The following is a 122627-nucleotide window of genomic DNA, read 5'->3' as shown; positions in this document are numbered from 1 at the left end:
ATGGAGAGAGAACCTCCTAGGCTTAACCCGAACCATGCATGTCGCCACCTCTTCTGGGACCCGGCCGGCCCTCTGCCGCGCGCGCGCGCCTCGGCTTTGGACCACACCACCCAACTCCTCCGTCCGGTGGATGGAGGCTGCCCAAAAATATAGAGGCAGGAAGGAGTGGCTTAAGCCGGGTGGGAAGATCTGTTTGATCCCCGAGTTGCCAGTTTGCCCTTGGGTGCTGCTAGTACTTGTGTACTGTGGCCTGTGTATTCCGGCTTTCTTAATCTTAATTAATTTGTGGAAAATTCTTTAATTTGGCACGTCTGGGACGATACCCACCATGAAAGTGGTTGAGACTTGAGATCCGTGCTGCTATTGTTGCATGAAATGGGAAACTTGGATATGTAGCAAAATGAGTAGCTCACGTCGCGTTATTATATAGCGATTCGACGTCGCTTGGATCCATGCTCTTCTGGGAGTTTGTTTTGAGGACAGCTTGCCAACTTAAAGGCAGGAGTTAGGGCTCGCTTAGTGACTCATGATCGACTCAATTTGTTAGTAAACAGTGCCAAAGAAAGTACACTTGGGCTTTTTGGCCGGTTGGATCTTCTTCTGGCTATCTAGTTCACTTCAATCACATCGTTCTTAATTAAGGGCTCCCTCTTGAAAACGACATAACACGGTTGCTCTAAACCCTTGTATCGCAAATCATGCAACTGTACTACTACTTACACGAGTATAGTAAAACAATTAACCTTCTGGAAGTATTATGCAGTTTAAGTATAAAAAGGCGTTTAGAAATGGGGCATCAACACATGTACCACGGGTTCCCATATCCGGAACCTGCAAAATTGTTTATGCGGATAAAATCACTTGTGTAGGTCAAAGACGATGGTCACCAACGCTACTAGAAACTGAGCATTCGTCCAACGCGCTAGTATCAGATGTCGTCACGCATAGTGCCACCGGAGCCCCTGTAGTACCAGTTTGGAGCCTCAGCCGGTACTAAATGGCGGCATGGGGACCGGGTGGCCAACGGCTAGATTCCCCTTGAAGCCATTTAGTACCGGTTGGTAGCTTCAACCGGTACTAAATGGTGTTCACGTACGTGTGTACCAGCTGTTAGCTTCAGCCGGTACTAAATATCACAATTTAGTACTGGCTGGAGCCACCAACCGGTACTAATGTACAAACTATAAAATAAGCTCATTTTTCCTCCCTGAGCTCGAGCTCAACCATTTGATCGAGAGCTCGGGCTTCTTCACTCCCATGGCGACCTAGGGGAGGTGCTGCCCATTTTTCCCACGATTTGGGGGGATTTCACCCTTCCAACTGTTCTAAAAGTTAGGAACTTCATCCTCCCTCCTATCATGATTAGTATTCTATGTTTTATGCTTTGTAGCTAGAGAAATTTATGCTTTTTTAGAGTGAGGATGAATGGAGAGTTTTTCAATTTATACATGCATACATGCATGTAGAATGTAGAATTTTTATTTATGAAAGTCTGTTTGATATTGAGAAATTCGTATTGGATGTTGACAAATATGTGTTGTGTTAATTACTTTTGTTGCTTTGCATTAGATAAATAACATAAGTACAATGTTGAAACAAAAATAATCAACTAATTTTGTTGCTTTACATAAATAACATAGTTGAGCTTAACCTAACGACGATTCGGGACAAAGGGATTTGCTGCCGAAATTCCCCACAAAATTTGTAGGGATTTAATTTACTCATCGAAAGTGGTCCATATATAAAAGGTCAGCAATATTTTTCAGAAAGTTTTTTTTACATTTGTTGCTTTACAAATGTAGAAGTAAATTAAAAACTTTTTGCTGATGGACCGGCAATGGATGTACGGGAACAGTGCTCCATGTCGTTCATAATGGTCTAAAGACTTTTCTCGAAGCAGCAGAGGTCAACAAGTCGCTGAAGGGTTTCATGTGAATGTGCAAAAATAACAAGGATTACTCTAATAGAAAAACTCTACACGGCCACATATTTCGTTGGGGTTTCATGGATAACTATATTCTTTGGAGAAGAATGGTGAAAGAGGAGTTGTAATGGAAGACGATGAAGAAGAAGATGATGATGATAACAACATTCCAACTGACTGGGCTGAAGGTGGTGCCTTTGTAGATTTTGAAATGGGCGAGGCTGAAGAAGATTTTGTAGAAGATGAACCAGCTGACGAACTAGGTCAGGTGTTGCTAGATGCAAAGAAAGACTCCGAAAATACGAAGGAGACAAAGAAGTTTGAGAAGATGTTGGAGGATCAAAAAAGTTGTTGTACCCCGATTGCAAACAGGGCCACAAAAAGTTGGGTAGCACATTGGAATTGATGCAGTGGAAGGCAGCAAATGGTGTGACCGATAAGGGATTTGCGAAGCTATTGAGAATCATAAAGAACATGTTTCCCGAGGGTAACAAACTGCCCTCAACCACATATGAAGCAAAAAAGGTTGTTTGCCCTCTAGGATTGGATGTACAGAAGATACACGCATGTCCTATGATTGTATCCTTTATCGCGGCGACGAATATGAGAAATTGGATGCTTGTTCTGTTTGCGAGGCATTGCGGTATAAGATCAGGTGAGATGACCCTGGTGAGGTTGAGGGGCAGCCTATCAAGAAGAGAGTTCCAGCAAAGTTGGTGTGGTATTTCCCTGTAATACCATGTTTGAAGCATTTGTTAAGAAACAAGGCGCACGCTAAGTTGATGCAATGGCACAAAGAAGAATGTAAGCAAGATGAGAAGCTGAGACACCCCGCAGATGGTTCCCAGTGGAGAAATGTTGACAGAGAATTTCCAGACTTTGAGAAGGACACAAGGAATATAAGGTTTGGTTTAAGCACTAATGGAATGAATCCATTTGGTGAGTTCGGTAGTGCTCATAGTACATGACATGTGACCTTTTGTATCTTCAACCTTCCTTCTTGGTTGTGCATGAAGCGGAAATTCAGCATGATCCCAGTCCTTATCCAAGGCCCAAAACAACCTAGCAACGACATTGACGTGTACCTAAGACCGTTGGTTGATGAACTTTTACTGCTCTGGAAGGAATAAGGTGTACCTATATGGGATGAGGACAAACCGGAGACTTTTATTCTCAGAGCATTCACAGAAGGCAGTCGATCCAAACAATCTAATAAAGCTACAGAATGACGTGATCCAATGTCTTGTGAGCTTTGAGATGGTCTTTCCACCTTCCTTCTTTAATATTATGACTCATCTCTTGGTTCACCTTGTTAAAGAGATAACCATTCTGGGTCCAGTATACCTGCACAATATGTGGCCTTTCGAGAGGTTCATGTCGGTCCTAAAGAAGTACGTTCGCAATCATGTCCGTCCAGAAGGTAGCATCACCAAAGGATATGGAACAGAGGAGGTCATTGAGTTTTGTGTTGACTTTATTGATGAACTTAGTCTGATAGGGGTCCACGTATCACGCCATGAGGGCCACGTGAAGAAAACTAATATGAACATACATGAGACTGAAATCAACAAAGCAAACTTCACAATGCTGCAGAATTCATCCTCGGTGGTTCCATATATGGAGGAGCACAAGGATATTGTACGGTCCAAAAACCCGGGGAAGTCTGAGGCCCGGATTACACAGCATCACATAGATACTTTCGCAACATGGATCCAATGAAAACTCATGGGTAATGAGATGATTGATGAACAACTTCAATGTTTGCCTATGGGACCATCTGTCTCGATATTGCAATACCAAGGGTACGAGATAAATGGGTATACATTTTATACGAGAGCCTATCGGATTTATAAGCCCGGCAGTCCACCAGGGGGTTACCCAAGTGGTTGATTTTTAGGTGAGGGTGATTGCGAAATCAAGAACTCGAAGGTGATCGCGAGAACTCAAGGGACACAAGGGTTTTAGAAAGGTTCGGGCCTCCGGAGAATAATACTCTATGTCCTGTATGCGTGGATTGTATTGCTGGTATGAGATGAGGTGTGTTAGGTTGCCCTCAGGAGGTGCCCTTGGCTGCCTTATATAGGTTGATGACCTAGGGTTACAAGTCGGTTTGAATCTAATCTACTTGGTAGTTACATGGAAGGTAATCTAAGTTTGACTACAATACACGTTCCATGATATCCGAGCTGATTTGAACTGTCATGCTGCCTTGATGTGTACTCCAAGTATCTTCATGTCCTCGGCCCGCACGCCCTGGTCGAGTGAGCCCACTTGTCAGGTCCGGCTAGTATCCTGGTTGGTAGGGACCATGGGGTACCCATATCCCTCAAACCCCCAAGCGATGTGTAGGTGAACCAAAACTTGAGGTCATCACAGTGAAGCTTCAGAATGAAATCGGATGAAGCTGTGATGGCATCATGGTGACGGAGAGGCTGCGCAGTGCTCAAAAAAGAGGAAAATCCGAGCGAACGCAGAGCCAACGCGCAGAGCGAAGTTGAGTGCCGAGTTGATGGATGCTAGCATCCAACAGGTCGAAACAAACGTTACGGAGGGCGTCGCAAGATGCAAACCGTAGGAATAGCCCCCGAGCATTGAAGCGATTAGTATAATCGGTCCAATGGTCAAAGAGAAAAAAAGGTAATTCTTGAAGTGGATCCTAGTGCCCGAGCACAAGGATAGGCGCAGCCATGGAAGCCCGCCAACCAAAAGAACATGCCCAAATCTTTGAAGATAAGGATTGGTGCAACGATAGAGACACGACAAAGATGTCTGTCCACAAACACTGCACCGCCTGAGCGACTGCAAGATTACTACCGGCCCTTACGGAAGCCAGGCCAGGCATCACGTGAACACTGTGGAGCCATATCAGTATGGGAGAGTCTTGTCGTGAACCCTCACAAGTCCACTGTAGCACCTTGGTGGTATACTAACCATCCTGCTATAAATAGACCACCGTTCATTACAAGAACCATGGCCCAAAAAATAGCACTTGTAGGCTGGAAGCTTGTAGTCTTTGATAGGAGTAGCACCTGCCCGGAAGCTTGATGCCAGAAGAATTCTCGTGAGGTAAACTAGGATGCTCCTTCCCTTCGTAGTCTCTTTGATGAAGTCATGAGGTGACGATGCTAGAAGAATCCTCATGAAGAGGCTATATCGTGAACCCTGCCACCTTCTCGAGCACACCGTTGGGAAGGAGGTGTTCTGTGTAACTTTTGTTTTTGTTGTACTTTCTTTGCCGGTATCCTGGGATATCAGCTATCGTAGATTTGCCACAGGCATTTGTAATACATAATGCCAGTGATCGTTCCATGAAATATTATTGTAGCCGAATATATATATGCACCTACATCCGAATGTAGGGACTGATAGGGCCACGGAGGCACACCGACTTGAAATAGGGTGTTCAATCCCTGAGTACAAGGACTGGCGGAGCTGCGGAGGCACGCCGACTAGAAATAGGTGCCTAGCCCCCGAGGACGAGGACTGGCGGAGCCACGGAGGCACGCCGACTAGAAATAGACGCCCAACCCCCGAGGATGAGGACTTGCAAGACCACGGAGGCACGCCGACCAGAATTAGGCACCCAACCCCCGAGGATGAGGACTGGCGGGACCACGGAGGCACACCGACCAGGATTAGGTGCCCATCCCCTAATGACGAGGACTGGCGGGATCGTGGAGGCACGCCAAACAGAATTAGGCGCCCAGCCCCTGAGGACGAGGACTGGCGGAGCCGCGAAGGCACGCCGAACAGAATTAGGCACCCAGCCCCCGAGGACAAGGACTGGAGGAGCCACGGAGGCACGCCGACCAGAATTAGGCGCCCAGCCCCCAAGGACGAGGACTGGTGAGACCACAGAGCACGCCAACCAGAATTAGGCACCCAACCCCTGAGGACGAGGACATGCGCGACCATGGAGGCACACCGGCTAGGATTAGGCGCCCAGCCCCAAAGGACGAGGACTGGCAGGGCCGTGGAGGCACGCCGACTAGAATTAGGCACCCAGCCCCCAAGGACAAGGACTGGCAGAGCCGCGGAGGCACGCCAACTAGAATTAGGCACCCAGCCTCCGAGGACGAGGACTGACGAAACCACGAAGGCACGCCGACCAAAATTAGGCGCCCAGACCCCGAGGACGAGGACTGACGAAACCACGAAGGCACGCCGACCAGAATTAGGCACCCAGCCCCCGAGGACGAGGACTGGCGGGGCCACGAAGGCACGCCAACTAGAATTAGGCGCCTAGTCCCTGAGGATGAGGACTGGCGGAGCCGTGGAGGCAGGTCGTTAAAATCATAATGGATAACCCGCAGATTCCATCCCGTGCATGCCGTCCTAATGCAAAACCCACAGATAATGGAAGTCCCGCAAATTCCATCCGTAAGTAACGTCGTTACGCCTCTCAAAAGCGCAAGGGGTCACATTGCCATTTCATTTCCATCCGTAACACTCACAGCACTGCCGCCACAGTCCACTGAGCTCCTCATCACCGCCCTTGCGAACGCTAGGCCGCGCCGATGCAAGCCCTAAAGCAGCTCGCGCGCATTCCGCCGCCCAAGCTGTCGTGCCTCCGTATGCGCACCAAAATCCTAGCGTCCATTACAGCCAAATCTCAAGGTTTAGAGCTTGAAGAAATGGCGTAGGCAGACATCCCGGAGCCATCCACCATCTGGATGAAGTTCGTGATGACCCAAGAGCGCATCCAGGCCCTCATCAACTGGGGCCTCCTCAGGCCGCAGGCACTTCTCGATTGGAAGCTGACCGTCGGCCAAGACTTCCCATCGGTGGAAATGACAAAGACGGTGGTCTTTGCGCCATTCTTAGAGCGTGGATTCGGGATACCGTGCACTACTATAAGATCGAGCTGGTACATCTCAATCCCAACTCAATTTTAGACATTGCGGTGTTCATCCAACTGTGCGAGGCGTATCTTGGAATCCCGCCGCACTTCACTCTGTGGCATTATCTGTGCCAATTGAAGATTGTGGCCACCAATGGGAAACAGCAGCGAGTCATCGGGGGTAGTGGATTTTCTCTGCGGTCGAAGAAGGTGCAGGAATATTTTGATCTGTAGTTGAAGGACTCCAACAAGGGTTGGCATAAGGAGTGGTTCACCGTTGCCAATCAGCAGCCCGAGCTGCCACCGCGTATAGGGTACGGGCCAGTGGTTATGCCCGAGTGGTCAAATCAACCAACCTCAGAGGAGAGAGTCCAAATGAATGAGCTGCTGGTGAAGATCGCCGACCTAAAATCACGGGGACTGACAGCCGGGGCCATCAGTATCAACTTCAGTAAAAGGTTGACGCAACCAATCAAGCACCGAGTATACCCGGCGTATGAATACTCGGGGCCAGTGGACCTGACCCGGGAGGTCCCGTGCAAGGTGCCCATAGAGGAGATCGTGAAACGGGTGTTCGAGTTCTTCGGGGGCATGATCAAGAACAGGAACTGCCCTAAGGCATATTCGTTGAAGCATCCGCCACCCAACTTGGTATGACCTGTACTGATATTGGTTATGCATACTATTTTGATGTTGAGTTGTTTCTGACTTATGCTTTGTTAATTGTCCAGGATGATGAATTTATATTCTTTTCCCCAGTGCCACTTCCTAGAGGGGTCGAGCAGCAGTGTCCCAAGATTCGCCCGACCGACGAGCCCAACATGCCGCCCGCCGACCTTTAGTGGGAGTCTGACTCTTTCATTGGGTTGGACGAGGGTATGACAAAAGAGGTCGGTCAGGCTCAAGGCTCTGAGCTGGTTGGGCGTCGAACATGGCAAGTCGTGCACAAGGAGCCTACCACCAAGTCGCAGTGACCGAGCTTCATGAAGAGGAAGATGGCCGGCAAGAAGGGGAAGGGGAAGGAGAAGACCGCCCCGAGCACAGCCTGCACCACTAAGTCGGCTAGCGACGCGGACGAGGAGTCCGACACGCCAAGCCCGGTCACGAAGAAGAAAAAGTGAGCTTCAGGAGACCACCGTGGCCGACGCGGCGTGTGTCAAGGAGGCGCTGAAAACGAAGATCCGCGGCGGGTCCAGCAAAGATACATTGGCACCACTGCCACCATTGCACCCCAAGTACCGAGTGAAGAAGAAGAGCACCCTTTAAGTGTCGTCTGCTTATGCTGTCTGTGTTGCAGTTATGTTTGCCAACCAGTTGTTTGAATTGCTTGTTGAACTTGGTGATGCAGGACTGTCGTGCTGGCCAATGACGTTAGAGCGTAGCTGACTAGTTGCTTTGGCCCAGATCGAGGCAGCAAGCAGGTGCACTGTGGAACAATCACCGCCTCTGGAAGTCGGAGCTGATAAAGGGGCTCACACCGGAGAGGTCGTGCTGACCTTAGCGCCGCGACGCGATGGAGCCGGCTCCAGGGCTACAGACGTTGCCATGGTCGACCCCAAGGTCGAGAAGGCGGCTGATGAGGGGGCTAGAGCTGAGCCTCAATAAAATGAGCTGCCAAGGATGACATGCCACCAGAGACGTCCGCCGAGGATGCTAATCTTGGTGTACTGCATGAAGATCAGTCTGACGTCAATGACTTCTCTGACATGGACTTACCTGAGGATGCGGCGCAGGATAAGGAAGACCTTCTCAAGATGTGGAAAGCATTCCTGGATGTTGGCGAGCTGGTGTTTGTAAGTGCATCTGCCGACTTGTATTTGAATTCCAGTTTCCTTGTAGAACTCAAAATGTTGAAATGTAAACAGGGTTTGGCTGCACAAGTGCAGAAGAGGGTGAAAGGGACCCGGCGGGCCGAGCACTATCACCTGAAGGTGGAGCACCTTGAGGCTGAGCTCAAGAGAGCTAAGGAAGATGCCGCTGACCAGCTCCTACTGAAGGACCTGGAGAAGGATGTTCTGACTTCGCACATGAGAGGTAGGCTATGCCGACTTGTTTACTCAGCTTTTTCCTTATAATCTTGATATTGATGTAGACCTGTTTGGGTAAGCAGATGCCACGATGAGGGAGCAGGCTCCAGCGGTACCTCAAGGAGTGTGAGGACTCCAATGCGCCCCTTCAGCAAGAGCATGACACAGTGGTCAAGCGTGAGTATGCAATATTGCAGAAGCTAGCCTATGAAGCCAACACACGCAAAGAAACCGAGCGCTACTTAGAGGCTGCTCTAAGTAATCTTTAAAATGACCAACGTGTGATTGCAGGGCTGCAAGTGGAGCTAGAGGATCTGTGGAAGGGCCGGCTATGTGATGGACATGGTCCAAACGGATGCCGACCCAACCGCGCCAACACCACTACTGGACCATCTCAAGGCTGCACTAGGTCAACTCAAGACACTGTTGAAGGAAACTGCGATGGAATGCGTCACGAACGCCTTCGCTCTGTTGGTGTCATACTTTCCGTGGCTGCCCTTGGAGCGCGCTACGATAGGGGCCGCAGCCGACTTCAACATGGACTTGATTCCTGATCTGGTGAACCAGTACCTCTGCAGTGTATTAAATTGTCTTAAAAGACAAGTTATGTAATTAACTTAACCGTATGCGGAGAAAAAAGAGTCTCCATGCCTCCCTTGGTATATACAACAGGACAGCATGTAGCTGAGGCCTATAGTCGCTAAGCGCCTAGCCTTGCGTGACCAGCGTCCTGCTGAGACTGGATCTCGAGCTTGTAGGGGGGGTGAACGCAAGGTTGTCTAGGTTTCGTGAGCTGGGACACCGACCACACGAGTTAGTCGTATTGCCTCGAGAGGGGAAGGAGAAAGATGCAGGACCCGGAGGTTAGCGCCTAGGGGTAGCCCCCGAGCTTGAGAATGAGCGGGCTGTTAAACAGGTCGGATAGACCCCGAGTGTCAGGAACAGCTCGAGTAAAAGGAATAGTAAGGCAGTAGGTACGCTAAGAACCACAGAGGTTGTACTAATTCAATGAAAAGGGAAAAGTAGAATACATAGCTTGTGAATCCTAAGGGTAGAAGCGTTGTAGGTGCTCGATGTTCCATGGATTGGGGACGCTTGAACTGTCCGCCCATTGGAGTCGATAAGTTCCTGGCTGGATGACTTCTTTGATGATGAAGGGGCCCTCCCAGGGGACGGACATCTTGTGCACATCCTTGGTAGACTAGATCCGGTGAAGCACCAAATCACCAACGTTGAAGAAACATTCCCTGACATTACGATTGGGGTAGCGCCGTATCTACTGCTTGTGGCGTGCGTGCTAGATGAGGGCCGTCATGTGATGCTCTTCAAGGCTGTCGATGTCGACCTACCGACTTATTTCTGCCTCACCTTTCTCGTAGTACTGGATGCATGGGGAGACAAAAGCCATGTTAGATGGTAGGACATCCTCTGAGTCGTACACCATAAAGAAAGGGGTGTACTCGATAGCCCAGCTCTTTTGTGTTCGTAGGCCCTAGACGACATGGGGTAGCTCGTGTAGCCACTTGGTGGCATACTTGGATGCATCGTCGAAGATGCATGACTTGAGGGACTGGAGGACTATCCCGTTCGCGCGTTCAGCTTGACCATTGCAGCGTGGGCACGCTACTAAGGAGTAGTACACATCGATGAGGTTGTCTTGGTACCAAAACTCGGAGCCTGTGAATTGCTTGCCAACGTCGGTGATGATCCTGTTCGGCACTCCAAAACGGTGTGTAACTTCCTCCACGAATTGAGTGGCTTTAGCCGGCTCAATGCTGGTGATAGCCTCGACCTCAATCGAATTGGTGAATTTGTCAACTGCCACGAAGATGTGCGTGTAGCCGCCTGGAGCGGTCTTGAAGGGTCCGACCATGTCCAGTCCCCAATATGCAAAGGGCCAGGATGGTGGGATGGTGCGCAAGGCCTGAGCCGGCAGATGCTGCTGCATGGAGAAGAATTGACACCCTTTGCACCTTTGGACGAGCAACTCTGCATCGGGTACCATTGTTGGCCAATAGAAACTAGAATGGAAGGCTTTGCTGACCAAAGTGCCCGAGGCGGCGTGCTTGCCACATGTTCCCGAGTGGATTTCATGCAGGAGTTTGAGGCCTTCGCTGCATAGAATGCACTTTATCAGAATGCCTATAGATACAGCTTTCCTGTAGAGCTCCTTGCCGATAACGACATAGTTTGCGCTACATCGAGCTAATTTTTCATGTTCTATTTTGTCCATTGGAGCCATCTGATCACTGATCAAGGCTATGAATAGGGCGCACCAATCTTCTTCTGCATCAATTATCATGACGTCAGTGGATTTTGGGTAGGCCGGAGCCTGAGCGCCAGCATCGTTGACCTGGTCTAGGTCTAGGGTTTTGATAGAAGGTTTTCGGAGGTCTTGTATGAATACGCCAGCCGAAACCTACGCACGCTTGGAGCCAAGCTTAGACAGGACATCGGCAGCGACGTTATGGTTCCTAGGGATATGGTGGAACTCAAGGCCATCGAAATGGGCCTCAAGTTTGCGGATTTTCGTGCAGTAAGCATCCATGGATTCCTTGGTGCAGTCCCAGTTCTTGTTGACTTGCTCGATGACAACCTTGGAGTTGCCATACGCAAGGATGCATTCGATTCCGAGGAAGATGGCGATGCGAAGGCTGTGGATGAGAGCTTCAAACTCGGCGCCGTTGTTAGTAGCCTTGTAGTGGATCTGGAGCACGTACTTGAGTTGCTCGCCTTTGGGGGATATAAAGAGGACCCCTACACCGACTCCTTTGAGGTTCAGGGCACCATCAAAGTACATAGTCCAGTGTTCAGGCCTCTCTAGGGAGGGTAGCTTTTGGATCTCCGTCCACTCAGCCACGAAGTCGGCTAGGATCTGCGACTTGATCACATGACGTGGGCAGAAATTGAGGTCGAACTCGCCGAGCTCCATAGACCACTTGATAACTTAGCCGTTGACATCCCTGTTGTGGAAGATTTCACCGATGGGGTATGATGACACCACCCGGATCTTGTGCGTCTGGAAGTAGTGGCGCAACTTTCTTGATGAAATCAGAAATGCGTAGAGCAATTTCTGATCCTATGAGTAGCGGATCTTATAGTCCCTGAGGACCCCGCTGACGTAGTACACCAGTCGCTGCACCATGTGTGTATGGTCGGGCTCTTGGCTCTCCACAACTAGCACAGTGCTGACAACATGCATTATTGTAGAGATGCAGACGTACAGCGTTTCTTGGTCGGCCGGGGCCATCGTGATGGGAGGAGTAGTGAGGAAAGCCTTGAGCTCTTCGTGTGCCTTGCTGGCCTTGTCGTCCCACTCGAACGTGTCACCCTTTTTGAGGAGCTTGAAGAAGGGGAGACATTTTTCTCCAAGTTTGTTGATGAAGTAGCTAAGGGCCGCCACCATGCTAGTAAGCTTCATGATGTCATTCTTGTTAGATTGTTTCACCATGTTTCTATTCGCATCCACCTTGACGGGGTTGGCTTCGATGCCACGCTAGCTGACCATGAAGCCCATGAACTTTCCAGAAGGGACACCGAAGACACACTTGTCGGGGTTGAGTTTCCAGCGGTAAGTTCGGAGGCTGTTGAAAATCTCAGCGAGGTTGGCTATGTAGCTTTCATCGTCCTTTGTCTTGACCACCACATCGTCGACGTAGGCCTCAACATTCCTATGCAGTTGTGTTGCGAGGCAACCCTAGATTGCCTTCTGGTAGGTGGCACCAGCGTTTTTTAACTTGAAGGTCATGGTGTTGTAGCAGTATATGCCGAAGGGCGTTATGAGCACCGTCTTATCTTGGTTGGCAGGATCAAGGGCGATCTGGTGATAGCCCGAGTAGCAGTCAAGGAAGCAGAGCAGGATGCTCCCAGCCGAAGAGTCTACGACTTGGGGAAGGGGTCTTTGGGGTAGAGCTTGTTCAAGTCAGTGTAATCAATGCACATTCTCCATTCATTGATTTTCTTTCTTACAAGAACTGGGTTTACTAACCAATCAGGATGCTTAGATTCATGGATGAATCTAGTGGCTAAGAGCTTGTTTAGTTCTACCCTAATGGACTCCTTGCGATCTTAGGCGAAGCGGCGGAGTTTCTGCTTGATCAATCGTGCAGTCTTGCATAAGTCTAACGAATGCTCAGCCAGCTCCCTGGGGACACCAGGCATATCGGATGGCTTCCACATGAATATATCCGAGTTTTCATGGAGGAAACTGGTGAGCGCGAGTTCCTATTTCTCGGAGAGGTAGGCCCCTATGAGGGTCGTTTTGGTCGGGTCTTAAAGGCCGAGGCAGATCTTCTTGACCTTAGGGTCAGGCTGCAGCATCGTGGGCATCGGCTCCATCTCAGGGATTGTGAGCTGGTTCTTGTCTATCTTCTAGGCCTCGGACACCATAGCGGTGGCCTTGGCTGAGTACTCCATAGCTTCCGCGAGCTGAAGTGCCTTGGCGTCGCAATTGTACGATGTCTCAATGACACCATAGATGGAGAGGACTCTGTTTGGAACTGGCATCTTGAGGACGAGGTAGGTGTGGTGCGGGATTGCCATAAACCTCGCCAGCATGGGCCTACCAAGGAATACATGGTAGGAAGTCTTGAAGTTCACCACCTCAAATGTGACGTACTCCGTGCGGTAGTTGGCATGTGCGCCAAAGGTGACAGGCAAAACAACTTGGCCAATCGGGTAGGACCCTCTGCCAGGGACGATGCCCTAGAAGGGTTCTTCACAGGGCTGGAGCCGCTTGAAGTCGAAGTCCATGCGCTTCAAGTTCTCTGTGAAGATAATTTTAAGGCCGCTACCACCATTGATCAGCACTTTGGGAAGTAGGGCCCAGTCTATGGTCGGGTAGACCACCAACGGGTAGGACCCGGGATCTGGGATGTGGACCCAATGATCTTGCCTGGAGAAGGTTATGGGTTGCTCTGACCAATGTGGATACTGGACTGGTTGTATGGAGACAAAGTGCACCTCTCGCTCACGTAGCTTCTGCTTGCAGTTGCTACAAAAAGCATTGGGGCGGCCCACGAAGATGTTGACCCGTCACTCCCGACCTATGGCGGACTTGGCCAAGTTTCTCCATGTTGCCAGGTCTATTATAGGTAGCCTGGTAATTCTGAGTGAAAGCTCTAGTGAGATGACCCCAGCTATCAATGCTGTTCGGAGGGAGATTCTCCAGCCACAGGAGTGGAGCGGGACCCATCACCACCGGGAAGAAGGTGGCCATCTGGTCGTAGGTGCCATTGGCGGCTTTCACCGCGGTGCTATACGTCTTGAGCCAGATGGTGGGGTCAGAGCGACCATCATACTTTTCATTGATGACCGGCTTGAATATGGTCGGCCAGTCCACAGCCTTGAGGCGTGGAGTGAAGGCAGCGAAGCCATCGATCACCATGGTGTCGTTGTCGTTGAGGTAGTACTCGACGGGTGGAGCACTAGGGCGTCTGCCGTTATCACACATGGGCAGGTTGTAAGTGTCTTTAGGGGCACCGTACACGCGGTCGTAGTCGGCGCGGCGACGCATCTCATCCTCCTAATGATGGTGATACCGGCGTTTAGCATCGTGGTTGAGTCCAGGAGCGCCGTAGTCGCGGTCGTACTAGGCACGGCAGCGGAGCTCATTCTCGTCATGCTCTTTGTGGTGATTGTTGAGATCGCGGCGGTTGAGGAGGTCGTGCAGCTCATCATGGAGATCACGTTGCCGACCTGGTCGGCCACGGTCCTCAACATCGCCTCTCCTACCGCGGCAGCGGTTGTCGTTGTTGTCGCACTGACAGTCGTTGTTGGCGTTGTCATTGGCGGGTGGGCTAGCGTTCTGCTCCACCTCTTCTTTGAGGACTGGCTTCATCCGGCCTCCCGCGCGGTTGCCTCGGCGGTGGTTAGATCTGCTATTCCCGGATTGGCTCTGGGAGTGCCGGGTGGCTATGGACTGAGAGTGTGCGGGTCGGCTGTTGGCCTACTCCTTGATCTAGGCATTAGTGAATTAGAGTCGTGCCCGAATCCACTGAACTGGGTGTGAGTCTAGGAGATTTTCCAGGTCGGCGTACACAGCCTCTAGGTTGGCCTACGGTGTAGTGAAGATGTTGTGGCCAGCCTCCTTGAGGTCGGCTAGTAAATTGTGGGAGCGTGCAAGGCGCCTGCATCTGTCCAGGGCGTCGCCGTGGTTCGCGTTATCATGATCGTTGCGCGGTGGTTGACGCTGGTCGCCTACTGCCTCCACGTTGACAACGGGTTGTTGCTGGGTGTTGGCTTGCTCCTGTTGGCATCGTGTCGTGCGGTCCTGGTTCCTAGCATTACAGCCTCCAACCTGAGAAGAAGTTTCGCCATCCTAGGGTGGTTCATCAGTGGAGACCACGAAGGCTTCGCGAATTGGCGTGGGGAAGTTGCTCTTGTCGTTGCTTCCATGGGGATTTGGCGTCAGGATGGTACGGGGCACCTGGAATTCACCAGAGTCCAGAAACTAGGTAGGTTTGGGTAGGTCTCCAGATTGGATCTAGAAAGCCTGGTTGAGTTTGGTGGAGTACACGACAGCTGAGTTCCACAATCCAAAGGGGATACGGGACGGACCCTACGCCGACCTTGTTGAATGTAGCGCCGCCTCAGACAGATCTATGAACTCAACAATAGTACTACTGATGTGATCTAGCCCTGCGATCAAGTCGGAGGCTATGGGTGGGCGACCGACAGCGAGTAGATCTAGAACCCTCTCGGGAAGGGCGAGAGAGAGAGAGAGAGAGAGAGAGAGAGATTCCCGACTTGCTGGGCAAGCGGCGTGATGATCCTTGGGTGGAGAACTTGTCCCGCCGCAGCAGATCCGACGAAAGCCGAGCTAGCGCTGGACCCTGAATCGAAGAAAGAAGCAGTTGGATCATAATCCGTCAGCATGGTCCCAAAGCGAATCTAGATCGGGTTGACGATGTAGTCCTTCATGCTCTCGGAGTAAACAACGTCGGAACGGGATGCCATCGAGCTCGCTGGGGAGGATCTCACAATCATCCGTACCTAGCGTGCCAATTGTCGTATTTATAAGCCCGGCAGTCCACCACGGGGTTACCCAAGTGGTTGATTTTTAGGTGAGGGCGATTGCAAAACCAAGAACTCGAAGGTGATCGCGAGAACTCAAGGGACACAAGGGTTTTAGACAAGTTTGGACCTCTAGAGAATAATACCCTACGTCGTGTATGCGTGGATTGTATTGCTGGTATGAGATGAGGTGTGTTAGGTTGCCCTCGGGAGGTGCCCTTGGCTGCCTTATATAGGTTGACGACCTAGGGTTACAAGTCGGTTTGAATCTAATCTAATTGGTAGTTACATGGAAGGTAATCTGAGTCGGACTAGGATACACATTTCACGATATCTGGGCTTATTTGAATTGTCCTATTGCCTTGACGTGTACTCCAAGTATCTTCATGTCCTCGACCCGTACGCCCTGGTCGGGTGGACCCACTTGTCAGGTCCGGCCAGTATCCTGGTCGGCAGGGACCCATGGGATACCAATATCCCTCAGCCCAAGATCAAAAGAGTACCAACCAAAATAGTGATGTTTGTATAGTTGCAATAGACAATAATGGGAATAAAGATAGCTGCTATGGTGTCATGGAGGAGATATGGGAACTTGATTATGGGCCTCTGAAGGTCCCTCGATTTTGCTGCCAATGGGTTGCTGGAGGAGGCGTAATGAAAGATTGTTATGGGATAACAATAGTGAACCTCAACAAGATTGGATATATGAGTAGGTTTAGAACTTTAATATTATGTGGTATTATGTGGTCATGTGATGAACTATGTAATGTATTTTGTACAATTCGAACAATTATGTGGTATTTCTCTCGATTAACGATACTATTTGTACAATTTTAATCAAATAAAACAAAAACAAATTCATAAATTATTTTTGCATGGTCAAAATATTAAATATTTGCACTATTTTGGATCATCAAAAGTCTTCAAACATTAAATTAGAGACAATTACACAAGTACATCGTATACTGATGGTATAATTGTTAAATTTATTATAGCTATTATTTCTTAATATTTTTGCATGTTCAAAATAGTAGTTTTTTCCTTTTTCTTGGATTAATAGCAGTATGGAAACATTTCATATCCTATTAGTAATCAAAATTTTCTATTTTCACTATATAATAAATTGTTGTATGGTATAGAGATAGTCAACAATAAGGTATGAAAGTTTTTTCAATTTTGTTTCCTAAGTTACTCCATTTATTAAATAGAAAATAAATATAGCAGCAATTTTAGAAATAACAAAAGAAAATATTAGCAGGAAATGAAACGTTGGGGGAAGATTAGTACCAGGCGGAGGCCTTGCCCGGTACTAAATTCCCCCCAGTTTTGCCTCCCACCTTTTTGGCCATATTAGTACCGAGCAGTGGTCTTGCCTGGTACTAAATGCATCAATTTAGTACCGGGTAGTTGCGTTGCCCGGTACTAAAAGTCATTTTGTACCGAGCAAGGCCTCCGCTCGGTACTAATCTAGCCTAACCTACAAAAACTCCACCCCTCTTCTTCTCCAACACTTAGCCGCGTAGTCGTTACTCTCCCGATCCCACCGCCACTCCACCGCCCCCACCGTCGTCGTCCACCGTCACCCACCGCCCTGGCTCCTCCTCGACGTTCGGTCACGCCCGGCGCTCCACAGCATCGCGGCGCACTCCACCCTGCTACACGGAGCGCTCTTCCTCAAAGTCAGCACCATCCGCCGCCCCGGCCAAAAGCCCCCCTTCCTTACTGACCGCAGCCTCGTCTCCTCCTCGACATTCTTGACGTCCGACCGCACCCGAAGCTCCCCCAGAACCGCGGTGCACTCTGCCCCCACAGCATTCCAGACTCCCTGACACCAACCGCCACTCCGCCCCAGTCGGCCGCCCCCCGTCCTCGCCGTGCGCCAGCCGCCCCCGGCCTGACCGCCTCTGCCCTCATCGCGGACTCCGCGCTCCGGCCTTCGCCCCCGCCACCGCACCCTCGGCCCTTCATCTGCGTACGTAAGCCCCTAACTGACAAGGATAGATCCCCAGTTTACCTGAAAGGAAGGAAGAAGTCGGACTCCTACTATGATTCCCCTATAATCCGACTAGGACTCATACCGAGTACTCCTACTAGGATTCCTCCTTGTAATCTGACTAGTTCTCCTACCCCCTGGAGTATATAAAGGAGGGTAGGAGTACCTAGATCAGAAGCTCACCTAAGCTCACAACGCAACAAGTCCAACTCGACACAAGTTCAATACAACCAACACACAGGACGTAGGGTATTACGCGATCTAGCAGCCCGAACCTGTCTAAATCGTGTTCCTTGCGTTACCATCGACTCCTTGATTCTCGACGACACCCACCACACAAAAGACCACCTTGGGTACTCCTTAGGCGGGTTGCCGGTCTAAAACACCGACAGCTAGCGCGCCAAGTAGGGGAAGTCGCTGAGTTTCTCCGCGCAAGATCGATGGCACCAGTCATCATCAAGCTGGTGTTCGCTTTTCGAAGCGGACACAATCTTCGTCTTCGGCTCCTGGTTTTTCATTGCTGACGGTGCTTGATCCTTCCAATGCTGCATCATCAACAACTAAGAGAAGAAGCATCTCGATGAAAACTCTCTTTGACAAGAACGAGAAGATCTTGTCGAGAAAATCAACAATTTCGATCTGTTCAAACACCGAGTTCGACTACAACTCAGACTCGACCACAGCTCGGATTAGTCCATGTGAGCTGGCAATCAAGTCATCGCGCAGACCGACTACAACTCCAAGTCGTGTTCCGTTCGGACTCCGCAATGCAACTGCGGTCCATCAAGCAATCCTTACTCGAAGTCCAATCCGGACTAGAGTCAGTTGACAACTCGGACACAACTATCTGGCGACAACTTCGACTAATTGTCTCGACTAGTTACTAGTCAAAGACAACTACTCCGACTATGTCGGGACGCTCGCCGACGACTACTTCAATAGGCGACTCGCCGGCGACTATTTCGACTACTCGTCTCGACTAGAAAACTAGTCGGGAAAGAATTCGCACCGTCGACAACTAGTCGGAATTGACTCCAACTAACCAGCTTCACCAGCAACTGTCGCGGCTTCATCGACGACAACTTCGACTCCCCATCTCGACTAGAAAACTAGTCTAGGGCGGGTCTCGCACCCTCGACAACTAGTCGGAATCAACTCCGGCTAGTTGGCTTCATCAATGACCACCACGGCTTTGTCAACAATCGTCCACGAATCAAGCTAAGTCTCTTTTCCAACTATTTTCTAGCTTGCTTTCCTCTTGCGTACAACGCGCGCTCTACTTGCTGGAGGGCAGCAAACTCTTGCACACCACACATGTTCTACTCGCCGAACTCTCGCGCACAACACGCGCTCTACTCGCCGGAGGGCAGCAAACTCTTGTGCGCAATCGCACTCTCTTTTTATCAAAATAGCGACTACTCACTTTTGTCTTCTCTTAAGGTCACTACTCTTCTCGAGCAGAATACACCTTAACTCGTGAAAGCCTCAGGCGCATCTATCACGCCTAAGCCCATACGCGTATCTGAGACAAAGATCTCACACACGCAGTGGCAACGGCTACACGGAGACTGAGAGCCTAAGCGTAACAGGCTAACCACTCGGGAAGAATATGACCCAAACAAGAGCATGACACACAACTTTCATATTGATGACTGAATAAATTTCAGCAGTTTCAATATCCTACAAAAATGCTACATAATGTATGCATCTTTTCTTTCAGATTGAGCTTCAGCGATGATGCTAAGCGTACCTCCAAAGGCACAGATTAGTTCCCAGGTTTGGGGACTAAGCGCCAATCACTACTCGAAATATCTCCAATGGCTCAACTAGCTTCCAAGCTTCGGGGGCTAAGTGTCAATAACTACTCGACGAGGCTCCTACGGCTCACCTAGCGCATAAGCTCGGGGGCTGGTCACCGCGAGACTACTCAGATAATGACCTGAGTCAAGATTCAAGATCCTTGAGTTGATTACTCAATCAATTCAAGGCTCGGGGGCTGATAAGCTACACCCAATATTTCTTTCAAGACGAAAGAAGAAGATTCAAGATTTTGACCCTCAGCCTGATTCTTCGATTCAACCTAAGTCTCGAGGGCTACTCCATATGGAGTGCGACTTTCGCCGCGCTCCATATATGAAGACTACCATATCAAGATGATCAAAGGCTTTGAGCACACCATAGCCTCATGGCAGCCTTGAGAAACTTTGAAGATTCAGACGGAGTACTCAAAGAGCACCAAGACTACTCGCCGAATATCTTAAGACTACTCGAAGACTACTGCATTCAACTAGGAAGCGCTCGGGGGTTTGACGGGGATAGATCCCCAATACCCGTAAGGAACGAAGAAGTCAAAGTCCTACTAGGATTTCCCTATAATCCGACTAGGACTCATACCGAGTACTCCTACTAGGACTCCTCCTTGTAATCCAACTAGTTCTCCTGCCCCCTGTAGTATATAAAGGAGGGCAGGAATACCTAGATTGGCAGCTCACCTAAGCTCACAACACAACAAGTGCAACTCGACACAAGTTCAATACAACCAACACACAGGACGTAGGGTATTGCGCGATCTAGTGGCCCGAACCTATCTAAATTGTGTTCCTTGCATCACCATCGACTTCTTGATTCTCGACGACACCCACCACACAAAAGACCATCTTTGGTACTCCCTAGGTGGGTTGTTGGTCTAAAACACTGACACTAACCCCCCACCCCAATTGTTGACGTTAGCAAGTCCTATGATGACATCAACAACTAGAAATTAGAAAATAAATAATGAATTGGTAGAAACCATTGACATTATTAGAAAATGGCATGGACACTTACTTACATGATGCCTAGAATTATTTTTTTTTGTTGAATTTAGTTTCATTCAATTTACAATTACTTTCTTAATTATTTCTTTTAGTAATGTACTTGTTAATATGGAAGATAAAAATATAGGAAATTGGTAGAAATCATCGAGATTACTAGAAAATGGCATGGAAACTTACTTACATGATGCCTATAATTATTTATTTTGTTGAATTTAGTTTCATTCTATTTATAATTACTTTTTTAATTATTTCTTTTAGTAATGGTTAGAATTACTTGTTAATATGGAATATAATAATACAGAAAACGATTACAAAATATAGGAAATTGGTAGAAATCATTAAGAAATTATTTATTTAGAATTACTTTCTAAATACCTTGTTTTATCTTTTACTAGTCAAAATGGGAGACAGGGACGAAGAGGAGTTTATTCAAAATACTAGTAATGAAGCCAGCAACTACAACACAGAAGTAGATGATGCTTCAAGCAAAGAGGATGATGGCAGCCAATACCTAAATATGACTGGTAATGAAGGTGATGATGCTCCAGTTAAAGAGGAGGAAGAAATTGCTGAGGTATATGAATCCCAATATACATGTACATGATTTCAAATTTCTACCTATCAACAATGGTTATAATTAATGCATCTTTTTTGTAGCCATCTGCATCTTCGATGAGGCCTAAACAGAAACGAGGCGGGAAAGAAAAGTTGGAGGGGCGTACCATCATCAAAGAAGTGGACGAGGAAGGTGCACCAATTGCTCCCCTCATGTGTTAACGACATTTGTCAATCAATGTGGGTATGTTGTTCGGGAAAACATTCCCATAAGCATTTAAAATGGAGAGCAACCGCACTTACTGATGCACCTGAAGACCTCATCCCTAAGCGAGAGAAGGAATTGTGTTGGCAATAGTTGATACTGCACTTCACATATCTAGAAGTGAAAGCAAAAGAACTGAAGGAATTTGCCTTTAGGAAGATGGCAATTGCTTTCTAGACGTACAAGAAAAACTTGCACAAAGACTTTATCAAGAAGGGCATCAAACCAGATTTGGAGAACAAGTTTCAGAAGCTTGCACCTTATTGGGAAGCATTCAAGCAATACAAGTTGTCGAAAGATGTTAAAACACGAGCTCTAAAGGCTAAAGATAATGCAAGCAAAAAGAAACATTATCATCATCTTGGCCAAGGAGGTTATAAGACGACGATGCCGAAAGGGCAAAGGATGGAAGATGACCTAATGGCAATAGGAATCGTGCAGGCAACTCTCGATTGGCCATTGCAAGCAAAGAACTTTTTCTACACTCATGGCGGCACACTAAATAGGGAAGATGGATCATTTATTACTACCGATTCAATAATAGCAGAATTCACCAGGTTGCAAGCTGCACTAAAGGCTAAAAGGCAAGGAAATGTCAAGCCTAACAAAGAGAAAGACAAGCTGACTTATGCACATGGGAATCCGGAACACACTGGACATGTCCGAGGCATGGGTGTAGTTCCATGGAAGAAAAGGCTTTAGTGAAGATATCGAGTCTTACAGAAGTCGAAGAAGAAGCAAGGCCGCAGCAAGAGAAGCTGCGTATCCTAGAAGAACAAGTAGCTTCAACTAATGAAAGAATGGATCCGCTTCAAGAGGCGTTAGCACTTAGCCAAGTAGGAGCTGCATCAGGTGCTAATGTGGACATAATAAGACCCGCTTCCCAGCGTCATAGCAGCATCGCTTCCACGGAGTTCCAAGCAGTAGAGGAATCGTCTGACATGGTTGCGGACAACAACCAACACTACCCTGTGGATGACATCACTGTGAGGACCCCATATGAGCTTCTTACTCCGGTGAGAAAAATGGTCAAAGTAGTGGCTCACGGTATTGCTAAAGTACCGGTACCAGGCGGGACGATTCATGGCATGCAGATTCCTGAAGGATATGCTAGAGTCCAGGTTGACTGAGTGGAAACAGGATGGGAAGACCTGGACCACAAGATCCCTGGTAGCGATGGTGAAACAAAACTGGGACACGCCATCCACACTTGGATTTGTTGGGCCAAGCGCTACATAAGGTTTCTGCAAGCAGCCACAGTTCTCGCATCATCCCCTTAGATCTCAAGGCAAAAATCACCAACGCCACCATCCAGGGATGCACCTGCTCCAAGGGACCAAAGCATGAATCCATCATCCCCACTAGCTACAAGGGACCAAAGCATGAGTCCAGCGTTATCTCAGCCTCCACTTCCTAAGAAGAAAAACTCGAAGGCTTTGGTCCCGCCACCTCCGAAGCAGAAGAAGAACCCACCTCCTAAGAAAGCAAAGCCTCCACCTCCGAAGCTTCCATATGAACGAACTATGGAGGAAAGTCATGCGATATCTATGGTTGAGGCTGATGCTCACTTCGGGCCAAAGAAGACACTCGAGGAACCACCAATTGATGAAGCAACGAAGAAATACTTTAAATCCCTGGTGGTTAAAAAAGTGGTGAAAGAACCCATCTCAGACTATGACCGCTCAATCACAAAGTCATTTGAGAAGAAAAAATGATCACGGTCCACCATTCCCCAGCTCGGAGAACAATCTCAACAATCGATCAATCCGCTCAAAGTGCTTTCAAAAGAAGATGAGATTCTAGCTCAATGGATTGTTGAGACCAATCTCACAAAAGAGCAACTCCTAAGGGGGGACGATATCAAAACTCACCCAGGTGCTGGTAAATAGGAGTTTAAGTTGGGGGAACCTCTTGTGCGGCCACAATTGGTGCCTCACCTGCCAACAAAAATGTATGCATTTCATAAATGGTACATGGAGGCAGCTGCAGATAGACGGATCATGTTCGCTGCTCGAGTTCAAGATCGTGATTACTTTCGAGGGCCAGATGATATATGGATTGAGTTTGAAAGTCTTCATTACTTGTACCATCAAGACGCCCTTGACAAGTCCCTCATTAGTGCATGGGTTATGTAAGTGTTTGCTTTGATTTCTACATCCTAACTCCTACATTAATTGTGTGTCGTCTCATCTCCTCTTTTATTTTGTATCATGCAGAATGGAGATTCAACATTGCTGGAGAAAAACTATCTATCATGTCGGCTTCATGGACCCGCATGTTATAAATGAGGAATGCTTACTGAAATGGCCAAATAGGACCATGAAGACTATTTTCAACTTCCTCGATAAGCAGCATCACATGAAATTCATACTTTTGTCATACAACTTTAAGTGAGTCATTCATCCTTTTTTTCATCCGTTCAAGTTAATAATAAGTATATCTAACATTGCTTGTGTATATGTATATGAACAGCTTCCACTGGATATTGCTTGCCATCGAGATTGATTGAAGCCACGTCACGGTGCTGGACCTGAAGAAGAGACAAAAAGCAGAGTACGTACCAAAGCCTCATAGACGTGCTTAACAGGGTATGGGTTTGCTTCATAAAAAACACACAGGACAGTTCAAGGAACAACTTCATATCAAGGATAACTTTCCGGTATGAGTTCAATTTGAACATCTAGTGTCATTTATTTAAAAATCACAACTGCTTGAATATTTCATAACTCCTTTTTCCATATTTAGTATTTGAGATAGGAGGATGGAAACAACTTATGCGGATACTACTGTTGTGAGTTAATCTACAGCTTTGTAGGTCCTAAGAAAACTACGACCCAAGAATACAAAGTGCGTAGACACAATTCGTAACTTTTTCACTCTACACATATATTTGTTTAAAATGATGATGTTAATTTGCACGTGACAGATTTCTGAAATGAGAGAAGAACTCATCGCCCCAGAATGACTCAGGGCAATTTAGGAACAACTATGTGGATTCCTTTTGGAGGAGGTCATAAATCCAAAGGGAGAATTTTATTACGATGGAACAAGTGTGGGTCAACTTCATCCAATCAGGGACTCAGATGACGACATGTAGTGCATATTCGGAATACTTGTAACTTTTAAAGTGTATATAAATTGTATAAATATAATATATGTAACCTTTATTATGCTAGATTAATATATATTAGCGTAATATTACTACTATACGCAAACAAATATTGTACAGGAATATGAATACGAATTAAAATGAAAGGAAAAAAAAAGAAAAGGAATAACCATTTAGTACTGGTTAATAAAACCAACCGGTACTAAACTGTCTTCCACAACAGCGTGACGTAGCTCGCATTTTAGTATCGGTTGGTACTACCGACCGGTACTAAATGGCGCATTTAGTACCGGCACGCCATTTAAGACTAACCAAGCGGTACCTGTCAGGTGCCCGGTACTAAGGGGGTTACTGATCGGTGCTAAAGATCAATTGTCCAATAGTGCAAGAAGGAGAACACAATTTCCAAAAAAAAAACTTTTTGGAGATGAAAAGAATGTGTACGTCTGTTTGGGTCATATCAGTGGAATGTAAAATCTTAAAATTGTTATCAATTAATTATCCGCAAAAATATGGTACTAGTATGCTTTTATGCTATATGGGTGGGTTGGCCAGCATACCACAACTCATATCTTACGATTTATTTTTGTGGTGCTACTGCCAATGCAAGTTATTTTCTCGAAGTACTGCAATGCAAGTTTAAACAGAGTTATTCAATGAATTGCATTGGCCTGAGCAACAGCACGATAATCAGGAGGCCAATAGGTTTTTTTGTTCTTTTACATTTGAAATATAAATTGTACAAGTACGGCACTAAACAGAAAGAGACAAGTTCTTATAATAGTAAAGATAACATAAAGTTCTACGGGGAATTTTCATTTATACCACCACTTGTTGAGTGTGTTTGGATAAGGGGCGAAGCTAGGCCTAAAACTGCTCAAGGAACTTTCATAATTTGCTTGATTTGTACGGTGATTTCGAGCCTAATTAGTGGACAAAAATTTCTGACCCTGGTGCATGGGCACAAGGGAAGCTGAACGTGGCTTCACCCCTGTTTGGGTAGATGGGCGGTTTCCTTAATTCTTCAGGGAACTGTTTTTTCTTTTCTTTAATTTGTTTCACTCTTTATTTGATCTTTAAATCTCAACGAAAAAAATACGACTAGCTCTTAATATTTATTCTTTTCATTTCTCAAGGAGAAAACCATTCAACTGATCTGGTACACGTTTGTGTATGACTGATAGAATGTGAACGTGTCCAAGCCAAATTATTCTGCCAAACTTTAGGGAGTGTTTGGATACGAGGTGCTAAATTTTAGGAGGGTCACATCGGATGTTCGGACACTAATTCGAAGGGCTAAACATGAGCTAATTATAAAACTAATTGCAGAACCCCTATAGTAATTCACGAGACGAATCTATTAAGCCTAATTAATCCATCATTAGTAAATGGTTACTGTAGCACCACATTGTCAAATTATGGACTAATTAGGCTTAATAGATTCGTCTCACGAATTAGACTCCATCTGTGCAATTAGTTTTGTAATTAGACTATATTTAATACTCCTAATTAGTATTTAAACATCCGATGTGACAGGTACTAAGTTAAAGTTTATGAGGGTGTATCCAAACACCGCCTTAGCCATCGTTTTCTTTCCCCGGCGAAGATTCTAAACTGGTCGTAAGTCTCTTCCATTGTTTAAATAAACTGGTCGTAAGAGCAGCTTTTTCTGATACTTCAAGGATCCAGCAGTCACACCACCAAGGACTCACACTCATCAACGGGAGGAGGAGCGGGAGCCATGTCAAACACAGTACAGGCCAGAGAGATAAAGAGAGTGGTGGAGGGTGTACGTCCTAGGCGAGACACCACCGTAGGCTGAGCTACGTGTCGGCTGTGGACTGGCGCGCATTCCTGTCACGGGAGTCATGAAACCAGCCCATTTTCATCCTTGTCCTCGCCCGCTTCGATCGCCCACGCTCCTTCCCTCCTCCAACCACCGTCTCTTCCCTTCCACTGGGCCAGGCCAAGCATCCATCCATCATCCATGCGACCGTGCCAGCGCCCGGCAGCCACCAGGTGGGGTTCCACCTGATCGTGCCGAGCCAGGGGAGCGCGCGCATCGGGATACGCGGCGGCCGTACGCGGATTTTCCTCGCCGGTCACCCTGCAACCGAGCGACTGATGAGCGAGCGAGGGAGAGGCCGCGGTTCCGGCCATAAACTCCCGCTGGGCGCTGGCACCCGCGCTCTAGCTCGTACTGCTACTAGGGCGCAGGAGACGGGAGGCCTCTCAGGTTCTCATGTCCTCGTCCATCCACGGCGCGCAGCCTAGGCTGATGCATGCGCGGGCGGGCGAGGCCGGCATTGGTTGTCTCTTCCGTGGTACTGCCACTCCATCGCGAGCCCTCGCTGACACACGCGCATTTACCGGGTACGCGCCCGCCCCCAGCTTTGTGGCAGGGCTAGGCTAGCTTGGTGAGGCAGCCGTGGCTGTGGCTGAACAATTTTTGCACCGGCCGAACAACGCGCACAGTGCCCTAATGTACCATGCATACATATATGATGCCGGTACGTGGTACGCACACTACCGATGTATATAATCTCGCGACAGAGTAGTTTCTTTAGGCGACTCTGTGCCGTTTGATCAGAATTGGGAGGGCGAGGCATGATTGCACACCCGGCACACGAATACAAATCACGAACAACGAACACCGGCAGCCGTCATCGTCCTAGGCGGCTAGGCGCCCGCGAGCGCGAGCACCAACAAAGCACGCTCTGCATAGCGATCTGGCCGCGCCGGCCGGTTCCCCGGCCCCGGCCAGAACGGGAAACGCGAATGCGACCGGTTGTGGCAAGCGCGCGCCACGCATCGTCCTCCCCAATTCCCATCCCCTTGCCTTGCGTGTTGCGTTGCCACCACAGGCTCCCATGCTGCCTGGTGCCTGCCTGCGGCCTCCGCACCCCAAAAAGCGTCAATATTCCTTCGCGCTGCGCACGCCCCGCTCCGGCATCTCCAAATGCCGGCCGGGGCGCTTTGAATCGTGCCCTGAATGGCCGGACCAAATCCAAGCAAAAGATTGGTTGCAGGGGCATGCGGCACGGTGAGGAGTCCTAGTCCACCGCCGATCGAGAAAAGGGGCGCCGAGAGCAAATGGGGAAAGTCTAGATCGCATACAGATTTGTTGCAAACGAGCGGCAAAGGTTGTAGCGAGGCAAATCAGCAAATTGCCGGGGCGACGGGCGATGCGGCCCGGGAGAGGAAAGGGTCTAGATATTTCTGGGTGGGTGGCCTGGCGTCTCAAAAAAGCAAGCGTTGCCCCCAAGTGGCCGAGTCCAAATCCAATGAGGGGCGCCAAGACTTGATGGGAGCTGAAACTACGGAGTAGACTAGGCAGGCGCATAGGCGATCGGGTTTGGATTGCCCAGACGTGCGTCCCTTTTCCTACCAGGCTACCACAACCCCCTCCTCCTGAATCCTGATCTTTCTCTCCCGCTTGCACGGGTACGGCGTCGCCGGAAATTAACTCCAGTAGTCCAGTTCCTTTCGTGCACGATTAGCGTGGGCCCTGCTAAAGCTACTCCAGCGAATGGCCAATCGTGTATGCGTACTGGTACTGTACATCTCGCGAGTACAGCTGGGTCTACATGGAAATAAAGCTACTTGATGACGGGTACGGCGTTGCTGCGCATAGATGTATCTACATCTACTTTTCTGTCAGCAGTAGTAGTCAGCACAATTGCACGCCCTGTAGAGTTCTGAATCCTCCCAAGATTTTATGCATGTAGGGAATGGCACGTCAAGATATCTAATTTCTTCAAGGTTTGGTACAAGGAAATTGGTGGCTTATTATTAGCAAGGGAAAGCTAAACAATAGCACCATGAAATTTCTCCTCCGTTTGACAACTGAACCTTCTTTCCTCCTCCTCCTCCATCCTATTTTGACTACGCCAAGATCTGTCATGTTCTACTTGCCCATCTTGGCATCTCTGGTGAGATTAGATTTCCCTAGCGGTTTAGAGTCATGGACTTTGAGGTTAAGGTGGTGGATTGACGGTGTTTATTAGGATACGAGAGGGATGTAGATGGATGAATGGGGCTGTCACCAATAAGACAGTGGGGGTGCGACCAAGGCACCGACCGAGGTGGGAAGTGTCACAACAGGAGCAACTCAATGTGATGGGTTAGTGTTAGGCCGGGACATATAACTAGAGCCCTGGAAAGCAAGTGGAGGGTGCGCGAAGTGGGACCAAAAAAGTGGCAGTGAAGTTCACTCACTACGTAGGAAGATTGTAGGAAGATTTTTGGGATCGAAATGTGCCTCACCGTCAGTGAGCACATCACATACCATAAAAAATAATTAGACGACATAGGTTCAACCATGAAGAACATAAATAACTGAATGGAGCCACGCTTAGCTCATAGAGCAAAATGCCCTTTAGCGTAAGGTCATCCATATTTGACAAGAAAACAAGACTAAATAAAACCATATTATGATTATGAACGAGCGTATGGTGATGCAGGGCTAGAACATGATGACCTAATTTTTGGAGCTTTTGCGAAAATATTATTTGTAAAGGATCAAAATTATGAGGTCTTAATTCTATTGTAGTAGTCGAATAAATTTATTTTTTCCTACAGTTGGTGAAGTTCATAAATTAACATTCTAAAGATGGTACTTTTGAAATATTAAAAAATACATTAATTTAAGTCAAACTTAGAAAAATATAGGATGATTTAAAATGGCATGCAGAACATTTTACTGTATATTTCAGAACAAATAGGGAACTAAAAAGAAATGAATTAGTGGTTTCAAGAAATTTTGCTTAGTGCCTCTCAAAAATAGATATAGATAGTAGTAAATATGATTCAATGCGTGGATGACTTGTGGTAGTATTTTTTTTTTTTATTACTCCCTCGGATGATGTTTGGGACAAGGCAATCATATTAGCTTATCTTGACGTCATATGTTTAGAAACGGAAGGGAGTACTTCCAAATAATATCTCCTCACTTTATTTCCATATAGCCCCCTCATTATACTTTAGGTAAAGCATTAAACTAATTTCGAACTAATAAAGCTAGTCCAACATGTGACGATAATTAAGCACGCACATGTAGCAGTACTGGACTAGTACTGGTACACACAGTCGACTTTGTAGAAATTGCATATGTACTGTATATACGTATGCCATTTCCCGGGTAGAGAAGGCGCGCGTTGCTGTGTGTTGCAGAGCGATCGAGCGAGAATCGGTGATCCCGGGAATCTATCGATGCCTAGCAATTGGTTAAAGACTGGCTGCTCTTGATCTCTACCGCCTACCGGTATAGCCTACTCCTACCTCGGTGCCTCCTGGCGACCTGGCTGGAGTTCCATACAGGAGGCTCGTGACAGGGGCCAGATCCCTCATTTCCTGGGCTGAATTTGCGCGACCTGGCATGCTGTGACGTCTCGCCCTTCGTTGTGTTGAATATACATCACTGCCGCGCGGCTACCAGAGAGCTATAACACCACTCGTGATCTGACTTGTTGATTGGAGATAAAGCGTGGAGATCGAAAGCGATCGATACGCACGTACAGATATGACCTAGTAGTAGTAGATATGAAGTGCACGTCAGGTCCATGGATGAGGGCGTGTCGATTTGTGTAGGTTGTGTATAAACATTTCCTTATTCGAAACCCTCCTATATATGTCCAGTATATTCCTGTATACTGTTACGTTTCCTGGGTGAATTCTTTCACGTAGGCATGGCCGCATGGGTGTAGTGATGTAGTCGTCGCTAGGGGCATGGTCTCTGTCTCCCAGCCACGACGTCATGCAGACGACCAGAGACTAACCCAGGAAACCGGGAACACTCATTACTGCACAGAATCTTTACTTTTTTCTGAAACGAAGGATGAAACTGGAGGCACACACACAGAGAATCTCTCTTCTCCGTCCAAATGCGTATTATTCCTTGACCAAAAAATATGCCATTTTTTTAGCTTTTTTTTTGCGAGTATTTTTTTTAGCAATTTGGTATGGCGCGTATAGTTTTGATCCTCGTGATGGCTTGATCGATGGAGAGAGAGAGAGGTGACCAATTCTTGACAAGCAGAACTAGACATTTCTCCGTAGCACACGGCATCCAGCAACCTTTTTCTTCGCTCCATACCTCATCAGCTCACTGCTCACTACATATGTTCAGACGCGAGCCGCATGCACGATCGTTTGTTTCTCCGGGACCATGCATCATTGCTCGTTTTTCCTTTTCTGAATTTTGCCCCCAATGCAAGTTAAGCGAGATAGGCCGGGGCCTGGTCTCAAGAGAGACGCAGCGTAGACAGTTGGACACACACAATGCAACATTATGTTCAGACAGCCTTCCATATGGGTTTGTCAAGGACATCACGTACAAAGCTAGCATGTTACGAGATAGGACTTTGCAGGCACCTCTTATTAGCACTTCCTTTGACAGTTCAGCCTGGCCAATTATACATGGCACTGTTCGTGCTCAGTGTGTGATCGATGCCCTTCATGTGTGCGCGGGGGGCGCCCCTCTTGGCTATAGTTCGTGCCTGTTGGGTCACGCATCACAACCGCTTGCCTTTATGCAGGAGCACAGTGGCCGGAAGGAAATGCGTCGCGTCGACCGCACTGTTCCGAGTTAAAAGTCATGCCTCGCCGGAGTTGGCATGGCTCCTGTTTGCCCATGGAGCCCAGCAGCTGTTCATCAGAGAGGGCCAGGGGGGATGGCTTATACGACGCTTTTGTTGCGAGTTTTGGCCTGGCACTTTGGGGCTAAAATATCCACCACCGAATGTAAAATAAGCAGGACATGGTACAGCTCTATGAGGCCCAGCAAAAGAAAAATGGGCCTTGCTCTGGGTCCCTCTCCGTTTGATGGACTTGGGCCAACACCGGGTAGCGGCATGGTGTCGTCACTGGTGGATCACGGGTGGCTGCGTGGCGTGCTGAACTGCTGATAAAATGGTGCGCCATCGTGAATCGTGGTCACCAGACGGTTTTCTGGCGTCTGCCTGTGGCAGCTTCCCTCGCCATTTAAATAGACGATTTGCCAATTCGGCGAGAAAACAAGCAATTAAAGCCTCCAACTTGCTACTAGTTGCGATTGGGATATGAAGTAGCGACGAAACGACGGCGATTAAAAAAAGATTGCAAGTTGACGGGTAGAGTACTAGAGTTATGATCAGTCAGCCCCTCAGCAGGCTGCAGGTTAGTTCACCGCATCTTGTCGAAGGTGGGTAAGGTCTGTTGGCACCAAGCTTTTCGCCGACAAAACTAATGGAAACCACTACATAATCCACATATTGCCGTTGCATGTATGGTTGCTTCTATATGTAGTGAGTGCACATCAATGAAAGCCAAGGTTGACACGGTTGTCCTTGCATTGCTAGTGCTAATGCTTTCTTGTTTTTTTTTTGTTAAGTTCCTGTCTTACTGTTACCTGCAGGTCAGATAAAATAAAACAAGTCGGAGAGAAATGTAAAACTCTGCGCACGATAAATTCTCTCTGTCTAATCTTATCTGGACTCTGGATTCTGGAATGCAAAGATTTGCAAGTGGCACGTGACTCGGCTCCTGCAAAACAGCGCCCGACCGTACCGGAACTAAACTACTGGTCGTGGTCTCTTGGACATGTACATCTCGTACACTAAGACGGTGTTTATTTGGATCAGTAATTTATGGGTTAAATTTTAGCTCCTAAATTTTAGCTCTTAAATTTTAGTCCCACTGAGCTGTTTGGATCTATGGGCTAAATTTTAGTCTTTCATCAAACAATGATTGATTTGCCCCATGCATGTGCACGTGCACTCCATATACTATATGATTTCATATAATCGCCTTCCGGAACCAAGTGGACAAAAACATAAATAACGGAATATTTTGAATGTAAGAGGGTATACTGTAGCATACTCACAGCACATATTCGATTAGACAAACGTTAATCAAACGTAAGGCGCACTATAGAGCATTTATCGTCGCCGCTTAGATCAGAGGATATTCATTTTTCTTCAACACAGAGAGATTTGAAACAAGTGACCTAGCCAAATGCAATTCGTAAGATCACACTACTCCACACAGAAGCAAAACAGCCAGCAGGATGCATGTCTAGATCCCGAACCCTTATTGCAATTAACTCGATAGACACAGGCAGCTCCCAACGAACAAACGCACGCGGCACGCTGGATCTGGCTGTCGAGATCCGCCGCGGAGGTAGAAGGCGGTGGCCGGCGTGGCGGCGAGGAGCGTCGCCACGAGCGCCACCGTGGCCCAGCGGAGCATCGTCGGCGGGCGCATGGGTGGGGGGAGATTGGGCTCAGAGACTTGTTCGGTGGATCTGAGGCGGAGGCGCTCTCCCTCTCGCAGTCCACCGATCACCTCACGGCGGGGCTGAGCTGGTCCGGGCTAGCCGGCGCCGATTGCTCCGTCGGATGGGAGCGGCGAGGGCACGGGCGGCAGGAGCGCGACGGCGGCGTAGCAGAGCGGGCAGGAGGCGGCGGGGCAGCAGGGGTGACGCGGGGAGGAGAGAGAGGAGTGCGGGGAGGGGGACAACAGGGGAATAATGGCATCCGGGAGCACTTTTAGCTCCTCTTAGGACCTCTTTGGGAGCAACATTTTTTATCCAAATTTTAACTATTTACTCTCTTTAGCCACCTGTTTGGATTCCCAGAGCTAAAAAAATGAGGTAAAAGTGCACAACTAAAATTTTACCCATGGATCCAAACATGTCCTAATTGGGTGAATCTGCAGCCGGAATGAACATGGCCTTTGACTTCGCCTGCCTGCGTAGTTCGCCCGTAATTCAGACGGCCGGGCCGTCCGCAGCGTGTCCATCCTCCTTTCGTTTGCTGCGGGCAGAGGTCTACGTAATCGATGACCGTTGAGGTAACACCGTAACACAGGTTGGAGTTGAAACAGCCACCACAATCTCTCCAAGTCACGGCGCGCGCGCCGGCGCCGCCCTCCCTGCGTTATCTACTTTTCCTTCGTTTCTGCCCTTTTTATTACCTGTGCCCGCGGGCTAACGGAACGAGGATTTCTCCCCGTGGGTGCGTATGGCCAGTTTTCCATCGGGAAAATCTATGGAATTCCCGGCACGCCGACTCGCCAAGTGGCAGCCGCCGGCGGCTTCGGCGCTCGGGCGGCGCAGCTCAGGGCGGCTATTACTCTAGCACACCAGAGCAGAGCGCTGAACCGGCACTAGCAATCGAGTCGTGCCATGGCACTGAACATTGATGCGCATCCTGCAGCATCTCGGCGCCGAGCCGCCGCCAAAATCAAGCGCATGCCAGCGCGCTAGGCACCGCGGCGTGCTACCGGCGGCCGGCAGCCACTAGCCGTTAGCACCGGCCGTCTCCATCGCCCGCACACTGCGGCTCATTTCATGTCGTTGTCGCCGTGATCCGTCATCGTCCGCGGATTCGTGCTTGGGCTGTTTATGTTTTTGGAGGCGCCGGGCATTTGGGGCTTGTGTATTCACCCAGCAAGCGCAAGATCAGGATAGACACATACCGGTAGCTGTGGCAGGTCGGATTCTCTTGCTTTGCTTGGCGCCAGCTTAGCGTGCATGCAGTGTGCGTTGCCTCAGCGAGCACTTGTTGCATCCGACACTTGGGGGCACACCGCACACGGCCTGCGAAAAGGGGTCCATGCAGACGATTCCTTGTTTGGTTCTCCAACAACTTACGGTGGATGCGACGCTGTCTATGTTGTCTCTCAAAGTGCAGGCCTACGCTCCCGGCAAACTGAACCCACCAATCAGGGGGGAAAAAACCCTGCTCTGCTCTGTTCTTCGCCGAAAGACCCCCAAAACGGAGCCAGGTTGGCAATTTTACAACATACCTGCTCCTCCTCCTCTGTCGTGCATTTGTGCTTGTGCATGATCGTAGTATAAGCCTTCACTCATTCAGGGCAAGAAAGCTCAGAACAAGGAATTACTGCTGGTTTTGTGTGTCCATATGCATTGACAATGTACAGATTTCCATTGTGATGAGTTGACTGATTGGAGATCGTTCCTTGTTTATACGCGCATGTAAACCCTAAACCGGTTGGCCTGCGACCCAAGCGTCTCGCAGAAGCCACAAAGTCAGCCCCCACCACTCAGCGCAGGCCTCAAAAAGATCACTCGTACTAGTCCAAGAGAACATGAACAGCACTAGAAAACGTTGCAGCCGCTGGCCACTCTGCTCGCACACCGTCACTTCTGAATCCTGACTGACGAACCACAGCTAAACGAAGCAGCACTGCGGGGCTGTTTGGTTGTGACCTTAAGTGAATTTGCCTGGGTGGAGGGTAATTTGCCTGGCACCTGTTTGGATGCTGTCCTGATCAACTGCCTGGTTCAGGCAACAAACTTAGGCCCAGGCAATCGAAAATGAGCACCTGGCTGGGAATGACTCTGCTTGACTGCTAATCGAGTGCTAAGCATTCAGACAAAGGTGGATAATTACAAAAAAAAAAGCTGGATCCCACAATATTATGGCTCGGTTGGTTCACTACTTTTACTGCTTAACACATTGCAAATAGTGGAAGCTTCACTTAACAAAATAATTGTAACAGTTTTAAAAAACTTCGTTTCATCGTGTTTACATACTCAAATTCTTTTATTAATTTTTTTTCTTCTACAATGTAAGTAAATGAGAAAGTGTGCTAAATAATATATGTCCGTGAATAAGAAAATATATTTATACGTATCAGAAAACACATTTATATTGTGTATTTTTCTTCTTATTAGCATCTCAAGCTTAGCCACCAACCAAATATGCTTTCTCCGTACTTACCAAAAACCATCAACTTTTCACGCTGCTCTCCAATTTTTTCTCAGGTTGTCCGACTCCAACAAACAAGCCCTGCCTGCCCCAGTGCCGCCCCGCCGCCCCGCAAAAACCGAAAAACCGTGAGTTTTTGCAAGAGGCGCCAAACCTAGGAGCTGGCATGCAGTTGGAAGCATCCGCGGATGCCTCGTGGCAACCTGATTGTTTGCGCATATGTGTCAACTCTATCGACGGTATGGTGACGTGATTTTGAGCACCTTTTCTTTTCCACAGGATGAGTGATGTTCGGTGCTCGAGTGACCCTGGTCCTAGAACCGGCTTAGGGGTGTTTGGATATACCCCACTAAAATTTAGCACCTATCGTATCGGATGTTTAGATGTTAATTAGAGTATTAAACATAGACTAATTACAAAACTAATTGCACAGATGGAGTCTAATTCGCGAGACAAATCTATTAAACCTAATTAGTCAATAATTTGATAATGTGGTGCTACAGTAACCATTTGCTAATAACGGATTAATTAGGTTTAATAGATTCATCCCGCGAATTAGCACAGGGTTCTGCAATTAGTTTTATGATTAACTCATATTTAGTCCTCCTAATTAGTATCCGAACATACGATGTGACACTGTTAAAGTTTAACACCTAATATCCAATCAACCCTAACTTCGGCTAGTAAATAAAAAATTCGGCTCCTTCCAACAACCCGTTCCTCCCCTGACTTCTTCATCTTCCACCAGCATGCGTCCGCGGAATACCGTCCTTTCTCTGACCTCTGATATTTCCAATCCTTCTCAACGCTTCCTCACAAATTCCCATTCCATGCAAATTGAAGCCCCCAGTTGCCATATGTGAAGTGCACGGTGCTAGATTTGGAGGAGATGGCTGGCTGCGAGACATCCGCACTTCTCCTGTGGGCTCATCTCCGTGTGTCGTGCGGTCATCAGATCCGGAGAGCTCGAGCTTGGTGCGGCCCTCGTGCATCTCGACGAAGATGTAGCCGGCGCCCCGGAAGGGGAAGAGGAGGCGGCCAACGACGGCCAGGTCGCTGCTACTTCCTCTTGGTGGCTTCTCCGACCTTCTGCAGCGGCTCGAGCATGGAGCGTCGAGGCCAGCGGCGGGGTCGAGGGTGGCGAGCCGCCTGAAGATCTTGTGGACCTGCTCGACCTCGGCGCGGCTCTGAAGATGGCATCTCAGACGAAGATGCAGCCGGCGCGCCAGAGATCGACGATGGCGCCCAGGAGCAATTCCGACGGCTCCGCCACGCAGGTTCGGTGGGAGCAGCAATGATAGGGGAGAGAAAGTTGGAGGTTGCAGGTTCTTTGTCTCCTCCAGATAGGAGCGACCTCGCAATGTATGGGAGCGGGTCCAACGCGTATAGGAGCGCACATTGGAGAGGCCTCGCTCATCATGCGTTGATCCGACGAGGGAAGATCAACAAGCAAGCAACACATAACCAGCCGACAGCCGCTTGGGGTGCTGGCTGCTGGGACCCAGCCAGGTCTGGGATGTGCTCCACTGAAGAGAGGCGTTGACCGCTCACCTGAATAAAATACTTGCGTTCTCCATCAATCGTCCTAAACCACTGGGACCCACGTGTCATAGGGTGTTTCGTACGATGTCGTTTGGGACATGTTCGCTTCAGCTTATTCAGCCGGCTTATGAGCCTCCAAACAGTGTTTTACTCTCACAACAAATCAGCCGTTTCAGCTTTTCAACCGGCTTATAGGCTGAAATGTCACGGAACGTATGGATCTTTTTTAGGCGAATCCCGTTGGGGAAACTGTTGAGAAAGAAAAGAGTGCAATGACATGCCCCCGTGTTGGGAAAGGTCAGATACCTCAAGCAATACAGGAATGGCATTTTTTTCCCTTTGGTAGCTTTGGCTGTGCAGCTTGAAGTAGTGGCCCAGTAGTTAGTTAATTATAACACCCAAGAATTAAGTATTAAAAAAACACCCAAGAATCGTGCCTTTTTTTTCTTAAAAAAAATCTAGCACATATATTATACACTAATAGTGGCGTGCCAAAGCATTGGATGAAATTCTTATTAGCATCCAAATGTCCCCGTCGTTGTAGAGAACACGTGGACAATGACATTCACAACAAACCGATAAATATTTTAGAGCCATCTGGATATGACTTACCAGTAGAAAACACAGTAATAATACAATATGTTAAATATGCTATCTCCTCCAAGATTTATAGCTCACGATCGAATATTAGAAAACACTGTTATTTGTAAATCCACATGAGTCAACAAATACAAAGGTCATACTATGTGGAATTCTAAGACATAGTATGGACCTATAGACTGCAAGTAGAGGCAGTGATAAAATACGAACCAACAGGAAAGAGGTGGAGACGATTGTGAACTCATACTGAAACCAGATATAGTGTGAATTGACATCCGATAGGAATTAGCGAGACAGTTGTAAATTCACACTCAAAGTCGGTAAAGAGGTAGTTGGATGGAAAGTTCTCTTTCCAGCCAACTTCGTTGCATCCCACGCACAAGCAACTCGAGAGTCCAGAGAGACTGCCGCTCCGTCTTTTTTTTAAGGTCATTTTTATGAAAGATTCTCACAAATACATCCCTAGCGGAACCATTTCAAAAATCTGGACTCTTAGCTTGGCGCCATCCACGATAGCGTTAAACTTACACATCTCGGCACCAGCCATCCTGGCGTCAATGTCCATGCGCACCTGCTGACGCGGATGCCGACGTGGCGGGGGCTTGGCGCCGTAGGCCTTGGCGCCGAGCAATTTACCCCATGCCTCTCGACGTTTTGAACGAAACAAGTATAATTATTCCGAGGAGTATGCAAGAAACTATGCTGTGGTTTAACTGGTTAGGATGTGGGCTGCCAGTTGAACCACAACATAGTTTCTTGCATACTCCTCGGAATAATTATACTTGTTTCGTTTGAAACGCCGAGAGGCATGGGGTAAATTGCTCGGTGCCAAGCTTGGCGCCAAGATCCATGGCGCCATCCATGATGGCGTCAAGCCCCCACCACGTCGGCATCCGCGTCAGCCGCTGCGCATGGATCTTGGCGCCGAGACGTGTAAGCTTGGCGCCAGCATGGATGACGCCAAGCTAAGGGTCCATATTTTGAAATGATTCAGCCAGGGACGTATTCGTGAGAATTTTTCAAAAAAGACTAAAAAATAAAAAAGTTGAGACTGCCGCCTCCCCTCAAAAGAATACTATGTTCCATTGACTTTGTTGTCCTCTTACCACCTCCCTCAATCTCGTACTCCTACAGTATAATCAGATAAGCGTGCCATTGTCCTTTTGTCCACTTGTCCGCGGTCGTCACATGGTTCTGAGGTCTCGTCGTCTGTAGTCTGTACCAATGAACGTACTAGCAGCGAAAGTGATCCGTTTAAAAGAAGGTAGCGAAGGTGATTACTGTGGAACTCCCCAATCTTAGTCGGTGGCGTCGCGTCTGGTGCACCGGCAGGCGTCGCCGTGGGCGCCCCGCCCGTGGAGACGGTGGCGTCCGGACGAGGAGCATGGCTTGACGCGACGTCTCCCTCGCCCTCCCCGTTTTCCCATCCCTTCACACCACGGCCCCCGTCATCTCCACGAGTCCACTTCACCTGCCTGCTCCGCTCCTCGTCACTACTTACATACGCTGCTGATAAGCTGCATCCGGCAGCCTCACCACACGACACCCCATCCAGTCATACCGTGCATACGGCAGCCCTCGCATATTTTTGCACCAAAACCTTGCTCCGGACTCGGACCGGACCTTGCGACTGGCGACTGCGACAAGCCGACGAGGATTGCGGGGGCGTTTGGTTACTTTTGCTTATTTTTAGCACGTGTCACATCAAATATTTAGATACTAATTAGGAGTATTAAACGTAGACTATTTACAAAATCCATTGCATAAGTGGAGGCTAAACGGTGAGATGAATCTAAGCCTAATTAATCCATCATTAGCAAATATTTACTGTAGCAACATATTGTCAAATCATGAACTAATTAGGCTTAGATTCGTCTCGTCGTTTAGCCTCCACTTATGTAATGAATTTTATAAATAATTTACATTTAATACTTCAAATTAGTATCTAAATATTCGACATGATATGTGCTTGAAAATAAGAAGGAAACCAAACCAGGCCGCGTTCCGCTGATCCTCCACGTCCCAGCCAGGTAAAGCCCCGCACCCACCGATTGGTCAATTCCCCCAACCGCAGGCGCAGCCCCACGCGGCCACGGCCACGCCGTCAGCGTCATCGCTGCCGCACTGGCGTTGGCGTCGGATCCCAAGCAAAGCAAAAGAGTACGTACGCGCTTGTTCGCACCGGGGGAGGTCCGGTAGAAGAGGCATATTAACGTCAGGGCGGGCTGCGGAAAAGGCTGGCGCTTTATTAGCGGAGCAAGGAATTGAATGGGCGCAGCCGGTTCCTCGCTACGGGATTCCTTGTTTTCTCCACCTCCGCCTGCACGGTAGATTCGTCCCATCCCTCTGTCATTCTCTCATCTCTCTCCCGCTGGGCCTGCCTGCTCGCGTGCGGGGTGTCTCTGCTGCTCTTGCTTTGCTCTGGGCTTCGTCGGTCGGCGGCATGGAGCCCGCGGGCGCGCCGTGGTGCGACCCTCGCGGGGGGTACGGCTACGGTTACGGCGGCGGATCGGTCGCGCGGGCGCCGGGGGTGAGGCGGCAACCGCAGCAGCCGCCGCGGCAGGACGCTGCGGCCGTGGCGACCGGCGGGGTGCTGAAGAGGAGCCTGGGCGAGGTGGAGCGGTGGCAGCAGGCACTGTACCTGCGCGCGGTGAGGCAGCGCGTCACGGCACAGGCGCAGGCCGCGCACCCGCCGATCGACATCGGGGCCGTGCTGGCGAGGGCCGCCTCGCGGAGCTCGGGTTTCTCCGGGCCGCCTTCGGCTGGCTTCGCCGGGCTCTCGCCGCAGCCGTCGTCGACGCTCTCGTCGCTCACCACCGGGTCCCACATGGCGACACCGCAGCCGCAACCGCCGATGCAGCAGCTATTGCGGCGGCAGATGGCGGCTGCGCCGCCCGCGCCTCCGCAGGCTGCTCAAGCGGTGGTGGCCAGGGGACCGGCTGCGAGGCCCGCGACGGCGAGGGAGATGGTGTTGCTGCATGAGCTGGAGAAGAAGCTGCTGGGTGATGACGACGACGGCGATGCAGAGGCCGCGGGGAGCGCGTGCGGCTCCACGGTCACCAGCTCCGCGTGGGGGGACACGATGCAGGAGCTCAACTCCATCACCGCGGCGTCGTTGCCTTCTCTTCCCATGGCGAGCGCGACGAACAACTACAACAACACCGTGCCCATAACAAGGTCGCCGACGAACTCTGCCTCGTCGTCCACGGCTTCATCGACAGCGTCCAGCTCACCGCCGACCTCGGTAGCCTCGTCGCGGCAGCTGCTGTCCGAGACCGCCGCGGCCGTCGCCGACGGCAACCGCACCGCGGCCGCGGCTCACCTCGCGGCCCTGAAGACGACCGTGAACCCGCGCGGCGACGCGGAACAGAGGCTGGTGGCCATGATGGCGGCTGCCCTGTCCTCCCGCATCGGCCCGCCCTCGTCTCAACAACTCGCAGAGCTATGCGGCCCCGAGCAGCGTGCGGCGTGCCAGCTCCTGCACGACGTCTCCCCCTGCTTCGGCCTCGCCCTCCACGGCGCCAACCTCGCCATCCTCGACGCCGTGGCCGGGCAGCGCGCCATCCACCTGATCGACTTCGACGTCAGCGTCGCGCAGCACATCGCCCTCATCCAAGCCCTCGCCAGCCGCCGCGTGGCGGGCACCTGCCTCAAGGTCACCGCCGTCGCGGACCCCGCGTCGCCGTTCACGCCGGCTCTGACGCAGGCGCTCGCGGCCACCGGCCAGCGGCTCAAGAGGCACGCCCAGCAAGCCGGGCTGGAGTTCAGGTTCAACGCGGTCAGCTGCCGGGCCGGCGAGATCGACGCGTCGAGGCTCGGGTGCGAGCCGGGGGAGGCGCTGGCCGTGAACCTCGCTTTCGCGCTCTCGCGCGTCGCCGACGAGAGCGTGTCCCCGGCGAACCCGCGCGACGAGCTCCTCCGCCGCGTGCGCGCGCTGGGCCCGCGTGTCGTGGCGCTGGTGGAGCAGGAGCTGAACACGAACACGGCGCCGCTGGCGGCGCGGTTCGCCGACGCGTGCGCGCACTACGGCGCGGTGCTGGAGTCCCTGGACGCGACGCTGGCCCGCGACAGCCCGCAGAGGGCCCGAGCGGAGGAGGCTCTGGCCAACAAGGCGACCAACGCGCTGGCGCGGGAGGGGCCCGACCGGATGGAGCGGTGCGAGGTGTTCGGCAAGTGGCGTGCCCGGTTCGGCATGGCGGGGCTCCGGCCAGTGGCGATCGGGCAGGGCATCGCCGACCGCGTCAAGGCACGGCTCGGCCACGCACGCCCGGGGTTCGACGTGAAGCTGGACAGCGGCCGGCTCGGGGTCGGGTGGATGGGGCGCGTGGTCACCGTCGCATCCGCCTGGCGTTAGCCTTTTCCTGCCTGGTGCGATGAGCTCATCGGCTCCCGGGGCACAAAATTGTTGCCGTCACCAAATCCATTAGGAATCTGGACGAGCCATCCGAAGATGCCTAGCTGTAATCCCTCGAAATTCTTTATTGCCACCGCTTGTTGAATGTTGGAGAGTACTATCTGATTACATCATTCGTCGTTGGTACTCCTGTTCATTGACGTCCTCTGTTCATCAGCTCATGCTTGCCGTGGCTCCTTGTTGGTGTTGTATTTTTCGCGCCTGTAGCGCGCCCGGCAGCAGCACCTGGCAATAACCTCGCCCCGTTCCAGCGCTTTCACCTACCTAACTTTGATCCTATAGTTTAGGCAGCGTATCTTCAGTCTGAAGATTGGGGCCTTGTTTAGTTACCCAACTTTGTGGTGTCAAAATTACTGTAGCAACATTGTAGCGTTTCGTTTGTATTTGTGAATTATTATCCAAATATTGACTAATTAGGCTCAAAAGATTCATCTCGCAAAGTACAACAAAACTGTGCAATTAGTTTTTGATTTCGTCTACATTCAGTACTCCATGCATGTGCCGCAAGTTTGATGTGATGGGAAATTTTCATTTTATATAGTGTCAAAGTTGGGATTTTGAAGTGAACTAAACATGACCTGGATATCTTTTGTTTCCTTGTAAACGCAGGAGCACGCTTTCAGTTTGTGTAGTCTGCTGTTGGTTCAGGCTTTAAAAACCGGTGGCAAATATACGTTGCATGGGGGCCCGGTCGCCTGCTTTGCTTCCCACGATCAAATGCTACCCAGCCACGTTGGCGCAGGGTGTGGGTGCTTTCGGTGACAAGTCCCCTCAGTCCTTTGTCGGAACTGCGAAATTCTCTTTCATCAACCATGTTATAGTCCTCCGGTGTGCTCAGACATGTTATAGTCCTCTCTTATCTCGATCTGATGATCACCCTCAACCGGTCAACCCTCGCGCTGCAGCGTGACGCTACGCAGGAACGGCATCTGTATTTTGGTGGGTTGCGCTCGTGCGCACGGAACGGAATGCCTCTCATCCCCGGTCTCGCGGCGAGGTTCCGAAACACGGTGGTCGGTCGTGCGCCGGGGTGAGCGTGAACGTGGAAAACGCGGAATCCGCGCGCTGGCTGACACGTTTTCCTCCGTGAGACCGTGACCGAATACAGCCTGACTGCGTGAGCGATCAAGGCAGCAAAATGCATATGCGATGTGTGCCAGCGATTAGGCCAGGCGAACGTTTTATATCTGCGCTTTTGACCCTCCGGTTCTTTTAAAAGCCGCAGCCCTGCATAACCAACAGGAACAGGGCTCCTTCCGTTTCCTCCTCAAAGAAGGTCACCGCCTTGGTCCTTTGTTAATCTACTGCAGGAATGAATGTGGTGGGCATGGACATTTGACTGTTCAAAATCTTGCCTAGTCTGAGACTGCGGGGGCGATGCAGCGCCGGGGCACGAATGCGTGATGTCTCGGCAAGAACAGCGTTGACCTGCAGAGTATAACATATTAACAGCCTAGTCTCGTTTGCCATATTGGGTGAATTTGAATAAACGTGTCTGATCCAGGGGGCCGCCGGTCATGACAACCGATCGATCAAGGGCTCATGATAAGCACCCGATAGTTAGCTGGGGCCTGGGGGCATATCCTCCGTTGCACGCGTTACGTGTTCGGTTCTGGACGCTGACTTTGTGCGGCCGCCGGCCGGCACGGTTCCAGGCTTCCAGCCTTGTGTGTTGTGTCTACGGGACAGCGAACGAGAGAGCGCATGCGTGCAAAGAAGAGCCAGGAGGGCCATGCATGCTGCAGGCCCGTTGTGAGCATGAGCACACAGATTCTCTAGCTGTGTGGTACTGACGCGTACGTGACAGTACTAGTGGAGCACATAACTGGTGCACCGGCGTGGTTGGTTAGCTCGCTCTCAGCTGCTGGTGCTTTATTTACTAAACTTTTACGTGTGGGCTCAATTAACGTTGCTCGCGTTGACGTATTTCTACTTCCATTTTGCATGGATGTCGTGTTGTGTTGGTTCTGAATTACTCCCCGTTTTTTAAAAAATAGTTCGTTTTAGCTTTTCTAAATACATAAATTTTACTATGCACCTAAATAAAATCCTATATTTAAGTGCATAGCAAAATCTATGTACATAGAAAAATCAATACGATGTACATTTTGGAACGGATGAAGCAATAGTACTCGTGAGGTATTCTATTTTTTCTCCGCGTCGCACATTGGCTCCTTACATTGCCCCACTGATTCCAAGTGCCCTCGAATGAGGTCTCAAATGCTTGAGCGGACATAATGTTAAATTAAGTATATTTGGAATGTTGAATTAGGTGTTGAATAATATCGAATCAAGCCTTTCAAAATGTTGAATCGACATTATGAAAAAGAAAACTAAAGCTAATATCCAAAGTATTGGCTTTAGTTTAAAGAAATGTTGTATCAAGCTGTTTAAAATGTTGAATGCAATAAACGAATATGAAAAACATTAAAAGCAAATTAGTAAATTACTAGTAACACGAACATTTGACAAGAAAAAGAAAACATAGATGTCAATTTGTATGGTGAGGTACCTAGGTGGAGGGCATTTTGTCAGCCCCCGCGTCGCTCCCCTGAGAGCGACACCTCCCCCCCCCCCCCCGCGCGCGCCTCTCCTCCCACCTCGCCGTCGCCGGAGGAGGCCACCGGAAGTCCGACCGGCTACCGAGGACGGCGGCGGCAGGGCACCCGTCATTTGGGGCTCTACGCCGAGCCGGGAGCGGAACGAGCTTCGACCCGGCGAGCTTCGACCGGGCGGCGTGACAGGGGCGGCCAAAGCCAGGATCCGACCCTTCCGTGGGTGGATCCGACCTTCCCGCCCCCGGATCCGTCGAGCGGCAGTGCCGAGGTGCACCGGCAGTCCGTCTACGAGGGGCGGTAGCGGTCGAGCGGTGGCGGCGAGGTGTGTTGGCAGTCCGTCTGCGAGGGGTGGTAGCGGTGGTGGCAACGTACGCCGGCGGTCTGGCTGCGAGGGGCGGCGGCGATCTGGCTGCAAGGGTTGTGGGATGGCGGTGGTCTGGGCGGAGGAACACGCCGCGGAGACGGGTGCTGGCGGCAAGGCGGTATGCCGTAGCGTGATGCGCGCTCACCGTCCGGCTCGGCAATGCGAGGTTCAGTGTGGAGGCCAGCGCGCTGCGGCGCTGGCGACGAGAGGCGCAGAGGCAGGGCACAGAGGTGCTCGCGGCAGGAAGGAAGCGGCGTGTAGCATGCGGAAAGGATGGTGTGTGTGGCCCGTACAGTCACGACGGAAGCCGGCGGCGACGGAGAGGCGCCAGGACAGCTGGTGGTGTGAGTGGAGGCAAGGTCGTCGGAATGGTGCCTGATAGCACCTCAGCGCTACCCTTCTCATGTCCTCGTCGGCGATGCAGATGCAGTTTTGCGGTGCCGCCATGGTGGTGGGGCTGGAGGGTGCAGGGTATGCTCGTGGCACCATGGTGGTGATGCATGATATGTCGAGCCATCCTTCTGGCGCGGACGTCACGGAGATGATGGGGAGCGAGAAGCTGCCACAAGTGATGCCCGGTGGCAAGTCGCGAGACGCCGGGAGGCGCACCGTCGCTGGGAGGAGCGCGCGGCCGGGAAAGCACGTGGTGGCTAAGAGGAGTGCGGCGGCCAGGAGGAGCATGGCAAGCGGACGCGCAGCATCGGCAGGGAGGTGCTGGCGGTGGAGGGCGCTGCGCGTGGGTAGCGATGGAGGCCGGCGACAGAAACGGAGGTGGAGGTACGGTGGCATGGCAAGTGGAGGCGCGGCGGCGACGTCGCTTCGGCTGGGTTGCCGTAGCAGTGGTCCAGGAGTGTCGAACCATGTACGTGCAGTGAGGGGTTGTATTGCTCCGAGCGAAAGCCATCACCGGCCTTCGTGCTAGTGGACATCACGGCGGTGTCCTAGGACGTCGTCTTCCATGTTGGGGGCGTCATGTTGGAATTACGACCCTGCTGCACGGGGTTCTTTGGGTGAAAATTCTATCCAGATCCTGGATGAGCGATGGCGGCACTATTGGTGTTGTGCCCTCCTTGGAGGCATCGTCTCTAGAGACCCAACTTGGTTCGTGGCATTGCTGAACCATTGTCATGGGAGGTCATTGCCGAGGGTGGCAAATCCGCCGCGTGGTGAGCTGAATGGGTGTTGCTGAGCCCATGTGTAGGCGATCGAAGTTATGGTGGTGGCTAGGGGTTGTTGCATGGTCATCAGATTTGGCTGCTTGCAGCGGACCGCGGCGGCTGACGTTGCTTGGTAGCGATAAGTGCGGTGTGGGACTGCGTCGGAGGACAGCGCTTACGGTAACGGCAGCGTGGGACGACTAGGCTTGTAGCGGATCGCGGCGGGTTGCTCAGCTTAGCTGGGCTATCCGGTGCGGTACATCGTCGGAAGGTGGCGCAAGCGACTTCTCTAGCCTGCTGACACTGCGGAGAAGGGTACGTATGAGGGTAAACAACGAGGAGAGGTCGACACACTGCGGTGGCTTGGCTGATCAATGGAGATCTTGGGAAATGAGGCAATATCGCTCAACACTCTGACAGCAACAAAAGAAACAGATCCGTGATGTGGAGTACTACGGCAGGCGTGGCAAGGCCCCCGCGTACAGTGTATCTTCAAGGCGACGAGAGAGGTAGAGTCTAACGGCGGATGTGGCGAGGCTCCCGCACGTTGTGTTATCGCGGCGACGACTACGAGGTAGGCTGCGAGAGGTTCGGATTCGGTGCTATCACCCTATCAGGTGGAGAGTGATGTTACAGCGGCACGATGGCAGAAGGTCCTGCATGACGATAGCCTTCTCGGTGCGGTGTAGCCTACTTCTCGGTTCAACGTCGACGCTAGGTTACGCTGGGAGGTTTCGGCGACTTCTTGACCGTGTGTACGGTGGTACGGTTTGCGGTAAGGCTTCGGTTCTGTCGCCGAGGTGTTGAGAGGAGTGAAGTTCGGCGATGGTTGATGTCACAATCCAACCGGCCAATGTGTTGTAGAGTTGTGTTGCTATGAGGGTATGGTGCAGCATACGTTGAGGATTAATCCAATCTGTCTTGTTTTCCCTTTTTAATGTTTTCGTCCAGCCTAATCTTCATCTTCTTTATTAATATAATTGGCGGTCGACAGCTCTCCCGTTCGTTAAAAATAAACGAAAACATTGCCGGCCATTGTCCTTTGTTAACGGGCCGCGCGCATTGCTGGACTAGTTAGTTGGGCTGTCCGATCTGATAGCTCTTTGAAAATGAACTGGGCTAGAGGGCCTATGAACGATGTTTGCAAACATCTGATACCATACATAAACCAAAGCCACAAATTGCTGCTAGTCGTAACTTTATTTGCTACGATTGATCCTCATCTGCGTAATTACACAGCTTTAACAAGAGTACACCTCAAGCCGATTGATCGCGGCCGTCATAGTGCCGGCGTTATTACTCACTGCTCACTCACCGTCCGCTCGCTAGACCTTAACATTTACAACGCGAACTGATGGCTAAAAAGTATTACTACCGAGTACTAACCAAACCAAAGGATGGTTCACCGGGCAGCGATTTCGCCGCTACCGTCAACGGACACACTCTCGCCGGAGTAGTCGGCGAAGTGCTCGTCCGCCTTGGACAGCGTGTAAGCCACGTCCACCATGCTGGGCCGCTTGGACGGGTCCTTGTGCAGGCACGCCCTGGCCACGCTGACCACGCTCGCGACGCTCCCCGGCGGGCACGTCTGCTCCTTGAGCGCCGGGTCCATCCACGCCGCCACGCGGGCCTCCAGCCTCTCGTCCCGTCCCCGGAACACCCTGTCCTCCGCGTCCGCCCACAGCGGCTCGCCGCCCTCGTCGGCGGCCTCGCGCCCGGACACGAGCTCGAGCAGGACGACCCCGTAGGCGAACACGTCCATCTTGGTGGTGACGAGGCCGTCGGCGAGGTACTCAGGCGCGATGTACCCCTGGGTGCCGACGATGTGGGTGGTGACGGCGTTGTGGCCCGTCTTGGCGAGACCGAAGTTGGCGATCTTGGCGCGCATGCGGGCGTCCAGGAGGACGTTGCTGCTCTTGATGTCCTTGTGCACCACGCGAGGCCAGGTGTGCTCGTGGATGTACTGCAGGCCGTGGGCGAGGTCCAACGCGATGTGGAGGCGCGCGCGCCAGTCCAGGCGCCGCGCGCGGTCGCGGTCAAGGAGCCACAGGTCCAGCGAGCCGTTCTCCACGTACTCGTACACCAGGTAGCAGTCGCCCGTCGACGAGTTGATGCAGAAGCCCTCCAGCTTCACCAGGTTGCTGTGGTTCACCTGCCGCACGAATTATTATACAATTAGCTCCGAATCTTGCGAAACTCGAAATCCTGCTGCCTTTTCACAAACGTCCGTCGACCGTCGTCATCTTTTGCTATACATCGCGTCGTGGGTTGACGAGTTGGTGATGCTGATGCGAAGAAATTCAACGACCTAGTCAATGTCCCCCTACGTGTCAGCTATTGAGACAGCAGACTTTGTTGAAAAACGGAGATGTAGGCATGTAGCCGTGTACGTATGGTGATATTTACTTGCGCATGTGATCGTGCCGCAGACTGGCAAAGTACAAATGAAATGCAATGCACCCTTGTGGAGCTGTCGCGCACACAAGATTCCTACGACCCAGTGGGCAGCGGCTGGCTGGTGATTGATGAGGTGACGAGCAATCTATACTCCTACAGCTTTGACCATGTCCCCATCCTGACATGCAGTGATCGGGATGATGTGCATACTCTCGGAGCCATTCCCGTCTCCCAAGCCATACCCTACACGATACGCTATGGTTCGCAGGGCATCTCCATTAGAGAGGGCAAGGGAATTAAACAAGTACCCCATCAAGTGGTTGGGTGATCTATGGTTGGATGTTCTTGTATTTTTCGAAGGCTTGTGCGATCCATCCAAGTTCTGCCCTGCAGAGCCGCTTCAAGGCATCTGATGGCAGTCTCACACAGCGACAGATCTAAAATTAAACTTCCTCAACCCACTAGCATCAATAATTTGGCCTGTCATTAATCGAACAAAAGAAAGATGAATCAGCCAATAGAGAGATGGCCCCTCGCCAGTTGACGTCCATGTCAGTAGCAAGATTCCAAACCAATGACCCATTGCCTTACAAAAGGGAACTCAGGCACAAACATGGCCTTAAAATACTGCTACAACACTACTTCCACTAGTTATTATGTTGGCTGCTGTTAGTCCAATTAATTAACCACTGCGATCATTTCATTTGGAACGGATAGAGTTATAGCAGTGCGTGCTCTTTGTTTAGAAGTGCGTTCTTTTGTTTAATCTCCTCAACAAAAACTAACGGATATGAGCACGAACGTTCTTTAAATCATACTGTCCCAATCATAAATGAATTTTCTAATGGTGAAATCAATCTCAATAGATCAGCAAGCAAGGCTTAGTGATTATCGTTTTCTTTGTTAGTGATGAGCAAATTAATTCGAAAGCAATTTTTAATTCTGAGTTGTGACAGCACTGGAGCAAACAATTCAATTGGGGAAGAAAGACTGAAAGAGGCCGCACCTTCTGCAGGATCTTGAGCTCCTCGCAGGCGTCCCACTTCATCTTCTTCACCGCGAACACCTCGCCGTCGATGTTGGCCTTGTACACGCTGCCGTTGATGAGGTGCGCGTCGTCGAATCCCCCCGTGCCGCGCTCCAGCTCCTCGATCTTGAACACCCTGTACTTGTCCAGCCACTCCGATATGTCGCTGACCAGGAACCTCTCCCCGCCACCGCCGGACGAGCTCTTGGCGAACCTGCCGCCCTCGACGCCGTCGCCGTTCACCACCGCGTCCCCTCGTCGTCCCTTCGCCTTGAGCCGTCTGCACAGGCAGGCCAGCAGCAGCATCTGCAGCAGCCAGAGCGCGCCGACGACGCCCAGCCCGACGGCCAGCCCGGTGACCACCCCGTTCCGGTCGTTGCTCACGACGGTCGTGTTGGGGGAAGCGGACGGCGGCGGGGAAGCCGGCTTCACCGAGGCGTTGTTTACTCGCACGATTGGGGGCATAAAATCAGAAACCGGCCGGCGGAGCGGCACTAGTATCTCCGCGAACTGCTGCGTCCTCGGCTCGGGCCCGTTGAGGGAGACGAGCGACTGGGAGTCGACGGCGAAGGCGGCGGCGATTGTCGCGTAGGTGTCGCCCGGCTGCATGACGTAGGTGACGAGCGCCGTGGCGTTGTCGGTGACAGCCGGGCACTGGCAGAAGACGGGGAACGTGACCATGACGCCGACGTCGAGGTTGGTGGGCACCAGCGTCGGGTTCACGCGCTCCACCGCCTGGTACTGCGTGAGGTTCTGCAGCTTGGTGGTGGAGATGATCCAGTAGGTGTCCCCCGGGGTGATCTGGTACTGCGTCGGCGCGTAGGCGTTGGGCGACCGGGAGGGGCAGCCGCACTGGAGCGGCACGAGCAGCGGCTGCCCGTTCGCCGGCGCGGCCGAGGTGGAGAGGTTGTTGGCGTGCGCGACCATGAAGCGGCTGACGCCGAAGAGGTCGCCGATGGCCGCGAATTCGAGCGGCACCCCCGCGAAGCCGGCGCGGTAGAGCGCGTACGCCTGGCACGGGTAGGTGCTGTTCCTGGAGCAGTTGAACCCCTGGACGGACGCCGGCGCCGGCGCGGTCGCGTTCTGGGACCGCGCCGGGGCCGGGAGCGTGCACAGGCACAGCAGGAGCGGCAGCGCGCCTAGCGGGGGCAGCAGCCGCGGCGGCCTCGCCATGGCTAGCGATGTGGATAGGCCCGGCACGCGCGCGCCTGGGCTGGGTTGGTGGTGGCGGTGGCTGAGCAAGTTGCAGGCTGATGCGGGTTTTGTTGGGAGAGATTGTCAGAGTGATATATGCGCGAGCGGCGAGGGCGAGGCTGCCGCAGCCGCAATAGTCACCTGGGTTTATGTTCGGTGGTTGTCGCGAGCGGCGGAATCGTCAATCGTGGGCGGCGGCTTGCGTTCGTCGGGATCCTTTGCCGGAGCCGGGGCTTTTCGCTTGACCCTTGACTCGCTCGGGTTGTGGGGGCAGGGGGGCGCGATATTTTTCGTTTCTGTAGGCGGGGCGCAAGGAATTCCTTGCACTCCGGTCACCATCGTGGACGACTAGTCCCCCGTGCCCGTGGTGCCCCGTTACTTTTCCAATCGCGCTTGGACTGGCAACAGATTGGCCCGGGCCCGTGAAATTTTCCATGATTCTTACCAGCCACTCCAGGGGGACTCAACGATTGGAGAAGTGGGTGTGTTAGTGGAAACCCAAGAAATGTCCCGTGTGTTACCGCTTCAGTTGACAGGCAGGTGGGTTTGGTAAATGTTGATGCGTGTCACCTCTTGCTCCCTCGTCAAACTCAGAGATGCGGTGATTGGTTAGCGCTACTTTTTGAGGGTGATGCCAGTGTGACTCAGTCAGTATCACGCTAACGTGAAAGACGGAGCTGGCACCGTGACAAATTTCAAGGGTCATGCTCGCGACGTAGAGGAGACGTTCGGCAGCAAACACCATAATCATCGGCTTCGTTTGGAAGCACTGGAAAAAGCTGTTCTACTTTCTACATTCTAGATTTGTTTGATTCTTCATTCAATTTTGATGAGTTCTTTTATTCCCGGCCAAAATTAGAATTAGTTTTTTTTTCTATCAATTCGCTGAAACAAAACCTGAGATTCCAATTGACGGAAAAACCATCTTACTAACTGAAGGACTGGGACCGGGACACACAACCAGAGGGGGATCAATGAGAACCTTTAAAAATTATCTCTGAGAATAAGGGTTATATCCCGATTGCCACTCCAAATACACATCGCTTCTAATCGTCAAGATGACACCAGGTAACTCGTGACAAGCTCAAGATTATAAACACTTAAAGTGCAGTGGAAGCAAATGCAAAACGAGACTCTGAAAAGTTTGCACAAGAGACTACTAAGCATGCTACAGTATGGATTAAGCACAACCACAACCACAAGAGATTAAGCGCAGCCACTACAAGTTCCTGACAGATTGATAAAGCACTTAAAAAACTGATCTAACTAGCAATGCTACAGTATCCATCCATACATATCGAGACAAGGTCCAGGAGGTCAAATGAAACAGCTAGAGATAAAAACAATTAACTTGCTGCCGACCAACACATGCATCCATGAAAAGAACTTGACAAATTGCTAAATGCTCAGAGCAAAGCTTTACTTCACTGTTCAAATAAACATGCTATAGGTCACACACAGGAGCTCAAAGATCATCTAATGAAAGTACTCAACCGACCAGCCAAAGCAAACAATGATTAAACAATTGAATCAATAGCTGTATCACTGTAGCATGAAAGTGACAGTGCATCTTGCTAATGACCTCCTAAGCTGCTTAATTACCTGCAAAGAACCGAGCATCCCCTACTGTCCACCTGCACCTGCAGAAGAAAAACAGAGAGGATCGAAAGCTAGCAGCTGCAGAAAATTGATCGTCAAAATGTAGACTGTCAAACAACCGAAGCAACTGAGCTACTGCTTTGGCTAAACGATAAAGCAAAAGACAAACCCTGCTGCTGCTCTGAACAGCTGAAAAATGAATCACGAAGAAAATAGCAGAGAGCCAAGAGCTGCTGCAGCGGGCAGAGAGAAAAGGCAAAGCTTGAGCTGCTGCCGCCCGTCTGAATCGATGGAAACTCAAGTGCAAAGATCGACAGGCTAGCTGATGCGTCGGAAAAACCAAGCACTGCACCGCAAGGATCGATGACCTGCAGACCAAAACAGCAACCGAGCGAAACCCAGAGTTGCAACATGCAAAATCGATCAAGGAAAGAAAGCTTGTTGCTGCAGATGCTGACCGCCTGAGAGAAAAGATCGAGCACAGGGCAGCACACAAGAATCTCAGCTGACTACCCTCGCTTCGAACAGGAACAGCACCTCGAGCCTCCCTTCGAAAACCAAGAACTCGATCAAAACAGCTCGGATTCACACAAGATTTGAACCACAGCCTCACGGGATCATGCGCAAGCTATTCCAACCGAAAACACCTGAAAAGATAAGCCTTTAACTTCAAATTCAGAGATCTCGTGGAACCCTAGATGAAGAACAAATCGGGGGGGAAAAACCCGAAATCGAAGATGCTTGCGAGAGGATTAGATCAATTGATGACACAGATGTATTTTCACATATCCAAGCAACAAAAACCCTCAAGAAATCCGACATAAATCGCAGCCAAGTCGCAAGAACGAAAAACCACCAAAAAAAAATCACCCGAAAATATCAAAAAGATAAACGCTCGGGTGGAGCAACTGTGTACGAGATTGAAACTCATGCTCGGTTAGCAGCCACTCCCAGCAAAATAAAAACTATGGATGATAAAAAGATCTCTCGTCTCTCCCTCTCCCGTGCCAGCCTTGAGAAATGGGTGCCCCCAGCTCACTCCACACACACACACACACACACACACACACACACACACACAGATATATATATATATATATATATATATATATATATATATATATATATATATATATATATATATATAAATGCATTTGGCAAATTACATCCCAAACACCCCGTTGAACGGGCCTCGATGCAAGTTTCGTGATGGTGCCACGCGTCCTCAGACGGGACGTCGTCCGGCCACACTGGACTCACCCTCGATTTTAAGGCCTACACGCCGCACCCGACGTAACTCACCGATGTCGACGCATGTCTAGCCTCCGTCAAATTTTCGACGTCTCCAAGTATTTTGCTCCCGCTTCCAGGCCGACTACTCGACTTGCCTTTGTCCCGCTTGACTCGACCGGCGCCGTCTCCATCTCGTATAATCTCGTTCTTCCGTGCAGCATGTGGATCGTCTATGACTCCATCCGGACTTCTCGGGTCCCTCAGTCCAAGCCTACTCGTGTTCACCCTTCACAACCTTAGTACATCGACATGAACCTTTTGCTTGATCTTCACCTCATGTCGTCGACAGCCATGTTGCATCCAACACTTGCACATCACATATGTTTTTGTAACATCCGTAAAAATTTACTAACTCAAATCATCCGTTGACCGTTGAGCTCCCGGAAATTCTTTTCTTCCTGGCGACTTCGCCGTCCCGGCACCCAACGCCGACAACCATCTTTTTCTTCCTCCGCAAATTTCACCGCGTGCCCGTAAAAAATCCGTCACGCGTGCCTGACCGTTTTCTGCATTTTTCGCCAACTCTCCCTTTCTTCTCTCTCTTTCTTTTTCCCTTTTCCCTTTTTTTCTTTTTTTTCTTTTCCTTCTCTCTTTCTTCCTTCTTCTTCCTTCCTCCTCCTTCTTCTTCCTTCCTCTTTCTCCTTCCTTCCTGGTCGAGCGCACGCCAGCCCCTTCCCTGGCGCCTGCTCCTCCCCTGGCTGGCCCCAGCGCCACTCCCAGGTGGCATCATCCATCATCTCTCATGCATATAGTTGATGTCAGGTAGGATGCACACGGACTCCAGTAGCCATCAGGTCACACAACACTCCAGAAATCATCATCTACAAGGGCAAAACAGTAAACAGATGAATTTTTAAAAAATCATTATTTAGTAATATTTGCACACAAAGATGAACTAGCATGAGCTACTAGGATGACTTAGCAATATTTGCACACAAAGATATGTACCTAATTATTTTGCCTATTTGAATTCCCAAACTTTTGCCAAATATGATCAATCAAATCAGATTGAAGTTGTTTGTACGCTTCACGATCGTGTAAGGTGGTATTTCTGTTAAGCACGTCTTCCATCTCTGGGTTTTTTCCATGAGAGATTGTAGCTTCGTGAATAGTATATGTGCTAGCTTCCTCATTCAAATCAAGTGGAACCTGCTCTATATCCTTCTCATCTTCAATTATCATGTTGTGGAGGATTATACAAGCAAGCATGATATTCTCAAGATCCCCTTGCTTGTAGAGACGCACTGGTCGACGCAAAACACAAAAGCGAGACTGCAAAATACCAAAAGCGCATTCAACATCCTTCCTTGCCCCTTCTTGCTGTTGTGCAAAAAGTTTATGTTTGTCTGATTGTGGTTCACATATAGACTTCACAAAAACAGGCCACTCTGGATATATGCCATCAGCTAGGTAATAGCCGATATCATATTGTCTTCCATTGATAGAGTAATGCACCTTAGGAGCTTCTCCTCTCAGCTGGTCGACAAACAAATGTGATTGGTTAAGCACGTTGATATCATTGTTGGATCCAGCAACACTAAAAAAAACGTGCCATATCCAACGATCGTGCAAAGCAACTGCCTCTAGAATGATCGTAGGTACACCGTGATCACCGCAGGTATACATGCCCTTCCATGCATAAGGGCATTTTTCCCAATACCAATGCATACAATCAATACTCCCTAGCATACCAGGGAACCCACAATGCTCATCGATCTCCATTAAGTGTTCAACATCTTGTACTATTGGTCACCTCAAATACTCCGCTCCAAATTTATCAATCACTCCCTTCACAAATAACTTCAAACACTCTATTGCAGTACTTTCACAAATATTAATGTACTCATCAAGCTGGTCTACAGGGCTCCCATTTGCTAACTGCCTTATAGCAACAGTGCACTTTTGGATTAGCGATAGCCCAGGGCGATTGACAGCATCGAATCTTAAGGTAAAAAATGGAGACCACTCACCGAGGGCATCGACAATGCGCAGAAACAGAGGTCTCCTCATCCTAAACCTTCTACAAAAGATTGTAGAATTGTAGACAGGATTCTGCGTGAAATAGTCATCCATAAGCCGCTGATTGGCTTCTTCACGAGGCCTTGCCAAATATCTCCTTGGACCACTGTTACGTCTACTCCCTTCTTCTAGCACTTCAATTTCATCCCTCAATTTTGCAACCACTTGATCTTGCAGGTCTTCTAATAAATCTTGCTCAGCCACAAAAGCATTGACTATGTACAAATCTTCTAGATCTATGCTGCCATCCTCATCATTAGGATCAGCATCATGTGGTGGCTGGTGAGACATTATGGGTAGATAGAGAGGAGAACTACATGTGCACACAGAGGGCAGACTGTCGGTGCATATATAAATATATATGTGTGTGTACAACAATTAAATACTACAGTGACACAGGAAACAAATAGGCAGCCCCCCACGAGCACAGTAGAGATGCAGTGTTCACACCAGCAGGTAGCGTTCACACAAGTTTGACTATTTTCCAAGCAAATAAAGTTGCAGTGTTCACATGCAGTTTTCAGCTTCATAGGAATAAATATTGATAGCAAATAAAACTAGTAACTCTATAAAAAAATAGCATAGCAGTTTAGCAAATACCTTAATTATCTGTAGCAAATAAGACCATCCTCATGCTCTCTATTGCTTTCTCCCTCTCAGCCAAAGCATGTGCACTCAAATTGCTTCTGGGTGCTAACAATAGCTCTTTATAAGTGTCTAGCATTTTACACTTCACTTGTTCTTGTGCTGCCTTATGTGCAAGCTTGGCCACTTCAAGGTTACTGTTTGTCAAATTTTGTTGCACGTCTCACGATCCTTTCTAGCGATTGTGCTTACTTTAATGAACTTGTCTAGCTTCTCAGTAATAGCTGAATAAGCATCAGATGCCTTCTTTTTCCCATAGCGCTCATCCTTGGCCTTCTTATGACCCATAGGACGAATATTAGAATTATCATCCAAATTCACCACTTCAGTTGGCTTAGTAGTTGCACCCTTATCGTTTTCCTTTTCCATTTTTTTAACATATGCAGACCACTTTCTTTCATCTCGAACAACCTTCCATATATGCTTCAGCATGAAATCTTTATCATTTTGTGTAGAGGCATACATCTTGTCAGCAAGATCCGTCAATTAGTCATCACTAAACCCACTTATGTGCACTCTATTGGTTTGTATCCAGCAACCATGATACTCACTCATTGGTTTCTTAACACGATCCCAACGGATTTTCAGGTGGTTCTAGTTTCTATTGTGGCAACTCTTTGTGGTGTGGTTGTACTCTTTAGTAACATCCACCCAATATTGATCTGCCTTTCTATCAGTTCCATCAACTGGGTCCTTTGAGTTACACAACCAAGCAGTGGCCTACAAAGTTTACAAAGTAAGAAAGGTGGCTTACCAATCTAATGTCTTCATCTTTCGTCCAGTTCAATCGCTTGTCGGTCCTAGGATCTTGGGGGTTTTCATCAGCATCCGCATCAACATCAATTGTTTCTTATTTTTTTACATTGCTTCTACCTGTCGGGGTTTGTTCAGAACTTGGAGCAATTGGAGAAGTTGCACTTTCCTTTTTGTAGTTCCAACAAAATGGAAATTTTCATTGAGATGGTTAGGAGATTGATCTAACTGCAGATTGGTAAACCCACCTGGTGGGTAAATCCTGAAAAAAGAAAAAAAAAGATATGTTCAGTGGAACTAATGTGCTACAAACATGTGGAAGTATAAAAAAAATATGACAGCTCTTTGCTAAACCATACTGATTATTTATCAGAAAAAGATATACTAGTGCAAATAATATTAGTAATTTTCAGAAGATTACTAGAATAAAATTAACAACTCTTTGCTAAACCATACTAGATGCACTGCTTGAAGGACTTGTGTAGGAGTGAAATAAACATACCCTTCAGTGAAAGAGGCCATAGGAGATGAGCTTGTCCACCACGCAGGAAAACCGGTGAGTTGAATACTTGCGGGTGGTGGAGATGATGCTGCAGCCAGGGTGGCGTGAGCAACAGCGACCGACGGAGATCCAGTAGCAAGGGTGGCAGGAGCACTATCGACTGAACTGGATCCAGCAGCAAGGGCGAAGGGAGTACCAGTGCCTCTCCTGAAATTTGTCGCCTGGTGATTCATTTTCTCAGATATTTGGGATGGATTGGGGGCAGAGGAGGCTAGGTCTTGGAATTGGGGCGCACCTCTATTGATTCCAGTGAGCGAGCGCAAGAGAGGGTGACGCGCGGGAGCGAGCGCGCGGGAGAGGAATTGCAGCCCTGCTCGCTCCCGCCATCTGCGCGGCGGCGGTGGCGCACTGGATCCGGATGGATGCCGCTCAAAACTACTCGAGTCTCCCAACAGGGTTTGGGTGGTTTTGTGGTGTCTCGGTCCTTGCGTCAACTCGGTTCCGTGAGGAGGAAATCATTTCTCTATTTTGTGCTCTCACTCATCATTAATTATTTTACCACATAAGCAAAAAAGCTGAGCTGTCAAGATAATTAGTAGACATAGAAACCACCATAAATACTCCATTGGGACTTTCCTTACTAGCTTGGGCCGGACCGTGTAATGATTTCGGACTTCAGCGTGAAAAAGGCTCGAGATGGCTATTGGGTCTGTTGAGCTGGGCTGAATCAGGTCGGTGCCGGCGCAAATGGTCAAAACACGACCAAAAAAAGAGCGTAAGCCTAATGGAGGTTTGAATTTTGATCACGACACTCGACAGCACCGTCAATTAAAGCTGTATACAGCCATTCACACGGGGTGCTTATCGAAGGGGACGCTGCTTTGCCAGCAGTCAAATGAACTAGGATGCGCGTACGCCACGATGTATCCAGCGATGTCCCCTCTTAGAGCTACAAGCCTACAACTTTCTTGTTATCTGACTCGGTGGATTGCGGAAATGAGCGTGGTTCGGACTTGAGACGTTCAGATTGGATATGGCACCATGTATCTCTCTCAGACCATTCTAGCTCAATCGTGTATCTGGTGTTGCTCATTTGCGCAGCGCAGGTAGGGGCCGGGCGGCGGGCGACGCGATAAATTCACGACGCGTCTGCAGCCTGCGCTCGATTAGGGCTGTTTGTTCGCGTCACATCGAATATTTGATACTAATCAGAGTATTAAATATAGGTTAGTTACAAAACTAATTGCATAAATGAAGATTAATTTGCAAGATAAATCTATTAAGCTTAATTAATTTATAATTTGACCATGTGATGCTACAGTAAATATATGGTAATCATGGATTGATTAGGCTTAATAGATTCGTCTCGCGAATTAGCCACGGCTTATGCTATTAGTTTTATAATTAATTCACGTTTAATTCTTCTAATTGATATCAAATGTGACCCGAACTAAAAATTAGTTCATGGATCCAAACACCCTTTTATTATGATAGAGTAAGCACACTTGGTGAGAGGGACAACCCAACTCGGCTGATCTTGCGATGATACGGCGTGTATGAAAGTATTATTTTTGTTGGAACTTTGGAGCCACAGATCCCTATCGCCGCATATAACAACAAGTCAATGACCACAACGCGGACTCGTGAACCTCGTGCTTCATTTCGAACGATATATCCACCTGGGACTTGCATTGCACTTGGTTTCGCTGTCGATTGAAATTGAGGGAGTGACTCAGTTGGAGGGAGGATAACTTTACTTATTACTAGTAATTATTAACAGGATATAGTAAAGATTTCGTTGTCTGGAAAGTGAATAGGTGACGATCGTTAAAAGGGAAGAGAGACATTGCTTTGAGGTTACAAGAAAAAGGTCAGCAAACATGGTGGTTTCGGTTATATGCCTACATGTCTAGCGGACCTCCACCTGAAAATTCCCCACTGCCGCCTCTTCATACAATGCCTATGAGGGTAGAGAGACAGTGAGAGCATAATATGCAATTACCTTCTAAACAGGCACGGAGCCATTAGGGGGCTGACAGGAGCCATGGCCCCCTTATAGTTCTGTTTTTTTTTACTGAAAATCTTGTAGATCAAGAAGAATTTAAACCTATATTCCAGTGTTTTCTTCCAAATTTAACTTGGCTGGTCCCGCAATCCTTCAATCCTAGCTTCATCCCTGCTTCTAAAAACAACAATTTGGAACCTCCATAATCCTGGCATCTAAACAACCCCAACTTTTATTATTCTGTTTTTAATATCTCTAGCTATCGGCTTTTTAACTAGCTTTAGCTGGTCCAAACAGAGCCGCTTATAGTCCAACTAACAATAATTCAGCCACATAGCTTCTACAAGTCCATAAGAACACCCACAAAACGCAGGGTTCTAAATAGCCTCCACCTTTCTATAACCTTACGGGGTGTTTGGTTGCACGGATTAAAATTTAATCTCGTTTAGATACTAATTAGGAGTATTAAATATATATTAATTACAAAACCAATTACATAAATGAAGACTAATTCGCGAGAGAATCTATTAAGCCTAATTAATCCATGATTAGCACATATTTACTGTAGCATCACGTGGTCAAATCATGGACTAATTAGATTTAATAGATTTGTCGCACGAATTAGCTTTCATGTATGCAATTGATTTTGTAATTAATCTATATTTAATACTCCTAATTAGTATCTAACATTTAATAGGATAGGAACTAACTTTAGTCTTTTGAACCAAATACCCCTAAGTATGGCGGGGACAAAATTTTAAGGTTGCAAGTCGCATCACTTGACTAGTACTGCTAGCTACCATGTAGCTTCTGAGAGCTCTCATTGTTTGGAACGGTGGGAAGAGTTGGCGCTGGTGCATGCATACGAATCGGAGACCAGTGCAGGGCACCAACAGTCTTTGCAACAAATCATTGAGGAGCAGGATTTTACTTCAACCCTCGGTGGAAATATGGAGCCCCCGGGACTACGAGAGAGCATGCAGCCGCAAAAGCACAGGCGTTCAGGTTCGGTGCACCGCGCGCGCGTGATCGATCATCATCATCAAGATTCAAGGCATCAACTCGATTTGAGAAACTTACTAACGGATTCTAGTTTCTACAGATCGAGTAGGGTAGCAAGCCCATGACATCTGGTATTCTGGTCTATGAGCGGCCCGGCCACTTCCATGGGGCTGCGCCGCAGCGATACCCGATGCTTTTCATGCCAAGTTGCCAACGGTTGCCCCCACGCGCAGCAACCAAGTGCATGCGAAAGGCCATCCATGAGGAATGATCCATCTCCATCCAGATCCAGCCATTGCCAAACGAAGCCAAAAACCTCTCTTACGCTGCCGCACCTCCGCAGAGCAACCGAAGCGCAGAAAAGGGCGCCGCAAAGCTCCCTGCCCCGGCGGCGGGCTGTCCCGCCGGCCACTGTACGTGCACGACCCATCCGCCAGCCTACCGCTCGCGCCGAATTCACGCGGCGGCCGGCGCCACCACCTCGGGCTACAGCCTGCAGCGGGTTTGGTCACCGTACAGTGTCACTTGATGATTGGGTGCGTCAGAGCGCGTCAGCTGCCGATCGAGTTCATTGGGCTCTTCCTATTTGTGGCCACAGTGACAGTACCAGGAGTATCTACTATGCGCTGCAGTACTATGCTGCATCTGCGTGCAAGCCCTGCGGGTAGAAAAAGGGGATGGATTATTACGGCAGGGCGAAAGCTGACGGGATCTGATAACGTATTAAAACACGCAGTTGGTTGTTACGTGAGGCCATCAGATTGCTGCCAAACTGAGAACGAAATGCTAAGCAGCTCCAAGGACACGATCTACTCCTACAAGGTAGCGACTAGCGAGAGCTGACTAGTGATCGATCCATGAACGGGGAAAGGCAACTCGACCGATCGTTTGCTCGATCTGCTTTACTTTCCGTTCCTTTTCGTTGCACTTTATGTCATTTTCGTAGCGATCGGCTTGCGACGGCTTAGTATATCAGATAAATGAACAAGATCACATGGCATTTGATTTATGCTAGATTATCTCTGTGAATGATGAGTACAGCAAGAGCGCATAGCTCAGTTGGATCGCCATTAACTGTACTGCCAAACTTTTTGCCGCTCAAGTAGAGGCCTCATTATCTTTGTTAGTTGGTACTACATGTCTGCTAGAAAAATTAAACCTTAATTATGGAAAAAGATTAACGTAATGCGCACATGACATGCATGAACAATACACTCGCTGCTACGAAGACAAATTGAAGATACAGCCTTAGCCTCGTAGCTTGTCGGCTTCTGTTTTATTTTTATTTTGGAAATTAACAAGCATGAGCTAATTAATTAAAAACCACTATTTTGGCATGCCATTATGCCAACGAACTATATAAGAAGCTAAAGTATTCTATTTTAGATGGTCGTGTGCCATGTGAGCTAAAGAGCTTAACAACATCGAATTAAATTGGTTTTCAGTTACAAAGAGCAAGTTAACAGCATGGATCGTCGGTCGTTAGGTTAATCTCGTACACTTTGGCCTGGTGCGCGGGTTAGCTAATTAAAGAACACGCTACCGATCACGAATTAATTAATCTCGGCCCTATCGTTCCGATTATATTATGCTGTCACCTAATTTGCAGCCATATCGCAAGTGAGTAACTGACGAGTACTGTGATGCCGGCGGCCGTCAGTGCGGTGGCGTCTCTCGCCGGCAGCTGGAGACTCTCAAAGTCACGAGCGACCGATCGATTGACTACGCTGCTGCCTGCTGGTGGGTGGCTGTTCGTGGGCGTCTCTTTCGGTACGTGCAAAGGCACCGAATCCTTTGCCTACTTGTCTGTCCTGCTTCGATCTGTTCAGGATGCTCTGCTGGTTGATGTGATCAGCAAACTACTTACTTACACATCCAGAAACAGGTGGTGTTCAATCATTAGGGAACGGCAAAATAAAGGAGGTTTTCATCAAGCAAGATTGGGATTGCATTAACCGTGAGGTTTGCATGCACCGCCACAGGTTTGTTACTTGGCTACTATGGTCATGTTTGGATCCACCCAACTAACGTTTAAGAGCAACTTTAAAAGGCTGCTAATCTTAACCCCAATATCTTTTTTAGGGAGAAAAAGAGAAAAAACGAACTCCAACAGTCCATCCAAACCTTCCCTAATTTTTTTAGCGACGCTAAAAAATAGCCTGCCACTGCGTATATTTTAGCGTTGGCGTTTCTCCCCCAATCCTGATTCCCACATGCCCGCGCGTCTCTTTTGATGGGCCCAATACGATGACGTGGCCTATTTTGAAATATTGGGGGCAATTTATTAGCGATCTGCTGTGGATTGATATGTTTTTGGGGGAATTTTTTTAGGAGAACCCCCAATACATAGTTTTGGGAAAGAATTTTTTATGGTACTTTTGGAGTTGCTCTAACTAGTTTAGCTAGCTAAAATTTAGTTAGGGATATTTAGATCCACTGGCTAAATGGTAGTTGAAGAGTTATTTGTCTATTCTACCCCTCCCTCCAACTTTAGAAACTTTTCCTGAGGAAGGTGGAGGGACAATTTGATTATTTTACCAGTTTAACTAGGTTGAACCAGATAAAAGAATCTTTAGCTAGCTAAACTTTAGCTTGATCTTGTTTGGATTCATAATAGCTAAATTTAGCTGGTGGATACAAACAAGGTGTGAGTTTAGGGGCGGGTTTTTTTTTTTGCCTTTTGGAATGACACGCAGGAGAGTTGCTTGTTATAATTGAGTACAATTCAATACAGTAGTCCATCAACCCGTGCTTCTACACAAGCTAATTTTATAAGCTATTGAGTTTGAAAATTATTTAGAAATTAAACTCTTGAGTAATAACTAAAATTGTTTAGCTACTACTCTCTCATTTTTTTCAATACTTCAACATAATACTCTGTCCAATTGTGATTGATTTTTAAAGTAATTACTTTATACTTTTTTTCATCCACATTCACATTTTTTTATTTTGTATCGCACCTCCGTATATTGTGTTTAGCATAAAACCAATATTTTTTATCACTTCCTCAATACTGTATAAATGGTCTATGTGGTAACACTCATCATGCATATATACCTTAGCTTAGTATTATAAATTAACAATAACATAAATAGGTAATTTAGAATCATATATATTAGTTTACTTTTGTATATTTCTATATAATGCATGTGAAGATAATTAGAATAAGATTTAGATGTTTATAGGTTATTTTTTAATAACAATATACGTGGGTAACTTACGTACAAATTTAGAAAGGCATTTTAAGTTACTCTATAATGATACACATGACTAAAGAGTAAATTGGATGAAGATTATAGTGTTACTTTAGGTTAGTTTTTATAAGGGTAGAGCTTGGTAATTTAGATATAGGTTTAGTGTTTATTTTAGAATATTTTCATAATGATAGTGGTGGGTAACTTTTTAGAAAATATAATAGATCAATGGCTACGATTATTAGAGTTTACATGACTCATGTTTCATGTTTCTCATGTTTTTAATAATTTCTAAGATTTGTCTTTTTTTCTAGTGTGTATTGTGAGAACTAATGTGGAGTCTCCAATGAAAAAAAATGAGATCACATTGCTACAAAACTATTACCTTAGCTACTTCTAATTTGTAAAATATTCGACAACAATACTTTTATAGATATATACATATTATCTTCATCTGATTGTGACTCTATAATGTTTTGATCCACATTTATAATCTTTAACTCTTCGCTTTGCATCGCATGTATGTGCTTGAATTTGTTTAATGGACCTTAAGTTTGAGCTATAATTTTAACATAGAAATCTATATTCTCATTACTTTCTCTATATCTTTATAAATGATGATACACATCATGCGTATATACCTTAATTATTATATCATATATCAATAGTGTAAAAAATAAAATATTTAAATCATATATTTGTGTATAGTTTTAATTAGGGTGATTTGGATAAAAATTTAGGGTTACATCATGTTATTTTTAATAATAGCATATGTGCGTAATATAGATGCAAATTTAAGGGGTTATTTTAAATTATTTTTTAAGTATTAGTGGTGGAAAATTAAGGGGTTACTTTAAGTTATTTTTTAAGTATTAGTGGTGGGCAATTTAGTTGAAAATTTAGGGATTATTTTAAATTATTTTTATAATAGTATAAGTGGGTAATTTTGATGAAGATTAGGGGTTACTTTAGTTTATTTTATATAATGGTAAAGGTGGGTAATTTAGATATAAATTTAGGGGGTTACTTTAGGCTTTTTTTATAATAGTATAGGTGGGTAATTTTTTAGAAAACATAATAGATCTAATGGCTAGTTTGAGACTACCGATTGATGATCAGATGTTTTATTTTTTTGAGAATTTTTATAATTTTTCTATTTTTCTAGAGTGTCCACATAAAATTCTAGGTGGCTTCACCTGAAGGCTTTAAAAGATGCCTCCAGTTAGTAATAATAGGATAGCTCAAAATGTTACTACCGTTTGTTAAGCCTGTCAAATACGGTAATCCAATTGATTGGTTTTACTAATGGAACGGTTCACCTGAAGTCATCTCACCATCAGCAGTGCGAGCTGTTACTAATGGAACGGATCTTGATTGGCTTTCAGGATACAACGCTACATTTTAAACGGGGAGACTACAAATGCCCAACAAAAGATAGCAACAATTGATTAGCCGGTCCAAGAGGTGGGCTGCAAGCAGATCGCCGAGAAGATGCCATCGTGGTCCCCTGCCGGCACCAAACAACGTCTCTAGGCTCCAATATTAAGGGGGTGTTTGTTCTTTAGTGGTGTTTGATACCCGCTACTAAATTTTAGCACCTATCACATCGGATATTTGGATACTAATTAGGAGTATTAAATATAGTCTAATTACAAAACTAATTGTACAGATGAAGTCTAATTCACGATACGAATCTATTAAGCCTAATTAGTTCGTGATTTGACAATGTGATGCTACAATAACCATTTGCTAATGATGGATAATTAACCTTAATAGATTCATCACGAATTAGACTCCATCTGTGCAATTAGCTTTGTAATTAGCTCATGTTAGTCCTCCTAATTAGCATCCGAACATTCGATGTGACCTTGCTAAAGTTTAGCACCTCGTATCCAAACACCCCCTTAGTCACTCCTAAAATTCCTGTCACATCGAATGTTTAGATACTAATTAGGAGTATTAAACATAAACTAATTACAAAACCAATTGCACAGATGGAGACTAATTTACGAGATGAATCTATTAAGCCTAATTAGTCCATGATTTGACAATGTGATGTTGTAGTAAACATGTGCTAATGATGAATTAATTAGGCTTAATACATTCGTCTCATGAATTAGCCTCCATCTGTATAGTTAGTTTTATAATTAGCTCATATTTAATCTTCCTAATTAGTCTTCAAACATTCGATGCAACATAAATTTTAGTCCGAACTAAAGCTCCAAACAACCACTAAGTGGTTCGGTGGGGCTTAATCTACGCATCGCTTTGTTAAGGACCTCATGTTTGGATAAAATAGCCATCGTGCTGGCAATGCAGGATATTTATCGTTCAGATATTAGTATTCATCAAAGTCAATATAGCACCTGTACTTGGAAATTGGTTAACGAGCATAAAAAAGAAGGATAAAAGTTTGATTTATGTTGAAGTTGCAGCTCTTATATGGCCGATTCTGTTGTACGTGTAACGATTTGGTTTTTGAGAAAAAAAAGATCTATCTCTTTTATGCCGGCTGTTTTCAGGAACCTTGCTTGCTGGCTGCGATTTTAGTCCCAGCGTGGGGACACAAGGAAGACTATTCATTTGGCAAGCAAGGTGTTGGAGGTCGTCGCCTTGGATATTTTTGTCAAAAATGGATGGAGAAGCAATAATAGCTTTACTTTTGATTTTTTCCTACCATTTGCGTAATATACCCATTTTATTTGAAATCAGCCTACGAGCTTAGAATATTATTAGAACTTAGCTGTGTGCGGTCGTAGAGATCGGAATATTATCCCTCTTTAAAAAATATATATTAGTACTAGCAGAAATTACAGGTCGGGATGGATTACACGAATGACACCAAATCTGACAAGGTAGCCAATCCAACTTCAAAATGGCCCAGCCGGCCTTTACTATGATTTGCATGAACGAGAGGAACTCGAGTCAAAACCAAATTCTCTGTTTCTCGTAGAACTGTCGCCGTGTGTGGAACTGGGGAAGAAATTCTAGAGCCGGCTGTCCCTCGGTCAAATAATTGCAAGACGATGGGATCCCAATCGACGAACGGACCGCAAGTAGCCGGGCCAAGTTGGAGCAGACGACGAGCTCGGGAGCCTCTAGCTGCCTACGACTGCGGGTGAGACGAGACAAACCGGGACCAACCTCCCCGTTCGGCCTCTGTCCCTTTTGCTATAACAAAGCGTAGCAAAAGGATATACAGAGAACCTTCCTGCAAGCACCACCTCCCTTTTAAGCCCCGACAGGACAGCCCACAGCTCACAACCTTAAACTCTCCCGATTTGGAGATAAAAATAGCTTCTAGAACCTAATTCTCAAACAAATGCCAGCTCTACAAAGATTAAGCTGCGTCACACAATATACGGGCCTGTAAACTTTGAGGACTTGTTTTGGTCTATCGATCTATGAAAGTATACTCCAGAGTACATGTCATGACAGTTGACCCGCTCCTCAAAATCAAGGATGAGGGGCGTGAGCCTTTGCGGCCGCCAAGCATCTGTCCGCCCTCCTGGAAGGGGTGTAGGGCGCACTTCTCAGGCTTGTATAGTGTGTATAGTTGTTTCTTTTTTTTAATAGGTTTTGTTCGCCAGTAAACGGTCCGTTGTTGAGATCTTTTGCTTGTAACTCTCTTCTATATTAATAAAAATGGCGCAGTCTGTGGTCGTTCGTTCAAAAAAAATAACAGTTGACCCCTGAATAAACATTGCATTTTTTTCAAAAAAGATCGGCATAGCAGGCAAGTAGAACTACACTGACTAGTGTACGACTACAGGCTACAGAACAAAATCACGTAGCACGCCGAGACGGGTGGGCCTAAGAAAAATCCCCCTCCGCCGTCGCGCCCGGGACCCGGGTCCGGGTGGGTCGCCGAGCAGAGCTCCAGCACACGAGTCCGAGTCCACCAGACCACCGCTCGCCCAATCCAGAGGCCAACGCGCCCGCACACGCAAACCAACCACCTCCCGCGGCCGTCACCGATGTTTCCGCGTTCCTCCTCGCACTCCTGCTCAGCTCCCCGCTTTATAAACGACCTGCCCCCGGTTCAGTCCTCCACCTCCACGCCACGCACGAACGCGCCAGGCACCACATCGCCCGCCACCACTAAGCTCCGCTCCGCAGCTCCATCCAAGATCGACGCGACGATGGGATTCCCCGTGGGGTACTCGGAGATGCTGCTCCCGCGCGTGCTGCTCCAGGTCCTGCTCCTCCTGGGGCACCTCCACCGCTTCCTCCTCTGGGCCTTCCACGCCGTGGGGCTCGGCGACCTCATCGACCTCGGCTGCAACAATTACCCGCTGCCAGCCTCCGCGGCGGCGGCGGCGCAGGAGCAGCCCGGGCGCGACGCGGTCCTCGCGCCGCTGCAGCACCGGCGGCCGGAGTTCAGGACCGTCCCGGCGGTGCACATCGAGGAGGCGCTCCCCGTGGTGCGGTTCGAGGAGCTGGCCGGCACGGCCTGCGGTGGCGGCGACTGCGCGGTGTGCCTGAGCGGCATCGGCGCCGGCGACGAGGTGCGGCGGCTCAGCAACTGCCGACACGCCTTCCACCGGGGCTGCCTCGACCACTGGATGGCACACGACCAGCGCACCTGCCCGCTCTGCCGCGCGCCGCTCATCCCCGGAGCCGCCGGCGCCGCCGCCGGGGACCCCTGGGGCGCCTCCGCCGCCGACTACGACATGTCATACCCGTCGTCCCTGCCGTCCACGCCGCTGCTGACGGTGCCCACCCCGACGCTGCTGCGGCCGCACGAGCTGCTGCTCAACGGCCTGGGCGGCTTCCAGTGAGCCGCTGCCCCTGCGCGCGTGGCTGGCAGGCCACGCGAAACCGTGGCGAGGCAAACCGCGTCCTCATGTGCGGCCCACGCCGGCCGGTCGGTCAGAAGGGTGACCGCCGCCAAAGCTGCTCAACCACCACTCGAGTCTGCAGCAGTAGCAGTGGAGCACACGGTTGGCCTCGTGCCCCTCGATCTTCGACGGCCTCGGCCGCCGGCGAAGGGCGAAACCAACGGCAAAGGAGCCCGCCCCGGTTTTTACAGCGGCTCCCCAAGGGGATAGAAAAAAAAGTACTAAAAAAAGAAGAGAAAATTAGTAGGAAATTAGCCAAGTAGATTGTTGTGTAGCCCGATTCCATCTTCAAGTCCGCGGAGTTGCGAATCTTTTTGCAGATGAAATCAAATTTGCTTTACAAGAACTCCGGATCCCGTGCAGTTCTTGCTCCATTTGGACCCGTTTCGCCTCAAATCATTCGACCCATTTGTCCGTGTCTAGCTGAAGACAAATCTGGCTCGATATAATCTAACCTGACGAGGAAAACAAAACCACTTCCTCGACTTTATTTCTTTATTACGATTTCCGCCTGGTTTAACAATGTGAATGACCGGGATTTAACAAGCTGACCCGACGATCTGATCGCGTTTGACCCACTTTGGCGTGGCGTAACCAGATAACCTGACCTGCCTGAGAGGCAAGGCGCAACCGTAAGATACGCGACCGAATCGGGTCAATCCGTAGCGCTCGACAGCGACCGAGTACTGGCAGGCGGCAGCCGCGGGCGGGCACTATTCTATTCTACGCAGTAAGTAATTCCCATCATTCCAAGCACGTAGCTGCAACGAACATTCCTTTGTTAAGAGAACACAAGGACGATACGATTCACCTGGCCCCCATTGTAATTTGCTGGCCACTACACTAAACAAAGCGTGAAGCTAGCAAGCTCTAGAAGCTACCTCCATCCTTCCTGCACACTGAGCTCCAGCACACGTTATAACAGGGAACTTTCTACTGCGATTAAATCTATGCCACCACTTGCAGATTCCGAACATGGCCAGATCTCTGCTGAAGATGAGCATGCAGTAACGGACACGGAAGAGTGAGGTGATCATTGTTGGCAGCCTCTGCTGCGCTGCGAACGACACCAATGATGATGGATTGGATTGGACGGGCTGTTTCGTCCGAGAGAGAAGAAAATTGGACGGACTCAGGAGCCATAATTGGCGATGGGTCATTGAGCATAGGCCCCACGCGGGGCTCCTCGTCTTGCTTGCATGGGACGTGGGGCTTTTGGCCCGGCCCCGGCACGCTTTCGACGTGCCGGAAAACGGGTGGCCTACCAAGCTTTGTAATTCCTGTCGTGTCTACACCAAGGAAAGGGACGAATATCCCCTCGGCTCTGCTTCGAGGACAGATGCGATGCGAGCTCTTTCTTGCAGAGCATCACTCCAGTTTCACGGTAACATCCCCAGCACTCTGTACCTGTCAACGTTGGTCTGTTTCACGGTTGGATTTCTCCGTTTGCAACAGGGAGGAAGAAAGCCACATGATCGGAAGGGTCCATGACGCTTTGCGTTAGCCGTCTGGTCACTTTCCCTTCGTGCTTAAAAAGCCCATGGACCTCCGGTGCAAAACAGTATGGAAGTTTTAAGCCCATTAACCCGGCTGCGGGCCTCCAATGTGAATGTTGTATATTCACATTGGAGGCCCGCAACCACTCAGCTTTGACCCTGATTCATTCATTGGACAGTATCGTTATGTTGCAGCGGGAATCCTACGTGGCTTCGGAAGCCCATTGGTTACGTGGCTTCCGGTCTTTGAGATTCGTGCGGATATCTTTTATAGTTGGATGATATCTTTCTCATTCAACCCTAGCCCACCGCAACTCCTCCTGACCACACCGCGCGCTGCTGCTCCGACCCCGCGACGCGCCGCCACAGACCCTCGTGCTCCTTCACGATCCAATTCAGCCTTATCAATTTTTAGTTTAAAATCATATAATATTATAATTTGGTTCTTATTGAACCTGATCCTTGCTTAGACTATTGAACCTGATCCTTAAATTTGCTAGACTAAATTAGATAAATTAGATAGCCCTTCTACCGCCCCTGGCCACGAATCCTTCCCATCCTGCGCCCTCCCATCCTGCGCGCCTGTCGGAGCTCCATCGAGATCCAGGTGAGCAACCACCCCTATAACGGTATTCTGGTTGGATTCTGGACGGCAGCGCTCTGCCGTGCTTTCAACTTTGTAGTTCTTGTTGATTTTTGTTATGTTTTGTTCAGTTCATTCGATGTGTCTGTCCTTTTATTTTAAAATTTTGGATCCTCAACAATGACTTTATCTGGGTGCTCCTCATGCTTGGGTAGAGATAGGCTCTCCCATACTACTATATTTTAATGGGTCATTTTGTTTGATCTATAAGGGGTCAGGAATCCCTCGTACTCACTTGCTAAAAAGGCAATCCCTTTGTTGGTTTTTTTTTTTGCTATTCCGCGTGATGGTGATTTTTGTTTTTGTTATGTTTTGTTGACTTTGGATAGTCCACATTCATGGTTAATACCTTCATATAATCAGATCGTGCACATCAGTCAGGGGTGTAGTAAGCTTAATTCTATGCTTAAATAGCAATTTGGCACTAAATTTTTGGTTTCTTAATATCTAAGTATTCTTGCAGCAGCCGCGATTGATCGCACCAAAATTTCTCTATGGCAAGCCATCCAACAAGAAGCATGACTGTTAGAGCTTTGGTACTATCTAGTGGGAGCTCGTGGCAATGCATAAACAAAGGAGTGGCTTAGGCCTTGTATAGTGTACTGCTAATACATAAAACATTTCCCCTCATGATTTATTTAAGTAACATTTGAAGCATTAGGAAGTATTCTATTTCAGAATAGAAGGCCTTGGACTCCGAGTGATACTAGTGCAAGAATTCCTGCTCTAATACCACTTGTATGGGATGGTCTAATACCACTTGTATGGGATGGTCTAATACCACTTGTATGGGATGGGTATGCCTTTCCTGTAGCTAGAAGTTATTATGATGAAATCATATTTAACTAGCAAGCTAGTGGAATTCAACACGTCAACGCTCGCGTCACCCCCGCGTGGGCGACTCGGGCGGCCCCAGGACCCCGTCGCTGCCCCTTCCCCACCACCTCCTCTCACCGTGACGCCGCCTGAGCAGGCCGCCAGAACCCTGTGCGGCTCACGAGGAGGGCAGCGGCGAGGCCCTTTCCCCATCCTCCGATGGATCTGGGTGGGCGCGGCCGCCTGAGATACTTGAGGGACCTCGCCAGCGTGGGCTTCACCCAGCGACAGCAGAGGTCGAGGGGCCATGGATCTGGCACGGCGCTGGCCGGATCCAGTGGTGGTGCGGCTTGTGCGCGCGCGAGGTGGTAGAGGTGGCGGCTGGCGTCGGACTCCCGGTGGGTGGCGGTCGCGCGCGGGTGAAGGCGCGGCGGCGCGCGGAGGTGAGCGGGTGAAGACCGGAGGCGGCCGGCGCGGGCCATGGAGGCGGCGTGCGGCGGCCGGGAGGAACGCGCGGCGACAGGCCACCTGGGAGCGGCGCGGTGGTGCACAGGTGCGCAGGCGGCGAACCTGGGATCGGCGCGGTGGTGTGCGGTGTGGGTGTCGGCGGCGGCACGTCGAGGATGCGGCACTGCGCGGCTTGGAGGCGTTGTGGTAGCGCAGCCATGGTTCGCGCGAGTGGCGTGCCAACGGCACCATGGAGGTGTGGTTGGTACCGCGGGGCCATCTTTGCGGCGCAAGCATGGCGGAGACGGTGGTAGAGTGCGTTGAAGTGGCCGCATGCGTGGTGGTGGTGATCGAGATGTTGTGGCTGCGAGTGAGGAGGTGCGGGAAGGGACTATGTTAGCGAGGAGGAGCGGAGGGCCCATGCTCGTTGGAAGATTTGGGTCCGCATGTGTGGTCCAGCTGTGATTCCGGTGATGGTAAGGTGAAAGTGAAGTTTCTGGAGTGGCTCGGTGATACCAAGTCACCCCTGATGGCGAAGCAAACCCGGATCCTCGGAGAGTCCAGCGGCGGGAGAGGTGAGGCCCTCGTGCACTTTAAGGTGGTGTGTCCGAGGAGTGGTGTGTTCGAGGAGAGTTCGAGGAGTGGTGTGCAGCGGTGGATGTGGCGAGGCCCCCATGCGTTTTGCGTTGCCTTGGAGGTTCAGGATCCGGTGCCGTGCTTCGGTCATTTTGGCATGTAAGGTGCAACAACGTTACTTCGGCGAGGGGTCCTGCATAGCGGTGGCTTCTTCGGTGAGGTATAGTGGGCTCCTCTTTTGACTTCTGCCAATGCAAGACCGTGGGTGGGAAATCGAGGATCGTGTGTGTGGCCTGAAGATGACGGTGGCATGATGGAACAGTCGTGGTAGCTACATGGCTTGCAGCGGACTGCGGCGGCCAGTTCTGCATGGCAGAGGCTGGTTGGCATGGGACATCGTCAGGAATGACAGCGCTTGCGATGAGTGTCACTTGTGGACTTTTCTCTCAGGTTGTGGTGGTGCGGCATGGTGAGTTGGGTGGAGTTGAGTTGAGTTGTGCAGCTGTGTTGATGTCTCAATCCAACCGGTTGTTGTTTTGAGTTGGTGTTTCGAGTGGAGTTGTGTGGCTGTGTTGATGTCCCAATCCAACCGGCCAGTGTTGTTGTTCTACTGTTTGTTGTTGTGCCCAGTCTGGGTGCATTCTTCTTTTTAATATAATTGGTAGCTCTCCTAACCGGTTCGTTTCAAAAAAAATATTTAACTAGCAAGACAAAATTACTGCATTAGGGCTTGCTTTGTTCATAACAAGATGATTGATCTCGGAGCTACATTTACACAAAATATTCTTGGCGACAAGCTTAAGAATGTTGGTCATGTAAGAGATACCTTTTTATTTTTTAGTACACATATTTACCTAAAATATTTGCCTTTTGCTGAATATTTGTGTGCTGGTCAGCTTTCCTGCTTGCAAGTATTGTTTTTTTCATCTTTGCTATACACAGAATCTGTTAGCTTTGTTACTTACATGAGCAATTAGCAGGAAATGGTTTGGTTAAACATTTTGTAGTGTTTCGGTGCAACATCAGTTTCAACATTTCCAATATTTTGGTTCAACAATTCCATTCTTTGAACCCAACATTTTATATTCAATTTCAACATTTCCATTAGCTTGTCCAACATTTAATACTTCTAGTTTCAATATTTCCAATGGTATGATTCAACATTTACTATTTCAATGCAATATTTTAAAATTCAGTTTCAACTTTTTCAATAGTTTGATTCAACATCTTTACTAATGGAATTCGACATTTCCAATGGTTTGTTTCAACAATTCTACTCTTTGAACCCAACATTTTCCATTAGTTTATCTAACATTTTGTATTTGCAGTTTCAATATTTCCAATTGCATGGTTCAAATATTTGCCTTTGCTGCTCATATTAATTACCCCCTAGAATATTAGTTTTTTGCTCAGTTTTCCTACTCGCAAGTGATCTGAAAGTGTGGGCTATTGTTTAAGTCACTATCTCATTCAGTTATTCTTGTTTAGAATGAGTCTCATTGCCAAGTGTTGATTTAAGCTTTGCATAGACTAGAGCTTTGTCTAGCGGTATTGCTAGGAAGTTCACTTTGATCTCATTCTTAGTAGCAGCAGTACATCAACTCTTGCTATCACTTTGTCTAGCAGTAGAAGACACTTGGGGATAAATATCGGTTGAAGCAGCATATGTTTTTTACTAGTTTTTTTATTCCGTACAGTAAGGCGTATAGGTTCTCTATAAGTGCAATGCTGCCTTGAGTACTTACCAAACTCATTATTTTTTTATTCTAATACTTTTTTGACATTGATGAACATTCTCTTTGTAAATATTTCAACACTTAGATTGTTCTGTTCAATAATTGTGTCAATCTAGTTCAACATTACAAATCTGTAGTAATCAACATTTCATATTATTACAATCAACAAATTCCGTGGATATAGTTGAACACTACTGAAATAATGTACTCAACATTTCATATTGTTCTATCCAACAATGCATTTCGATATTTTCAACATTTAGATTGTTATGTTCAACAATTGTGCCAATCTAGTACAACACTACAAATCTACAATAATCTGTTAATATAGTTCAATACCACTGAATTGAATAGAATGTACTCAACATTTCAGCTTTTTCTATCCAACAGAGCATTTCTTTATTTCAACATTTAGATTGTTGTGTTCAACAATCGTGTCAATCTAGTTCAACATTACAAATTTATAGTAATCAACATTTCATATTATTACATTCAACTATTTCTGTGAATTAGTTTAAAAGTACTGAATATAATGTACTTAACATTTCAGTTTGGTCTATCCAATTAAGAATTGTGTAAATGCTAATCCAAACATTTATTTAATCTTTACGAATTATGCAAACATATTCTTGTTTTCAACATTTTTGCTGACTGAGTATATCTTATTTTTTGAAACTTTACAGGTGCAGTACTTCACGAGAAGACATTCAGATTGTTGGAGGATTACTCTTTTTAGTTGTACAAACTTATTAGATTTTTTATGAGCGTATAACTATAAGTTTGTATTATATCCGAATGATGTTGCGGATGGTCCTCTAAATTTACCATAGGTTTTCTATACATTTTTATGGTACTTGTTAATTGAGCTTTTTAAAATATTCTGTTGTTACTTCAAATTTTGAATTGCAAGTTCAAATCTCTATTTTCAAGTTCCCACCCTTTATTCCCACTTTTAACCACATGCCCCGCAAAAAAGACAAATAGGAGGTTAGTTGTATTTTGGTGCCAGAATAAAATAAAATCAAATCTCCATTGTTGCATGCGTTGGGGCGGAAGGAAAAAAGGTCGGAAAGGTGGTCCACGCCGTGGCTTCCGCTTCCGAACCGCAGTTGGGCTTCCAGGTGCTGTATTGGGCTTTAAAGCCATCTTGTATAACTCCGCCGCCGTGTGTGCCAGAGTTGCGATGCGCAATGACGCCAAAGAATCGCTTCATCAACGAAGAACTGAAACCGAAAGCGCGAGAAACGACCGGAGCCGATCAGCTGAACCTGAACCGCTCCCACCAACGCGCGAGGAGAATGCGCGGCCTGCCGATCTCCCCTACGCCACCGTTCCGCCTCCGCGAGCTCCGTAAAAATCTCTCACTTTTCTCTCTCTTCCCGCACCAATCTGCTCGCTCCCACCGGAAACTTTTGCCGCCGCCGGAGGACATACCGACGGCCGGAGACGGCGCGGGCAATGAAGGCCGCCGCCGGAGGAGGCGGCAAGGAGAGCCCGGCGGCCTCCCTCCTCCGCTTCGTCCTTCTGCTCCTGCTCCCGCTCACCGTCCTCTACATCTTCTACACCCTCCACGCCATTCTCTCCTCCACCCCCGCTTGCTCGCCGGATGACCTCGTCACCGCCAAGGGCATGGCTACTGCCCTGCCCGCCTCCCACCTTATTACCAACAATAATAACCTTACATCCTCGACGCCATCGCCGCCGTCTCCCCCTCCTCCTCCCGCGGTGCCCCCGGCGACGACGCTGCAGCACGTGGTGTTCGGCATCGCGGCGTCGGCGCGCCTGTGGGAGAAGCGGAAGGAGTACATCAAGATCTGGTGGCGCCCTGGCGGGGGCATGCGCGGGTTCGTGTGGATGGACCGCCCCGTGCGGCCTTCCAGCGTGCCGGAGGGGCTGCCGCCCATCATGGTCTCCTCGGACACCTCCAGCTTCCCTTACACGCACCGCCGCGGCCACCGCTCCGCCATCCGCATCTCCCGCATCGTCTCCGAGACGTTCCGCCTCGGCCTCTCCGACGCGCGGTGGTTTGTCATGGGTGACGACGACACCGTCTTCCTCCCCGACAACCTCCTCGCGGTCCTGAGCAGGCTTGACCACCGGCAGCCCTACTACATCGGCTCCCCCTCCGAGAGCCACCTGCAGAACATCTACTTCTCGTACGGCATGGCGTTCGGCGGCGGCGGCTTCGCCATCAGCCGGCCGTTGGCGGCGAGGCTGGAGCGGATGCAGGACGCGTGCATCCGCCGGTACCCGTCGCTGTACGGCAGCGACGACCGCATCCAGGCGTGCATGGCGGAGCTGGGCGTGCCGCTGACGAGGCACCCGGGGTTCCACCAGTACGACGTGTACGGCGACCTCCTGGGCCTCCTCGCCGCGCACCCCGTGGCGCCGCTCGTGTCGCTGCACCACCTCGACGTGGTGCGGCCACTGTTCCCGGACGCGCGGTCCCGCCCGGCCGCGGTGCGGAGGCTGTTCGAGGGGCCCGTGATGCTGGACTCAGCGGGGACGATGCAGCAGTCCATCTGCTACGACGAGGCACGGCGGTGGACGGTGTCCGTGGCGTGGGGGTTCGTGGTGATGGTGGCGAGGGGCGCGATCCCGGCGCGGGAGATGGAGACCCCCGCGCGGACGTTCCAAAACTGGTACCGCCGCGCGGACTACAAGTCGCACGCGTTCAACACGCGGCCGCTGGCGCGCAACCCGTGCGAGATGCCCGCGCTGTACTACCTGGCGGCGGCGCGGCGGGCGGTGGCGCGCGGAGGGGAGACCACCGTGACGAGGTACCAGCGGTGGCGGCGGCGAAACGAAAAGCGCCCCGCGTGCAGGTGGAAGATACCGGACCCGGACGCGCTGCTCGACACCGTGCTCGTGGTCAAGAAGCCCGACCCCGCACTGTGGGATAGGGTAATCTTCGCCGACCTCTCTTCATGTTGATTGATTGAACACTTGTCTTCTAATCGTCTACTAGTGTAGCGATGCTGACTGGTTAGTTTTTGCATAAACCTGCTGCAGTCTCCGAGGCGGAATTGCTGCAGGGTGCTGTCGTCTCCCGGGGCAGGAGAGAACGGGAACAAGACGATGACCATAGACGTGGGTGTATGTGAGGACTGGGAGATCAACCAACTGTAATTATCACATACTTAGAACAAATTGTACAGGTAATTCATACCTCACTTTTGTATTTTATTCCTTATAAACAGTAAGATAGATGAAAGAAGAAGGAATATTTACACGTCCTCCCTTCCCTATGAGCATCAGATCATGCCAGAGTCTTTTGGTCTTCTGAAACAATCACACACGCTATTGATTCACGCGGCAGTCCAAAGTTGATGTCGCTTCATGATGCCGGCAGCTTTCAGAAGAATCTCCTGTTCTATAGACGACCATTCCTCTGTTTTCTGTGGTCATAGAGAAACAATTGTCAGCCAGGAGATCGGGCTCTGGTAAATTGAACCTGCTGCCTGCAGCGCTTTACGGTGAGAAATGACAATCATGCTACTGGCTACTCTAAATCTCATGGGCTCAACCGGAACAGCTTACAAAACAGTCTGAAAGCTCAGCTCTGCTCAACTTTGATGCCAGGCTGCTTCCTAAATGCCACAAATATGCAGAGAATAAACATAAAACCACCACACAGATTGCCAATATCCACTAAACTCCAACAAACTTGTGCAAGGGCGTCTGCAGACTAATCTATCCATGCAAAAGATGACTAGGGTGACAACCCCTGCCTGATACTTGGCAGCAAAATGTTGTTTGGAAGTCATATATTCCTGTTTCGTACCCCAGTGATGAAGTGATGTAACGAGCTTATCGATCCCTACAGAGTAGTATGTTGACTGTCTGTTTGAGCAAAGTGCCAATATGCAATTGCACACAAAATAAAATTAATGTGCGCTCACTTTATTAACAGAGCACATAGAGAAATGCATATGATATACCAGTCATTTAACATTGTGGTTCTAAAGTAGAGGAACCTCAAAGATGTCAGAAATATGAGAAAAGCGAAGTTTCATGGAACCTCAAACATGCATGTCAAAATCATGAGAACAGCAAAGTTTCCTTTTTAAGAGGACCGCAGTTAACATACCGTGCTTTTGATGTTGCAGCCAATTGTAAGCTCTCCATGTGAACCTTCTAATCGCGAGAGATAGCAGTAAGGAGCATCAATTTTTGGGTTGGACACCAGCATTGCTTTTATCTCCTCTGTTATAGTAGGAATCTTTTCAATGTCTTCAGTTCTTAAAGGAAGTTTGGACACGCTAACATGCCACTGGGCCCTCGATTTGTTCACTATCATCTGCAGATTTTTCACGGGGAGAAGAATCACTACTTGACAGCAGTTAAGAAGATAAGCTAACTACTGAAATAGTAATACAAAACAAACTTTTTGCTTCATGGGGTATGAAATAGTAATACATGCAATATGCCACAATTCATATGCAAAATATACTTAATAAGATAAGCTAAAGAATAGCATTTTAGACATTACTTGGCTGGAGAATAGGGAATTTGGAACTACAACGGGGAGCTTTTCAGTATTTATCAGCGAAGTAGAAGTCAGTCCAATTTCAACCACTTGCCCTTCTATTGACCCAGCCTGCAATATGGAAGCACTTTTAGCCACTCAAAGTTTGCATCTCTTCATGAAATGCTTTTGTTGGAAGAAACTTGAGCCCTGACACAAAATTTTCAGCTATCTAAGCTATGAAATGCTTTTGTTGGAAGAAGCTGAGCCCTGGCTCAAAATTTTCAAGTATCAGCACTTTCTTCTTGAACTTTTGATCTGGGTATCAAATATGAACTTATAAAGAGGCATGGTTGGAAGTATGAATCAGCAAAAGCAGAGCACTTTATTGAACTTTGTCTTCTAAGTGCCTTTCACTCTACTTAAAACATCTCAAAATGCTGTCTCATGCAACCACATTTTGACTATTTTGTTTCTTATGCCTAACTTGGAATCTTAAATAAGTTCATTAGATGCAATTTGAATGGGTGATTCCTTAACTTTTCTAAAGGCAAATTTCCCCACTTGGTAGCATTTCTTTAAATTTTACAAAAAAAAGACCAGATGCAGAGTGGTTCTTTTCATATATTACCCAGCATTTCATATATTATCCAGCACTGATATCTGGTAATTTTCCATTGTTTAGCTGCCTTATTAATTTGATGAGGTAAATTAATTCTCATCCAATTGGCATTCAACTTACTCAGGCAATGTATTTGGCTTTTTCAGCAAGGTTATGATCTAGAAATGAAATGAAATTTAACGATATTATTAGCACTCTAATGACCCATCAATTGAACTTGGTAGTTTCAGAAAATAAATGGATACAACAAAAGGTTAGTTAGATAATTAGCCAGGGACCTTGATGTAGTCTCCAACTGAGAAGGGCCTTGAAAATTGTAAAGAGAATCCACTCAGGATGTTACCAAGGATATCTCTAGCAGCAAAAGCAGTAGCAACACCTGTAACAGCAATACAGCATACAAAAGAGGATGTTAGTTGGTACATGTAATCATTAGTTAAAAAGAAAGATCCAGCTCTTACTTATGAGAAAGTATAGGTATATTATTGGACATATGTATACTGCTGAAGATATCGAAAGCAAAGAAACTGTTACATATATTTGTCAAACCTAATACAGGTTCAGCAGAAAGCCAGAAACCATTCTTGCGTAACCAACCAAAGTTCAAACTAGTAGAAATTTTAGTGCAATTTACGTATCCATTCTTGTGGCAACAGGGAAGATAAACAAGAACGGGACTGTTGTAAGAACGCTCAGTACAAATCCAAACATAGAAAGGCTACCGAATCAGACGTAAGGAAATATTATTGATCATATTTCTGCATTGCATATATTAGTTAGTGACGTGATAAAGGTCTGATTCAGGTAGACTTGCAGCTTGCCTACTTAGCCCACACAACAAAAAAGTCTTGAGTTCATGAAGTACAAGAAATGCTCGTGCGAAGATGAACACTGTAGATTAAAACATTACCTCCAACACCACCAACTGTTAATATTGACTGCACAGGTACCCCACAAGCTTCAGCAAGAGCTACAACTCCAAGTGCAATTAGTCCTAACGATGACACCTTATCAAATGCTGACAATCTTTCACGGTCAGTTGCTATAGCAGCTTGTTTGGCCATAGCATTGGCAATGAAGTTAGTTTTCCATCTGTGAAGGAACCACACAAAAGATACGACAAATGCCCCCTTCCATGCCTGTGGAAGAAAATCTGAAATGCTTGGTGCAATAACTACAGCCCTGAGGAAGAAAGGAAACATCAGAGACCTCGGACAGATTCAGAGCAAACTTTAACATCTGACCATAAAATGATCTGCATCATAGTAGTATGGTTTGTAACAGAAAAACAATATCATGCTACCAACATCAGTATGCACAAATGCAAAATACCATAGATAGGCATAATTAAAATGTATATATTGCAGAGAAACATCATAGGAATCTCCTTTGAGAAAATATACAAAATATATAAAAGGAACATGAAAAATCTGGAATCTGGTGTGAACCTGAAAAGCATTTACATAGATTAAAAAAATATATAATGTTGCCAATACAGTTATTTTACTATAAGAAGGTACTAAGAAAATAAGTTTATTTCAGAAGGTGAAATAGGTCCTCACATCTGAGAAAATGCCATAAACGTGATGATATATTTTGCAGGATCCTCCATTGCACTCCACAAGCTTGTTTGATAGGACATATCTTTCTTAGTAGAGTCTCCCCAGATTGTCATGAGAGGGCCTGCTGATGCATACTTGTGGAGCTTCCTTAGAACAATAGGCATTACAAACCATGCCATTGCTGCACCAATCAGTGTCCCGCCGACTGGAACAACTACCTTCTCTAGGTCTGCATGATTACTAAATAACTCTTGGACATGAAGTGCAATTGCATCATTCAGATCCTTCAATTTCTTGCCTGCAGAGGTGCTAGCATGCATAGCAGAACAATAAGCATTTTCTGACATATCAATCCAGGTGTTCCCACCATCAACTGAGGTGTCAACTTCAGAAGTTCCTGTAGAAGACACTTTTAATACAGAATTTTCAGCACCTTCTGGTTTAGTCCTAGTATATGAGGAACACATGCGATGAAGGCTTGGAACACCTGAGAATCCCAGTGATTGATTGTAGTGGTGCTTTGATGTAAACAACCAACAATTCTCTACAAAATTTGTACGATGTGGTGTGCTTCTTTTTGCAGCAATGATAACAGAAGAGTACTGATCTCCAGAATTTATCTGGTCTGGTGCAGCAATGCGTGGCTTTTTAGTGTGCTCAGCACAGCTGAACCATCTCCAAGGAACACCAAAATGTGAACATTGCTCTGGAGATGCCTCTCTGCGACTCTGTGTAGTTGCTGCTTGGCATGACCGTCGCAAAATTGCAGCACCCCTAGACATTGTAACGTTCCAAATCTAACTTGACATGGCAGCTACCAGAAAAGTCCATGCACTGACATGGATATCCATCATGCACGTTGTCAAATTAATGATAGTCACAGATGAAGAGCAAATTCACACACACAGGGACAACAACACCACGGAAACTAAAAAGGAAGAGGAAAGATGAAGCAATGACAGAGAAGTGAATGAATGACAAAACAAAAAGACTGCTAAACCAAGTATTTCAAAGAACCTTTGAAAGGGCAGGGAATTCCTACAATTCCTATAAAAGAATAGAGTTGACCCTGTTTATAAGGGAAACCGAACCGAAAAACCGGCAAGAAACCCCAGACAACAGCAGAACAAGCAGTGCGGCAACCAGAGCGGCTCACCACCACTCGACACCTAACGATGGAGCCCAACATGAGCCATCGTCGCTGACTCGCTGGCAAGCTTGTCACCAGAGGGGCATAGTGGGCTGTTAACAAGGATGGGCATTCCATTGTGCTCAAAACTGCTAAGAAATTGGCTGTACATCTAGGGATGAAAACTAAATACGTGTAAGCAAAATTCCAAAACCAATTGGACAGCGAATTCAGATGCTGACATTTACTTGTGTCCCCAATAATCCTAACTTGCACGTTGTCGAACTAGTTCTCTGTGATCCCACAGTATCCCCAACAATCCCCTTACGATTATTTCACACGGACGCAGACACATCTACGAACAGAGGACAATTCAGGAGGAGGGGGATTCGGAAATCAAACTAAAGTCTCATGAACCCATATCAAACATTCAAACTCGTAGTTGATCGCGAGGTGTTTGACGAAATGACTCACCAGATCACCCGACGGAGATAATCGCAGCACTGTCGTGTCCCGTGCGGAAGCAAGCAAGCAAACCGAGCGTGACCTCGTATCACCATCTGCATTCCAACATCCAAACTGAAATAGGAGTGAGGCAAGACGGAAAATCCCCCCTGCGCTGCGCTGGAACCAACGCTCAAATGGCAGGCTGACAGCGAGAGCCAGAAATCGCGTGCGATTCCGCTCAGCGTGCGCGAGACTGAGGTGGAAGCTGTAGAGGCATGCGCGAGAAGGTTCGGCTGACGCGCGCTGCGACTGGAAGCATGGAGCCGTTCCATGATCTAAAGAAAAGAAGAATCATGGAGCGCTTCGCCTACCCGGCTACCCCGAGAGGTTCCGAGTTCCGACACCTGGACAGGAAGAACGTCAGGCGCTGCGCTGGCCTGTGGGCTGTAGCCATGATTGCGATGGGCTCCTACGTTCTCACAAGTCTTAGCATTTTGAGAGGAAGACAGGGATTTTATTTAATTCAAAACGTTTACATCCAAAGAATACACGAGGAGTCAAACCATATACGCTGGCGAGTTTCAAAAGGACACGCATGCTTTGTAACAAGATAAATGAGCCTTCACAATTTCACATTGAACGCTGGTTTAGTTCTTGGCCTCTCTCTCTTGTCCGCCGATCAGCATCACCTCGAGAGCCCATACGAAAGAGAACTTGGGCCTTAAAGTAAAACGAGAACTGAGCCCAGGAAGCCTGCTAACGATCGGCCTTGCAGCCGAGCGCATGCTAATAAATCTAAGGGCCGATCCTTGTTTGTGGGCCATCGACGGAAGGCACGGCCCACGTTAACGCGAGCGAGTTTATGAGGGGCCTTGTTGCTCTCAAAAAAAATGAGGGGCCTTGTAGCTGCTGAGGCCCATGTGTCCCTGCACATCCGGCTCGCGCACCAGTCCGGGCGGAAATCCTATCTTATCTTTCGAAAATATCCATCTTTCGAAAAGAATGTTTTGAGATGCGTGCAAACATTCACATCCGTTGGATTGTCACTATCCAAATCCTAGCCTTACTCCCTCCTCCCTCCCTGCTCCCCTCTCCTCTGCTTGCGCCACCACCCCCGCACCGCCGCAGCCAACCCGTGCGCCCCACCCGTGGCGCGCCACCTCCCCCGACCCACGTGCCTGCAGCCGGGCCGCAGCAGCCCCCGCGCGGGCTCACCAGCCATGCGGCTGCCGCCGCTGGCCGCCGGAGCTCGAGAACAAGGTGCGGCCGGCGGCGGAAAAAAAAGTCAAGAATTTTTTTTAAAATATTGGATCAATTTTTTTTGAAAAAATGTTAATACAACTTTTTTCTTAAAAATGTTGAATTCAACTTTTTTTTAAAGAAATGTTGACTCAACTTTTTCTGAATAAATGTTGGTTCAACTTTTTTGAATAAATGTTGGTTCAACTTTTTGAAAAAAAATGTTGGTCCAACTTCTTTTAAAAAATGTTAGACAACATTTTTTATCCAACATTTTCTCAGTTGGGCATCATCAAATGGGAGGGTTAGGAAAGAAGATGAGGAAGAAGAAGATAACATTAAGACGAGTCTTGGTGGGCTGAAAGTTTCGACTCCTATCTATCTTCCATATAATAGATAGCCCCCAGTCCGGCAGTCCGACGCTCCGTGTGGCACCGTGGTTGCACGTGTTGTGATCGACCGGAACTCTGGAACCCATTTTTCCCAGCGCAGGGGAAATTGGCAAGAGCGGCAACATCTCTAAATGTGTGTTCGGTAGAGCTCCATCTGATTTTCTCTGTGGGAGCTGATTCTCCGATAGAAATGATTCTGTAACTGAAAGTGATTCTCTTTGATTCTCTAGCATAAACTCGGGAATCACCTCACACAGAACCAGGAGTAACTACTTTTTCCAGCTTCCAACCTCTTAATTCATTTTAAAGAATCATTTCACAAAATTAGCACAAAATCGTAAAAAAGCTGTTTGGCGGAGTTCCTGGAATCAGCCGGCAGCCTCGCCAAACTCCATCGAACGGGAATATGGCGAGACGCGTGAAGCGACAGGGAGAAATTACAGGAGGGCCGCCTGCGGTTGCCGCGAATGGCTAGATTAGCTGTTAGCCGTAGCACACGTCTAACCAAATCGGAGAAAAGACGGACGCGCCCAACTTTTCTAAAGGGGAAGCGCTCTGCTTCCGAAGGGGACGGAGCTGCAGGCTTGACTGACCATAGAGCAGGTGCGTCCAACTTTTACCCAAGCCGATGCGCGATCGCCTTCGCCACCAAGTCTTCAGGATGCGAAAAAAACACGGGCCGCTCGATCGCTCGCGGCCACACGCGCACTGACGCAGCGACGCTTGCTTGATCAAGCTGCTCTTCAAAAGAAGCTGCTCACCGCTGCTGCAGCCTGCTGCTGCCAACCACCGTCGCTGTTTCCATTGCGGTCTCGCCAATGGCGTGCACGAAGCCCTCGGGCCTCCCCTCCCTGGTCCTCCTCTTCCTCGTCCTCGCGGTGGCCGCCGCAGGACCAGGAGTCGCATTGAAGCTGGAGCCAACCGGCACGATCGAGCACTTTCCACCTCTGCTCGACTGCGCCCCGACCACCGCGTCGCCCTCAAGGAACGACAGCGCGTTCCACGCCAACGTGCTGTCGCTCCTCGCCGCCCTCCCCTCCGCCGCCGCGGCCGCGCCCACGGGCTCCGCCTTCGCGCGGTCCGGCGCCGCCGGTCGCGACTGCGCCTTCGCGCGGGGCGCCTGCTTTGGCTTCGGCGCGCCGCGCGGCGGCTCCTTCCCCGGCGACTGCCGCTCGTGCCTGTCCGCCGCCGCCGAGGACGTCGCCAACGGGTGCGGCGCCAGCCGCCGCGCTGGCGCCTGGCGCACCGGCTGCTTCCTGTCGTACGCGGACACCAACCGGTCCACGGCCCGCGAGGACGCGTTCCGCGGCTGGTTCTACGAAGACAGCGACGACGGCGACGGCGACTCGCCGACCGTGGCGCTAGGGAGGCAGTGCACGGCCAACCGCACGGCGGCGGAGTGCGCCCGGTGCCTGAACGAGTCGGTGCAGGTGGTGCCGGCGCTGAAGGTGGGGAGGCAGCTCTCGATGGTCCACCGCGACGCGGTGGTGGTTGTCGGCTACGCCTGCTACCTGCGCGTCCCGTTGTTCCCTCCGACGCCGCTGTGGTTGCAATACCGTGAGCTGTCTCTCCCCCTCTTCCGGCCCCTTCGTCGTTATCATTGGAAAGAGAAATCAAGCGCACGACCAAGATCAATGATGGTGGTATCTGTCCTTGCAGTGTTCGGAATCGCCGGCATCATTGACGTCGTTGCGCTAGTGCTCGCTGAAGTATGCGGGGTGCTGTTCTGCATCAGGAAAGCCCGTGAGTTTAACCCGGCATGACTGCATGAGGAGGCGGGACGTGTTCATGCATCTATATATCCCTTAGCATAACGCAGTGCCTGATGCCCTGACTGTCAATCGTACGTTGTGTTTAGCTTTGGCCGCTTCATGCGAATCAATCAGGCTATCAGCAGAGGAGTTAATTGCAGTGCGGTTGATCCTGGATTCCTGGTAGTATGTCCTAGTGCAGGCAGGAATGTGGCCAGTGCCTGAACCTGGTCGGCTAGGGAAAACCCAAGTGCTGACAGCTCTATTTTTCAACATTCCTTTTTCGATGAACAGTTTGCTGGTTCGATTTGCCTCTGCTCGTGTTCATGTTCTTCAGCGAACGATGCTTTGCGTGCCCTGAAGTACTTTGTTCAGTCACGTCACATCCGGACAGGGCTGGCCCAACCAACGTTCGTTACACGCGCAAGCCATGGCTTCCTCTTGGCCCATAGCTCTGGCATGATAAGGCGACCGATTTGATGGGTTCTTATACTGGTTGGGCCGACTTCGGTCAGGCTTGAAGGAAGGAACTGCGCGGTCACGACGAACGGCCCACGAGGAATTGGCAACGAGGTTGGCCCTCCAGAGCGGGCAGCATCTGACGACTTCCGAGTTTTGGAGAGGATTCGACTGGCCTCGCGGCGTCAAACCCTCACACGATCCACGGGGTCGGCTCCGGCGACCGGCGCCAGCCGTCAGCCACGACGATGCTCCCGGTCGGTCATGAAGGCTAGAGGGCAGGCTTGTTGACATTTCACGAGAGCTGGTGCCGCCCATGAGCTCTGCTCGATTGCGGCATCATGCGACGGCCGTGGCGGGCCCTGGACCCTGGTCAGCCTGACTACGCCAAGAACTCGGCTCTCGCAGCTACAGTACAAAAACTAACCGATGAAAGTAGTAGTAGAAGGTATTCCAGAGACATCTCAGAACATGAAAGTACACAGAAAAGTTCCCTGGATTCCTTTAGGACTATACTACTCGATTTATATGATAAAAATGCGAGTGATGTTGTCATGGGAGACTCGTTCTTTGCATTGGTAAGTTTAAAGGTTGACAGTGATTGATGGGTTTTTATCATTATCGATCTGTGTCTACCTAATACAGGTACTAGTACTACTGTGTGCACTGAATGTTTTCTATCATCGATTGGATGTTGACAGTGATTTCTAAAAAAACGAAAACGATGACAGTGATTGTTGGTACGTGCTTGTTGCTTACTTACTGTACTAGCTAGGGGTAACAGCCGATTCAAATGCTTTTACACTCGTATGCTGCTCATCTTCGTGGACAAAAACGTTGCAGTACGTCTGTACCAATCGAAATTAATTGGCACACTGACAAGAGGAAGAGGACACTGCTTGCATGGGAAAACTACGACATGATACTTTACTTTTGGTGCCGGTTCTCCATATTAATGATCTGCGTGCGAATACTGAATATGCAAAACGATTTCAGCAAACGATTTTTCTTTTTATGAACTCTAGGAATCGATGCACCATGCTTAATTTTGCATGAATCACATACCTAATAGTATAAGCGTGCATGGCAAATGCAGAAATGCTATTAAGTATTTCTGATTCGTTATCAGACAAACAATAAGCCGGACAAGTCGTGATACGACAGAGTCAATTTCTGTCTTTGGTCCGGTATAAACGAGCTGCGGTTGTGAGCGCACAGCAGCCACACAAACCCTGCGTGCCTATAAACTATAGCTGGCGACCGGCAAGCGAGGCGAGGGCGCTGCTGAGCGCGACAGCGCGAGAGGGACGGCGGGCAAGTGGGCGGCAGTGGCAGCCGCCCCCGCAGCCACAAACGCTCGCCCTCGCCTCGCTCGCAGTCGCCGCGCACCACGCGAGAACGGGCAGCCAAGCGCTGGGACGAACGCGCGGCGCCACCACCCACATCATCACTGCCCCCAGACCCCAGTCCCCCACCCGCCCATCGCCACGCCCCCACGCCAACGCCACACCACGCGGACCGCAGCCGCGCGGCAGCTGCTCACAGCCAGGGGCGCAGCATAGCCGCGCGTAGGCCTCCACCTCCTCCTCCCCAGCGAGCGAGAGAGCACGACGCGACCGTCACCGCACGTTGAGATCCCCCGTAGGCTCCTGCTCTCCCCCCTTTCGATGGTCTCCGCCAGCACGCCGCCGCTGCCGCCGCCGACGCAGCCGCAGTCCGACGCGGCCGGGTCGGGGGAGGACGCCAGCAAGAAGGTGCGGAAGCCGTACACCATCACCAAGTCGCGGGAGAGCTGGACGGAGCAGGAGCACGACAAGTTCCTCGAGGCCCTGCAGCTGTAAGCACACCGTAACCCCTGGCTTGGTTTGTCTATTCGCCGCGGTTCGATTGATTTTGAAGCGCGCGACGTTGCTGTTCGCAAGTCTGAAGAAGCACCGGGCTTTGCAGTGTCTCTCTCTGTTTTTTTTTTGGCTAAAGATAAAGATTTGGATGTTTCCTGCCCTTATTTATGCGTTAGTTATGTCGTGGAGAATTTTAATGTTTGCGCATTTTTCTGATAAACTTGGTATGGAACAGAAGTACTAAATGTTTGATTACTTATTTGGGATTTTTCTTTCATTTTTGTAACTCAATTTCTTTATTTAGGATTTCAATCTAGAACTTTATTAGTAAAATATTTTCGGGTCCTTTCTTTAGGTGGAACATAGGGGAAAATGATGTATATTCAGCTATAGTGGTTCATAGCAGAACATGTAAATACAATTTTCAGATGTTGGAAATTGAAATGATGAAGGCACTTGTGCTCTTTACTCAACTGGTGACCTACCATTTGGCCTTTTTTTTTTAGTTTTTACATCTTCGTTTCTTTGTTTTCAGTTCAACCTACGACTTTACTGTCTGAAGAATTTTCAGTTTTTTTCATGTGAAACATAAGAAAATAAGATCTATTGAGCTACCGTGGTTCACAAGAATATGTAGTTCAAGTTGGAAGCATACAATTTGCAGATGTTGGGACTTACAACTGATGAAGCCTCTAGTGCTCCCTACTGGTGGTGTCATTTGGCTGGGTAGCAGGGTAGGGCGCACACACTAGATTCCTTAAGCCGGCGAAGCATGTGTTCTTGCAATTACCCTACCGACAGAAGTTAATCAGGATCCAAAAATCAAGCATCCCTTCCATCCAATTGAAAAGGCCTTATGCATCTTTATCAGCACATGCTTTGCAGATAGCTGTTCTGAAATGCACTCACACACATGGGTCATAAGCAATATTCCGACTGCTCTCGTTCTCTGCTTCATAGTATTTTGATTGCAATTATTAACCTGGACCTGATTGGAGACACCTGAATCTATGGACATATTTGAGCATCATAATTTGTAGTGCATGATGCCATTCTCTTGGTCCCCAACTCCCATAGCCTCTCGTGTTCACACTACCACTATTTCCGCATGATGTTCTTTTCAGTGCGTATGGCTGCAACCTTTTGCATATTATTTGTGGCAATATTGTGCCTTGTTGCCCCAAGAGCCCAACATTTATTGTGCTTGAATCCATATAACTGGCCCAAAGAATTGCCAGTGAATTATAAGACCACACTTTGCATGTAATATTCATGTATATACCTTGTTTCTTTTCTTTTTCAGCTTTGACCGTGACTGGAAGAAGATAGAGGCGTTTGTTGGCTCCAAGACTGTCATACAGGTATTTCGTTTGTAAATGGAACTAGAAGTTGCTTAGCTGTTTAAGAACCCTGGTAATCAAACTATTTAGCTTGTGCTGTTACCAAGTGAATTAATGCATTAAATTTTGATATTATTAATTTGGATGGATACTGATTAAAAAACGCTGAAGGTTCTGCCAAGATTCTGTTCTTTTTCTCAGTGTAACAACATCTAAAAAAATCCAATCGGTTTGGGTGTCCTCATTTCCTAATGCTCCTTTTCTCCATTGTTGCATAAGTTCCTATCTGTTCATTATCAATTGACTCTATCGTTGAACCATTTTCATATGGCACTTCATTTTGGTGTTGTAGATAAGGAGCCATGCACAGAAATACTTTTTGAAGGTTCAGAAAAATGGAACCAGCGAACATGTCCCACCTCCACGACCAAAGCGAAAAGCTGCTCATCCATATCCTCAGAAGGCCTCCAAGAATGGTGATACTTCGTATCCTCGGAAGGCTTTGAAAAACAAGCATATCTATCTCTCTCATGCGCTGTGGGGGCATCAAATTTACCAGCACCCCTTGTATATCAAATAGTTACTTTAGTGTCCTCTTGCTGACTTGCAGAACCAAACTATGGACTCAAGACAGATTCATCTTCCATCCATAGGAACTCTGGCATGAATGCAACTGTTTCTTCATGGGCCGTTAGTTCCATCCCACCAGCTGTTGCCTCATCGATGGTGAAAGGTTTGTATTCCAATGTCCTGCTTCTGTCAAAAGATTTTGTTGGAATATTCCTCAGCTGATTCTTATTTTTCACCCAGAAGATTTAGGACCTGGAACACTGGGTCCAAACAATTTTTGCTCGAGCAGTACCGAAGGCCCTCCAAGGACATGGCAACCTGGTGAAACAAATGATCAAATAAATCAAGTTCCGTCACTTCGCCGTCAGTACCTCATGATATTTCTGCTAATTATCTTACAATGCAAAATAATTAATTAGATTCTCTCCATCTCTACTATTTCTAGGACTTATGTTTTGATCATCCTACCTGTGCACCTTTTCTTGTGATTTGTAAGCTTCGATCTTGAAACAACTGGCCCCTTCTTTAGAATGAACTGAACCTCCAATAATCTGTTGATGATGCTTAACATACACAAATTTATATGGTATGACACGAAACGGTGCAATCCATTTCTTTGTTCAATTCTTTTCCAAAGTTTGATATTTCCAATATTGCAGTTTTGTCTTTAATATTTATCAGCTCATACTATTCATACTGGCATTATTGACAATTCAGTGCTGTCTTTCAAATATGTGATACAGTTATGCCGGATTTTGCGCAAGTGTACAGCTTCTTAGGTAGTGTTTTTGATCCAAGCACAAGTGGTCATCTGCAGAAACTTAAGGAGATGAATCCAATTGATGTTGAAACGGTATGTCAGTCATGGACATGCCTTATTTTCCTGTCTTTCTTTATAATCATGAACACGTCCTAAGGCCTAACTAGTCTGCAGTAGTATTGCACTATTTCTCCTTCAAAATAATGGCTTCTGTCAAATTCATAGTTACAACAGCAAAAGATAAACAATGTTCTGCTAGTCTTTATTATGTACTGTTTCCTGGCATTTAGTTAAGCTCTTCTCATTCAATTATTGGACAAACTTAGTAGTCATCATTTTTTTTTATCTCTGTTGAAAACATTATGTCGCATGTTGAAATTCGTTATTTCCTTAGCATTATGGTTTGGAATTCTCTACCTGTGTTCATTGATTGATATATGTCTATTTCCCATTAGGCATTATTGTTGATGAGGAATCTCTCCATCAATTTGACCAGTCCTGATTTTGAAGATCAAGTAAGTAGTTCAACAACATGTCTTTAGGTGATGCCTCTGCTAAATCGTTTGCCGCTAGTTGATGATTTTGTATTTCGACTTACTAGCAATTATTATGTTTTCTTTAATTGTCTGTTTCACGTTGCTGTGTTTGGTTGTTTTGCATCATTTCTCTATGATATTTGTGCTCAGAACTATCTCATCCATCATGTCATGCCTATTTTGCTGTGTGTATACAGTAGAGGTAGCCAATTTTACAGATCCCATTCAGTCAGCATGTAAAGAAACAACACATGATTTGTGTAGTATGCCTTCTTGAACTTTGATGTTCATGATCTTGATTGGTTTTTCTACCTGGGCTTGCCAGTTGTGATGCCAGTACTTAGTAGAGCAGATCTTAAGTTTGGACCACTATCTTATAGCTCAAACTTTTGATGCCCTGGCATCCACATTTCACAAGTGAGAAGACACAAGATTAATGCATGCTAAGCATACAAGGTTAGCACAGATTATCTTCAGAATGTTAGTCTTCAGTAAAGAACTATGTGCTAATTATATCAGGTTAGCTAAGCACCATAGCACTGGGAAACGATTTGCACTGCTATTAAACTATGACAAATAGTACAATTCCATCATTTAACCAGAATGCGATTTCTGTTGTTCTCAATTGGAAAAAAGGAACTGAGCTGTATCCTATGCATTTTGATGCAGAGGAAGCTGTTGTCCTCATATAGCACTTCTGGTGGACTTGAGCTAGGGAGTTCCAGGAGTTCAGCTCTAGCAACGAGTGCTCCTTTCATGTAAGGTGTGAATTTTTGTTGTTCCCCTCCTCTTTTCTACTACAATTTACTGACAATTTAGCAACTATTACAGGATCAAAGGCGAATAGTGAGACCAGGTCCTCGGCATATAATTTCAGTTCGAGAGACTCTCAGGATGGTGCTCTGCCATAGCACCGATGAGCAATGAAGGCGCTTGCACCTTTGTGCTTCCTGCGCTTCAAGCCTTCGGCTGAAGATTGTGTAAGGGTGCAGCTGTGACCCATGTACACTAGGCTTCCGAAAGGTGAGATTGGTCTGTGGCCGGATGTGTATATATAATTTTTGCCCTGAAGCGTGTACCCATCCTATCCTATTGGTACGGTGGTACCCCAAGCTCGGTCATATAGGTTCCTGAATGCTCCTTCAGTTAAAGAATGTCCCTGTCCTTAGTAATGGAAAGAGGAATGGAAAATTTGAGTAATGCCGGTTGCTCCCTTTTTCCTCCATTGAGTTATGTTACTGATATCAGTTTGGTTTTCTGGCTGCTATCTGGTATGGAGCTTCTGCCCCATGTGGCCATCTCTATCTAAGCAAGCAAGTCTGTAAGTTTCACATGAGGTGATCAAAATGTTGTTAAGCGGTTTACTTTCCCCATTCGAACGAATGTTTCTTGTTCCTATGTATTATTGTTCATTGTGCATTAGGTGTCACTCTTGTGTAAAAGAAAAAAGAATCACAATGTAAAGGAGACTTGTGCACTAGCACTATCATTTGAATTCTATACAGCGTAAAAGTAACTCAGCGACTTGTCCTTGCCACAAACAATTTTGGTCGTTGTATCAGCAGCATGGTTGCTTTGGCAATGAGTTGATTGCAAGGGTAAATTTGTTTATTTGAAGTGATGTTTTCAAATGCTTTGGTTTTACTTCCGTTTTTGCAATGCTACACATAAAGTTGTACAAAATTTTCCAAATTGGCAAACAATTGTAAAGAGTTAGAGTTAACAACTCTAGTGATATTGTTAACTAGGAATAGGAAGAATGGCGCGCTTCGCTGCACTCGTAGAGCATGTGACCCGGCGATATGGGTCGGTCCCGTGCGCCTCAGGTGGCGGCCTGATGCGCGCGGCCGTCCGCGGCGGCACTCTGGCGTGAGGACGCATGGGTGCCCACCGGAGACTGCGCGTGCGGCCGGAGAAGCCGGGGAGGCTTAGGCAGCGGCGGCACCGACGGGAGGTGGGGAGGCCCAGGTGGCGAGGGAGACCTGGGCGGCGGGGAAACGGCATGGCGGTGCTCGCGCCTGCATCGGCGGTAGCCTGGCAAAGTGGCCCAGGGCTGCGGTCCCTCCTAGTCGTCTTCCCTCTCTCTCTCTCACCGCCGGTGTCCTCGCACGCGCCGCCCTCACCCTCACGCCTCCCTGTCGCTGGCCATCCCCCTCCCCATGTACTCCCGAGGCCATGGTCGGCCTCGCACGCGCCCCCGCGCCCCCCCTGGGCCTCCCCGCCGCCAACCGTTCGCCCTCCTCCCTCCGCTCCCATGGCCGCCGTTGGCCTCGCGCGCCCTGGCCGCAACCGATCGTTCCCCTCCTCTGCTACCATGGCGGCCGCTGCCCTCATACGCGTCGTCCGCCGTCCCGAGGTACGGCGCACAGATCCGTGGGTGACGAGGTTGGGGCAGTGCGCTTCCGCCTCCGGGCATGGTGACGCAACCCTTCACCAGCGCCGCTGCATGGCTTTGGCTTGGCCCCATCGCACCTTAGATGCCGGCCCCGACGCGCGCTGGCGTCCGCGGCGGCACGCCGGCGCAAGGCCACCTGGGTGCCCACCGGAGGCCGCGTGTGCGGCCGGAGAAGTTTGGCGTCCGTTTTCCATGGAAAAAAACGAAAAAGGCCACGCTGATACCGAACCTCGGTCTTGGTTTTAAATAGTGGGCTATAGCCCCACGCTGTAGCATTCAGAAAGGGTCCGCGCTAAGCTATTGCTATTTGTGCCGCTATGGCAGCTATGACAGTTAAAAGGCACTTCAACCGCGCTAAACAGCTTAGTGCTAGCACTAAAGCTATTCCCATTTCTATACCGGCAGACAAAAATGTGAAGCCCAGCGACATCTATAGTCATTTCCCAACCATGCAATATAATGTCATCTCACCTTGACACCCACAACCCTTTTCCTGATCTATCTATACTTTGTGCTTCCTGATTTGATTTTGATGGATAGGTGCGACGTTATTAGCTCAAGTTCCGCCACAACAATGCAAATTGCTGGAGCTGATGCTAATTCAACGGGAGACCTTTCTTTGAAGACTTGTGTTCATCACTTTTCTTAATTACCATGTGTTTTGTGATCAATTATTTATATTTTCACGTTTTTCTATAAAACACTATTTGTTATAGCGCACTATAGCTTCGCTATAGCCTTTTAGCTGTTGGAAAAAGATGCCGCTATTTTCCATAGCCTGCTATTTAAAACTATGACCTCATGCGACAGCTAGCGGACCTCCATTCGTGAACAGTAGCAGGAGCTCTCCTAGCACAGCAATCCTTACAGCGCTATAGTTATAGTTATTGCTATAAAATCAACATTATTTTAAAACTACATTAATACGAATCTATCGGTTACACTAAAACATGTTTTATTTAACTAATTGTTGACCAACATTTTCAAACAATTCTTTTTTCTTTTTTCAAATAATTTTTTTTCTTAATGGACCATGGGGTACATTAAAATTTGAAAACCCTCAGCTACGTAAAACTATGCGCTACTCCTCCTCAAACGCAACCGGAAAAAATGCTAAAGGCGTCAAAACTTCAAATTTGCAGTCACTTTGACTGTAACGCTCGTGCTAATCCCGGTCAAAATGTAAAGCCTCCAAACGGTGCCGCCATCGAATCTCCAGCAGCCAGATGCTCCCCTTCGCCGAGCGCCCCCCCACACATCACACACACACACACACACACCTTAAAAAAAAAACTCGGCCATTGCGCTATCTCGCTCGCCCAGGCACCAGGCCACTGGCCACCGGTAGCAGCCGCGCCATGGCCCCCTCCCCCTCCCTCTTCCTGGGCTCGTTCCCCATCTCCACCGCGCCACGAACCCGCGCCGGCCCCGCCGCGCCCTGCCCTCACTCCGCCCGGCCGTCCCTGCGCCCCCGGCAGAGGCCGTCCCCGGCCGTCGCGGCCGCCGTCCAGGCCGAGCACCAGCCCGCGGTGGCCGCGGCGCCGAAGCCGCCCGCGCTCCCGTTCCGCGTCGGACACGGGTTCGACCTCCACCGCCTCGAGCCGGACCTCCCGCTCATCATCGGCGGCATCAACATCCCCCACGACCGTGGCTGCGAGGCCCACTCCGACGGTACTCTTGATATATCCGCTTGCTGTTCGTGATTGGTATCCGTTTCGTGCCCCAGTTCTCGTGACCGCGCGTGTTGTTGGGGAATTTGGCCTCGTACGCAGGGGACGTGCTGCTGCACTGCGTGGTGGACGCAATTCTCGGCGCGCTGGGGCTGCCAGACATCGGGCAGATCTTCCCAGACTCCGACCCGCGGTGGAAGGGTGCCGATTCTTCGGTTTTCATGAGGGAAGCTGTGAGTATCTCTTCTTTCTAGCGCCGAGTGCTAGTTGAATGCTTCATCGTAACAAAATGCAGAGTTTCTGTAAGCATGGTAGGATCTAGAGAAAACAGTTGGATAGTTCATACCGATTGATATGAAAGCGTGTCAGGATTTATGATGCCATATGCAAAAGGGCTGGCGGTTTGTGTGTGCTTGCAGTGCTTTATTAATCATCAGAACATACTGTATGTTGATTACAAGAAATCTGTTGAATAATTCGTAATTTCATATCGTATAGCATATTGTGTTGCTTAACTAGTTTTTCTACCCGTATTTGTTATAGACTTACAGTAGTTTTTTTGTGAACAAATGTAACAGTCCCTACGTGTCTTGCCGTATTTTGAACACCCGAAGTCCCCAGCCATTAGATGGGCAGTCCTAATTATGTCCACATGTTGTACAAGATGTCCTGGCAGTTCTTGCACGGGTTGCTGACTGAGAAATGTGGTCTTTGACCTTTGGACACTTCAAAGGCAGAAAGTATTCCACGTTTTAGATTTTGAGCAAGGCATGCGCCATGTGCATAGAACGCTGACTCCACGTTTACTTTGGGCACGGACTCGCTGGACAGAAATTTCACACGCCTTAGAATTTGGGATCATCATCTGATCTTTTTCCACATTGGCCCACTTGACCATTGAAATTTAGCTTAGCTCCAATTATTTAGCATTACTTTGTTCCAAAAAACATCAATTATCCTTTTAGTAAATTCAAGCAATCTGAGCATATAATTGTTTCCTCTTCTCATACTAGAACTTTTCTATATTTTATACACTGAAGCTTCATAGTATGTAATACAGAAGCTGATGGAACTGATGCCACTAGTTAACATATTTGGATTCTCATGCAATTTCAGGTGAAATTGATGCATGAGGCAGGCTATGAGCTGGGCAACCTTGATGCTACACTGATCTTGCAAAAACCAAAAATCAGTCCATTCAAGGAGACCATCCGATCTAACTTGTGTGACCTACTTGGGGCAGACCCATCTGTCGTCAATCTCAAGGCCAAGACGCACGAGAAAGTTGACAGTCTAGGAGAAAACCGGAGCATAGCTGCCCATACTGTAGTTCTCCTGATGCGGAAATAGAAAAGTGGAAGTAGTGAATTGTATCGTACTACAGGGATTGAATTGTAGTGAACAAAAGGCTGTTATGTTATACCAGTACTTAAGTGATCTAGTCACTATGGGAATCTTCATGTTGGAGAAACAATAAAGCTGAATGCAATGAGAGAAGTTTTCTGTATTTATATTATGTTTCGTTTATTTGCTCCATGGATTGTTTTCCACCTGCTCCAACAAAGTATAATTGCTGAGCTTTCTTGCGATCGAGGTTCATATTGGTAAACGGACATCTGAGTGAACATCCATTAAAGTCCATATACATCAATATATTCATTTAACCTTGCTTACCAGAATTGTCAACGTTCACAAGATACACGTAAAATTACTGGTGAAATCCATATAGATTTTTAAATGAACTCATAACTATTACTCAACTGACAGTAGAATACACTAGATAAGCGATGCAACTCGAAGCTGACAGCAAACATGAACGGTCCAAACAGAGAACAAAATAGAGTTAATAAGCACATCACAGTTTCAACATGAAGGGAGACAGCAGATATAAGATCAAAGCAAACATCAATGCTATATGCTGCAGCTTTGTCCACCATTTTTGTTCTATTTATTTACTTCTTATCATTACCTATATTCAGCATTCGAAACAATAACCCTATCGTAATTTTAATTCGAGGCTCATGAATTAAAAGTACAAAGGTCGCTTCATCACTCTGGCCTAACCACAACAAATGTGTGTGCCTATCAAACATCTCTACATCAACTAAACTGTGCCAATTGGACTGAGTTTATGCACATCAGCAGCTAGGTCTGCCATGTGCTTGTTCATACTGTGCCATACTGAATATATCTTCTCTGCATCGTGATGTCTAGTATCTGCTGACACAAACTTAAAACCTTCAACCCCTCCAACATCTACAAAGCTCCACCCGGTCTCCTTTCTCAAACCGACTCTTCTCATTTCAGTCCTAATCATTGCAGCATCTTTCCATCTCCTAGCAAAAGCGTACGTATTAGACAAGGAGACTCTCCATATGTCGCTCTCAGGTTCCAAGGCTGACAATTCATTAGCAGCCTTTTCTGCAAGATCAACATTCCCATGAAGCTGGCAAGCAGCTAGAAGAGGCCCCCAGATGGATGAGTTGGGAGTGACAGGCATATCCCTAATGAATTCTTCTGCTTTGGCAAACTTCCCAGATCTTCCAAGCAGATCAACTACACATGCATAGTGGTCCATGCTAGGTTCAATGCCATGGTCCGTTCTCATGCTTTCGAAGCACTTGTAGCCTTCTGAGATCAAACCAGCGTGACTGCAAGCTGATATCACACTCACAAATGTAATAGCATTTGGCGCAGGAGTTCCAGCATCTTTCAGCTGGTTGAAAATCCTTAGAGCTGAATGACCATCTCCATGCATCCCATAAGCAGTGATCATTGAATTCCAGGAAACAAGGTCCTTAATATCCATCCTCTCAAAGATCATCTCGGCAAAATCAATTCTACCTAACTTCGCATACATACTAATGAGAGCATTGCATATTGAAACATCGTACACGAAACCAGATTTCATGATGCATCCGTGGAGCATCTGCCCTTGATGCAGTAATCCTGCATTGGAGCAAGCCTGCACAATGCTCAAGACCGTGACCAAGTCAGGCACAAGCCCACCGCCCCCGGCATGAAGAACGCTGAAAAGCTCCATGGCTTCGTTCACATGGTCACTCTTGGCAAGGCACGAGATAATGGTGTTCCATGAGACAATGTCCTTAACTTCCATGACACCGAACACCAAATGAACCGCATCAACTTGCTCAAATCTAGCATACATGCCCATGAGGGAGTTCTCAACACTGATGCTCGGGAAAGCACCCATTTTAATCAGGTGAGCATGGATTCCCTCCCCATTCTTCTGGGATCCTGAAATGGTGCAACCGTAGAGAATTGCCGCAAGAACATCCTCATTAGAACACACATTTCCACTCTTCAGGTACAGATCATTAAAAAGCCACACAGCCTCTTCAACAAATCCATTCTTTGCAAACATAATGATGAGAGAATTCACCACCGAGGCATCGTTCTTGAGCTCCAACAGAACAACAAGAGCGTGCACTGGACCGAACAATTCCGAGGCGCCCATCAAAGAGCACGCCTGAATGACGCTCAGCATCGTGACATTGTTGGGTAGGACACCATCTTCCAGCATCATGACGAACACCTCCAGGGCTTCGTCAAGCATACCATTGAGCACGCACCCTGATATGATGGCCGTCCAAGAGACAACATCCCTGCAGGATAACCCAAAGACTAGCCTCCGCGCGCTGGCCGCATCCCCAACCTTGGCGTACATGTTGACCAAGGAGCCAACCACGAACGGGTCACCGCAGAACCCACCTGCGATGAGGTAGCCGTGCACCATCCTCCCCAGCCTCCCGTCCCTGGCGAGCCCACAGGCCTGCAGGACCACGGACGCCGTGAACTCGTTGGGGCGGACGGCGCTGTCCTCGGCCTGGTCGCCGGTGCCGCCCCGGGCCAGCATGTCCAGGAAGGCGCGGAGGGCGTCCAGGGGCGCGCCGCGGCGGCAGTGCGCGGAGATGAGTGAGGCGTAGGTGGCCGCGTCGCGGCGGGGCGTTTCGTCGAGCAGGCGGAGCGCGGGGGAGAGGAGGCCGCATTGGAGGTAGGCGTGAAGGAGGGAGTTCGACACGGCGAGGGGCTGCGCGGGATGGAGCTCGCCGGACTTGAGGAGGGCCGCGTGGACTGCGGAGGTGAGCGGCGCGTCGCGCCGAGCCGCGGCCCCGCGGAGGAAGGCGACGGAAGAGGCGGGAGCCGCGGCGGTGCTGGCGCCGTGCGCAAGCGGTGGCGACGAAGGGCTCGAGAGTGAGAGCATCGCGGTCTGATGAGTGCGCAGCGGCTGGCCTGGGTGACCAGGTGAGCTCGTTCCGGAGCTGGAGCGTGGGAGGGGCTAAAATTTTAGCCCCTGTCACATCGGATGTTTGACACTAATTAGGAGTATTAAACATAGTCTAATTATAAAACTAATTGCACAACCCCTACGCTAAATTGCGAGATGAATCTATTAAGCCTAATTAGTTCATGATTTGACAATGTGGTGCTACAGTAACCATTCGCTAATGATAGATTAATTAGGCTTAATAGATTCGTCTCGCGATTTAGCTTAGAAGTTCTGCTATTAGTTTTGTAATTAGCTCATATTTAGTCCTTCTAATTAGCATCCGAACATGTGATGTGACAGGACTTACTTGTTTAGTTGGCCAAATTGGGAGGTGCCAAATTACTGTGCTGGTACTGTAGCACACTGTAGCGTTTCGTTTGTATTTGTGAATTATTGTCCAAACATTGACTAATTAGGCTCAAAAGATTCGTCTCGCAAAGTACATAAAACTGTGCAATTAGTTTTTAATTTCATCTACATTTAGTACTCCATGCATGTACCGCAAGTTTGATGTGATGGGGAATCTTCTTTTTGCATAGTGTCAAAGTTGGGAGTTGGGGGTGAAGTAAACAAGGGGTAAAGTTTTACCCCTCACATCCAAACACCCCTTAGCAACTCACCGCATCCTCACCGCAACCTCGATTGGATCAGGTGCGTGCTGTCCCCAGACCCTAGGACAGGTGAAAGCCACGTTGTTTTTTGCCCGGAACGTGACGTAAAAACTTGCAGAAGATTAGGCCCGACACAAGGACTTCAGAAAGATGCATCGGAGCATCTTGCAGTCCTGGCTCAGGCAGCTAGCGCCAGGCAGGGGCATCCAACCGCAGGCAGCCAAAATCGACGGCCTGGGTTAACTGCCTGGACCAGGCAGCTAGATGCAGTCAACAAGCAAACAAGCCCTAGTGTTCGAATAGCTGATTTGCTTATATTTCTCGATATCCGAAACACTATTACATCAGAGCATCTACGAAATCGATTGATGAACGGCAACCCCTCTATGTGCCCATGTTACCCTGTATGCACGTTCGTGCTGAATGCTTAAAGAACTTTGACAGCACTACTGTATCAAACCCCTCAACATCCAAACACTGAATCGGTGCCTTGTGCGTGGCAGGGAAATCCACATAACAAGGATATCAGGGTTTTGCCCTTCAAGAACAACATCAGCTCTGGCAGGTATCGATTAGTCTTCTTTTTTGCTGTCTGAATCTTCAAGAGCCTGCAGCCTTTCCACAAGAGGTGGGTGGGAGTAGTGATATGCAGAATACCATGGATCGGTGTTCATTGCAGACAAGTTCTCCTCCTGAAATTTTAGAAAATGCTTCAGGTTACTGGGTTCAGATCTTGTGGCAGTTTATGATGGGTAAACCTACAATCTAAACTAACGAGTAAAACAAGGATACTGGTGAAAAATGGAGTTACTTTATTACAGGAGTGAAAGCATGCCATATTATGTCCTTCAGAAAAAAAAATAATACAGCAATGCCATTGCCAACTATAAGAAACACAGATTCTATTAAAATGGCCTCTAGATGATTACCTGTAGTTTGACAAGGGCTGCTCGGAGCTGAGGGGCATATCCAAGGTTCTTGGCAAAGGCGTCAGCCTAGAAATTGGATTAAGGTGAGTGCAACCAAAAGCTTTAAAGATATCAATAGCACGGAACTTGGAGGCAGATAGAATAATGAACCTGAAATTCAAATGCTCTGCTGACAAGGTTTAGGCAAAAGCTCAGAAGGTGTTGGAGAGGTATTATGGTGTGCTGCAACCAAAGCAACACGTGTCAATGGAGCAACAAAGATAACAATGCTAGAAATTCAAAAGTACAATGCATCTCAATTTTCAAGACGAGTTTAAATGAACAGTATAAACACCTAGATTTCGTTTCAATCAGATTTGTCTTATTAGCCAGAACTTAGTTGACACCAAAAATCTCGAGAAAGAATGAAATAGAATGACAAGTTGACAACAGTTGTTGCAAGATATGACACTTAACATACCTGGAAAATGATCAATCCAATTATTATTGGCTGATCCTCGAAACCAAAACTTTCAAATAGATCTTTGGAGTTCCTTACTAGAGTATATCCTCCAAATTGCAGAAACATAAGCAGCTGCACAGAAAGCAATAATGAAATGAAAAATGAAAAATTCAACAGCCAAAAAAGGCTAGAAAGATAACAATCTTTCTCATTTTGTTCGACCAACTAATATACAGATCAGATGGTTTTATGGTACATTATATGCACAAAATAAACTAAAAAAGCTCAAGCACTGTATGACAACCACCCCTTACTGTATTCAACGGTGTCCACTGTTTCTTGGTGCTCAAATGATGCTCAATATTGAGTCCTCTGATAATAAAATGCTAGGATTTGCTTTCTTAAATACTCATTCATCTAATGAACTGCCTACCTGAGCTAAATTTAGCAGTTCTAAGCAAGGAGCTTAACCTAACAACCACCCATGCCCACTTGTAACAATTGGCATCTCGTAGGGGCTTCATCAGAGCAACGGCCTTTCACTTTGGACAAGCATAGGTGGCACATAAATGACTAGTCCCAATGGTCAACCCCTTCTATCTGTGGGTATACCTTGCTTATTAGTACCCAGCGCCCAACCTTACTTTTCAGTCTTACCTTTCTAATCTAGGTGCTGGCTGATATAATGATACTAAACACATCCTTTCAAGGAAAGCGATGCCACATGCCTTGTAAGAAAAACCCATGGAGAACCTTTTTCTTTTGGGGGAAAACTCGCATCTTAAAGAAAATATCACTGGATAACTACACTCCTTTAGCCAACAAGTGCTCAAATGCTAGTGCAACACAACTAGATAGTATGCAAAGGTGAAAGACTGAAAGGTCATAATTAGTTATGGGAATGAGAGAATACCTGGACAGCTATAAAGGAATAGACAGTATGATTGAGTTTCCAGTGCCCAAGTTCATGTGCAATAACAGAAACTATCTCATCCTCTTTACTGCACTGAAATCAACAAAAAAAGAAACATGTTAACTTTGTGCATGCATGCTAACATTTTTATGAAACAAAATAAGTGCAAAGAGAAAGGTTTTCTGAAGCATAGAACCTGCTGAATTAACGTGTCATAGAGCACTATGCGTTTATTCTTGAAAAAACCGTACATGTAAGCCTGAAAGATAAATGTCAGTTTAAATAGAAGCATTAAATTATTGTCTGCTAGCTAGCAATGAAACCTGACTCTGGACGTAAAGCAATTAACATACATTACTGTGGCTTGATCTGGTAGACCCATCTACCACAAAAAGCTTTTTCAAAGGAAACTTGAGGGAAGCTGCCAACTTCTCTATTTTCTCCCGGAGTACACCTTCAGGAAGCTGTTGACACACGTGCAATCACAAAATTCAATCTTAACTCAGAAGAACCTTCGTACTTATAAGATAAGATCATGCCAATTAAGTACAAAAAAAGAACTAGCAAGTGAAGCACGATGGAGCTATCACTACAAGTACAACAAGATACTCACAGGAGTGAACTTGTTGAACAGAGGAGCTATCACGATGGGGTATATTGTCATCATCAGGAGAGCTAATACAAACATAAAACCCCAGAGATATATAGCCAGATAAGGTCCTCCAATCTGAAACAATACAGAAAAGATTGAATGAATCAGTTGATACACTTAGATGAGACTGTGATTTTGATTCTTTGGACCTTAGAAAAACAACCAACAAAAACAGGACAAAGGACAAAACATGTGGTATACACATAATAGTTAATTAATTAACGTTAAAGAATAGAACAAGAGAAGTTACCTGTACTATGTAGATGATAGCAGCCACGATTGGTGGTCCCAATATCATGGATAGTAAAATTCCTTTGACCATATCCCTAATGAAGAGCCATATAGTTTGCTACAAGGTACAAAGCAAGAGAAATCTTAGTATAAATATACCAGGAAATGAACATAATAATTCATAAGCCAAATTTCAAATAGATATCCTAGCTAGTAACAAATAAAAGGAAAAACTGTAAAATGTGAACATACCTTGTTAAAACCATGTCGAGCCTCTATGACAAAAGTTGAATAAAGAGAGAACGGCAAGTCCGTAATCTGCGTTTCATGAAGTATGCATTAAAGTTTGACATCAAGTAGTAGATTTGACAACCACTGTGCTCTAAACAGGAATTGTTTCTCCATAAAAGAACAACATGGCACAGTTCTAGTAGGGCTGATTGTGGACACTGGACACAGCTATGATCCTCCAGGTTCAAAATTAATGGTTAGTCACTGAAGCAACCAACAGAAAAGGCTGACTACTGAATCCAAAACAATTCAAAATCTTGATCCATGCAAATTCAAAGTAGACAAATGCACTTTGCACCTTCTTTTTGAACAAAACCTAAGCATTTAGCAAAATGTTAAATAGACATGTGGAAGTAATATGATAATAGATAAATCACGTCTGCTTCTCTAGTTTTGCCAAAAAAAGAAAGTTCAAAAAGTCATGAAAATATATTACATCAAAAAAAGCAAGTAGAGGGAGAGTCACAAACATTTTTGGCCCCAAAGCACAGCAGGGCATCGTGTGCAACAGGGTTTATAGATACTGCAATGCAAAATGCTACACTAGCCAGTCCTGACTCGTAAGTCGTATCAACTAGTGACATCAGACCCGTGTATGATCCAACGTTGATAACAATAGTGATATCAGTTTCAACGAAAGGAGGCAAATGTCTCACTTTATACATATTCCATTAAGTGCCGAAAGATTATTTAAGCTAATCAGAATGCAATGTAGGGGGAAATAACTGAATTAACATAGATAGTTTAGGGAGGCAAGTTATTAGTACCTGTGACCAGACCATGGCACCAGCTAAGAATGCAAGGGTGTGTATTATCTCATTCTCAGCATTCAGACCAACATTTGTAATTAGTTCTCCAGATTTCTGCGGAAAGAAATGATCAGCCAAAATACTGGCATAAGGATAGTGATGGAAGCAGGGGATTTGTTTTACCTTCCAAAACCAGGGAAGAACTCTATAGTACAGTATTGTGGTATCCATTAAAATAGTCACAGCCTCATGAACAAAATGGAAGTGGCTGTAAGATAAATCACAAATTTCAGTATCGACAATCTAGATAGATAAGTAAGCTAATGAATCTGAGCGTCAGAAATTATTACAAAATGAAGGTTGCAAAAAGGTACACAGAAGCATTGTATGAACCTTTTGTCGAGGCTATAATCTCTAGAACGTTTAAACTTTTCATCACTAATTACTCCGAGCAAGGGTTTTGGCAAAGTTGGTAACTTGAGGGCTCTGTGCTGACGGATGTCAAGATATGTCTCAAATATGTACATGAGAATCATAAAGCCTGCACAGGGATACACATTGAGAAAAGCATCGGTCATACCAAGTAAATAAGACTGAAAGTAAACATATCATGTAGCCAGTGAATAAGATCTAAATTGTTGGGTTCATTCATATTAACTGCTGAAAAAACTTTAAAATGATGCAACCCCATACAAAAGGTAACAGAAGATGGTAATGACAAAATTTTGAAAAGACCCATTAAGAAATTCTATTACTAATAGGAACCATTTTACACTAATTAAACATCTTCAAATCTGCATGTTATTACTGATAGAGAAGAACAGAGCTTCGAATCACAAACACAAGTTCGCATAGTCAGTTGACTACAACAATCTTAATCAATACTCAATAGTAAGTTAGAAGCTCACAGACACCCCTTCACTCACTCCACTAGTCAAAATTATGGATGCTCTTCCTTGCACTAACTTATTAGCTTCAGTGTCTCAGGCCTTGTGTTCTGACTTATTTATTTCCCAGATCACAGCTAAACAATTGGGAACTGACCCAAAACCCAAAAAGGCAAGCTGTGCATACTTGGAACATCGAATCACTAGATAACACCAGACAGCATTCAATCACTCAATAGCACCATCGTCGGTGCATCACTCTCGCAATCGCAAGCTTCATGCGCTCATCCCGCCCACACCACATTACGCTAACTAGATTTCACCAGGGGAACCAAAGCACCCATCAGGCGTCCGCGGCGCCCAATCACCTCTGCGCCACGGTCAAAACCAGCCGCGCAGAACCCCTTCCCCAAACCTCAACAAAACCTAGGGTTTAACCGCGGATCCCGCGTCTCACCCAAACCCGAGACACCACAAGGATTGAGCGAGCGACTGCTACACCATGAGAGGAGCGGCAGGGAGGCGGAGACTTACACAGCACGGCCTCCAGGTAGGGCAGCGCCATTGGAGCCGGGCGAGGCGGGGCGGCGGGGGAGCTTCGGAAACCGAGAGGCGGAGCTAGGGCGACGGATCGGGGCCGCGCGGGAGTGGCGAGTATTATGAAGCGGGGGAAGCGTGACGCGGTGCGGGTACGGATGCTTTGCTCGATTCCGCTGCCCGGAGTTGGGGAAGGAAGGAAGGTATAAATACGGCGTCCAGGAGGCCGCGCTCTTCTACGCCGGAGTTGGGTGGAACCGGCTGAAGTCCGCGGCTTCGCAGCGAAGCATGCCGCGTTGGCTGCTGCCTGCGGCTTGGCTCCGGGCGCCGGCTCCTTCCACTGCACGAGTCGTACTCGTCCGCAGCACGATTCCCTGATGGCGCGGGGCCGTATGGGCCGTTGCATAGATCGATGATGGATTAGGATTGGGCCTTCTAGCCCACCACAGCGAACCGGTGGCAAACATGGGCCGAAAAGGCCCAGGCCGGCCTCCGCTAGCTGGACCGGAACGAAGTCCGACTGGGAGGGAGGGAATGACCCGGGCCCATCAGAGTTCAGAGCGCCCTCTCTAATGGCACTCACTGATCATGACAGATGAAGCGATGCGTTCTGCGAGCTCGGTGCCCCCCAATCGGCGCGGCCTGGAGGAAGGTGCTGACCGCCAGGAAGCCGACATCAACCCCGTTGTCCTCTTCTTCGCAACCTACAGCTTCAGCAAGCAACCAGCGGCAGCCACCATGTTTTCCAACTCCAGCATGGAGGACACACACAACCAGCTCGAGGGAATGACTGAAAGGTATATTCATTTGCTTTTGTGAATTGTGATAGCTGGAGACTATGACGCATCAACATTGCCTTGTTTGAGATACAAGAAGATGCAAATACATCCGCCTGTCACTTCTACCACCTGATAGTATAAACGAAAGGCAAAATACATGAGCAATTTTGGAATTAGAGGGTAGGCTGCATTTGCCTTGTATGAAATGTTTTATCTGAGTGAACTATTATCTTTCTGTGTTTTCAAGTTTTGCATAATGATAATTAGATCCAGTTTCAGGCATGGAAGTCATATATTATTTTCAGTAGTTGATCATTCTTCATAGAATAGGAATAATCTATGGTCAATAACCTGAATTTGGCATTGAAATTCTTAGTGCATGAACAAGACTGCAAGAGTTAACAGTATTGCAATAGAACCTGTATTTGGCATTAAATTTTTTTATTTATCTCTAATTCTTTGTACAGAACACCTCACCAGTCATCTCCAATTCTTTGTAGATACAATAGACAGCAGACCACAAGGACAACGGTTAGACTTGCAAGGGTTTTAGTTACCTTCTCGACGCCTCAATGCTTATAGGTATTCCTACCTCCATACTTGTGCTTTTTTTAGAATCTCATTTTGTAACCAGAATTGTAAAGAACTATAATAGTTTAATTGTTCCATCATGTACTTTTTAAGCAACTAGAGTTTTAAATGTTCCTTCAGTGTGTAAATGAACATGGGAAAGTTCCAGCCTTCCAGGTTTTATTTTAACCCATATGTTGGGAGTAACTTCTGTTTGAATTGTTCTGTAGTGAGAGCTCACTTTGAATTCATGGAGAAGCTGGGAGTTGACAAATGGCGCTTCATGATAGGGATATTGCCCCAGACGTCTAAACTCTCGAAGTATGTCCTTCAGTTGTGTTGCAGATCTGTTGATGCATGAACTCAAAATATAATCAAAGTGGTCCGGTACGGTTAGTTTGGAAGCTATTTCTAAGATGCAACCTTACAAATTACGTTTGGTTAGCAGTTGTGGGTACTATTGTCAAGTTATCATGGGGTGCCGTCGATTATCTATGGAACTACATGTTCAGCATAGGATATGATTCCTGATGCGATCCAGTTGCCTTATGCTCATGCTATCTAAAAGGACTCATTTTGATCATATATTAGCACCCAACGAACTTGGTATAGGGAGATCTCCAGTTCTTTGTAATTGAACCAACAAAGAGCCTTCTAGTGTTAACTGTACCTTTTAAGATGGAGTGAGCAGTTGACCACTTTGGTTTAGTAATAATGAAAATTCTAGGGTTGGTTGTAACATGACTGCCAGAAATTTCCTTAAGACTGTTATTTCACATTGTAGGAAACAAATGCTAACTTTCTAACTCACCAGCAAAAATTATTATTTGGAAAAGGTGAGGAAGTTTTCATATACCATAAGTGGAATCATCTTTCTTGTGACAGCTGCTGTTTCTTCACATAACCATTGGATAGCTTTATTTTTTCAGTGCCTTGGTTTAAAATTGATCAATTAACTGCAGCTCGTGTATTTTGTTTGTATATAAGATTAAAAGAGAAATTTTGTATCTTATCGAATCAGCAAATGAAAATGTTTCTATGCTTTAGTCCAAAACAGAAATGCACACATTGTGAAGTAAACATGGAGATCACAATTCTTTACCACACATATGTGCTTAAGGAAATACTGACAGTTTTTGCTTTGAGGAGAACTCTCAAATCTTAAAGCCATAGTACATAATACTAATCCCTATCTTTGACATTATCGCTTGTCTCTTTTTTTCTGTGGACCTTTTTCATACTAAATTAGTAATGAGATCCATATGATTCTTGCATTTTGGTCGTAGATTTTGTGCACTGCATGGCTCTTTATGCTTCAGTTTTTTAAACACAACGGCTAGACTTATCTCAGGCACAAACTGGCCTTGCACATCTGCCTTGCTTGGTTCTGGAGAAGAACCTATTTTCCCATACATGGATGCTAATTCAGTAGTGATAACCAATGGTGTGTCCACTTAATCTTTGTTTTTGTGTGTGTTCAATTTGTTGTTCATGTCGAAAATATCATACCTGAATATCTGATCTTGTCTGAAACTTTGAATTGGTTACTGAATAATTAGCTAGCTTCAGGATCATGATGTTAAATTTTTGTTTTGAACCTCTATGGTCGAATTTGCAGGTTTTGATGTTTTGTGCGGTGTCGGAGTTCTCACCACATCCTTTTGCTGCTCTTGTTGGGTGGCAGTTTGTGCTACACTGGCTTGCTTCCGAAGAAATGCATAGACAACTCGACATACATTGAGACATACCCAGATATTGGATAAATTGCTTTTGGTATACTGGTCAAATCTTTGTATTGGTGGGCATTCACTGAAAGTACAGAGTTATGCAAAACTGGACTCTTCTATTGTTGACCTGGCTGATCACATCTCTTTTGCAGGTTGTTCTTCACCTGGAGCTTTATGTAAGTATAATCTGAATTCTGTGTAAATTGCCAGTATGCCTTTGACTGTTGAACACAAGTAAAATTTCTTATATTTGCACGCAAGTTGTGTGGCAGACTGGCAGTACATCGCGTTGCTAGGAGGTAGCATCATTAGTGTTTTTTCGTTGGAACATTTAGGTTTTACCGGCATCAACTTGAATGCACATGATCTATTTGTAATCACAATGCCCTTAGCAATTCTCCCATCAGTCTGGCTCAGGAACCTCAGCCTCCTCTCATATATTTCTGGTAAGTAGAAATGTAGAATGTCTAAAACATTCCCTCTTATTTCTGATCTTTCAGAGCAATGCAAGACTATTAAGTTATAATAAATTTTTCTAAAGAATGACAATATCATTTGACTCTTACTGATAATCTTTCATTCAATTTTTAACAACAAAAATATCTTTTGGTGAATGAACATGGCAATAGTTCATCCTAACAGTTTTTTTTATACTCCATCCTAACAGTTCAACTCCAAACTTTTTTTTTTTGAGGGCGTTCAACTCCAAACATTGAGCAGCAGTCATGGTCGAAATCACGGATACCAGAGAAGAAGAGTCAGTGTCTGCTTCTTTGCCATTACATCTTTTGCTTTTAATTATGGGTCTCATTATGCTAATCCTTCAGGTAACATTGTGAGAATAAGTATACTTACTTTCTCTAGCTTATATCAATATTTGAATATATCTGAACTGCATGGGTTCTGAATCAACTAATTTGGTGATTTCCTTCTATATTTTTTTCTGATACATATATATTTAAATGCATAGAGATGTTTTCATCGACAATCTTAAATTTCCTTGTTTGGGTTCTGCATTTTTTTCAACTATGACATGTGTTTCATTTTATCCTTTTCAACAATATGATAGTTTAAGTTAGAATTGATTATATGTTTTATCCCACAGTAGTGGATACGTTCACACAATTGCTACAAAATAAGTATACAAGAGGATGATTAGTTTATGCTTGATGGTACAGTGTTCCATTAAAACTCCATAGTTCAGTGTCCCTTTATCCGTATTATTGATTGGCACAGTCCTGCATTGATCATGCATGTGAAAAAGCTCTCAATGGCTCTAGCAAGGCAGTATAGGGATATCTCTATTATTCTGCTCTTCTTCTCGATAGACAGTGCCAAACCTGTCGGAGGCTACCATGTGCAAACAATTTAATTAGTATCATGAAGCTACATCATTAAGAGGGCCTAGAAGGATATATTCATTCATTTGCCTTTATGAATTACTGCTTTTTGTAACACCAAAGTAGCCTAGACTCCAGGCTTGATGCTCTATAAGATTGATTTTGTGTATAGTAGCATGTACATTGTATAGATATGCATGCTGTTTGTTCCACCGCATGCGCAACATCATTCTGCACCTGTGAGAATCATCTGTACTTTATGCCTGTCTTTTTACCTATGTAACATTCTGCATCTATGAGAATCTGCTATGCTTTATGCCTGCCATTTTATCAATCTGGATGCTAACTAGTGCCAGTAATGTCTCAGTGACAAGAAATGTATCAAAAGTCAAGAGTATGCATCAGATATAGTTTGCCTATTCTGAAAAATGTTCTTCCAAAGACAAAGGGATTCAATAGCTGTTTGCAAGAGCCGAGGAGTTCCATAGATGCTGGTAAATACTCATACTTCCCTTTGGAAAATTTCACTTCTTTATTGTAGCATTTGCAAACAAATATTTGGGCATTCGTTCACTAGAAGTTGACATCTTACTCTAGACTGTGGGCTCTTCTAGCCAAGTGGCCAATTCAGTTCACTATTAGTTGTACCAGCTGGCTGATTTGCCCCGAAACTCTATTCATGATAATTGCGAAATAAAATTCTAAATACTGTTAATTTTTCACTATCCTGGATGTACTGCATGAAGCGAACCCATGTTGCAAGTGGCATTTATGAACGTACTAACATGCTAAGTTTTAGTAACGATATACTTTCAATGCAACTGGTTGAATGTGAATAGTTCGCGACATTTTGCTGCAAACATTTACCAATTTTGTTGCATGACTTTGCTGATTGATGCAGTTTATGATATCACAAATGCATATAAGCATCGGTTACCGACTTTTCTTTACAATGTTTATGGCATTGATCCTTCCAAAATCCACACCATAGCAACATGTCTCTGACATACCAACAATGGAAGGTGAAGTGGCTGGTTGGCTGAACGAGCAGTTCGGACGAGCTCCTGTCCAGTTCACGGGCCACTTGCCGAATAAAGGGACTGAAGGGGATCTGTTGACACGCAAGTGCCTTGCGAATTTCACAGCTGTGGTCAGGGCATCATCACATACCTGACCTTGTTTTCATCCGTGTGGTTCTATGTTTCGTAGCATTTGCACGTTTGGAGCATATGTGCATGTGTGTTCAACGTGTTTTGGTACTGGGAACTTTGTCTATGGTTCAACCGTTAAGAGTATTGAGCGTATGTGCATATGTGTTGAACGCATTTTGATACTTGGAACTTTGTATATTGTTTGCCTGGACATTTGACTTTTTTTTGTGACGATGGATCTCCGAAGCTAAAAGAAACACATGCACTCGATCACTTCAGAAGGAGGGGCCGAGGATGGTAGCCTGTCCTCCGAACCCCTGCACCTGCAGGTCGACTCCGGCGAACCCCGGAGGCGGCTGCATGCCAACGCCGAACGCGCCGACGTCGAAGGCCGCGCCGCCGGCGAGCTGGGCCGGCTGCCGCCCCCTGCGCCCGACGAGCAGCGCGTCGCGCAGCAGTTGGTCAGCGCTCGCCGCCACCGCGGCCTGCACGCCTATCAGCGCGCCCCAGAACGCGACGAGGTCGTCGTGGCCCATGGCTCCCAGGTCCGCGTCGATCCACGCCATCGCTTGGCTCCTCGCGGCGCGCTCCTTGCGGATGGTCTCGTCGGCGCGCTCCTGCCGCGCCTTCTCCGCGTCCAGCTGCGCGCGGAGCTCGCCGTACTGGCGGTTCAGCTCGGAGACCGCGCGGTCGCCTGCAGAGGAGAGGCCGCCCCCCGCCCCGGGCGAGGTGTCGAGGAAGCGGTCGAGGATGGACTCGACGGAGGGGTGGCCGAACGAGAACGCCTTGCCGGCGGGGGAGAAGACGACGGCGGCGACGTCGGCGCCGCAGAGGATGGAGAGCTCGCTGGCCTTCTTGAAGAGCCCCGCGCGGCGCTTGGAGAAGCATACCTGCCGTGCCTCGTCGCTCTCGATGCGCCGGATCTCGATCTTCTGCCGCCCCATGCTCGGCCGGCGTGGAGGCGCCATTGCTTCTGCGTACCTATGCACGTCGCCGCCGCCGGAGGTCGATTGTGTCAGCCCTACCAATGTATCTAGCGTCGGCGCAGTTTGGTGTGGTAGATCATCAAAGGTTCGTCTTATATAGCTAATACTTGGTGGCTTGGAGAGATGAGGTTATGAGAATTCGATGAAATGAGTTGTCGCTTGTGAGGATCCAAATATAGCGAGTTAACTTGCTAGCTAGTAAAGTAGGTGTAATTTAAGCTGTGTGGTGGCTTGGAGAGATGAGATTATGAGAATTCGATGACATGGGTTGTCGCTTATGAGGATCCAAATATGGTGAGTTAACTTTCTAGCTAGTACTGTAGTTGTAACTTAAGCTGTAGACATATCGCCAATGCAAATGCTAAATGAGGCACGGGGTTAATGAGCGTGAGCTATTATAGTTGTGTAACGTAAGGACTAAGGAGTAACTTATTATTACTAGTCCTATTAGGATTTAGGACGTGTATTAATCGACTGTATTCATGGGCTTCTCATTCTGGATCATCTTCTTATCTGGACGCAAACAGTTGTACCGGTCTCTAATTGCTACTGCATGCATGCTGGCTGGACCGTCACAAGGCTGGCGCATGTGTAGTTGTACAGTTGCAGTTTCTTGTTGTGTCAGATCACAATCTCTGTGTGAACTAATGGCGTATGAACCAGTGTAGCACTGGCAATTTTTGCTTTGCCTTGGACACCGGATAATATAACAATTGAAATTATTTTGGTGGTTAAAAAATTATGTTCATCCTTATTCTAAATCTTAACCATTATGTTCATCCTTATTCTACTATTTTAATTACAAGAACCTTCACTAATTTTGGTAAGATTTTGTTGTTATGGATCCTAAAAACATACTTCTTCTAACTCCAATTTCCGGATCTAGAAAGAAAGAAATTCTTTTAAAGACACCAGAATGCCAAAAAGAATCTCCAGCTCCTCTGTTCTTTTTTTTTCTTCTCACAATTTTAGAGTTTAATAAAAAAGTAAAGTGCATCCACCATAGACGAAGTTGCATCGATGTTAGTTGTTTGTTGTTTACATATACAGTCGTACATAAGAAGTGTGTATTACGTACACGTGGCATGCTGACGAGGATAGGGAAGAGTTTCTGCGCATGCTGGAAACATGAGAAGGGCTAAGACACAAAATTAGCATGTTGCAAAAAAAAAACAAGCTCATTATCACTAAAGTTGTTCGAGTGCAGATGCTAAATTGACTGCCATAGCATTTGGGCAGGATCCAAACCTACAACATCCGTAAGTGAGAAAAGTTGACAAGAAATAGACAAATATAGTCTGACTTGCATTTTTAAAAGCAATGATGCTCTCAATATCACAGTTCTAAATGAAGACTGACATCATCCAAACTTAAACAAATTCAAAGAAAATAGGCAAATAATATCCCATAATTCTGGATCTATACAAATATAATTCAAAAACAAAATGAAAACAAGACTTTCCAATGCAATCGTTCTCTACTTGAGGAATCATGCTTGACTCATGTTATCTGCTAGGGCATCCTATGTCAAGTCAAGTTTCTCGGTGTCTGGATTTTTGGCATAGTTCCTTGTTGTCACTGTTGTGCTGCCATAGTATTAGCAATTTTTCACTATATTAAAACTTGAGTAAAGTGCATAGCCGGTTTTTAAACTTGCCTCGCTGTGTCACTTAGATCCCGTACTCTCAAAATGCATATCTGGCTCCCTATACTTGGGCTCGAATGTCATTTATATACTCTCAAAATGCAGATCTTACTCCCTAAATTTGGTTTCGTGTGTTATATAGGTCCCTAAACTCTTGAAATGCAGTGTCATCCTACTAAAGTTGCACTATTGTTTCAGTTTAGTCTAACAAGTAGGAAACATAGTAATACGATACATCAAATTGCAAAATACATTGACATATGGTCCAAAAATGTGTCTCAACGAAACTTTGGACCGCGTTGTCTGCTGACATGGAGGCCCGTGATGTTTGGATGGCCATTGGTTTTGAAATACGGATAGGATAGGACATTCGTACCCTTTCCCATGTTCGTTATAGACCAGTTAAAGGATTGGAAAATTACAAAGAAAGAAAGAAGCAGCCATCAACGAGTTGATCCAAAAAAAAAAACAGCAAGAAAATAGTAGCTCTGCATCCGGGCCAACATTCTGCCACACAACAATTCATGGCGGGCATGCATCATTCAGGATGACAGACAAGCACTGCATCGGGCCAGCACCTCCTAGCAGGGCCTCGCATGTCCTCGAGCCGTCGGGCTCGCGCTCACAGGATGGAGCTAGATAAATGTTAAGTGAGTGAGGACATACTTTAAAAAACAACTGGATTGATAAAGCTGTGTCACTTAGGTCTTCGTATTCTCAAAATGCATATCTAGCTCCTTAAATTTGGCTTCAGGTGTCATTTAAATCCTTATACTCTTAAAATGCAGATCTAGCCCCTTAAACTTGGCTTCAGGTGTCATCTAGATCCATATACTTTCTAAAAGCATTACCATTTAATTAAATTGATAAAAACTTAATTTACATAGATATATTTTAATTATAGTCAAATGAAGTGAATTTCATCACAATTAAAGGGTGAACCTTTATTTGATGATCTTTTACTTTTAAGGTAATATTTTAACTTTCTAGGTGCACATTACACGCATAATCTATTCTTGAAAAATTGTTCAAATTTAAATAATTTGTTGCACTTACTAAACTAAAATCAGAAGTTTATAAGATAAATTATTGATCGGATATTGGGAGAGCTAACGGGAGTGCTGCGTCACTGATGGGGTGGGGGAAGCAACCTAGCTGATTGTGCGTGCCGTGAACCGGGACTTGGGTGGCAGCAATCGTCATTCGTCAGGTGCAAGCGTGAACCTTTGCAGTTTGCACCATGCAAAGGCAATGGTGGATACGGTCTTATCTGAACTGCTGTTGTACCCCTGAGGCAGGCAAGACGCCGCATTCTTCAGGCAGTCTTCCTGCTTTTCTGCAGGATTTAGATGATGACCATCTGTGGGCAGTCTCGATCGACCACTGCCCATTAATCAAAGTACCTGCTGTCAAGCAGTAAAAGGAAGTAGTAATCCAGCGACTCCTCTCGTGCTTACTTCCTCCGTTGTTGTTTATTAGTCGTGATATGATATGGCACGATCTCTCAATTAAACTTTATTTATCTTATATTATATTATTTATGGCTATAAATTTATAATCATTGGAGAGTATATTTGATTACAAATCCAACCATATCAAGTTTACATTAAAAAATAAAAAATTGAAATCATTGGTCAAAGATTATAAAGTTTGAATCTTGATATGCATGTGCGTCTATGAACAGGAGCGAAGGGAGTACTTCGTAAGTTTTGCTCCACGAGTGTTTGATACCCCGAGTTATGTTGCGGCTAGTGCTACCCATTACGTATTGTTTAGTAGCGCTCAAACACTAACAAACTGGACAACTGGTTACTCTATAAGCGAGTAAGCACCTTGGGGACAACTGGTTACTCTATAGACGAGTAAGCACTTAGGGCGCGTTTGTAGGAGCTCTGGCCGGCTCCGGCTCCTCCTGACACGCACACTGTTGCGTCAAAGGAGTCGGAGCCGGAGCTAGAGGAGCCACAATTTGTGGTTCCACCGGCTCCTCCAACGTCTGTGAGGGGCAGGAGGAAAGAGAAAATTAACTCCCGCAACATCACTACACTGCATATACAGTAACATGTCAGGTGCAGCTGAAGCCGGTGGGAGCTCCACAGGGCTACGGGGCATCAGTGAGACAAATGTGGCGTATAGCTGTCGTCACTGCTGTTGTCAAGCTCCAAATAAACTGTGGCTAGTGCTCCGTAGATCTGCAATCGAGCGAGCAGGGATCGAGCGGGGCCAAAGGTAGGACGCATCAGTAAGACAAAAAATGTGGCGTATAGTTGTCGTCACCGCCGTAAGCCCCGTAGGTCTTGCGCTCGTCTCTGACAAGCCAAGCAAAGACAACGCACGTTCTCGTACGCTGGTGGCCTGCAGGCCGCAGCAGCCGCATCTGCATCTTGCCGGCGGGGTTCAAGTCGCCAGTTCGTTCAACATCAACTTGCTCCGATTCAAAAAGGCTGCAAGTGCTCCCCAAGCCTAGGTGCATGTACCGTCCTATGGCGGTATCTTATGCGCGCGCGCGCGCGCACACGTACGTACGTACGTACGTACGTACGTACTCTTATTACAGTATACTTACAGTACCAAACTGACCTAAGAAAACTGAAGCAAACTGTCCTTGCCTACAACATCATGGCCCGCGTGAACGAATCAGATTCCGATGCGACGCTAACGCCCCCACCTGTGTCCGATACTTCCGATGACGGTCACTGCTCGCACCGCGGGAGCATTTCTCGGAGATCATCAGAGTCCAGAGAGACCGGCGCACGCGTCGTCGATCGCCTGACCGCGGTGACGTAGGGAGGATGCCGGAGACGGAGGTGAGGACAAGCGCTTGCGAGCCAAGGGCGCGCCCCTCCTTGTCCCTTCCCGTGGCCCGTACGCCGGGGCTGGGCGAGGGATTTGTCTGTGCCCCGATGGCCCGATCGCGTCCACGCGAAACAACAAAGGGCGCCAGCGCCCGTGTCCGCCTCGGGAAGAAATTAGGTGCACCTTACATGCCGGCATGTTTGGTGGCTGCCCCGGCCGGCCCGGATTCCTTGCTGTTGCAGCATACGTCCATACACCGTATGCAGTGCAGGACCGTATACGATGCGTGCCCGCGCATCATTGCAGCGTACATACACCGTACAGTACCCGCGCATCATTGCGTCGAGTGCATCCAATTCCGCTCGCCGCTCGGCGCCAGGTACGATGCCGATATGATGCCCACGGTGGGCGACCGGAGCAGGGCCGGAAACTTCAGATCTTTCGCAGGCTCAGAGCGTGATGATTTGATTTGGATTTGATCCGGTACAGTCGATGGGTATGTTTATGTTCATTATTAGGGTCATTTCGCGAGCGCAACAAACACAGGTTGGTACTTTTGGCAGCGATGTCATTTGAAGCCTAGCGACGCTCAGCGCGTGTGACTGTGGCGACGCACGAGCTGGACCAGTGTCGGCCACAGTACGAGCTTTTGGCACGGCCAGGAAACCTTGGCCCCCGGGGGAGCGCGGGGACGGACGACAGGAGAAAAGAATGCCGTGGTGGCAGAAAGGGACGCGCTCCGACGTTGCCGTGCTGATCATGGCGCAGGTCGCGGTGCGGGCGCGGCATGGCAGCGGCCGCGCTCGCGCCTCGCTCTGTTGCCACCCGCTTGCGCTCGCGCCTACCGCTGCTGAGCTCCATGCGCGCACGGGCACACGCGTGCGAGCGCGACGACGGGCCCGGCCTCCGTTCACCGTCCATGGCGCCCGTCGCCATCGATCCAGATTCCGAAACTACAAAGAAAGCAACGCCTTTTCACGTCCTTTCCCTTTTCACCAGGTCGCGCCATGATTAGTACCACAAACATCCTTCACTCGATCTAGCATGTTCACCGGTGCAAATACACAAAAAGCTACTGCCGCATTTTCTTCCTTTTTTCACGGGGAAAATGGGATGGAATGAACTTATCTTGGTTCCAGGTGACGTACATTGCCAGGGTAACAAAAGACGATGCACGTATACGGTAAGTGCAGGCATTATACGCGCCACGCCTGTGGTGAGCGGCGGTGGCGTGGCGGCGTCCTGGGCACGGGCGGCCTGCAGCCCGGTTCGCGGTGGGAGGCGGAGGAGGCCCGGCGGGGGGTGGCGCAGTCGAGGGAGGCGGCGACGAACACGTCGTCCCAGATCTCGGCGAAGGCCCGGAGGATGGCGTCGTGGTGGTGCGGCGCGTTGAGGGTGAGGAAGCGCCGGAGCATCTCGCGCAGGTCCTCGCCGGCGACGATCCCGTTCTCCACGATCATCTGCAGCATCGACCGCCGGAAGTCGCCGAGCGGGTCGTCCGACTGCTTCACCACCGCCACGCTGCCCTCGAGCCCCGCTCCGCCGCCGTCGCCGGCCGCATCGCCGAAGGGGGCCTCTTTGGCCGCCCTCAAGTCGCCCGCCGCCTTGGTGTCGCCCTTGGCTTTCCTGTGCTCATGCGGCGGCGGCGGCAGCGGCGGCGGCGGCGGCGAGAGCTTGTCCTCGTGGCGGTTCTGGCCCTTCCGCGTGCCCCACGACGCGACGCTCCGCTCCAGCTCGCTGAGCTCGCGCAGCAGGCCGGAGAAGCTCGGCGTGGTGACGACGGAGCTCTCCGGCAGCATCCTGCAGCCGCCGTCCTTGTATCCCAGCTCCGCCACGGCGTCCTCCCAGAGGGACGACGACGACGCGGACGTCAGGGTCGTCAGGGTGTCCGTCGTCGTGGACGCCCACGGGTTCGCCCCGGCGCTCCTGCGACGTGTCACCGTCGTCGTCGTCGACGTCCCCGTCGTCGCGGACGGCGACGCGGACGAGGACACCGACACCGACACGCTCTTGGCGTCCTTGCAGCCGCACCCGAGCGCGAACCCCGCGCCGCCGCCGCCGACGCCGTGGCGCCTCTTGGCCGGAACGGCAGGGTTCTTCATGGCTTTCTACTCTTGCCGCTAGCTCACGGCGCGGTGGTAGGCTGGTAGCTCGAGATGGAGAGACCTTGGACAGAGGACACTGGTGTGGGTCTGGGTTTCGTGCAGCTAGGCTGGAACGGCTCGCGACTAACGGCTTATAAAGCGGAGGCGGAGCGAGGAGCCCGGCGCTCCCGTGCGAATGCGCGCGCCTGAGCCTGACCCAACTCGGCAGCCGTCGCATCGATTGGTAATGGCATCAGCGTCTTTGCATGACGGGGAGGGACGCGTCGTAGCCGTCGGATCTCGAATCCAACGGATCGGCAGGCGCCACGATTCGATCCGTCCAATTCCCCCCTTGCGAGAGTTTGTAACTATTTGCAAATCGAGGTAACTATTTGCAAGTTGGGCACTTGGGCTGGGGTGACGGGGCGCGCGATTCCTTCCGCGGGCTCGTTTCGTTCTTTCGCCGACGATCCGCCGTTGCCGCATCCTGCCGGAATTGTGCCGTTTGTTTCTGGTTGTTTAGTTTAAAGTCAAACTCAGATAACGGACAGTCATGAGTTGACGGACCATGCAATGGGCATAGATTACTGAACTTTTCATTCAGCGATCAGCATCGATGGCGGCAGCCTGTAAGTTAAGAATGCGTTATACCTTCTGGAAGAAACTGGGTTACTGAAAACTAGCTCTGTCAAGTGAATACCTGCCCAGCTTTCCAAACAACTCTTCTTCATTCTCAGAAACTGTACAAAGAGGAATGATCGGAGGGAGCTTGATTATATTGTTTTCTGCAGCGCCTCCTTAAATTCGTTAGTGGCCGAGCCGATCACGTCAAGCAACAGCCGCAAGCGATGCTATCGATACCGGGGAGAGGTCCGAATCATGTCCCCGCAAACGCACATGCTGCCAGACCGCATCGGATGACATTTTGCGTAATGGTTCTCGGTTCATTGGCTCTTGAATTGATATATGTTTATGTTCCGTCAGTATCGCTGTCTACGATTTCCTTTTGTGCATCCACGTCACTGCAATCCTACACATCTACTGTTCTTCAGTTCCAACACATCAAGTGACTCCGACAAAAGAAGAACATAAACCGACTCAGCTCTCATGAGATCCGAGTAAAAGAAAAACTCATGGTCGTGTTTTCTGACGACGGTGAATGGTCTGGAGTCTGGACGAGCGTGAAACGCAGGAGGTAAAGCCAGCGTTGGACACTGGACAGGGCCGAAGCATGCCCCGCCCCTGTGTCCGTGCGGACAATTATACGGGACAGCTGGGTTCTGCCCCCTGAAAGACTGTATTGATCGTGAGAGCTCAACTCGAGCTATACGGATACGTACATACGGCGAGTGACGGGAGAGCTGAGGATTGTTGATTCGTTCCCTCCAGAACAGCAGGGAGCCAGGGACGGCTCCGGCAGGTTCATCATGGAATGTTCGGGACCACGGGCAGGACCAGGGAGGACGAAAAAAGAGGGCGAGGGAATTGCGACCAAGAAGGTTTTATTTGGGTACAATCTAAGGGCCCAAAGCTTTCCAGCCCCTCGCTGGACGTGCACGGCCCAACTGTATTGAGATACAGGGCCCACACAAGGAGGGGGGCCCGCGGAAAGGCAGGCAGCAGCCAAGACAGCTGGATTTGGGCCGACAAAGATAAGACTTCATGTATTTCGACAAACATATGATCTTCATCTCTCCCCTCCAGAGAGTAAGTAGACAAGACACCACACAGACAAAAAAGCAGATATATCCTGTATGTTTCAAACAAGCAGCTGATCAAGATTAAATAAATAGCGTTCAACTATTAGCTGACACAATCTGAAGAATTTGTGCCTAATGTACTGTAAGCTACTGTTGGGTGAAATAAAAGTGTAACCGGCAAGAACATGGAGGACCAAATTAGTAAGAACCTAACAAAAAAGAACTTTCACCAAGGACATGTTACTAACAATTAGAGAAAATTGCCAAAGAGATATCCTGCCAGCTGCTTACATATGATGTTCATTTCTCCCCTCAAAAAAGAGAGTAAGAAGACAAGACATCACACAGACCAAAAAGGTAGAGATATATCTTTCAATTTGGTCCTGCACCCCAAACAGGTGCAAAGCCACTTCATTCCAGCATTCCAAAAGATGAATGCACCACGGAGGAACACCAACACAACCACGAACACCAGGAATTATACATTGGGGGGTGTCGTCCAAACATGTTCGCCAAAATATCATATGCATAGACACTAAATTTAGAGCAAGCAACTCTTTTTTATTTTGATTATAGCGTTCCTCATGTATTTATTGATTACAAATCGTTAATAGGTGTATTTATTTATCTATGCTTCGTTTAGTGCGCGCCTTGTTCCATGCTTGTCTCTGGAAAAAAAAATTATCATGTGCATGTACCGGGGATACAAGGATATATGGCCTAATCACACCGCACGCCCAGAACTGCGTTGGGAATGGAGAACACAATTATATGCATTTTTTGGAGGTGATGTTGGAATCTGCACGACAGGCCTCATACTTGCTATTCTTATTTCTTTTCGGAATGAGCATCATCTTCTTTGTAAATAATTGTACAAAAACTTCAATTATCCTCTGCTCTAATATGTAGGATGAATCTGACTAGGGGTATATAAATTGAAGTGAACGGTTTGTATCATACTACTACCATTTCTCTTGCCCTTGATAAAAATTACCAACTATGAACCACCATGGCCTTGTGCTGCTGCATGCCTATACAGCAGCACAACACCAAGGGCAACTATTGTTTTTTGTCTCGCACTCAAATGATGCTCGATGGTAGGCTCGATGATTATGTACACCGAGAGGAACGGATGTATGCAGGATGCACCACCACCACCCAATTTTGCCTATTTTAGGGGATGGAGGATTGAAGGAATGGAGCAGTGCCACACTAGCTCCAATGCCCATCCGTCGTTCAGCATCATATGCGCTTTTTGCTGGATCTCGCTAGCGAGGTGTCGTGCATTGCTTCACTTTAATCTCGTAGATCGATTTCCTATGTAGCCTCCGCCACTGCCACGATGCCTTCGCGCTGCGCTTCCGTCCCAGCGGTGGCGGCAACGGTGAACAGGGAATTATTCCATTGCCATCTTCTGAAACATCGGATTCGATTCATTGATGCATCACCGAAACTGCGTCAAGATATTATTCCTTTACCATTATATTTTCACGTAGATCCCTTTGCTGGTCAGTACATGATGACGGTTTCCGGCTTTGCGTTACGCGCAGTGCAGTTTCTTACTGCTGCCTTGGCGCTCGCCGCAATGGTCTCCGCGAACGACTTCTTCACCGTGCCTGGATTCAGGTTGAAGTTGAACTGTCTTATTATTTTTATCACAATTAATGAGAAATCTAGTTAACTGAAGTGTTTCTTTTGCGGTTTTGCTAGCTTCCTTGTCGCAGCAACTGGTGTCCAATCAGTGTGGTCGTTCGGGCTAGGCTTACTGGACCTTGACGCAATAATCACCATAGCTACTCTAAGAAACCACTAGGTAGCATTCGGAGATGCGGTGAGCTCTCAGAGACTTTGTAATGCCATCCTTTTCAGTCATTTTAATCTTGATCCCTCACGTATATGCTTTATTTTCACAGATCACAGGTGTGGCGACGTTCTCTGCCGCGAGTGTGGCATCAGGCGTCATATTATACTTGCACTACGATGTTAAAATATGTGTTGCTGCTACAGAGCAGTGCCCAAAGTTTGAAGCCACCGCAACTAGGACGTTTATCAGTTTTGCA

At 47.9% G+C, this 122627-nt stretch overlaps 15 protein-coding genes and 2 pseudogenes across 23 annotated transcripts; 7 read left to right on the top strand and 10 right to left on the bottom strand.

Annotated features, from left to right (window-relative positions):
• Positions 1-10283: 10283 nt before the first annotated feature.
• Positions 10284-10664, bottom strand: LOC117856091 (uncharacterized). The gene has a single exon (XM_034738527.1). The coding sequence runs from the start codon at positions 10662-10664 to the stop codon at positions 10284-10286; it is 381 nt and encodes a 126-aa protein (XP_034594418.1).
• Positions 10665-11870: 1206 nt separating this feature from the next.
• LOC140221688 (uncharacterized) lies at positions 11871-12242 on the bottom strand. The gene has a single exon (XM_072291422.1). It carries the CDS (start codon positions 12240-12242, stop codon positions 11871-11873), a length of 372 nt encoding a protein of 123 aa, XP_072147523.1.
• Positions 12243-39550: 27308 nt separating this feature from the next.
• On the top strand, positions 39551-41937 carry LOC117835827 (scarecrow-like protein 21). The gene has a single exon (XM_034715174.2). It carries the CDS (start codon positions 39841-39843, stop codon positions 41749-41751), a length of 1911 nt encoding a protein of 636 aa, XP_034571065.1. The 5' UTR covers positions 39551-39840; the 3' UTR covers positions 41752-41937.
• A 5134-nt stretch (positions 41938-47071) lies between these two features.
• Positions 47072-53164, bottom strand: LOC117866999 (serine/threonine receptor-like kinase NFP). The gene is made up of 2 exons (XM_034751308.1): positions 49294-53164; positions 47072-48042 (listed from the first exon to the last, which is right to left on the bottom strand). The coding sequence occupies exons 1-2, from the start codon at positions 50485-50487 to the stop codon at positions 47293-47295; spliced, it is 1944 nt and encodes a 647-aa protein (XP_034607199.1). The 5' UTR covers positions 50488-53164; the 3' UTR covers positions 47072-47292.
• Positions 53165-54348: 1184 nt separating this feature from the next.
• On the bottom strand, positions 54349-55710 carry LOC140221687 (protein ALP1-like; annotated as a pseudogene).
• A 310-nt stretch (positions 55711-56020) lies between these two features.
• Positions 56021-57552, bottom strand: LOC140221686 (uncharacterized; annotated as a pseudogene).
• Positions 57553-67553: 10001 nt separating this feature from the next.
• LOC117843460 (brassinosteroid-responsive RING protein 1) lies at positions 67554-68735 on the top strand. The gene has a single exon (XM_034724046.2). The coding sequence runs from the start codon at positions 67663-67665 to the stop codon at positions 68299-68301; it is 639 nt and encodes a 212-aa protein (XP_034579937.1). The 5' UTR covers positions 67554-67662; the 3' UTR covers positions 68302-68735.
• A 139-nt stretch (positions 68736-68874) lies between these two features.
• Positions 68875-77234, top strand: LOC117842008 (uncharacterized). Its single transcript, XM_072294534.1, has 2 exons — positions 68875-70464; positions 74759-77234. The coding sequence occupies exon 2, from the start codon at positions 75534-75536 to the stop codon at positions 77007-77009; it is 1476 nt and encodes a 491-aa protein (XP_072150635.1). The 5' UTR covers positions 68875-70464; positions 74759-75533; the 3' UTR covers positions 77010-77234.
• Positions 77189-82976, bottom strand: LOC117842599 (mechanosensitive ion channel protein 1, mitochondrial). 2 transcript variants are annotated; one of them, XM_034723098.2, is made up of 7 exons: positions 82331-82976; positions 80728-81561; positions 80076-80347; positions 79444-79544; positions 78568-78675; positions 78166-78375; positions 77189-77473 (listed from the first exon to the last, which is right to left on the bottom strand). In XM_034723098.2, exons 2-7 carry the CDS (start codon positions 81507-81509, stop codon positions 77384-77386), a joined length of 1563 nt encoding a protein of 520 aa, XP_034578989.1. In that variant the 5' UTR covers positions 81510-81561; positions 82331-82976; the 3' UTR covers positions 77189-77383. The 2 variants fall into 2 exon arrangements, with proteins under 2 accessions (XP_034578989.1, XP_034578995.1); XM_034723104.2 differs by having other exon boundaries at positions 80728-81036; positions 82331-82973.
• Positions 82977-84225: 1249 nt separating this feature from the next.
• LOC117866316 (uncharacterized) lies at positions 84226-85976 on the top strand. Its single transcript, XM_034750508.2, has 2 exons — positions 84226-85491; positions 85594-85976. The coding sequence occupies exons 1-2, from the start codon at positions 84753-84755 to the stop codon at positions 85695-85697; spliced, it is 843 nt and encodes a 280-aa protein (XP_034606399.1). The 5' UTR covers positions 84226-84752; the 3' UTR covers positions 85698-85976.
• Positions 85977-87616: 1640 nt separating this feature from the next.
• Positions 87617-92711, top strand: LOC117866937 (protein REVEILLE 6). Of its 7 annotated transcripts, none has more exons than XR_004643058.2 (9): positions 87617-87981; positions 89289-89346; positions 89678-89801; positions 89936-90058; positions 90136-90258; positions 90639-90748; positions 91111-91197; positions 91861-91949; positions 92023-92711. XR_004643058.2 is itself a non-coding variant. In XM_034751257.2 (9 exons), exons 1-9 carry the CDS (start codon positions 87812-87814, stop codon positions 92036-92038), a joined length of 864 nt encoding a protein of 287 aa, XP_034607148.1. In that variant the 5' UTR covers positions 87619-87811; the 3' UTR covers positions 92039-92711. The 7 variants fall into 7 exon arrangements, 5 of the variants coding, with proteins under 5 accessions (XP_034607148.1, XP_034607134.1, XP_034607155.1 ...); XR_004643054.2 differs by having other exon boundaries at positions 91861-91954; XM_034751257.2 differs by having other exon boundaries at positions 87619-87981; positions 90145-90258; positions 91111-91170.
• A 2136-nt stretch (positions 92712-94847) lies between these two features.
• LOC117866927 (2-C-methyl-D-erythritol 2,4-cyclodiphosphate synthase, chloroplastic) lies at positions 94848-96767 on the top strand. The gene is made up of 3 exons (XM_034751230.2): positions 94848-95257; positions 95359-95489; positions 96373-96767. Exons 1-3 carry the CDS (start codon positions 94945-94947, stop codon positions 96604-96606), a joined length of 678 nt encoding a protein of 225 aa, XP_034607121.1. The 5' UTR covers positions 94848-94944; the 3' UTR covers positions 96607-96767.
• Positions 96768-97144: 377 nt separating this feature from the next.
• LOC117856084 (pentatricopeptide repeat-containing protein At3g57430, chloroplastic) lies at positions 97145-99655 on the bottom strand. Its single transcript, XM_034738515.2, has one exon. It carries the CDS (start codon positions 99479-99481, stop codon positions 97361-97363), a length of 2121 nt encoding a protein of 706 aa, XP_034594406.1. The 5' UTR covers positions 99482-99655; the 3' UTR covers positions 97145-97360.
• Positions 99656-100447: 792 nt separating this feature from the next.
• Positions 100448-106051, bottom strand: LOC117834970 (CAAX prenyl protease 1 homolog). The gene is made up of 14 exons (XM_034714349.2): positions 105787-106051; positions 104759-104906; positions 104549-104633; positions 104384-104479; positions 103578-103643; positions 103345-103443; positions 103056-103169; positions 102796-102906; positions 102639-102701; positions 102443-102535; positions 101548-101661; positions 101238-101309; positions 101088-101153; positions 100448-100850 (listed from the first exon to the last, which is right to left on the bottom strand). The coding sequence occupies exons 1-14, from the start codon at positions 105815-105817 to the stop codon at positions 100731-100733; spliced, it is 1278 nt and encodes a 425-aa protein (XP_034570240.1). The 5' UTR covers positions 105818-106051; the 3' UTR covers positions 100448-100730.
• Positions 106052-106241: 190 nt separating this feature from the next.
• LOC140223089 (probable 1-acyl-sn-glycerol-3-phosphate acyltransferase 5) lies at positions 106242-111509 on the top strand. 2 transcript variants are annotated; one of them, XR_011898533.1, is made up of 5 exons: positions 106242-106586; positions 107069-107150; positions 107369-107459; positions 108757-108911; positions 109018-110577. XR_011898533.1 is itself a non-coding variant. In XM_072294529.1 (5 exons), exons 4-5 carry the CDS (start codon positions 110582-110584, stop codon positions 111208-111210), a joined length of 222 nt encoding a protein of 73 aa, XP_072150630.1. In that variant the 5' UTR covers positions 106242-106586; positions 107069-107150; positions 107369-107459; positions 108757-110581; the 3' UTR covers positions 111211-111509. The 2 variants fall into 2 exon arrangements, 1 of the variants encoding a protein (XP_072150630.1); XM_072294529.1 differs by adding an exon at positions 111107-111509 and having other exon boundaries at positions 108757-110699.
• Positions 111303-112371, bottom strand: LOC117844727 (agamous-like MADS-box protein AGL29). The gene has a single exon (XM_034725502.2). The coding sequence runs from the start codon at positions 112322-112324 to the stop codon at positions 111632-111634; it is 693 nt and encodes a 230-aa protein (XP_034581393.1). The 5' UTR covers positions 112325-112371; the 3' UTR covers positions 111303-111631.
• A 4896-nt stretch (positions 112372-117267) lies between these two features.
• Positions 117268-119168, bottom strand: LOC117845870 (uncharacterized). Its single transcript, XM_034726954.2, has one exon. It carries the CDS (start codon positions 118883-118885, stop codon positions 117980-117982), a length of 906 nt encoding a protein of 301 aa, XP_034582845.1. The 5' UTR covers positions 118886-119168; the 3' UTR covers positions 117268-117979.
• Positions 119169-122627: the final 3459 nt, after the last annotated feature.

This window comes from Setaria viridis, chromosome 1, assembly GCF_005286985.2.
Source record: "Setaria viridis chromosome 1, Setaria_viridis_v4.0, whole genome shotgun sequence".
Taxonomy (NCBI): Eukaryota; Viridiplantae; Streptophyta; class Magnoliopsida; order Poales; family Poaceae; genus Setaria; species Setaria viridis.
The sequence above is the reverse complement of the archived record's forward strand: the minus strand, read 5'-3'. Positions and strand labels throughout refer to the sequence as shown.

Coding starts and splice junctions, on each gene's coding strand:
- LOC117866999 (XM_034751308.1), bottom strand. CDS start 50,487: ATGGCGAGGCCGCCGCGGCTGCTGCCCCCGCTAGGCGCGCTGCCGCTC. Junction 48,043..49,293: donor AGCTCAAGATCCTGCAGAAG/GTGCGGCCTCTT, acceptor TTCGTGCGGCAG/GTGAACCACAGCAACCTGGT.
- LOC117856084 (XM_034738515.2), bottom strand. CDS start 99,481: ATGCTCTCACTCTCGAGCCCTTCGTCGCCACCGCTTGCGCACGGCGCC.
- LOC117866937 (XM_034751243.2), top strand. CDS start 87,812: ATGGTCTCCGCCAGCACGCCGCCGCTGCCGCCGCCGACGCAGCCGCAG. Junction 89,802..89,935: donor TCAGAAGGCCTCCAAGAATG/GTGATACTTCGT, acceptor GCTGACTTGCAG/AACCAAACTATGGACTCAAG. Junction 90,059..90,135: donor TGCCTCATCGATGGTGAAAG/GTTTGTATTCCA, acceptor TTTTTCACCCAG/AAGATTTAGGACCTGGAACA.
- LOC117834970 (XM_034714349.2), bottom strand. CDS start 105,817: ATGGCGCTGCCCTACCTGGAGGCCGTGCTGT. Junction 104,907..105,786: donor CTACCTGGAGGCCGTGCTGT/GTAAGTCTCCGC, acceptor ATCCCTGTGCAG/GCTTTATGATTCTCATGTAC. Junction 104,634..104,758: donor GATTATAGCCTCGACAAAAG/GTTCATACAATG, acceptor TTTATCTTACAG/CCACTTCCATTTTGTTCATG.
- LOC117843460 (XM_034724046.2), top strand. CDS start 67,663: ATGGGATTCCCCGTGGGGTACTCGGAGATGCTGCTCCCGCGCGTGCTG.
- LOC117842599 (XM_034723098.2), bottom strand. CDS start 81,509: ATGTCTAGGGGTGCTGCAATTTTGCGACGGTCATGCCAAGCAGCAACT. Junction 79,545..80,075: donor AACAGTTGGTGGTGTTGGAG/GTAATGTTTTAA, acceptor TTGCTGTTACAG/GTGTTGCTACTGCTTTTGCT. Junction 77,474..78,165: donor GCTGCAACATCAAAAGCACG/GTATGTTAACTG, acceptor CTATGACCACAG/AAAACAGAGGAATGGTCGTC.
- LOC117842008 (XM_072294534.1), top strand. CDS start 75,534: ATGAAGGCCGCCGCCGGAGGAGGCGGCAAGGAGAGCCCGGCGGCCTCC.
- LOC117866316 (XM_034750508.2), top strand. CDS start 84,753: ATGGCGTGCACGAAGCCCTCGGGCCTCCCCTCCCTGGTCCTCCTCTTC. Junction 85,492..85,593: donor GCCGCTGTGGTTGCAATACC/GTGAGCTGTCTC, acceptor CTGTCCTTGCAG/TGTTCGGAATCGCCGGCATC.
- LOC140221688 (XM_072291422.1), bottom strand. CDS start 12,242: ATGGTGAAACAATCTAACAAGAATGACATCATGAAGCTTACTAGCATG.
- LOC117845870 (XM_034726954.2), bottom strand. CDS start 118,885: ATGAAGAACCCTGCCGTTCCGGCCAAGAGGCGCCACGGCGTCGGCGGC.
- LOC117844727 (XM_034725502.2), bottom strand. CDS start 112,324: ATGGCGCCTCCACGCCGGCCGAGCATGGGGCGGCAGAAGATCGAGATC.
- LOC117866927 (XM_034751230.2), top strand. CDS start 94,945: ATGGCCCCCTCCCCCTCCCTCTTCCTGGGCTCGTTCCCCATCTCCACC. Junction 95,258..95,358: donor CTGCGAGGCCCACTCCGACG/GTACTCTTGATA, acceptor CCTCGTACGCAG/GGGACGTGCTGCTGCACTGC. Junction 95,490..96,372: donor CGGTTTTCATGAGGGAAGCT/GTGAGTATCTCT, acceptor ATGCAATTTCAG/GTGAAATTGATGCATGAGGC.
- LOC117856091 (XM_034738527.1), bottom strand. CDS start 10,664: ATGGTCGGACCCTTCAAGACCGCTCCAGGCGGCTACACGCACATCTTC.
- LOC140223089 (XM_072294529.1), top strand. CDS start 110,582: ATGTATCAAAAGTCAAGAGTATGCATCAGATATAGTTTGCCTATTCTG. Junction 110,700..111,106: donor GAGGAGTTCCATAGATGCTG/GTAAATACTCAT, acceptor TGATTGATGCAG/TTTATGATATCACAAATGCA.
- LOC117835827 (XM_034715174.2), top strand. CDS start 39,841: ATGGAGCCCGCGGGCGCGCCGTGGTGCGACCCTCGCGGGGGGTACGGC.